Genomic DNA, 118,756 nt, shown 5'->3' with positions numbered 1-118,756 from the left:
AGTGTATAAAAATGTGTTCCCTATCCATTTATGTGCGTATCTTTAGCGTATCTCCGATACGATACGATACCCTCCGATACGTATCTTAATTTTGATCGACCGATACGGCGACCGATACCGATACTTTAATCCTTGAATGAGATTAAACACAGAAAAAAGCGGAAGTATTAAAAGTTGGGAATCCCCCTCTTCTCTTAATGTTACTTTTTTTTTTTTTTTATAATGAATCGATAAATAAAATAATATATTAAAATAAGAGAACGTACAAAGAATACTTCTGTTTTGTCAAACTGACCTTGTATTATATAGCCTAGGACCGAGTTTCCCTAATCTGTTCACCGCCGGCCACCTTGGCCGGGTGTAGGGCGTGTCGCATGCATGGGGTGTTCTTTGTCAGATTCACATGATGAATTCACCGCGCAACTTAGGAACATTGTCCTATAGCTTAGGGGTGTCAATCAATCGGGTTGGGTTGGTTTTGATTGGGTCTATTTGGGCTTGACCACTTGGAAGCCTTATATTGTGAATGCCCGTTTAAGTAAACAGGCCTAACTTTAGGGGATATGGTATGGTTTATAATCGGGCCGATCGACCGAATAGACTTTAATCGAACTACCTTAAATGGGCCTTAACCGCGTCTTAACTGATCTACGAACCTATTTAAGTCTAAGTGGATTCTAAATGTACCTACTTTGGAATTCTTTTCTTAAGTGGTTTGAAGGCTCATAATTGTTCAATTTGAATAAATCACTACAATTTTATACAAAAAATAATCAAAACTGTGCCATTGTTTGTGGAAGGTTCTCAATTTTGGTCTCTGTTAATATTGATCCGGATCAAATTTGATCAAGCTGTATCGATCAATTTTGCCTTTGCTTTTCACAAAAAATATATATATTTTTTTATTTTACCCCTTAGCTAATATTGATCAGTCAGATATGGATATTGGTCTTAGCCGATGTCAATTTAATATGACTGATACGACCAATTCGATACCATTACTTAGAATCATGCTTGAGAGTCATTGTTTAGGGAAGGGAATGACGAAGAGTTAAAAGAGAATTGGCCTAAAAGAAATTATTTTTATTTTTTTTTAATCAATCTCAATCTATCTCTAAAATTTTAATGAAACGGAAGTAAATTGTAACATTGTATTGAATTGTTTATTGTTATACATTTTTTTTAATAGTTATTTATGTCAGACTATTTAGGGTTTCACAACAGACCCTAATAGATTCTCATATAGATAACTAGAACACGAAGTCGAATCAAAACATAAATGATCGATTTGTACATTTCACCTTGTATGCTAAAGACAATCGATTTCGTTCTTCACAATTTTTCTTTCTTGGCCATGGATTTTCTGTAGCCCCTTAGAATTCTTGATGCTCTCATTTTAGTGGTAAAGTGGGGAAGAATGAATGATGGTCGTAGGGACCTAAAACCCAATATTTATAATACTGCCCTACACCCAAAATCTTAAACAGCATATTCCTAAACTTGAGAGTAGACCGAACCGGCTCATACAACTTGACTCTCATCCATTTAATCAACCCGAATAATTAATTAAGCCCATAAATCCAACAGTTTAATATAAACTTAAATTTTTTTTATTGAAATATATGTAAACTTAACATTGGATAACTTAAACTTATTATGTATATGCTAATCAGTTTAACGGTTTATTTAAAAGGTTCACCAATGATTTAAACTTTAAAATCAAAACCGAATCACGGTTTGAATTTTAAAATTAAAACTTAACCATTTAATAAACGATTTTACAATTTCAATATAAACGATTCGATTTGATTTCAGTAAATAATTTTGATTTCAAATTCACATTCTTACCAGTAGGTACTCTCATTTTCTTCTTTCTCATCTCTAGTTTTAGTAACAAAGCAATTTTTATAAGACGTGTAGCCTGCCATTGTTTGTGGAAGGTTCTCAATTTTGTCAAGATTGTGACAAATGGATAGTCACTATAGCCATTTGGCATCGCAAGGGTTTTTTGCTTTCACATATAGTTAAGCAATTAGGAAAGGGAAGAATAAATGGAAAAAGAAAAGAATCTTTTGATCATTAATTATAAATTACTTAAATTTTTAATCATACTTTTTAAAAGTAATTTCTTTTTGACTTTTAAATCCAAAGAATTGAGTTTTTTAGTATGTCATAATTGAAAAAGAGATAGGAATCCTAATTAATAGAATACTCAGCTTTTGTCCATTTGTGGTGAAAGGACCAGGGACCAGGGACCAGGACCAGATAATACACTAGAATACTAATTAATAGAATACTTGTAGGTACCACCACCAGTTGTGTAAGTTGGAACTCCCTTGATAAAATTGAAAACAATTACACCAACAATGGCAAAGGCAGAGGCAGAGGCAGAGGCAGAGGCAGATCCGAAGGAAGAAAATGAGAGTAGTTACCAGAGGTACAAAATCCTCATTTCAAGCCTTCCGAAAGAGGAAGGTTGGGCATTTGAGAATTATTTCTGCCATTACCAAGGCTTCTGGTATCCAGACATATATTGCCCAGGAGTACTCGCAGTCCAAGACCACTTCAAGGCTCGCTCAAGCGACATTATCATTGCAACCACCCCAAAATCAGGCACTACATGGATCAAAGCCCTTCTCTTCGCCGCTGTTAACCGCGGTATGTACCCACCCACCTACAATCATCATCCCTTGCTCTCCGAAAACCCCCAGCTCCTAGTGCCATTTCTAGAGATAACGGTTTACAATGGCGAAATCATTCCTGACCTCGAAATCCTTCCCTCTCCCAGGCTCTTTGGAACTCACATATCTTTCACATCACTGCCACAGAGGATGATCGATTCTGGTTCCCGGATTGTTTATCTTTACCGGAATCCAAAAGATGTGTTTGTTTCCTTGTGGCATTTTAATAACAAGATCAGAGCCACGGTCTCAAAGCCACCTTTGAGTGCTATGGAAGCATTTGAGAGGTTCTGCAAGGGGGTTTATCAATTTGGGCCTTTCTGGGATCATGTGTTGGTTTACTGGAGAGCTAGTCTGGAAAGGCCTCAACAGGTGTTGTTCATCAACTATGAAGAGTTACAAGCAGACCCAGGTGGTGTTTTGAAAAGAGTAGCTCATTTTGTGGGATTCCCTTTCACGTCTGAGGAAGAAAAAGAGCAAGGATTAGTTGATAAGATCTTGAGGTTGTGCAGCTTTGAGAATTTGAGTAGTCTTGAGGTGAACAAGACTGGAAAACACTCAAGTAGTCTTGGATATGAGGCTTTCTTTAGAAAAGGTAAGGTTGGGGACTGGGCAAACTATCTTACATCTGAGATGATTGAACGAATTGACCAGATCACAGAAGAGAAGTTCCATGGTCATGGCCTCAAGTTCTGTTAAGTATATTTTCTGAAGAGATGAAAATCTCCTTGTTTTTACATGGTTTGCAGTGTGTTTTCATTATTCTGATTGTTCCATATGTTGATTTCAAGTGTATATATTCCAAACTTGAACTGCAGCATTATAGATTGTGGTTTTTAGCACTACAGCGTATAGCACTTTCCAAAGGTCTTCACTCTCTTTTTATAATTGAAGGAGACAATCAGATGATCTCCAGGCGTGTATTACGTACATTATTGAAGACTGCCTCCAACTATGCAATTAATTTTGTGATGTCTCTTTTGTTCATGTTTATAGGGAAAAGAATTCAGTAGCTAGCTGACTGTCTTGCATCTTTTGGAAGATCATGTGCTAGCCTCTCTGTTCCCCATAGTTTCCTTGTAAATAATCTGTCCTTGGATTTTCAATCCGTTCATGTACATCGCTCTTTTTCTATTAATTCAATATATATATATATATGGCCCTATATTCAAGAAAAAGGGTATAAAAATCCTTTGCAATTCCGATCGCGTGCAATACTGTGCAATAACCCTGCCGACATCAACAGGTGGACATTTCGGATTGAACGGCTCAGATTAACCCTCCAATGAAACAATCCAAAACTGTGGTTCTTCAGCTTAAATCAAACCGAATCGGCTATTCAAACCAATCGGTTCATGTTTTAACTCAAAACCTAAGAGATTTCTATCCATTCCCCCTCTCTCTCTCTCTCTCTCTCTACCCCAACTCCCACAACAGTTCTTTTTGTTCTTCTTCTTGTCCTCCTTGGCTGTTATTGTTTTCAAAATTTCAAGTTCTGAGCTAAGCGATCAGCTCTAAAGGTGAACTCTTGAAAAGAAGAATGGGGATGGCAACAGAACCGATGATTAGGGTGGGCATGACTGCTGCAACGTTTTGTTTGCTTGTTCTAACTCTGATAAGCACCATATCAGTCTCTTGCGAACGTTTTGATTGCTTGTTTTAACTCCCCACTAGATCTCTTTAATAATCGACATCTGCATAGGGTATTGCACAATATTTCTCGAGATGAAAATTACAGAGGATTTTTATCCATAAAATAATGAACAAAAGTAGGAAATAAAAGCTTGAGAAATTACCAAACTATCCTTTACAAATGACAATGGATTTTGATTCTTGGCAATTCAAAATTTAAAAACCAAATGACATAACTACCCCTATGTTCAGCTAAGATCCTATTAATTATAGTATACGGACTTTTAGAAAATTTTAAATTAGGTTACATTTGGACAGTCCCTAATTTGTTTGTTAGGAGTGACGAAGAAAAACACAAGGGCCCATGGGCAAAATAATGAAAGAAAAATGGAGATAATAAAGCTCCAAAAATGCACCCCCTGATAATCCAACAGTTTAAGATGTTTTCCATGTACATGACTATTGTTAGCTACATTTTCCAAGGGTAATCGTAGGGCCGTAAGGGGTGTCAATTTGAGGCCTGCCCAATCCTGTAAAGTTCGGACCAGCCAGATCTGTTTATAAACGGTTGTTCCAAATGTGAGTGGGATACTCATCAGTCATTCGATTGGGATTGATTGATTATGACCCTGATCTAGCCTGACTTTTTAGAATAATTTTAGCATTTGAAATTCCTTTTGTGACTCGAAAGTCCCACATCCTAAAACTTTAAAGAGTTTGTGCCAGGTTTTTTGTTGCTTAGATTTGAAGTACAGAGTATTTTTAGATACCTAGTTTTTAATAGAAAATGGTAATTTGAGGTCCCTAATTTATTAGAATATTTTGAGGACTTTTTAAGACCCATATGAAGCCTGTTTAGATTTAAACAAGCCTGTAGCCTGTCTAAAGTCCGTTTAGCTTGATTTTAAAAAGCATGAACTTGACCAACCAATTATAAATATTACTATGTTCGCCTAATGTAAACCTAATTAATTAAACCAACAGTCATGATGCAAGGGTCAAATTGGCTCAGCCAGGCCTATGAACAAGCCCAACTGAGCCAATCCACCTATTTATGCACTGTGCAAAATGATATTTTCATATTGGACTTAATGGTACAAGTCTCTCTTTTACGGTTAACTAGCCTCCATGGGCTTTATCTGTCGAAAGTCATCCCGGCATATATCTTACCGAAAAGAAAATATATCCTCTCATATCATTTTTTGTGGAGACTCAAAAGGGTAGTGCTCCAAAGTAGAGAAGGGAAACTTTCTGGTTGCATTGCAGTGTAATGTTTCCAAACTGGGTTATTTTTTAGGTTAAACAGCCTATGTACTTACTAAATCATAATGTAAAAAACTTGTTGGCAAGGTTCAAGGTTTAGTGTAATACCCTACTTCTTAAACCCGGTCTGATTTCACGGTTGACCCGGTTTAACTATGCAGGACCCGAACCGGAGAGAGTTAGAGCGGGTTCCTTATGGACTATGATGGCAAGGATAACCTTAAACACCGGCTGACCCGACAAGTCCGAGCCAGTGCCAAAAGAGACGGGAATACCCAAGTCGTGTACATGCACCTATCATAAGGCCATGTACGGATAAAGCAGGTATGTAGCCGTATATTAAGGTGCATACATATATTACATCGTATGCCAAGGGTGGGGTTCGCGCCAAGGCCCGAACTCTGTCAAAATCCCAAGTTTTGACCCTCAGGTGGGCGGACAGGTGGACGGACAGGTGGGCGCACCCACCCACCTGAGTGACCCATCCATGTGAATTAGTAGTTAATTAAGAAGTATATATATAGCATTTATGATTTTATTTTCTTTTTCATTTATGACACTCGTACGTTGGTGAGGATAGTAAAGAGGAGAGAGAAAAGAAAGGGAAGAAGAAAGGAAGAGAAGGAAGAGGAAGAAGAGATGGATGTCATCGGCGCCGAAGCTTGATCTCCCCATTCCGGTGCCGGAAGAGTGATCTTCAACACTAGATCTACATTTAGAGGTAAGCAAAGTTGGGTTCCTTAAACATTCACCATACCCAAGCATAAACCTTTGATTCGAGTAGGGTTTCTTGAGATCTTGGAAATCCCCTTTGAAATGATGAATCTAAGGTTTAATAGATGATTTATGTGTTGATCTTGAAGGATTTGAAGAAGTATTTACAAGGTTGGAGAAGCATTGTGGATTTGAAGTGATTTTGGGGTTTTGAAGGTGTTCTTGAGCAAAGAAGGTAAGATGGCTTCCCATTCCTTAAATCTAACCTAGATGTAGGTTAGAACCATCCTATAAGACATTGAAAGTGTGAATAATGGGTTTGGAAAAATCCCATTTGAATTCCCAAAGAATGGAGAAAGTTGGGAAGAAACAACAGTTTTCCAGCCAAGACCAGTGGGCAAGACCGGTGGGCCATCTGGCCCGCTTGTGGGCACCCGCCTGAGAGGGCAGGGCCTTTGGGCACAACCGGCAGGCCAGACCGGCGGGCTAACCGGCGGGGCCACCCAGCCCGCCGGTCTTAGCAGACCCCTTGGCCAAACCGACGGGCCAGACCTGTGGGCCAACCGGAGGGCCAACCTGCCCGCTGGTGGAGACCGGTGGGCCAGACCGGTGGGCCAGACAGGTGGGCTGTTTGACCCACCTGAGAGGCCCCGAGTGTATTTTTACGTCTGATTGGACCCAAATCGGACGTGTGACCTTCTTTTAGGATTCTAAACATGATCGTGTCATTAGATCGTGTTAATTTTGATTTCAAAATGGTGAAATACTAACCCCGCTCACTCATGTTAGGTTCACCAAATCCTACGCTTCTCGCACCGGATCTCACCCGTACCGAGCGGGAATCCTTGTACACTACAAGTAAGTGGGGAGAGGACGTTTGGCCTTGTTTCAAGGAATTTTTTGGCATTCATTTAATTGTATCTAGTCTAGTCATGCCATCATGAAAATGTTATATAGATTAGTCATCCTCACATTGTTTTGCATGTGTGCTATGTTACTTTCTAAATGCCAAATGATGAGATGCTTATGTGATGAATGTTGACATCATTGGGCATAATGCATTAATAGACTAGATGTCGTAGTCGGCTTGGAAACGAGTGCATTGGTGGCCCGTGGTATGGGACGTGATGGCACTATGCAATCGTACTATTGTCATATAGGAGCATGCGGTTTAGGATTTTCACCATCCCGTGCTACGACCCTTCCCAACAGGGGTTAAGGTGTTGGGTTACCATTTGGGGGGAAGCAGTGGTCGCAGTTATCGGGTCACTGTGGCGGTTAGACATAACGCCCACCGGTCATTAGGACAGTCGGCAACCCCGGTGGTATATTCAAGAGGGCCAATCGTACTGCTTTTAAATTGCTGGAGTCAGCACCTTTAATTTCAGTCATTTACATTTCTGTTGAGAGCCGGTGGTCGGCATGTTTTTACTTTTTCAAGTACTCATGGTGGGCCTTCTCCGACAGCCCTATGGGCGTATCACGGGATGGAGTTCGTGGCTCGTACCCGGAGTATACGCGCACTGTGGCTGTAGTAGCACTAAACCGAAGACTTAGTAATGTTGCTTAGGTGGATGTGATTTAAAATGTATTGCATGGCATGTAGTGCATATGATTGTGTTTTGATGTGTGGACTGCTGTGTGGTCCATCTTACCACTTACTGAGCTAGTGAGCTCATCCTGCGGGTACCATTTTTTTAGATGATTTTGCAGGTCATACATCTGAGGAGCACGGGGTGGGTCCCACAATCGAGTTCCCTGAAGAGGACTGGTGGGCCCCTGAGGAGTTAGAGCACGGCATTGACTGCTCATGCGAGAGTTGTGCTGTGGGACCGCAGTTCTGATGTCGAGCTGAGCTCCACTTTTGAGGCCGAGCTGAGCTCTACCATGTGATGCCGAGCTGGGCTCAACCCTTGATGCCGAGCTGAGCTCTAGCCTTTGATACCGAGCCGAGCTGTGTACTCTGATTATTTTGATGGTTTCCTTTATGTACTTGATATGTGAATTGTACCTTTATTGTGTAAATATCATGCCTTCGGGCCCACATGTATATAACTATTGTATCACAATTCAGGTATCAAGTATTATGGGATTATTCACAGGTAAAACTTAGTCTTCCGCTGATCTGATAAGTTTTATTAGTTGTGTGTATGCTGTGGTGGAATACAGTATCAGATGATCCTGGCAGGTTTGGGTTAATCGGTGTTAACCCGGTCACTGGCCCGGTTCAGTGAGAATGGGGTGTGACAACAGGTATCCATCCCAGTTTATTATTGCCGATGATTACTTCATTACAATCTCCAATAATAAGAAAGGGAACAGAAACAGTGTAAATATTCCTACAGAGATTCCCATAAAGAGGCTCTAGTGCTCGATAGAGGGGCATATACACAGATGAGGCACCAAGACTGGTCGTAAATCTTATTATAGAAGAAAAGGGAAAAGAAATTCTTAAAAACCAGAGAGTCAGTAATAGCTAGATCATATTGTCCTAGAATGAGTCCTTTCTTCCCCAAGCTTTTTTTAGAAGACAGGGGTCTTGAGGGATCTCAATTCTCTCAGTAAAATAGAGTTATCTAAATCATATAATTTGGTTTCAGACAGGAACATAAGATCAGGCAAGTGCTTAAGGAAATGGTTCCTAAGAGCAAGCTTGGTATTTTTGGAGTGGATACCCCTTACATTCTAGCTAAGATCTTCGTGTTACAAATGAAAAAGTAAACTTAAAAAAAAATATAAAAAGAAGCCCGCCTTATAGCTTTGGCACTGAGGGAGAACAAGCAAAAAATAATACAGAAAATGCAGAAAAAGAGATGAAATTTTGAATTTTTTCAGTTACCAAATTACAAAGATCCTATGTCTCCCTTCTCTCCTTTCCTTTGCCAGATTCCTCACTAAAGTAGATGGCTCTCCACTTCTGTCAAGAATTGTGGTGTTCCTTCTCTGTCTTGAGTTCACATACCCAATTACTCAATTTTTTTCCCTTTAATCGGCGTAAGCTGGACCGGTGAATCACTTCAGATGACAAATCTTTTAATTCTGCAATCTCAGCCATAGACACATGAGAAATATTGAAATCCTCTAAATCCTTGTTATCTCTCGGTCCCTTGAGGGAAGCTGCTCATGTTGAACTTTAGCAGGTTCTTTCTCCTTTGGGGTTGGTTTGTTCCTCTTGAGAAGAGTCCATATGGAGGGAACTATCAGGGTGAGGGTTGACATCTGGGAAACAGGTTGTAGCTGGTGGTGGTGGTGGATCTGAAGGGGTGGAAGTAAAGTTCAAAGATATAGCTTAGAAAGAAGAATAGTTTGAATAAGATTGGGTGGGGCAGTTCCAGAACCAGATTGGGGAATGGAAAGTGATGCGGCGAGTAGAGGGTCTAGGTGGATGAGATCAATAGGATCAAAAGGTCTGGGTACTCAAAGGCATTGATGGTAAATTCTGTGTTAACGGGGGGTGTTAAGTTTGTCTCGAATTCTTGACCTGTTTTGAAGATTGACCCGATCCGACATATTTTGGTGGTGACCCGAATGAGAGATTTTTTGAGATTTGTGATGGAAGCAGAGGGGTTGGGCCGATAGGCCCAAGCCTGGAGCCCATCACTGATCTCGTATGGGGGTGCGGGGGCATGGTTCGATCGGAAACCACTGTGACCCGATGGGTCGACCCGCGATTTGGATTATATATAATGTATTGTTGCTTGTTGAGAAAGTCATTGTATTTTGAGGGCATTTTTCGAGCTAGGGTTTCAGGGCTAGTTTTTTCTCGCCATTACTAGGGTGTAATTTCTCTTCTATATAGTGAATCATCTTCTTCTTCGCCCGAGGATGTAGCACACCACCCTGGTGTGTGAACCTCATTAAATCTCTGTGTCGTACGGATCTATTGTCTCTTTATTATTCGTATTTCTTAGTGTTTGATCTTACAAACTAGTATCAGAGCTCTGGGTTACTTTGATCCATGGCTTCAACGAAATATGATATTGATAGGTTCAACGGCAACATCAGTTTTAGTTTATGGTAGGTTTGAATGATGGTTGTTCTCACGCAGCAGGGTTTGAAGAAAATCCTATTTGATAAGGCGAAGAAACCTGTAACTATGTCCGATGATGATTGGAACGATTTGGATGATAAAGCCCTTTCAGTTATTCAGTTGTGTCTTTCAAATGATGTTCTACAGGAAGTTCTCTCAGAGAAAACGGCTGCAGAGTTATGGGTGAAGTTAGAAAACCTCTACCTCACCAAATCCCTCACCAATAGGTTGAGATTGAAGCAACAACTGTACACCCTTCATATGGGTGAAGGTACTTCTATTAAATCCCACATATCTAAGTTCAATTCTATTGTTACTGATTTGAAAATGATAGATGTTAAACTAGACGATGAAGATTTGGCCCTATTATTGTTATGTTTTCTGCCTCCATCTTATAAACATTTTAGGGGTACTATGATTTATGGTAGAGAGACAATCTCTATTGAGGATGTCAAAACGAATCTGCAAAGCAAGCAGAAGATTGATGATAAGTTGACATCTACCAATAAATCTGATGGTGTTGGTTTGGTAGCTAGAGGGAGAACGAATGAAAGGGGTTCAGGTGGTGACAAAAAGAAGGTTAGATCAAAATCTAAGCACAAGAATTTAACCTGCAATTACTATAAGAAAAATGGGCATATTAAATCTAAATGCTATAAGCTTTTAAACAAGCAGAAGGCAGGTGGTGTTGCTCAAAATCAATAGAAAAGAAATGATTATACAGAAGCTAGTATTCCTGAAAATGAGAGTGAGTCTGATATGCTTTTGGTGACTGATGATAAATTTAGATCACAGGATGAATGGATTCTTGACTCTGGTTGTTCCTACCATATGTGTCCCAATCATGAATGGTTCTCCACATACGAATCAGTTCAAGGTGGAGTTGCGTTGATGGGAAATAATGCTTCTTGTAAGACTATTGGAATGGGAACGATCAATATCAAGATGTATAATGGCATTGTCAGAACCTTGTCTAATTTCAGGCATGTCCCTGATTTGAAGAAGAAACTCATCAGTTTAGGCACTTTTGATTCAAATGGGTGCAAGTATACAGTTGAAGGTGGAGTCATGAAGATCAGCAAGGGTGTTCTCTTATTGATGAAAGGAATCAAGGTTGGCAGTTTGTATGTGTTGCAGGGTACTACAGTCACTGGGTCTGTTGCAGCAGCTTCATCATCTATGTTTGAATCAGATGTCACAAATTTATGGTAAATGAGGTTAGGCCATATGAGTGAAAGAGGGATGGCATCATTAAGTAAAAGGGGTTTGTTGTGTGGTCAGAGTATAGGAGCAATGGAGTTCTGTAAGCATTGTGTGTTTGGGAAGCAGAAAAGAGTTAGTTTCAGTACTGCTATTTACAGGACCAAGCGAACTTTGGACTACATTCATTCAGACCTATGGGGGCCCTCCGGGGTTGCTTCAAAGGGGGCTAGTGTAAGATACTTGCTTACTTTCATTGATGATTTCTCTAGGAAGGTTTGGGTCTATTTCTTGAAGCACAAAAATGAAGTATTTGTCATTTTCAAACAGTGGAAGAATTTGCTTGAGAAGCATATCGGGAAACAAATTAAAAGGTTGAGAACCGATAATGGCCTGGAGTTTTGTGAAGGTGACTTTAATGAGTTCTGTAAAAATGAAGGTATTGTAGAGCGTATGAATAGAACTTTGTTAGAAAAGGTAAGGTGCATGTTATCGAATGCAGGATTGGGCAAGGAGTTCTGGGCAGAAGTAGTTAACACAACAACCTTGTTGGTGAATCAATCTCCTTGCATAACTATTGAATGCAAGACTCCAGAAGAAGTTTGGTCAGGTAAACCTGCAGACTACTCAAATTTAAAAGTATTTGAATGTCCTACTTATGCACATGTAAATGAAGAAAAGTTGGAACTTAGGGCTAAGAAATGTATTTTTCTTGGGTATGGATCTGGAGTGAAAGGATATAGGTTGTGGTGTCCTGATCCAAAGTCTCCAAAATTTTTTATTAGTAGAGATGTTACTTTTGATGAATCTGCTATGTTGCATCTTAGGAAAGAAGCTCCTATTCATTGTGATGAAGGTCAAGAAAAATCTAGAGAGAATGTGGAGTTTGAAATTGGTGGTTCATCTTCAAACAAAGCATAATCTACTTTAGTCCAGCTACCTACTTTTACTGAAGGAGATGATGCTCAAGAGAATCAAGAAGAAGAGCGGAACAGTATTGCCAAGGATAGACCAAGGAGGAATATTAGACAGCCACAAAAGTATGGGCATGCTGAATTTGTTGTTTATGCATTGTCTGTTGTAGATACAATTGAAAATAGTGAGCCTGCAACATATTCTAAAGTTGTTGCTACAATTGATTCTACAAAATGGTTGATTGCCATGAATGAGGAGATGGAATCTCTTCATAAAAATCAGACTTGGGAGCTTGTGAAGCTGAGAACAGGGAAGAAAATTGTTGGTTGCAAATGAGTCTTCAAGAAGAAGGAATCTACCTCAGGTGTTGAAGATGCTAGGTACAAGGAATGTTTGGTTGCAAAGGGCTACAGTCAGGTATAAGGAATTGATTTTAATAATGTTTTCTCACCTGTTGTTAAGCATAGTTCTATTCGTGTCCTACTTGCTTTAGTTGCTATGCATGATTTGGAGTTAGAGCAACTTGATGTGAAAACATCATTCTTGCATGGTGAACTAGAAGAACAGATTTATATGCATCAAACTGAAGGGTTTGTTATTGAAGGTAAGGAGGACCATGTATGCTTGTTGAAGAAGTCCCTATATGGTTTGAAACAGTCTCCTAGACAGTGGTATAAAAGGTTTGATTCAGTTATGACTAGTTTTGGATACTCCAGGTGTCAATATGACTGTTGTTTTTATTTCAGAAAGCTCTCTGATGGGTCATTCATATATTTGTTGCTTTATGTTGATGATATGTTGATTGCAACAAAAGATATGAATGAGGTTAATAGGTTGAAGGAACAATTAAGTTCTGAATTTGAGATAAAAGATTTGGGGGCAGCAAGAAAGATCCTTAGTATGGAGATCAAGAGGGATAAAAAAGCAGGGAAGATGTGGCTATCTCAACAAAAGTACACTGAGAAGGTATTGAATCGTTTTGGCATAAAAGATGCCAAACTTGTAACTACTCCTTTTGCATCTCATTTTAGACTTTCAACTGCTCTATCACCTAAGACAGATGAAGAGGTGGAGTACATGTCACGTGTTCCATACTCTAGTGCAGTTGGCTCCGTTATGTATGCTATGGTTTGCACTCGTCCTGACATTTCACAAGCTGTCAGTGTGGTGAACAAATATTTGTCATGTCCAGGTAAAGCTCATTTGGAAGCAGTGAAGTGGATACTTAGGTACTTGAAAGGGACCTCTGGTGTTTGTTTGGAGTTTGGGAGGAATGGTGATGGTTTATCTGGTTATATTGATTCAGATTATACAGGTGATCTTGACAAGAGGATGTCACTCACAGGCTCTCTTGGAGGAAGTACGGTTAATTCGAAAGCTACTTTACAGGCTACAGTTGCATTATCTACTACTGAAGCAGAGTATATGGCAGTGATTGAGGCAATTAAAGAAGCTATTTGGCTTAGAGGTGTGTTGGGAGAACTCAGCATGGATCATAGGGTGACTCTTGTCCATTGAGATAGCCAGAGTGCTATTCACTTGACTAAAGATCCAATGTATCATGAGAGGACAAAGCACATTGATGTTCGGTATCATTTCATAAAAGAGATAATTGCTCAAGGTAATATTCAAGTGTTGAAGATTGGTACTGAAGACAATCCAGCTGATATGTTGACTAAGCCTTTATGGGTTGGTAAGTTCGAGCATTGCTTGAACTTACTTGGTGTTTGTCGTGTTTGAGTTCAGCCCTTTGGAGGGCAATTGGAGAAGATGAAGATATTAGCTATTTGTTTATCTGTTGGAGGAGAATTCAAGCCAAGGTGGAGATTTGTTAAGTTTATCTCGAATTCTTGACCTGTTTTGAAGATTGATCCGATCCGACATATTTTGGTGGTGACCCGAATGGAAAATTTTTTGAGATCTGTGATGGAAGCAGAGGGGTTGGGCCGATAGGCCCAAGCCTGGAGCCCATCACTGATCTCGTATAGGGGTGCGGGGGCGTGGTTCGACTGGATTGACCGTGACCTGATGGGTCGACCCACGATTTGGAGTATATATAATGTACTGTTGCTTATTGAGAAAGTCATTGTATTTTGGGGGGTTTTTCGAACTAGGATTTCAGGGCGAGTTTTTCCTCGCCACTGCTAGGGTGTAATTTCTCTTCTGCATTGTGAATCATCTTCTTCTTTGCCCGAGGACGTAGCACACCACCCTGGTGTGTGAACCTCGTTAAATCTCTGTGTCGTACGGATCTATTATCTCTTTATTATTCATGTTTCTTGGTGTTTGATCTTACAGGGGGTCTATTTTAGATGAGTAGTCCGGATTTGGCAGAAGGAGTGTAGGGTCAGAGTGAAGCAAACTAGATGGGGAGGTCTTGGAGATAGGTGTTTTGAATGAGTCCACATCCTTGTAGTGAGCGTCGGACAATTGAGAGCATCTGGGTGCGCACCCTAAGGAGCTCCCATCTACCTGATGCTTATTGCACCAATACAGCGGCTATAGACGATTTTCACATGTTTTGTATAAAGGAATGTTACATTCTTGGGGAGGGGAAAAGGGTTTACCAAAGAAACGATAATGGTCGGTGAGAATCCCAAATCATCATCAAGAGGAAGTGGTGGAGTAGGGGTACTGGGGTCAATCTTTGCATCCAAGGTATCACTTGGCCATAAAATGAGCTCATTGGCAATGGTGAAAACGGAGGCGTTGGTGGGGCCAAGAGTATTCACAAGGGGGGCAATAGGGGATGAAATTGGAAAGATGTCAGGAAGGGGAGGAAAAAATACCAGATTATTGATTAACTGAGGCATCACATACAATTGGAGTCTCAACTTCTGCAGTTTCTGGATTAGGATCAAGGTGAGACATGGAAGAAGGGTGTCCGGTTGAGCAAGAAAAGTAATTTTCCACAGATACAGTGGAAGGTTCAGTCCTCGTTGGTTCTAAGCGAACTGTGGATGATGGGGCGGGTTCCAACTGATATATGGATGATTTTTTTCTTTGGGGGGGGGGGTTGAACTGCTAAAGATAGAGGTAGATAATCACCTTGATTTGCTAGGTTCCAATTTTGGTGTTGCAAAAGATGGTCTAGCATTAGTGTTTGTGAAGGGGAGGGTTAGAAACTCAGAGCAACGTGAAATTGGATTTTTGGCAAAAAAATTTACACTTTTCTTGCATCAGGGAGAGAAGTTTTTTAGATTTGAAACCCATACAATTTTTTGCGCAGATGGGTAAAACAACCACACAAGGTGCAGACAAAGAAAGTTTCATAATGAATTGGAACAAGTGATGATATGCCTTTAGAATTATTTATTTTTAAATATTTTGAGACAGGTCTTCTCCTGGGGTTACAACACCTTAACACGAGCAGAGAAGGAAGGTAGATTGAATTGTTCCTAGTAGAGTTGTATGCAAATTAAGGACCCTACCGATGGATCTGGTGGCATTGGAAATTAAGGATTCCGAGAAGCAATCTCTTGGGACAGCGGTCAACTCAATCTAGAGATGGAATTTGATTGAGGTATAAAGTAATACCGCAAGTGCAACGGGTCGTGTGTAGTTAAGGGTAGATCATATGGAGGTGAGCTCTATAGAAAATTCAGTTCTAACCTAGGTAGAATGTACTAACTAATGGGGTTGTCACAAATTAAAATAAATTAAGCTAACAATGGTGAAAGACAATAATTAACTCTGGAATTAAATTAAACATGCAATAATAAAGTGAACCTAAGATTACAGTTAGAATGAATTAATGAACCTAAAATTATGCAAGCACTAGAGGTGTGAAATTATGATGTAGGGAAGCATTTAGGTAGAATGTATTAACTAATGAAGTTGTCACAAATTAAAATAAATTAAGCTAACAATGGTGAAAGACAATAATTGACTATGGAATTAAATTAAACATGCAATAATAAAGTAAACCTAAGATTACAGTTAGAATGAATTAATGAACCTAAAATTATGCAAGTACTAGAGAGGTGTGAAATTATGATGTGAGGAAGCACTTAGGTAGAATGTACTAACTAATGGGGTTATCATAAATTAAAATAAATTAAGCTAACAATGGTGAAAGATAATAATTAACTCTGGAATTAAATTAAACATGCAATAATAAAGTGAACCTAAGATTACAGTTATAATGAATTAATGAACATAAAATTATGCAAGCACTAGAGAGGCGTGAAATTATGATGTGGGAAAACACTTAGAAATTAGAATCTACCATGAGATTTAAGAACAATCTACAAACAATCTACCCCTATATCGCATGCTTGAATGTGTCAATAGGGAATTTGGACTTTTTAATTTAATATGTCCTATAAGTTATTTGACATATACATAGTATTAGATTATAAGCAAGATTATATTAGAAGTTGGCAATTATGCATATAAAAGGTAATCAATAGCATACATAATTTTGACTTTGCAATAGGATTTTGGTTATATGGAATTAAGAAAGCGGACATCAATTGCTTACAAGTTGCTCTTCATCTCATGGTTTCATCCAATCCCCAAGTTGCAAGATTTGGTTAACTATGTGGATAAAGAAAGATGAAAAATAACTAGAAGATGGACAAGACGTTATATAAAATTAAATCTGAAATTAAAAAGAGAATAAAAAAGAAATACTTTACTGAATATCTACTGTAAAATCCAAGCTTAAAAATTTCAAATTTCAACTTCAATCTTTACTTACAACTCAAGAGAAAAGAAAAAGTTTTTCAAAAATTTGTAATTCTCAAGTTGTGAATTAGGTCCCTATATATAAGTTAAGGAGAGTGTATTAAAAGTAATTTTAGGAAAAGAAGAGATACTTGCAAGATAAGGATGAGGAGATAGAAACCAAATAGGTAAGAGAATACTTGTAAGAAAAGAAAAGAAGGAAAGAAAGAAGGAAACCAAGAGGAAATGAGAATAGGAGAGAGTGTGTTAAGTATAGGAGAAAGAGGAGAGAGAGATTATAGAATTAATTTATAAATTTTAAAATTCAACTTAAATTCTAACTTAGCCCAAAACGATTTTTCGGCTATATCTCTCCATCCTGACCCCGGATTGACTCGAACCGATCAAGAATTAAAGATGCATCATTTTAAGTTACGATCATGACGAGCCCAATATCCAATATGTTCCGGTGAACTCATCATCTTTAAAATTACCATCATGCTCCTATACTTGCGCAAGTCCTCCCATGTCCGAATGAAAGAAGGAAACTAAGAGGAAATAGGAATGGGAGAGACAGTGTTATATATAAGAGAGAGAGGAGTGAGAGATTATAGAAGTAATTTATAAATTTTAAAATTCAACTTAGCCCAAAATGATTTTTCGGTTATATCTTTCCATCCTGACCTCAGATTGAGTCGAATAGAGAATTAAAGATGCATTATTTTAAATTACGAATGCGACGAGCCCAATATCCAATATGTTTCGATGAACTCATCTTTCAAAATTATCATCATGCCTCTACACTTGCGCAAGTCCTCCCGTGTCTGAATCTTCTTTGTTGCTCAATCTCTTGGTCAAATTTATAATTTGAAGTGAAATTTCTCATTTGCCCTTGATTGCTTTAGTGAAACTTCTTCCCATCTTGCTCTTGATCACATGTGAATTGATCACATTTAGCATATTTTATGCATATGATCTCATAATTTGCAAATAAGAGAAAATCACATTGTATAGTCACTTTTATCATTGATCTTGAATCAAAATGCTCAATTAAAATACATCATAATCAGAACACATCAAATTCTTTAAAAAATAGAGCAGAACGGGAAGTGATGCAGTGAAATTGGATCAAGGCACTTCCAAGCTGAAACAGTGATTCCATGCAGTACCTGCACAAAAGAACAAACAAGAGAGAGCGTCGAGCTAATCCAACAGGGGCACTCTCTGGTGCTATATCCGAAGACTTGTAACAAGTAATTTCAAGTAAAAAGAATCGATCCCCCTTTTTTGGGGCTTACCATGGTAGTTATAGGAAGTGGATCGTGGTTATTTATGGAGAGTCTTGTACTTGGCAAGTGTTCAATAAGGAAATGAATTCCTTGCCCTAGTAGGAGATTCCAATGATATTTCAGTTTTGATAAAGGGGTAGAGTTTTAATAGGAAATCATACCTGAATTTGTGCTCCTAGTCTAGATATGGAGTCTCTATTTAAAGAGTCTTTAGTTGAGTAAATCTCCCAACTAATTCATTTCCTTGCACAACAAAAGTTACAGTCGATTGAGGATTCAATGAGCTGATGAGAGGATCTGTTGAGCTGACGACGCGGGATTTCTGGGATCGCACCTTAATTGTTGGGGTTAGCCAAAGGTGTCATCGCCTTGAGACGCCCGAGCTGGAGGCTCTTTCTTCAGTTGCTTGAGCTAGAGGCTTGGCTATAAGATGCCCCAACTGGAGGCTTGGCTATAAGACACCCTAACTAGAGGCTCCACCATGAGACGCTAGAGTTGGAGGCTTCACCACGAGATGCCTAAGCTGGATTATAGTTCTAGGGCGATACTCCACTTCTTATTGGCATCTAAATGCTCTTGTTGTAGGGATACTTGGAGGGAAACGACAACCATATTTTATTGGTGGGAACAATTGCTTCTAAGGTTTGGGATTTTTTTCGGAAGAACAATGGACATTGATGTTATTTCAACTCAGGAACTTAGTAATAAGATCCTGTATTGGCAGTCCCGTGCTAGTATCAAGGGTATTTGCAAGTACATCACGGGCTTGTTGCCAACATTTATTGTTTGGTAATTATGGAGAGAAATAAATAGGAGAAGACATGGTGAAGGCTCACATGCATCATCTACCATCATTGAGAGAGTTAAAGATTGGATTCGTGAGATCACTTATCCCAGTAAATTTTCTACACCCCTTTCTTGGAGAGATGATCTTATTTTGTAGATATTTAAGTTAATTCCTCATATTAGTCAAGTTAAGGCTCTAGTTCCTAGATATTGGTGCCTTCCCTTTCATACTGTTAAACTAAATGTGGATGGTGCAAGTAAAGGAAATCCAGACATTAGTGGTGGGGGAGGCATTATTGGAAACAATAACAGGAATGCTAATTTTGATTCTTCCTTGATTGTGAAGCTGATTACCTAAAGATCCTGTAATTTGTGGAGTTGTTGGTAATGATTTCAGGAAGTCATCAGCTAATTTTGCTTGTGAGTCTATAATAAATTTGATTTTCTATGGTGATGATCCTCTTCTAGGTAATCTTAGTTGTATCATTCGAGAGGACAAAGCTAACTTACCCATCTTTTGAATGTAATAGTTTGAAGGTTCCTTTTCGGTTTGTATCATGCTTCTCTCTTTCCACATGTTTCCATGTTTGGGTGTATGACAATCTTCAAGACTGAGCCATAAATGGTGTATGACGATCTTCGATGAGGGCTAGTCGATTTAAGATCTCCAGAAGTGTAGCCGGGTTTGATATCGATGTGGGTCTTCAAGGGGTCCCTCCCCGACTTCATCTTTTCCGGAGTCTGCACTCTTCAGTCCATGGATTCCACGAGGGCAGCTTGAAGCAGTTTCAATGTAGTCGACATGATGACCAATGATGAAAGCTAAGTTACATGTAAATATTCGAGTGGATCCAAAAGTGACATCTAAAGTGGTAAAACCAACCAAAAGAGGTTAAAACCCAAGATATAAAGGCTAGGTGGGATTTCAGTCAAGGGCGAAATCAAGTAGAAGAGGAGTGTGAAGAAAAGTATGTACTTTATATGAATTTATGGTGATGTAATGTTTTGAAATGATGAGTGGAGTGTGAGGACTCATACGAAGAAGAAAATTAATTATAGGAAAGAAAAGTGAAATCCAACCCAAGATATATGCTTGGTGGGGGAATATAACATTGGATACATGGTTTCAAGTATTCGTCTCATATTGGTTGTATTGATCGTATCGAATTGGTATCAATTGAGATGATCCTCAATCCTTGGCCAGTTCGAATCAGTTATCCGTATCATTTTAGGGATAAAATAGTAAAAAATTAGTATTTAAAAAAAAAGAATTAAGGGTATAACCGATCGATACCCATTGATCTAATCCGATCTTGACCGATATTGATAAATATCAATACCGTTACCATCCCCTAAATCCTTGATTGGGCATGTATTGACCTCAAGGTGAGACTAGATCAGACATTGGTAGTAGAGGTCGGAGAGCGATTTGCAGTTGGGGATTGAATCCCTTCCTTCTTCAGTTGGGTGAATATTAAGGGTGTCAGTTTAGAATCAAACTAAAACGATTAATAAAAATCATATTAAATCGAAAATAATTAGTATAATTTATATTTAGAAAGGGAATCTTTGTTGGTATAGTATATATTGGTTTCTAAGGTAAAATCGTTCGATACTTATATAGATTTATAAATAAATTGTACAAAATTAATTATTTTATTAACTTAAACAAGAGTATAGATGTACATAGGATCCGGATCCTTTCCATAGGGTGCATTGCCCACAGAGGGCCTATAGAGGCTTAGGTGCACGACACGTAGAGGAAATGAATCCGACAGCCTTAAAGAAAGAAGAATGGTTTTAACCCAGTTAATCCATTCACTTCTTACTTTAACCCATACCCGACACCTTAATTCTACTAAATTGGTAGGGAGAGAGTTCTCTGATTAAGCAAGGTACTCTATAGTCTACAATCTATAGTCTATACCCTTTTGTAATAATTTTTACAATCATTTTTTTATTTAAAAAACTAATATAATAATCTCATGTGATAAAGAGTAAAGTAGGCCTTAAACTCAAAAAACCTTTTCCAATAATAATAATAATAATAGGGAGAAAGCTACTTTGTGACGTGGCCATTCCACCATTAAAAGCACGTGCTTAAAGCATCCATCCATAGGGGTAGGACGTCCTTTTGCGACTTCTAACCTCATAACAATATAACCCACAATGCACTAGTTTTTTCTAATCCATTCACTTCACTTTCATTTTAAAGTTTTTTCAATAATATCTTTCGTCTTTTCCCCTCACTTGTTTTTTCTTCTGTCGTTTTTCTTTCAATTGATTTTTTTCTTTTATTTTATTTTTTATTTTTTGTAAAATTTCAATTGATTCATGTACCCAACTAAAACAGGTGAAAATGAATCAATATTTTCGTAGCGAGAGATGAGATGTGATGAACAACGAATGGTTGAAAGTATCTGAACACATATATCAAAGGACTCTCAATCATCTAATACTCACTACACCAATTTAATGGCTGCATACAATTTTCACATTGAGTAGAAATAAAATGATACAATCCGATTTTGGTTTATTCATTCTCTACGTTGAACCAAACAGATACCATATAACAAATAACCAATCCCAAACCGATTGACACCTGTTGTACCAGCATATTAGTTTTGTCAAATGGAGCTAATTCAGTGCATGGTAGGCTTCAAATGACCTTGTTACCTGGCTTAAATTGTACTAATTACTGCTTCATGAGCCTTTAGAAGAACCTCGCCTTGGTCGGCGCTACATTCACATCAATCAGAATCGTCCTGGCAAGATTCGAGCAGTAGCTATTATAACGAGATCATAGTATGATTCCTTCGTTTTGAATACGAGAATAGGAGTAATTAGTTGTGGATAGTGGAGACGAGGATTTTCGTTCTCTGCATTTTATCTAATTCAACTTTTTCTTTGGACTTTGAACTTTGTTTCGAGTTGATTTTTTGTTCGGAAGCATCGGCATTGGTGTTCACTGGATTTGCGGTTGTTTGATAAGTAATGTGGAAACTCAATATCGCTGAAGGAGGGAGTTCATGGCTTCGGACGGTAAATAATCACGTTGGGAGGCAATTTTGGGAGTTCGATTCCAATCTTGGAACGGCGGAAGATCTTATGGAGGTGGAGAAGGCTCGTGAGCATTTCAGGGAGCATCGGTTCGAGAAGAAACACAGTTCAGATCTGCTTATGCGACTTCAGGTAACAGTGGGAGATTTGTAAAAAATGTTTAAATTTCAGTTTTCTTATGCTGCATGAAGATTCTTTTTTGTAATGGTGGATTCCTAATGAAACATTTCTCTCATTTCCATCGGTTCTACTTCCATTGGGTTCAATTTTGTTTTCAAGTTCTCTAAAAACATTGTTATTTGTTAGTGTTTCTCGGCAAATGACATATCAGAATCAAGTTTGAAGTCCTCTTTATTCTCTTCTATGTTTTACATTGTTACAGGCTTGGGTGTTGATCTAAAGTTCCAGTTCTCTTTAGATCTTCTATGTCACCTGTTCAATTAAAGCTTGCGATTCATACTCTTTTGACCGGAATAGCATACTGTTCCTGTCGCACCCTCGTTAACTGACAGAGAAATCAGTCTTTCCTGAATTATAAGACAAGTAGATTTCAAAGATTTGACCAAAATTTCTTTGGTTCTTGGTTTGACAGTCACCCATTTACTCCATCGGGTTCATAATTTTTCTGGGAAGTTTGATATTCTGGTGAAATTCCGCGTCCTTTTTGAGAATTCCTTGCTGTTTATGAAATGCAGACTCGATTTTTGTTATCCTGTTCCTATTATGAATGTTATTTCTATCTCCTAGTCGTAGTAGGACTTGAATACTCTCTGTTTAATTGGGTAAGGAATTAGGATACCTGGTTCTGCAATAAACAAATTAAAATTTCTGCCAAATGATTTATCCAGTTGACAACAACCCTTTGATGGATGCATAAGGGAAAACAAATGGTTTATAGTTATTAACCATTCTCATAACTTGTAGACATGTAGTGTTTTTAATCCTTGAGGTATTGGTATTTTACGAGAAATCTTGACAAATGACAAATATCTGTTTATTCCTTTTCAGTTCATATAACATGTAAATGGGTAAAACTATGCACCCTTTTAATCATCTTCTTTTCCACAATATAGTTTGCGAAGGAGAACCCCTGCAGGATAGACTTACCCCAGGTCAAAATAAAAGATACAGCAGATGTTACAGAGGAGGCAGTAACAACCACCTTGAGAAGGGCTATCAATTACTATTCAACTATCCAGGCACATGATGGGCATTGGTCAGGGGATTATGGTGGTCCTATGTTTCTAGTTCCTGGCTTGGTAAGTGCTCACCTGTAAATATCACCATCCCCCCACGATGGTGTCTGTATCAGTGGTATATGCTTATACATACTGCTAGACAAGCTTGGCTAAATGGGCCCTTGATTTGAGCCTTATGGTGACCAGGTCAATCTTGCTTCAGGTAGATAGGGATCCTTTGGATTCACCACATGTTAAAATATCTGGCAGACCTCAATCATCTGGCTAGCTGTATGATATTGACTTGTTTGCCATTTTCCAAGGCTTATTTTACCACGTGGTGAACTCAAACTTTTCTATTGACATTGGTTGAGGTGATGTGGGCTATGTGTGGACCTTTTTTATGACTTAATCTGCCATTGGTTGATTCAGAGCCGTGCCTAATATAAATGTATGTATCTATGAATTCGTGTGAATAGATTTTGCAGGTGATCCACCTTGCTAAGTTTGGCTGCTTTATTTGAGCCACATGAAGCTGATGTATCCACTCTAGCCTCTGGATACATACGGAATACTTCGGGTTGGCTGCATCCCTATATGGCCCAACATGTATTTTGAAACAAAACAGAGACACTCACTATTGTGTGTGTTCTCTACACTTTTAATTAGTAATGCTTTCTAACTCTTTGATGGCACAGGTTATTACATTATCTATCACAGGAGCACTAAATGCTGTCGCATCAAAAGAACATCAGCGGGAGATTCGCCGATATCTTTACAATCATCAGGCAAGAAGAATCTCCTGCAATTTTGCAACATTTTTTCAATTTGCTGCTTCTTCTTCCTTTTTTGCCTTTATGCATTCCTTGTTAATGGATGCATGGAAATTTCTGACAATTGAGAAATGTAATTCATAGAATGAAGATGGGGGTTGGGGCTTACATATTGAGGGCCCAAGCACCATGTTTGGTACGGTTTTGAACTATGTTACGTTGAGGTTGCTTGGTGAAGGAGCTGATGATGGACAAGGGGCAATGGAGAAAGGACGTAAATGGATTCTGGACCATGGTGGTGCAACTTCAATAACATCCTGGGGGAAAATGTGGCTTTCAGTATGACAACTAACCTTTGTTTTGTTGCATTGTTCAGCAGGACCAATGTCCGATGGTTTTTAGATATACTTTAGCTGATATTGTCCTCTCTGATGGTAACAGGTACTTGGAGTATTTGAATGGTCCGGCAACAATCCGCTGCCTCCAGAGATATGGCTATTACCTTATCTTATTCCTTTCCATCCAGGTTTGTCCAAATTACTCTTTCTTTGCTTATAATTTTTCATTTGTGGAATCAGATAAGAGTGGAAATTTAAAGAATAAATGCTATTCTGTCAGCTGCTATTTTTTTGTCACTCTTGAGTTACTTTTTTATCAGGAGTATTATGGATCATATTGTAGTTCCAGAATTTTCTTTTCTTTTATTGGCTTAAGCTAGTCATAGGAGTTTATATGGGCCCAGAAATGATGGCTCGATGGGGGGAAAATATGGATACTGCTGGTGTGGCTGGTTCTTCGCCATTGGTCTACATCAATATATATCTCCATGTCAACATTGTCATGCTCCTCATCTGGTTTGAACCTGCGATGCATGCCTCTGGTATAACCTGCACGTGTGGGGCATGTGCACCACGGTTGGCATCGTGGGCAGCATGATCAAATTGAGTCTCTCCTATGAATCTGATAGGCTTACGCTCCACCTCTGCCTGTTCATACTCCTCTTGAAGATTTGCATATCTATCTCCACCACCTCCCACCATCATCTCCAGCAATAGAAGGAGGCGGTGTGTGAGTGGGGCCACTGGAATGTGACCAGTCAACTTCCTCAATATCCCTACCAGTCTGGGACTCAAAAGTGTTTGGGTGTCTGTGTGTGGACTCGACCCCCTTGAGAAGACATGAACTCGCTAACATTGGGCCCCATCTAACTAGTAATCTTAGGGTTGGGCCTACCACTTGCCTAATCCATCGTTGGGTCATCATGATCCCTCATGCACTTGTATAAGGGAAGTACATTGATAGAATTAAGACAAGCAATAGGAGAGAGGGTCTCAAACTAATCCACACCATAGGTCTGAGTATAACCCTTTGCAACCAAATGAGCCTTGAGCCGTTCAACTGACCCATCTAGATTGTACTTAACGGCGTACACCCAACGACACCGCATAAAATCCTTCCTGGAGGGAAATCCACCAAAGTCCATGTCTAGTGAGAAATCAAGGCATCCATTTTTGTTTCAATAGCCACTTTCCACCTGGGATGAGAGAAAGCCTTATGATGAGTTTTAGGAATAGAGTTGGTTGATAAGGAGAAGGCAAAGTTATGTGATGGAGATGGGAGGCGAGATATAGAAATAAAATTCTCTATGATAAGCATTCATGAATTTTTGAGTGCAAGAACGGGTATCTTTGCAAAGAGCAACAGGTAAGTCATCAAGAGATAGGGATGAAGTAGGAGCTTAAACTAGAGGTTCAGATCGTATGGTGGGATAAAAATAGGTAGAACCGAAGTGGACTTCACTGTCTTCTTACGTCATTGATTCACTTTCAATGGTGCATATAATGTAGCAGTTGGAGCATCATCAAAAGGCACAAGAGTAGGAATAGGAGGTGCACAAATATCTGTGTCAAGGGAAAATCTAGTTGTAGGAAGAGAAAAATATGGAGTATTTTTCAAAAAATGTAACATTAGCACTGACAAACTGCTGATGAATAAGATCATAACACTTGTACAATTACTAAGTTCTAGAGTAACCAAGAAAAACACACTTGATAAGCTCTAGGAGTCAAATTATCAACCTCAAGTTGTAAATTATGAACAAAGCACACACGACCAAAAACGACAAAGAAAATTTAGGTGATTTTGGAAACAAAGTAGAAAAAGGGAATGGTTAGCTAGTACGGGAAAGGGCATTCGGTTAATAAAATAACAAGAGGTGAGTACCATGAGCTGAATAAAAGACACATCTATCAAAAAATGTGTGGGAACATACACATGAATCATGAGAGACCGAGAAACCTCCAATAAATGTTTAATCTTTCATTCAACAGCCCCAATTTGTGGGGTGTATATAACGATAATTCGTTTGATGAATCATACCATGAGCCGAACAAAAGACACATCTATCATGAATGCTTGTCCTTGTTTGAAGGTTCTGAAAAATAGAATAAGAGGGATAGAAGGTGACAGAACAATTAAGAGATTTAGTAAGTTGACTGACAGATAAAAGGTGACAGAACAGTTAAGAGATTTAGTAAGTTGACTAACGGATAAAAGACGTAAAGGTACCAACTATATGGTTGTAATTGCCACAAAAGGAACATTGTCTGGAGGATAGGTCTGTTTTGTGTCCACCTGAAAGCGACCACCTGTACCATGAGTCCACGACCTTGACCTTCCCATGAGCCACAACCTCTCCCAAAAAAGGTTGAACCTCGGACATGATTAGCTACAAACATAGAACCTTCCTTAGGAGAGGGTGATATGTCAGCTTTGGAAGGAGTAACAATACGCTGAAAACGGGCGAAGCTCTCATTCAGAAAAGGCACTTCTTCCTAGAAAGCAACTGGAGTTTAATAGAATGATAATAAAATTTGTCCCAGCCATTACTTTGCAACTTGAAATTCAACCTGCTGAATTTTCAACTGTTCCAGATCAGTATTAAGGGGCTGATGAATATTGAGCTCCTCATAAATACCCTTTAAAACACTGAAGTTCTCATTCAAAGATTTTCCCCTTTTTTGAAGTTAACTTTTTTTTGTCATACACATCATAAATACAGGACATGTTCTTCTTCTGGAAGAAGCTTTCCTTTAAATATTCCCAAACTCTTTTGGCGGTAGTGTGGAACATGATGTTGGTGGCAATAGGGGGTCCATACTGTTAAATTTTTTTTCATACGATGTCATTCTCATGCATCCACTCCTCGTAGGCTTTATCAATAGAAGGTTCTTTGGAATCAACGGAAGTTGGTGCAGATGTGAGATACTTCAACTTCCCTTTAGCATTAATGTAAACCTTAACTGCCTGAGCCCATAAAAGATAATTAGAAACTCCATCGAGTTTGATAGTGGTGATCTGGACATTTACATTGTCTTGAGGTAGGTTTGGGATCAGCCATCATGCACATCAGGAACAATTAAAGTAATATATCAATACCACTTCTGGCCAGCAAATATGCCTTGTTAATAAAAAAAAGTGGTATGCAACTTGCCAACTTCTGAGAGGTCTCCAAGCCTGGAGATATGTAGTACAGTAGTAGGGGATACAAATCCTATAAGGCAGCACTAATCTGATAAGAACCCATGGAACAGCAGCACAAAATATCAAAGATAACCTTGAAAAACCCAGAATTTGGGTGATATGTAATAGCAGCTAAATCTGGTGTCAGATGGATGCCAGAGGAGGATCGAAGGACATACTATAGAGGGGGGACAATGCTCTAAAACCTTAGATCTGTTGGTCGGTAGGACATGTATTAATTCCAAAAGTCGATGTGAAAAAGCTGCACCAAACAGAGTGTCGCATAGCAGTAGGGATAAAATGATTACCGAGAATCAAAAGCTCTGATTGGCACCAAGCATGGATCGAGAATCAGGAGCTCTGTTCTGCCCCAAACTTGGATCGAGTAGCCTTACCAGAAAGTGAAGAACTGATTACAGTCGCTCTGATACCATGTAGCAAAAGAGAGACAAATAACCAGTCCACGCAAAGCTTGAAGAAGAGTGAGAGATAAGAAGAAAAAAAGACAATGGAAGAATACGAGGAGATAAGCTGAAGCACGATAAAGAGACAATGGAAGCAGAAGAGGAGAGAAGCTGAACCATGATAAATTCAGTATATTGCTATCATGGTCCTCCTCCCAACACTTATTAACAATAGCTAATGGACTTTTAGCAGGAAACCTACTATGAGTACAAGTCTGATTACCAGGAAGGAACTAAATTAAAAACAAACTCTATGACTTAACAGACCATGACAGGAACACTCCCTATCTGGTCAATAGCAACTTAAATAGACTAAGGCCCTCTTTGGTATCATTTATATTTTTTATTTTTACTCACAAAAACGAGTTTGCTTGCATTTGGTATCATTTAAGAGCATGTTTCTATTTTTTAAAAAAAAATTGAAAAAACCCAAAAACCATAGGGTCGAGAGTCATTTATAATTTATGGCTACAAATTATTTTTGTTTTTGTGCTCAACTTTAATGAGCATGTGCTAATAATTCCCAAAATCAAGGGTAGAAATGTCATTTCATCCTTTAATTAGAAATACATGACCTGCTCACCCTCTCTCCCCTTTCCTGTGTGCAGTACCCTCGTGCTCACTACTTGGCCCCACCTACCCGCCACCATCACCCCTGCAACTACCCCTCCCCCGACTCATCCTTCTTCTTCTTCTTGCAACCCCATCTGACCCTTCCCCTTCTTATTCTTCCTGAAATCCCACCCAAAAAGAAAAATCAAGCTTCTTGGAAGTTCAGAAATTGTGCTAGTACCATCTTCAATACCTAGTCTTCAATCCATTTTTCAGAATCAACTACTCAGCAGTGGTTTGAAGCAATCCCAGACCCAAATGGTTTTTATCTTTGGATGGATTCTTCTTTGGATTGCTTGACCAAACCCTACAAATAGGGTAAAAGCAAGAAATACTTCGCAGAGCATATCGTCTTCTGCCCATAAATATGGAACATGAATGCGTTACAAAGATCTAATCTCCCTTTGTGGAGATGGATGGAATTACAGGAAGCATCGAGAGTGTTGTACTGCAAGAGAGTCCCGAGGAAGAGGAGTCTTCACCGTGTGGAATGGGAATATGCTTCAAATAGAAAATTGAGCTTCTTTTGAGTGTGAACTTCTTCAATTCTTACCAAGTCAATAAAAAGAAAGATAGAAGAAGATGGCCACTCAAATACAGGACGGTTCTCAAGTAATTCGTGTTACTTTCCCCTTACAAAGGGAAAGGGGGATGTGTAAGATAGTGGAAGAGGGGGAGAGGAGAAAATGTGAGATACGTGATTGACAGGGGGTGGGGGCTGGGGAGAGATTTTAGGGGAATGGGAGAGAAAATAGAGAATCTGATTTCATTTTTAGACTTGATCATATCTTTCTCCCTAGATCTCTTGCCCTACATAAATAGCAGATAGATTTTAGGGGGAGGTATTTTGCTACCAGTGTTGGTAGCCTCATAAATGGTGGAGAGAGGTGGTTTCGGCAACAATATGCGTAGTAGTTCTAGTGAAGTCTATGCAGCAGCTTGGATCCTCATGCGCTGGATGCTAATTGCACATGGAGCAGCATGGTTGAGATGATGAGTGAAGGGGGAATCCCTTCACCCGTTACTTAGAATTATTTATTCCAGTGTATTTACCAAACCATTTCTCACTCCATACTCTATTATGTCTTAATGTTTACCAAACGGTTTTTAGTTTTTGATAAAAATGGTTTTCATTAATGATTTTTTTAAATAGGAAAATATCAAAAATAAAAATGATGCCAAAAAAAGCCTCAAACAGAGTACCACAGGGTCAGTAATAACCCTTCGGTAAATATATTAACACTTAGTTTCAAATCGGAAATCACAACCTAAATTAGAAAAAAACAGTTCATGCACTTTCCTGGGATTAAATCTATATTTGTTCGAAAGAAAACTAGTCCTAAATATAAGAACACTTGTCACTAGTCATCATGGTCTCTGTGCCAAATGTGATTCTCACTCATGCATGCAGTCCTTGCATGATGACTCATTTTATTAATGGGTAGTTTTTGGTGTCACAACTGTTTGTGACATTCTGGAAGTCACAAGACAGATCTGAGCTATCCATTTTCGTGGGTTTCCCTATATAAAGCGTTTGTTCCTGCTCAGAGTTGGGAGAGTGCACAATAATGGTTAGTGTGCTCGAACACATGCATGGACATACGCGAGATGAATGCCAATACATGATGGGTATTTGATTGAATTAGACTCTTGGAGTTTGACACTTGGCTAATCTAGACCATGCCCTCTATATCCAATGATCGGAGTGGACACATCATTTGTCTACATGGCAGAATAGGTGTCTTGTGAGGTTTGGAGAAATAACAGACCCTTATGACAATACTATTTCAGATTTATTAATTAACTTGCCCAAACTTGAATTCCTAATTCTACATCCAGCTTTAATTTTCCTTTCTTATTTTTTGTCTCAACAGGAAGGATGTGGTGCCACTGCAGAATGGTTTATTTACCTATGTCATACTTATATGGGAAGAGATTTGTTGGTCCGATCACACCAACAGTTTTATCTTTGAGAAAAGAGCTTTATCCAGTGCCCTATGACGAAATAGATTGGAATAAAGCACGCAATCTTTGTGCAAAGGTCTGTAACTTCTAGCAACACTAGTCCTACTAGAACTTTGACGTATATAGTGCCTTTTGTTATCTTTTATCCTGTGTTGTTTGGGTATTATAATTTATAATCCATCCTCATGCATGCTCTCTTTAGTGCGCTCTTAGAATGGTGGAAGAGGAAGGGAAGAAAATGATTCAGATCTGGCTTTGATCAGCTCATCTTCCCTCTGGTCGTAGTTGTTAGACTGGGGTTTCCTTTTCGTAGGCTCCATTTGTTTCAATGGAAAATATCATAGTGGTCAAGGTGACAAGGCAACCTAAGGCGGTGGAGGGGTGCCTAACACTCAGGTGACAAGGCACCTTATTTTTTTTCTCTTTTTTATTTAGTATGCTACATATACCTTGTATCATAAAAAATCAACATTACACCATAGTAAGTACATAAAAAATCAACATTTAAAGAAATGCTCTTGTTCTCTAATAAGCTTGACTGGTCAAATGATTTTATTTTATATGAGAGTTTTTGTATTAGGTAGAGCACAAAACCGGCTTTCTAACAAGGCGATGATTACTTCAACCTAAATAGTAATGACAAAGTTATGTTCTAGTCAAACTTATTTTAAAGTGCATGAACGCTTTTAAAATCGCTTGAATGAAAATAATTTTATGGACATCAAAACAAAAGATTATTTTTCCGTACTTTGGTTTTTAGCAATGCTTTCCCATGATAAGATTTATGAAATTTTCATAATTGATAATAACCCCAGAATTTGAAAGTTGAAAATTGCCCTTACAACAAAAAATCCCATTTTTGTTCTTAGACAGGGGGATTGACTTTTTATACTTTTGGAATTTGATTTTTAAATTTTTTTTTTTTTTTTTTTGGGATTAAAATAGGGGGTGTTTTCTTATTGATGTAGAATATCTTAAGTAGATAAAATAACAAATATAAAAACATTTACTTGTCATTAATAAGTGATTTGCCTTGCAGTAAAGCAATAGTCCCCTAAACCCTAACTAGGCTGCCTGGATGCCTAGGTGTTGCCTTGACAACTATGAAAAATATCCTTAAGGATTTGTCTTGGGGGAAAAAAAAATTTGAATAGGAGATGAAAACAAAAATTATTCCCCTGATATGCAACACAAAAATTTGGAAAAGAGCTACCAATTTAAATTTCTTGATGTTTTCTTAAAAAAGAATTGATAGTATTTTGTTCATTCATATAGTTGGTTCCCATTAAGGACAGTGCCCCCACTATATGGTTGGATTCTTTCCTCAGTGGGCAATGCTCACAAATTTTCCTTTTTTATATACAATTAAAAAAATTTGAAAAAGGAGTGAAAAATGACAATTGAGAAAGTAATACTAAATCAATTTTATAACTGCAAACTGATTTTCATAGAAAATATTTATGTTGAAATAAATAGAGTCTTGGGAGATCTTCATATTGACTATCGATGGTTAGATGTTTCATTAGAATATCTAGGACATCTTGACATTATAGTATAAGGGTGAATTAAGGGGAAGACATGGATGGATTAGTGCAGGGCTTGGGTCAGGATGAAAAGATTATTATAGGAGGTAACTTGAACGGACATTCTGGGAGGGATTGTCGAGGTTACTAAGATGTATATGGAGGGTATGTAGTTAGGGAGAGGAACAAGGATGGAATATCAATTTTAGACTTTGCGGTAGCTTATGATCTACCAATTTTGAACACTTCCTTTGAAAAGAGAGGAGCAGTTAGTTAATTACAAAAGTGGACAGCATAATATTCAAATACATTTCTTCCTAACTAAAAGGTCTGATGGATTGTTGTGTATGGATTGTAAAGTTATACCTGGAGAGAGCCATACCTCTCAACATAGACTGGTGGTCTTGGATATGCATCTCAATTCATAGACACTTAAGATAGGGAAGCATGTTTTCCCTAAGGTAAGATGGTGGAGATTAAAAGGAGATGCCTTGGATTCATTTACTAATAAAGTGGTTAAACAAGGAAAGTGGGATAGTGAGGGAGACACCAATACTATGTGGACTGAGATGACGGCTTGTATTAAGATTTAAGAAGGTTGCTGAAGAAGTCTTAGGGGAATCAAAGGCCATTTGTTAGGTCCATAGGGAGATTTGGTGGTGGGATGAGGAGGTCCAGGCTACCATTAAGTATGAGAATGATATTTTTAAGAGTTTTTTTTTTAGGTGAATAAATAATTCATTACCAAAGAGGAAAAAATGAATACAATGGCTTTGTAAGAGGGGAGAGAAAAAGCAAAGGACAAACCCTCAAGGAACAAGGGAGGGTGTCCTAAGCAAAGAGGGGGAGAGTCCTAAGACAAAATAATATGACTATTCCTAGGAGAGGCAATACAAGTGGAAGAAACACTAGAAATCTTTTCTTTGACATCAAAAGAGATGGATTCCCAAATCCACCTAAGAGGACGAGATTTGGAAGTCCATTTTCTAAGGTTATGTTCCATCCAAATTTGGTTGATGGGCATAAAAGGCAAGCTTGCGAAGTTAAAAAGGGATACTATGTTGCCAGAAACGAAGTTAGGAAGATTGTGTGGAAATCAAGGGCAAAGAAATATTATGACCTTTATAATAATCTAAACACAAAGGAAGGGGAAAAAATATTTATCAAATAGCCAAAATGAGAGATATAAAGAGTAGAGATTTCGATTAAGTCAGGTGCATCAAAGGTGATGATGGTAGACTGCTAGTAAGGGATAAAGATATTATGTAGAGATGGGGTGATTAGTTTTGCAAGCTACTAAATTGAGACAACTCGAGTAGGATTAGCCTGGAAGAGTGCATTTTTCGCTAGGACACCACACGCTATAGATATATACGAAAGATTGAAGTGACTGAAGTTAAAGAAGCTTTAGGAAAGATGAAAGCATGTAAGAGACCAGGCCTAGAAAATGTTCCAATAAAAGTGTGGAAGAGCATTGGATTATGTGGGGTATCATGGTTAACCAACGTTTTTAGAGTACGGAAATGCCGGATGAGTGATAGAGAAGCACGGTAGTCCTGATCTACAAAAAAAGGGGATATCCATGATTGCAACAACTATAGAGGCATAAAACTAATGAGTTATACTATGAAGCTATGGGAGAAGGTTATTGAAGCCTACCTGAGAAGAGAAATTACCATTTCAGAGAACTAATTTGGTTTTGTGCCAGGTAGATCTAGAACATAAGGTATTTTTGCTGAGGAAACTCATGGAAACCTTTAGAGCTAGCAAAAGGACCTCCATATGGCCTTTGTTGACCTATAAAGGGCCTATGACAGAGTCCCAATAGTTAAGTAAATATGTGGATGTAATTAAAGATATGTGTGATGGCTTGGTGACTAGTGTGATAACTAAGGGTGGGTAAGGTAGTGAAGTCCCAATAGCTATTGGGACTGCCATAGGCCTCCCCCTCATCTTGGCCAGGCTTACTGCCCACCATTGCTCCCCTATTCTTGACCAATTGAGAAAGAAGCTTTAGTTGTGGATAGGAAGTCTCCCCGCCTATGTTGGAAGGCTTGAGCTTGTCAGATTTGTGCTCCATTCTATGTACCTCAATTGGTTCGACGTGCTCGCTCTTCCTGATTCCACCATTAAGTCCATTGAGAGACTCCTTTGCTACTTTATTTGGAAAAGAGCTGATTCTTCTAAATTTTTATATCCTCTCAGTTGGGCTTCCATCTATCTTCCCAAATTTGAGGAGGTCTTGGATTGGGAAGAATCACAGAGGTCAATACTGTAGGTATCCTCAAGCTTATTTGGAATATCATCTCTATACAGAAAAACATTTGGATCTCTTAGGTATGCTCATACCTTCTAAAAAACGACTCTCTTTGGTCACCCTCCTTCTCCTGGATCTGGCGAAAGATCCTTAGCATTAGGAATCTTTCCCTTGGAGCCATTTCCACCTCCATTGGAAATGGTTTCTCCACCTCCCTCTGGCTGGACCCATGTTAGCCCTTTGGTGTCCTTCATTCCCTTGTTACTCCGGGAGTGATTTTCTCCTCTGGCCTGGGCAAAAGTGCCACTGTTGCCTTTATCTTGGATAACGGAATTTGGTGCCTTCCTATCTCCCCCTCCTCTTGCTGCCATTTGGTTCGCCTTCCTTCCCCTTCCTTCTAGGCTCGATGGGAGTGAGGACAAAATCATCCGGCCCCCCTCCCCCACTGGTTCTTTTAGATTCTTCTCCGACTGGGACTTCGTCAGATCCAAGGGTCCCCTTGTTCCTTTATGCAAATATGTCTGGATTAAAGGCCACATACCCCACCATAGCTTTATTGCTTGGTGTGCCCTCTCCAACTGCCTTCTTACGTAGTCCTTCCTTATCCATCGACATATTCAGGTTCCTCCTTCTTGTGGTCTTTGTTGGAATGGTACTGAAGATGCTGATCACCTTTTCTTCTTCTGTCCCTTTCTTTGTCATCTAGATGAAAGTCCTTAAGCATTGCTGGCCATCTAATAGAAGAGCACTTACCCTTGCTAGAGAATGGATTTAGGTAGATATGACTTTTGCTGTTCCTCCATTTGCGACACTGATGGGAAGCTTGTCTTCTTCTCCACCATTAGTCGGGTGGCCCATATTTGGATGGAGCGGAATCTTTGTAGATGGACTTCTAACTCTCGTTCCTTTAACAAGATTTGGAAAGCAATCTACTTTGATATCCGCTTCAAACTTGGTTATCTCCCCCATTGTCTTGTATCTGATTCCCCAAGTATCTGGCTTATTATTGTATACTGGGGTCTTCCCCCCTCCATCTTGTCACTCCCCTTGAGATGGCCACTTTTTGCCTTTGTTTGGGCTTGGTTCCCTTTGATGTCGTGATGATTTCATTCTTTTTTTCTCTTCTAGTTTGGGCTTGATTCCCTTTTGTTTATTGTATCTCCCCCCCTCCTCCACTTTTCTTTCCTCTTCGTAATTTTTTTTATTCATCCAAAAAAACTATTGGGCTACATCAAGGGTAAGATTTAATCCCTTATTTGTTTGTACTTGTCCTGGATGATTTTGCCAGGATCATTCAAGATGATGTTCTATGATGTATGCTCTTTGCTGACGATATTGTTTTATTGGATGAGACAAAAACAAAGCTTAACGCTAAGCTGGGAATTAAGAGGCTTTAGGATAAGTAGAACAAAGCCAGAGTATGTGATGTGTAATTTTAGTCACACTACGATGGATAATGATTTGGTGAATATTGAGGAGAGATACCACAAAGTGACTATTTGATATTTGGGACCAATTATAATGAAGAAGGTGATATAGAGAATGATATGTCACATACAATTGAAGTGGGATGGACGAAATGAAGAGGTGCATCCGGAGTGTTGTGTGACTGACGTATCCCTGTAAAGATTGAAGGAAATTCTATAGGATAGTTGTACGCCCTGTTACTGTGTATGAGGTGAAATGTTGGGTAGTTAACGAGTGTCATATAGATAAGCTATGTGTAGCGGTGATGAGGATGTTAAAATGGATGTGCGGGAAAACTAGGAAGGATAAAGTAAGGAATGAATGTGTCAAAGCTTATTTGGTAGTTGCTCTGATCTATAATAAGCTTCGAGAATGTCATTTGAGGTGGTATTGCCATGTTTGACGGAGGCCCATGGATGCACTAGTAAGGAGGAGTGATTTGATCCAGATAGAAGGATTTAAAAGAGCTAGGGGCAGGCAAAAAACGACCATAGGAGAAGTTGTGCGGAAAGATATGCACACATTAGGTCTTTCCCCAAGTCGATTGGAGGGCTGGAATCCATATAGCAGACTGGGTCTAGCTGTGTTTTACTTCGTTACTGTTATTAAGTTATGATTCCTTTCACTTTTACTTTTCCTTTTCCTTTTCCTTTTCCTTTTCCTTTTTCGTCCTTGCTGATATCCATGTAGCTGACCCCATTAAGTTTGGTAAGGCCAAGGATTAAAGTATTCGTATCAGTCGGCTGGAATTAAGATACGTATCGGAAAGGTATCATATCGTATTGGTGATACATTAAGATATGCTAAAGTTACGCACATAAATGGAAGAAAACACTTTTATATACACTTTTGCATAAATATACAATTAAAAAAAAACTATATATAACATTTATTATGCATAAACACTAAAATGGACAGTATCATACTGAGAGACAAGTATATTCAACTGAAATTGTTTAAGAAAGTGATATGTTCTTCAATTTTTTTTTTTTTGGATGAATAAATAATTTATTACCAAGCAGGGAGAAGATTATACAAAGGAGAGGGGGGGAGGAGAAGGCTTAATCCAATAAGGAAAAGCCAACTGAAGGCAAACTACAACAAACAAAAAGGAGTAAATAAAGCTTCATACAACCAACAAGCAAGACTAAAATCAACAAAACCAACCTAAGGATAGGGGAGGAGGGGGGGTAGGCATCATCTAGGCAAAGGGGGGGGGATAATGGTGGCTTCAGAAGGAGGGATGGTTTCCACCCTCAGGTTCTAAGAGGTGATGATGTGGACCTTTCTAAGGGAGTTGGCAACTGGGCGGCCATAAAGGGTATGGATTTTGGAGGTAACATCAAGTAGATAGCTTTTCAAATCTCCTTCTGGGAGCGAGATTTGGGGGTTCATCTACGAATGTTACGTTCCATCCAAAGGTGATTTATTGTTGCAGAGAAAGCCAATTTACCAACAGTATCGTAGATAGAAGAGCCCTAGATGGTCATGTCAATCCAATTCCACTCCTTGGAGAACAGAAGGATGGGTCTCTTGACCGGCCAACACTTGGAGAGGACAAGCTTCCAGAGAGAGGAAGAGAGAGGGCAGGAGAAGAAAAGATGAGGGCTATCCTCTGTTGGTGCCCATATCGACTGTATAGAGAAGGCCCAAAGTCTTTGCCTAGATCTTGGCTCGACTCGTGAGTGTTCAGCTACAGAGGGAGATGATATAAGTAATAAAGTGCGCACCTTCCATCTCAAGGCATCTTTTGGGAGATTGCCAGCGGCCATACACTTAAGGTCCTACAAGTGGTATTAGGCAGGTCACGGGTTCGAGTCTCCCCAGGTGTAGGTTCGCGACTTTGGGGGAGTTGTTGGTGCCCATATTGACTATATAAAGAAGGCCTAAGGTCTCTGCCCAGATCCCAACTCGACTCGTGAGTGTTCAGCTGTAGAGGGGGATGTTATAAGTAAAAAGTGCTCACCTTCCCTCTCAAGGCATCTTTTGGGGGATTGGCAGTGGCCGTACACTTAAGGTCCAACATCCTCCACACCCTAGGGGTAGAGGCAGCAGGAGAGGTTGGCTGGGATCTGCCGGTGAATGAGGAAGGATTGGGTGGGGAGGTAGTTAGAAAGGCAACGCCAGAGGGTGAAACTTTGGTGGGGAATATGGCCTTTAAACCAAACCAACTTGTGCCAAGGAACCACGGGGGAGGAGGTATGGATGTGAGACCAAGCCAAGGCAGAGGAAAAGATCCCAGAGGAGGAGGGGAGCCATCTGCACTTATTCTCTCTACCTTTGTGGCCAGGGGGGAGAGGAGGGAGGGTGGTCCAGAGATCAAGAAGAGGAGGTTGAGAAGGGGGGACGAACCCAAGGGGGAAAGAATAAAGGAAACAAGAACGTTGGCAGGAAGACTAGAGGAATAGATGATTCTGGGAGATATCAAGTGGGAGAGGATGCCAGCAGGGTGCCAAGGGTCTTTCCAAAGAGAGGTGGATAGACTATTGCCGATAGAGAAGGAGATGTCATAAAGGGCTATGCGCCTATAATCAAGGATCTTTCGCTAGATCCAGGAGGCATTAGGAATGTGAGTGGCAGTCCAGAGCGAGTTGTGCTTAAGGAACCCAGCATGGATCCAATCAACCCAGATGCTTTTGTTCTTCAAAAAATTTGAGTTGAGGGCCTTGAGGCTTTGAATCCTTGCTTTGTAGTTGTTTATGGCCAATATGGAATCCCAACAATGGTTGTCACGGCGCCAAGGCGAACCAAGGCGACCAATTGTTATTTTTTATTTTTTCTTTTTTCTAACATTATTTAGTATGCTACATATACCTTGTATCATAAAAAATCAACATTAAGCCACATCAAGTCATCAAAAATCAATATTAAGCCACATCAAATTATCAAAAGTCAACATTAAGTCATAAAAAATCAACATTTAAAGAAATGCTCTTGTTCTATAATAAGTTTGAGTGGTTGAATGATTAATTTTTACATGAGACTTTTTGCATTAGGTGTAGCACAAAACCAGCTTTCCAACAAGTCTAAGATTACTTAAATTTAAGTTGTAATGACAAAGTAATGTTCCATTCAAACTTATTTTAAAGTAAGTGAATACTGTTATAATCATCTGAATAAAAATAATTTTATGGACATCAAAACAAAAGATTATTTTACAGGACTTCTGGTTTTTAACAATGTTTTACCATGATAAGATTTATAAATTTTTAGAATTGAGAAAAACTCCAGCATTTGAAAGTTGAATCGCCCTACAACCAAAAGTCCAATTTTTGTTCTTGGATTGGGGTTGACTTCTTATTCTTTTGGAATTTTATTTTTAATCTATTTTTATTGGATTCAAATAGGGGGTAGTTGATTTTTTATGAATAATATCTTGAGTAATATATTTGGCATAAATAAGTGCCCAAATGAAGAATTCTGCTGAGAAACAAGTGTGAAAAAACCCCCTCCCAAGTGAAATGGCCCATTTAAAGTATGTATTATACTGTGTAGGTATGTATCGGCTGATATGTACTGATACGCTCTGATACTATAAGAAATTTTAAAAAATGGTCAAACATACGTTTTGGTATGTATCGTACCGATATACATACCGAAACACTATGCATTTTATTTTTCCTTGTACCATATCGGTTTAAATCGTACCGATACCTAATAATACTGATACATACCAGATATACGGTATGATACGGTACGATACTTAGAACCCTGGGTAAGGCTTTGTTGTTGTTGGTGGTGCATAAAGAGTCTGGACTGGTAAATGATTAGGTTCTTCTTTGGACCTATTTAGAATGGGGACTTGGCAGAGGTAGAGACTTCCCTTTTCATTGACCTCCAGTCATCTACGCATTAGGCTTTTCTTTGACATCCAGTCAATCTATCCCATGGTTGGATTGAAGTTATAGCCATCCACATGGCTCTAAAAGATCTCCAGACAAGGAGCCGTTTCTAATCTGATTCATGAAATACTCACTTACCGCCATTGTAAGATATTTACTGTTATTATTATAAAGGCTGGGAATATATAAAGGTCATTTCGCTCCATGAATGTGATCCACTTCTACTTGATTCATGAGGTTGGCCTGAAATAATAGGAATCATTTGTATGCTGTGGATGCACCAGGCACAGTCTGGAAAAATGTAGCAAATCCGCCCCCCTCCACCCACCCCCACCCCCCCCAAAAAAAAAAAAAAAAAAGAAGCAAAGAAAAAGAAGAGTAAAAGCAGAAAATGTTCTGAGAAAAACAAATTATCTGAATGAAGAATGAGAGACTTTTCTATTTTTGAAGAAGAATGTTGGTGGTGCTGTGCTTTTTGCTCATTTTTTATACTTGATATTGCTCATTCGTTGTTCTGGATTTTCTTACATTGTCTTGTGACCTAATTAGTTCCCTTTGGGTAAGGGAGAAACCCTTATAAAGAAGCACAAATGGGACAGTTCTAGTCTCTAACTTTGTTGCACCTTTTGCCATGCTTCTTGCTATCTTATTATGTCAGTAAGAGGATACAATGCATTCTTGTTGCAGGAAGATCTATACTACCCACATCCACTTGTACAGGATATCCTTTGGGCAGCTCTTCATAAGGTTGTTGAGCCAATACTAATGTGTTGTCCAGGAAAAAGGTTGAGAGAGAAAGCTTTGCTTACTGCAATTCAGCACATACATTATGAAGATGAGAATACTCGATACATATGCATAGGTCCAGTAAACAAGGTACATATCTAAAGCTTCCTATGGGCTCTTATTAAAGTTTTGATTTCTATATTCGATTGGAGCATGAGCATATGAAGTTGTGGCTGAAAACATATAAAATATGTTATTAACTATCAAGTGTCCATCCACTCTCTCAACTTCATTGTTGATTTATTCAAGAGTTAAATAACTTGGATTCATGGACATAAGTCTAGCTGGTTAATAACTAAGAACATTATATTATTCAGTTATAATTCCGTTAAAGGTTTTCGAGAGCTTGATTTATCTAATACAGGTTTTAAATATGCTTTGCTGCTGGGTGGAAGATCCAAACTCAGAGGCATTCAAGTTGCATCTCCCAAGAATCTTTGATTATTTGTGGCTTGCTGAAGATGGCATGAAAATGCAGGTCTGAAGATAACAACCATTCAGTAAATCTCATTCGGTGGATCTTATCATTCTCTTTTGTAATATGTTTTGTTCGAATCCATCAGTTAGACTGCAAAATCTATGATTATTTTGATGGCTTATTGCATTGAAAATTAATTCTAATTCACTAGTCCATCCAAGCTTACAAAGTTTGGCTCCTATATCCTATATTTATGACAATACAGGGATATAATGGAAGTCAGTTATGGGACACTGCTTTTGCTGTTCAAGCAATTATTGCAACTGACCTGGTTAAAGAATATGGTTCAACTCTTAGAAAAGCACACGAGTACATAAAAAACACACAGGTTTTCTTCTGTCGTATTCAATAGGTAGCATTTTCTATAATCTTAATCATATTGTTGCCTGCCCTTTTTACTCTTGTTTGAATGTTTTTTTATTTTGTTTTGAAGGTTTTAGAAGACTGCCCAGGAAATCTAAATTTCTGGTATCGGCATATTTCTAAAGGTGCATGGCCTTTTTCAACTGCAGATCATGGTTGGCCTATCTCAGACTGCACAGCCGAAGGATTGAAGGTAGAACAATGAATAGAATTAAAATATCTGAATTGCTACCATACTCTTTGTCATTGTAATTTTTTTTTTTTCTGTTATTTCCCCCTGCAGGCTTCTCTGCTATTATCAAAGATTCCATCAGAAATTGTTGGCAAGCCGTTAGAGGCAAAGCTCTTATATGATGCTGCAGATGTGATTATTTCCCTGCAGGTAAGCTAAGTATGATTAATCCAAAATATAATAAATGACTAGCATACTTGACCTGAACCCCTCCCATGTCCACCTCCCGAGCCCTCCTAATCCTCCCTTTACCTTCTCCACTCCCCCCCAAAAAAAAAAAAAAAAAAAAAAAAAAAAAACTGCCCCTCCCCCTCCCTTTGAGAGAACTTGGAGTTCCCGTGTCACCCCTCCTACCTTCCCATCCAGAGGTCGTCTCCCTTTACATTTTACTCCCCCCACTGTGATCAATGACAAGAAGGTGGGTTTCTGCCCTGCTGGTTTGCTCCAATCCAAGATTTCTAAATGGAGGAACTGCCTCATAGGCTACTTCCTATGGAGTAGGCCCCCTTTTAACATGGTGAAGATCTCATTATCCAAGCAATGGAAACTCACTGGATCGATGCCCATGTACTTCCTCGACAATGGCATTTTCGTTGAGATACTGTAGGGTGCGTGGCTTTAATGCCGATAGGTTACAAATTTTACTTGGAGCAGAAATGAAGGTTCTTGAGAGTATGGAAGGATAATATAAGAGTACGACTCCCACCTTTGTGGAAGTGTGGCTAACCTTCATCATTTTTGCACAAAATGGCTGCTTTCAGACTTGAGTCTGTGTCTTCATGTTGCACCTCAAGTTCTTACCATATTCTGAATGATATCATAATGCTTTTTTGTTCTGAATGCTCTGTGGTCTTCATTGTCTTTTTTTTTTGGTATCATATTTTAATAATAAGGCTCATCAATTCATTGATATGTGCATTTCTTGGTGCTGCTGCAGAACAAGGATGGTGGTTTTGCAACATATGAATTGACAAGATCATACCGGTGGTTGGAGGTAGCCTTCATGAATGCTTACATAGTTGCATGCCTCTGTATTTATAGTAGTGCGTTATTTCTTTAGTCTGATCATCATTCTTGATACTCTGGACCATCAGTCTTACATGATGTTCAATAAATATGGTTAAATATGCAGCAGCCCAGTCCCACATCATTGAAATCTGAATGCGCATGCTTCATGCTTGTACATACAAGCATGTACATGAGCTGTTCTCATGTTGCAGTATTATCTTTCAACTTAGCACGTGTGGCATGTGCCTAGCTAGGAGAAGAGCAGAATCTCTCTCGTTTTTAAGAACTGACAATGAGCAGAATTTTAGATGCCTAAACATGGAGAGATGATTGCCACTCTAACTTTTGTTCTACAGTTATTCTACCCTCTTGGTGATGCCCATTGTTACCTGGCAGATTTCTCCTTTTTCCAATTCTCATTGAACTCTTTTTATTTTTTATTTTTATTTTTGGGGTGAATGGATAACCTTGTGTGTATATCATAGTTACACAGAAAGAAGCAACCAAGCGGTGATGTAATCTAATTTGCAGAGAAATAAGAAAGAGGGATCTTGAGAATGAATAAATGCCACTTTGGTGTCATTTGTTCAATAAACCAAACTTAGGGGAGAATATTCCTCTTCCTAAAACTGGAAAATATCAAAATCTGTCTTTTTTTACATGCCTAGCAGAACTTTTATGTTTTAGGATGCTTGTCCAAGAAGCTAGAACTAACTTGGTCAACAGGTTAAGAAATAGCTTACTCAATAAGCGCTTACTATACCTTTCTCGGCCTTTTGGCTAAGATCATCCATCTTTCTTTTAACTATCGGGGGCCCAGAGAAGGTAATTTGGAGCATCATTCAGTTTGATAGACATGATTTGTACATTAACCATAGTACTATATCCAGCAGTAGTGCAGTACCATCTCACAAAGAATAAATCAGAAAGCCACCAGCCACAAAAAGCAACACTTGATAATCAAAAGAATAACACCCAGGCTACAAGCCTACAATACACAGTCAATATTGATAACCAGCAGCCAAGAACATCAAACCAGAACCAAGGAAGGCCAAAAGAACAGTCAAAATCGCCGGAAACAGCAAGCCACAGGGTATAGAACTCAAAAAATCAGAGAATAGAAACCCTAAAATTGCATAGTATTTGGGGTTGTCGATTGGGGTTGAAATTTTGACAACAGACAGTTCAATATCGAGAGAATTCTCGAAAATTTCACAATGATCAACTCATGATAGATAGGGTTCAGAGGAGGATAAATCAGCAGCACCAAAAATATATCCCATATAAATGCGAATTCTCATGCGCAAGGAAGAAAGCAGCAAACTCTAGTGCAGGAGAAAGGCATTCCAATTTCCAAGTGGACTTTTTCCTTCATAAAATGCAGACCAACACTCCTCCAGTAATCATAGCAGTAGAAAAGATGACACCCTAGTTTTGCATGTTCAAAAACTAGGGTTCTACCAAACAAAAAACAGCATAGGTGGTTGCATACCATAAGATAGGGAAAATACTCAATAAGCACTCAAAACAAAGATGAAGGGTAATGCAGTTACTCAGGTACTGAGATCAAAGCTCTGACACTATGTAATATAGTATTGGAACTTGAGATCAATACCTGCACATGAAGAAATTAAGAAGAGAAGTAGAATATTGAAGAGGAGAAAGAGAAGAAAGAGTGGAGACTTTACATTAATAATAAAATTCAGAATTACAAGTGAGATAGATTTGTGAAATTTACACATTAGGACAGAATTACAAACTTAATAGTAAAAAATACATTTGTGAAATTTACACATTAGGACAGAATTACAAACTTAATAGTAAAAAATACCCTGCCACAATAATATCTCTTAACAATATTAATGGATAAAATCGAATGAAAAGAAAAGGTACCCTAATTATAACATTTAAGAAAAATAAATACCCAAACAGAATATTTATGAAAAGTAAGGTACACCAAACCTAATATATCAAACATGAGTTATCTGAGACTTATTTTCTTTAAATGTTAGGTACTTAGGTACCCTAGCAATTATTCCTCCCCAACCACTCCCCCCCCCTAAAAAAAAAGAAAAAAAAAAAGAAAAAAAAAAAGAAAAGAAAAGAAAAGAAAAGAACGAAAGAACTACTAAAATTCTATTTTTGTACTAAATCCTCATGTTCGCCTGCATCACATAGGATATAAGTCACTACCTATATCTTCATCCAAACTAGACACTCGCTAGCTTATGACTAAGGAATTATTTCTATGTTTAGCTTAGCTCCTTGTCCAGATTTCTGTTATGTAATATGATTTTTTTCAGAAATAAAGAGGGTATCAGAAGGGTCTTACATACATCAGTCCTTGTAATTGTAACCTTGCATACCAATATAGCTTGTAGAAATGCAACCCTAAAACGATGCGGAAAGGAATGGGAAAACAAGAACAAACAATCACACAGTTCACACCGATTTATGTGATTCGGCCAGATGTGTGAATTTCTACGTTGAGATGAGATGCTGCTTCACTACCAATAGAGAATAGAGTTACAGTGCTCGTCCTCACACCTCTATCAGGTTGTTTACAGAGAAAGAATCCTCGCTACAAATATATAGTGAAACCCTAATATATGAAAGTACAACATTTCCTCAGGGTTTTAAATATTGGTATATATCGTACCGTATCGGCCGATATGTATTCATATTGGCCCTTACCGACATGATACACACTGATACGATACATAAAATTTTAAAACCCTTTCGTATCGATACGTATCCTATGATATGCACCGATTCACCACTGATACTTGCCGATACTCACTGATACGCACCGATAAGTACCGATACTATATGGAAAAAATAAAATCGAGTGAAATGTACGTTTCGATATGTATTGGTACGTATCGGTGTGTATCGGTACGTATCGGTATGTATCAAGCGATACATACCGATACGGTGCGCTACAGTCATATAATAGCCAGGTTGAGTCATTTTTCAGAAAAACATGATTTTTTTAGGGGTTTTCTTTCCAAAGTTGTTGCTAGCCATATTTCTCTTTAACTAAAGTGGAAATCAAGGTTGGGAACAAGGATTTTACGTTAATGGGACAACTACAAACCTTGAATTCTTAGTGCGATACCATCAATTTAGTGTTTATGCATAATACATGTTATCAATAGCTTTTTTTAACAAATTTTTATGCAAAAGTGTATAAAAAAGTGTTTCCTATCCATTTATGTGCGTATCTTTAACGTATCTTAGCGTATCTCCGATACGATACGATACCCTCCGATACGTATCTTAATTTTGGCCGACTGATACCGATACTTTAATCCTTGCATTTCCCTTAAAACGAGTCCCAAATAAAAAAAAAATTGTGCTGGAGGCTTCACCCCAATACACCCTAATGTAGGGGGCCTCCTTCCCCCTTGCAACCCCCATGCTTGCTTACCGGCAAGTGGGACTGCCGTTATTTGGGGGGCTTCACCAGTACTTCCTGGATTAATTTGCAATGGAATACAAGACATTGTACCCCAGTGTAGCTGACTTCATTTCCCACACCAGTATAATTTGTTGGCACTTTAATGTGTTTGACAAGTTTTTTTACCTTGTGATGATTAGTCTGCCGCAATTTCTGATTTCCCTCTTTCATGACTATATAGGGAATTCTAGTTGAGAGGCCTCAACATGAGGTTGAATCTCTTTGATATATCCTTAATTTTGTTATTGATATGATGATATATACTTACCCATTTTCACTCCCACCCAAGCCCATGAAAATATTTTAGTGTGTGCCTTGAGTTCTACTATGTGTAATCAGGTTATGAACCATCATCATCAACTTCATCATTGGAGCTTATTAATGTAGAACTAGGATTGACAAATCAACCTAGTCCCAAAGCTGCAGGATACTTCTCAAAGAACAACCATAAACCAGCCCAATAATAGCACAGTAAATCAGAATAGGATAGAGATCACGTAAGAAACTAAACAAGCTGTCGATTCCAATAAATAGGGTTCTGGAACCAGATTATGGGCAGGTAAAGAAAGAGGCTAATAATAACTGAAATAGGACTTGAACCAACTATCTAAGCTTGATTAAGGTCAGAGAAATCAGGGGCACAACAGACCTCTCTATCAATTTCAGAATCAGATCTGAAATCTAGGTTGATTTCACTACAGGACAAAATTCAGGAGATCTCGAATATCTCCAGATTTGATGGTCAGAATTGGCCCAAACTAGGATTGGGTTTCAGCGTAGTGAAGGGGATGGTTTGACCAAAGTTTCAGTCCAAGGTGATGGCTGGAAGTGTCTCAGGTGTAAGGGAATCGATTAGGAAACTAACAGGAATTCTCGACAGAATTGAGTGATTGATTCTAATACCTGTAGAGCCTGGACAGATCTGTAGTACCTTGGATACTTGAGGGAGGAAGAAGAAGATAAGCTAAGGAAGAGGACCTCTCAGGCTTCACACCGTAGAGAGTCAACTGGATAAGACACCAATTTCATCAGCCTTGATTAAACACAAGACAAATCTCCATGGAGAAGACAATAGCAGCAACCATTAATTTGTTAATCAAAATCATTCTAGCTTTAGAAGCCTCCTCTTTATTTATAATGATGGGAGAGGGAATTACAACATAGAAGGTTTCTTAAAAAGGAAACTGAATATTCCCTAAATAAAATCATTTCTAAAAACTAAAAAGGGAAATTTTCAGAAAAGAAAGTAACAACTAATGACTTGACTCAACTAATAACTTGACTCCTAAGAAAACAAAAATAACTTAAATTAAACCCAACTTAAAAAGGAAATTAATGAAAAAAGAAACAAACTAGTAATCCAGTATGCATCTTAAAGCCCCTCTTTTAGGCCCATAAAAGTGGCCTATGACACTCAAAACACATGGGATCAAGGGCCCAACATGTATGGAACCCAACTCTAGGCTTATTCCCAATGAAACAAGCCTAGTTTGGTAAAGAATCTGCATCACTTATACTTTCTTGTTGGGTCAAGTGGTATATACGTGGAACACCCCTTCTTCCCTATGTTGTTAGGATCGTAGTGTAGGGAAGGAAAGATCTAGACAAGGTTGGAAGAAATAAAAACTGAAGAGTTGGCTCTGAGGAAGCCAATACCTCCCTACTCTTGAGAGCAGATTAGAGTTAATTTTCCAAGCTGCGTTCTCCATCTTCTATTCAGGTATTTAACAGCAAAAAAAGCAAGGTTACACCCCACTACCTCACCCTATAACATCTCCTACCATAACCCTTCCAACCCATTACAAATAACCTCCCATGATCCATGGTCATGATCTGGTACACCACATAAAATGACAACTACTAAAACTAATATCTGGCTTTCACCCAAGAGACCATGTAGGTAACCTATGACTCAGTAGGTAACCCACAACTCATGCATAACCTCCCATGCTGACGTGGCATGTAACATCAAGGCTCTGATTTTGATCTGTATAAAATTTTTTGCCAATAATATTTCTTGTTGCAAGTCTGCTGCAGCTTGTCGTTATAGTTACTGTCATCTTACTTTTGTCTATTGTTCCTTCTCTATTTTCAGCTAATCAACCCTGCTGAAACTTTCGGGGACATTGTTATAGATTATCCGTAAGGATCCATACCTTAGTTTCTAATTTCTTTTATTAAATATGTCTGGGTAAATTTTTTTTTTAATTTACTGATTAGTAGAATGTTGCTGCAGTTATGTGGAATGTACCTCAGCAGCAATTCAAGCACTGGCATCATTTAAGAACTTATATCCAGGATATCGGAGAGAAGACATTGAAACTTGTATTGCAAAAGCTGTGGGGTTCATTGAAAAAATACAAAGACCAGATGGTTCATGGTCTGTAATTTCTTCTGATACTTTTGCAGTCATTAAAATTATATCATTTCTCTCTTGTAATTAGCTAGCTACTTGTATATTTAGGGCTTTGGTCATTTGATTGTGTATAAGTTCAAGTGGATGAATCCTACACTATTCTTTGGCAGTCCTTGACAATTTTCTTTTCATGTTTGGAGTACACGGTTTAATTGGAGAATCTTTGAATAGGTATGGCTCTTGGGCTGTTTGCTTCACCTATGGGACATGGTTCGGGATAAAGGGGTTGATAGCTGCTGGAAAAACCTTTGAGAATTGCTCTAGCATTCGGAAGGCTTGTGATTTCCTGTTGTCCAAACAGCTTCCATCGGGTGGTTGGGGGGAGAGTTATCTTTCATGTGTAAAGAAGGTTAAGTTTTTCCTTGAAATCTCCTTTTTTGCACCTTGCATGGAATGCTTATTATGTGAATTCCATTATTAACCATTTATTTTACTTCGTTTTAAGTTTAGCTATTTGTAGCATGCATTGCCAGAACAGGCAGGAAAAAAAATCTGAGACAGGAAGTGCAATGTTTCTACAATAATGACGATAATAATCATCCTGATGTGAAAATGTGTTTTTAATACAAGCTGCCAGTAACATATTCACCATCCGGTCCATCCCTCCTTTATCTGGTTTTGCTAGTTGGATGAGCCTGTTAGGTACCGGCTATTGCCATTCCTAAATAAAAGAAAGCCCACAAGCTTCAGTGGCCATTTTTCCGATGAATGACATTTCATCTATAGTATCCTTGGGTCCAAATCCCTTTCGAAAGTCTTGTCTCGCAACAACCTAATTTTCCCTCTCTCTTAAGTTTTTGGATGCATATGTTATGTTCATGTTCGTAAATCTGAACATTCCAAACTTTGACCTACACACTTGAACACAGGCTGCCAAGATAAAAAATCCTAGTTTGTGAAAGAAGACCTCTTCCTATTTTGTTTTTTTGGCCAAAATTAAGTGGATCCCATATACACTAAAAAGCAAGATAGGAGGAGAGAGTAAACAAGCAAAAATTTGCATTAAAGGTCATCACCATGGAGATCCAACATTAAAACCGCCGATTGAATTATGTTAAAAAATTTGACATTTTTTTGCTTGAATCTTGGTTTTCTTGCTTGTTTTTGCCCAATATCACATATAAATTGGAATATTTTCCTAGATTTGGATCATCTTAAATCATTGTGATCTATAATGTATAATTTTATTTTTAATAGTTACATACTACTTCAAGTTTGTTTAATATGTTACTAATAGAGTGTAGTATCGTTAATGTGTATGTATATACTTGATTGTGTTGTTTTTTTTTTTTGGGTGAATAAGTAATATAATATCAACAAGGATAAAAAGGGGGGGTGGGAATATATAATATCCCAGAGGGGGAAAACAAAAAGCAAGAGCAAGGAAACAACCCTAAAGGATGGGGGATGGGGGAGCAAAAGAGAATGAGGAAGACCCTTGGAGACAATGAGCCTGTTCCTTGGGGTGTCCTTAACAGAACGGGGAGGGATCAAAGCAAGTTTATAGGAGACATACAAGTAGATGGAATTTCAAATCTCATCGAAGGATTTGGTGTTGGAAGTCCACCTATGAAGATTGCACTCGATCTATATGTGGTTGATGGCTACCCCAAAGGTGAGCTTCCAGAGGTGTCGCAGATAGAGCTGCTAGCAAAGGTCATGTCAGTCCTAATCCATTCCCTCATAAAGGGGTGGGGTCTTCTCCTTGCAGGCCAACATTAGAGAGGACACGCTTCCAGATGGAGGAAGTGATTATGTTAATACTAAATAGTATCTTTATATTTATATACTGTTTACTTGGTTTGGACCTTTAAGGGTTACTTTAAGCTGATATCCTAATAAGCAAATAGATTTTTCTTTTTTAAAGTCTTATTATTTAATTGCTTCTTATTATTTATTAGTAGGTTTAATATTGCACTTGCCAGTGAAGAATTGAATCACACAGATAAAATGAAGACAGAGATAACTTGACATTAGTTGGATATCATTATTTATTGTTATTTTTAGTGTATAATGCTTAAAACATTTGTTTTGCATGTATTGTAATCATATCCATACGTGTAAAGCTTAGTTGTTAAGGAGGCAAGGCGACCCAAGGTGGTGGAGGGCTGCCTAAGCACTTAGGCAACAAGGCGCCCAAGTGTTATATTTTTTTTGGCTGAATAAGAAAATTAAATAACAAAGGACAAGGGAGGAGGGAATATACAAGACCCGAAGGCCAAAGAAAGAGGATAAACCCCTAAGGGGGGATTGGGTGAATGAAAATAGATAAGGGGAGACCCCAGGAGACAACAATAAGTCTGTCCCTTGGGGAATCAACAACCGATAGGTGAGGGGTCACAACGAGTTTGGAGGAAACATTAAAGTAGATGGCATTCCATATCTAGTCAAAGGATATGGATTTGGAAGCAAGGATTTAGTTCTCAGTATCACTATCGGTCTCTACCGATATTGATCCGATCGGAGAGGATCGGTCGGTATCGGTCACATTTGCCCTTTGGTTTTCAGAAAAAGTACGTTTTTTTTTTTCACCCTTGAATTGATACGGGTGACCGATCCAGATCGGGCAAGGATTGGGGATCAATTTCAGCCGATATCGATACGATACGGCTGATACGATACCAATACTTGAAACCATGTCTGGAAGTTCATCTGCGCAGGTTGCATTCCATCCTAATGTGAGTAAAGACTTCCCAAAAGGCAAGTTTCCTAGCTATGTCGCAAATAGAGAAATTACCAAAGCTCATGTCAATCCATATCCATTCTCTCTCAAGGGGAGGGGACTTCTCCTAGCAGGCCAGCATATGGGAAGGGCATGCTTCCAGATTGTGGAGATGGAGGGACAATAAAAAAAAGTGGCTAGTATAATGATGGATGAGAAAGGACTAGGTAGGGAGACAGTTGGAGAAGGCTTTCCAAACAATGAAGCTATGTCGGGGGATGTGAGATTTGAACCAGACAATCTTATGCCAAGGGATGTGGGGACTAGAAGAGTGGACTAGATGCCAAGCAGAGGAAGAGGAGAATTGTCCGGATGGGGATGGGGACCAAACAGTTTTGTCCTCTCCACCATTAGGTAAAAGGGCAAGGAGAGAGGACCAAAGGGCAGAAATGGTGTGGGTAATAAGAGGGGGGGAGACTAGGAGCCATTGTGAATGATTGAAGAGACTAAAGAGTCCTTTGCAAGACGAATGGAGTAGACTGCTCTTGGGCCTAATTTTTAGGAAGAGGGCCTCGTCTGGGTGCCAATTGTTAAGCCATAGGGAGGTTGAAGAATCACTACCTATGCGAGAGTGAATGGCATTAGAGGCAATAGGTATGACTTAAAGAATTTTGTGCCAAACCCAGGAGGCACTTTGGGAGAGAGGGATGGTCCATAGAGAATCTTTGTATAGAATGGAAGAATAGACCCATGAAACCTAGATGCTTTTCTACTTGGAAGCCAGCTTCCAAACAAGCTTCTAATCCTAGACTTCTTTCAGATTTGTGATGGAAGATGGAGGACCAAAGTATTAGATGGAGGAATTTAGCAGAATCAGTACCTTTCTAAAGGAAGGTGTAGAAGAGGGTTTTAATTGTCTTGATGATTGATTTCAGAATTTGGAAGACTCCCGACCAGCAGACATAAAAGATTGAAGGGCCAATCGAATAAGCTCCAGGCGACCCGCATAGGATTAGAGCTTGCCTTTCCAGAGTTGTAGCCACTTGCGGATTTGGCTAAGCATGGGGTGCATTGGTGGGTAGCCGGCCTGCCTGAAATCAAAGAGAGACCAAGATACTTAATAGGGAGGGATCCAAGCGAGAACCCCTAAGCTAAAGGAGGCTGGCTTTGGATTGGTTAGAGATCCTAGATAAGAAAACATTGGATTTGAGGAGATTAATGTGGATCCTAGAAAGAGATTCAAAGAGGTGGAGGGAGGACAAGATTGATTGGATAGAGACCTGGTTAGCTTTGGAGAAGACCATGAGATCATCAGCAAATGCGAGATGAATTAGCTTAAGAGTATAAATTTGGGAATACGGGGATAAGGAGATCATCAGTGCGGGATTTGATGGATCTAGAAAAAACCTCAAGGGAAAGGCAGAGTAAGAATGGGGAGAGGGGACAACCTTGGCTAATGCTGACAAAGGAGGCAAAATAACCAGCCAGGGAGCCATTCACTAGAATAGAGAACTTGGGGGGAAGATACACAATAATGAATCCAATTGATAAAGATCGGGGGAAGGACATAGCAAGCTAGACTTTAGAGATAAAGTCCCATCGAATGGAGTCAAAACCCTTATGGATGTCGATCTTGAGGAGGGTCATAGGGGAGTGGAGACTTCTTATCAAGCCCCTTTCACAATCTCATAGTAGAGAATAATGTTGTTAGCAATGCTTCTTCCAGAAATGAAGGCTGATTGATTTGCACTAACAAGGGAGTCAATGACAAGCTGGAAGCGGTAGGCTAGAATTTTGGCTATGAAGTTGTATAGAAGGTCGCAAAGGGAGATGGGTCTGAAATCAGACATAGAGGAGGCCCCTTCCTTCTTAGGGATGAGACAAATGAAGGTATTATTGATGCTATGGATTTGAGAGAGGTCGAGAAAAAAAAATTTAACGGCTTTAGTAAGATATACCCTAATGATATCCCAACAGGAGGAGAAGAAGCTCATACTGAAGCCATCTGGGCCTAGGGCTTTGTTGGACTTGTGGTAGTGGATGGCAACAAGAATCTGTGAATCTGAAGGGATGGCTTGGAGAGAGGGGATGAGGTTAATGTGGATGAATTTATTGAGAAGCAATGTGGTCGAGGGGTCAAAGGGAGGGTGAGGGGGGATAGAAGAGATCCGAGAAGTAAGAAACCACTTCAACCTTGATGTCATTCGGGTGAGAAAGGGGAGCCCCATCTCTAGCAGTAAGGTGAAGGATGGAGTTTGAGTTGTATCTAGCTTTTAAGGATTTATGAAATTAGGCAGTATTGGAGTCTCCAAGCTCTAATCATTTAATCAGGTATTTTTGTTTAAGAAAGCATTCTTTTTGGGAAAGGAGGGAGGATAGCCTAAGAGAGGTCTCTTTCTCTTCAGAAGTAAGAGAGGGGTTGAGGTGGTTAGATCAGGGTTTAAAGTATCTGTCCGTATCGTACCATATTGTACCGTATCGGTCGATACGTATCCGTATCGGCTCTTACCGATATGATATAGACCAATACGATACATGGAATTTTAAAACTCTTTTGTATCGATACGTATCTTACGATACATACCGATATGCATTGATGCACCACCGATATGATACGATACACACCGATACTCCATGAAAATTCAAGTCGAAGTGAAATATACGTTTTGGTATGTATCGGTATTTATCAGTAAGTATTAGTGTGTATCGGTATGTATCAACCGATACACACCGATATGTATTGATATGTATCGATCGATATACACTGATATGTATTGATACAGTCATAAAATGGCCACGATGGGTAATTTTTCAGAAAACACAATTTTTTGAGGTGTTTTTGTTCCAAAGTTGCTACTTACCATTTTTTTCTCTAACTACAGTGGAAATCAAGGTTGAGAACAAGGATTTTACATTTATGGGACAACTATAAACCTTAGATTCTTATTGCGATACTCTCAATTTACTATTTATGCATAATACATGTTATCTATAGTTTGTTTTAACTATTTTTTATGCAAAAATATATAAAAAAGTGTTTCCTATCCATTTATGTGCGTATCTTTAGCGTATCTCCGATACAATACGATACCCTCCGATACATATCTTAATTTTGGCTGACCGATAAGTTGAACGATACCGATATTTTAATCCTTGGGTTAGACTGGAGGCAGGATTGGATGGTTTCCAACCTACTTCTGCATGAAGAGACTCGGGTGGAGATGATGCCAAAGGTGGTGTAGTTCCAATCTTTTAAGGCAAGTTTTACTGACATTCTTAAGCTTCTGAGCAAAAGAGATGGTGGGGGGGAGGAGTGAATAGAATTAGAATATGTAGATGAGGAAGAACAATGAGATGAGAGTTGGAGAAGAAGAAGAGGGAGAAGGAGAGGAGGCGATGGTATGGTTGAATGGTATGTTGTGAGTAAAATCTCACTAACACCAAATGTATTACTTCACTAACATATTTATAGGAAATTACATATGCCTCCCTAAAGAGGAGAAAAGGGAAAAATAAAACATAATATGACAAATTACTAAAACTACCCTTAGAGTAATATAACTAATATCTCTAACACTCCACCTCAAGCTGGAGAATAAATATCATGTATTCCCAGCTTGGACAATAGAGAACTGAATTGAAGATGAAGACCCTTTGTGAAGATATCAGCCAAATGATCTCCAGTCCTCACAAAAGGTGTGCATATGTAGCCAGTGTCAATCTTCTCTTTAATGAAGTGTCTGTTCACCTCTATGTGTCCTGTCATGTTGCATAGGGTTGTGGGCAACACTTATGGCAGCCTTGTCATAATAAAGCCTTATAGGTGCCTCAGTATCAAATCCCAACTTTTGGATCAGCCTTCTCAACTAGAGAAGCTCACGCACTCTATAAGCCATTACTCTAAATTCTGCCTTTGCACTAGACCGAATCACCACAAATTGCTTCTTGCTCCACCATGTAACTAGGTTTCCACCTACAAATGTGCAATAACCTGATGTAGATCTCCTATCAGAGACTGAGCCAGCCCAATTTACATCAGTGAAGCTTTCTATCCTCACGTGGTTATGCTTGGCAAAAAGTAGTCATTTTCCTAGAGAGGACTTCCAGTATCGGAGAATGTGGTAAACCGCATCCAAGTGCCCACTCTTGGAAGCATGCATAAACTGACTCACCACCCCCGCTACATAAATAATGTTTGGATGAGTAAAGGATAAATAGATAAGCTTCCCAACTAGTCTTTGATATTTCACTGTATCAACAAGAGAAGGGCCAGCATCTTCCCCCAGCTTATGATTATGCTCAATAGGAGAACTTGTAGGTTTGCAGACTGACATTCCCGTTTCTTTCAATAGTTCTAGAATAAACTTCCTTTGGCATTTATTTATGCCCTTCTTGGATCTAGACACTTCAATCCCTAAGAAATACTTTAAGGGTCCTAGATCCTTAATTTCAAACTGTTGGGCTAAGTAGTTCTTCAGATTGGCTATCTTAGCTCTGTCATCTCCAGTTACCACAATGTCATCAACATAGACAATCAGGGCTGTAATGGTGCCATTACCACACTTAGTGAACAGAGTGTGGTCAGCCTGACTTTGGGAATAACTATTCTTTAGGATTTAGGATGGTCTGTCTGAACCTTTTAAACCAGGCCTATGAAGATTGTTTGAGACTATACAGAGCCTTCTTGAGCAGGCATACATTTCCTACAGCTGACGGGAACTTAAAGCCAGGAGGAGTTTGCATATACACCTCCTCTTCTAAGTCGTTATTGCATATACACCTCCTCTTCTAAGTCGTTATGTAAGAAGGCATTCTTCACATCCAATTGATACAATGGCCAATCCTTATTCGCTGCCAGAGATAAAAGGACCCTTATTGGTGTTATGCTTAGCCACAAGAGCAAATGTCTCCTGACAGTCAATCCTATACACTTGACTGTATCATTTTGCCACCAGCCTTGCTTTGTACCTCTCATAGTACCATCTGACCGGTCCTTGATTGTATAGATCCATCTGCATCCAACTGGAGTTCTCCCCCTTGGAAGGTCAACCAATTTACATTACTAATTTTTTTCAGGGCCATCATTTCCTCAGTCATGGCTTGCTTCCACTTAAGGTTAGACATAGCTTCAAAAACATTCTTGGGAATAGAAGAAGATGAGAGAGCAATAGTAAATGCAACAGCTATAGGGGAGAGAGAGTCATAGGAAACAAACTGGGCTGTAGGATTAATACTAGCTCTCTTTCCCTTCCTAATAGTAATAGGAAGGTCTAAATCTGATGGGGAAGGAAGGATATTACCTGACTGAGGAGGGTGGATCTCCGGAGTTGGATTCAAAGAGGACTCTTGGCAGGTCTTCTTGTTCCTCCTTGTGTACACAATGGTCACCTTTTCATTACCTGAATCTGAACCACCTCTTGAATGATCACTAACATCATTAATATCCACCTCTTTGTGTTTTCCAATGTCAAACATAAAAGGACAGACAGGTAATGGGGAAAGAAAAGGGATCTCATCAGTAGCCTTTTCATTTTCATTATGCTCCTCCTGAAAAGGATGTTGATGGGCAAAAAGAGGAGCAGACTCAAGGAAGGTGAAATTTTTAGAGAGAAGCCTTCGTCTGGAAGAAGGATGATAGCTCTTATATCCTTTGGTAGTGGAGGAGTAGCCAAGAAAGATACATTTAAGAGCCTTGGAGTTTAGTTTAGTCCGAGAAGATTACTAACACCAAATATATTACTTCACAAATATATTTACAGGAAATTACACATACTTCCCTAAGGAGGAGAAAAGGAAAAAATAAAATATAATATGACAAATTACTAAACTACCCTTAGAATAACATAACTAATATCTCTAACAAATAGGCCTATCCCAAGTTGCCTTGACAATTGGGGGAAATCCAATGTCCTGAGTCCACATGTTAAAGAATTTGAAAGGTTTAGAGCCAAAGATGTAGAGTTGAACGAAGAGGGAGATAGGATTGTGGTCAAAGATTCCCCGGAGATTTAAAGAGTCATGGGAGGAGGGGGAACAGGATAGCTAGGCTTCATTGACCTGCACTTTGTCAAGCTTGCAAGCTATGCGGTTGGGGCCAATCCTTTTGTTATTCCAGGTATACTTGATACCTGACCATCGGAGATCATTAAGCGGGTGTCCTAAAGGCAAGAGTTGAAATCGTCAACAGAGGTGAGATTTATAGGGGAGCCCCCCAGCTTCTCATGGGCATGCCTAACGACATTAAAGTCACCTCCCTAGCCCCAAGGGAGGGGGCCAACTTGGGAAGCAATGGACCTAAGAGTATTCTAGAGGGGAATCTGATCTAAGGCCCTATTAAGGCCATAAATCGCGGAGAAGGAGAGATGACTTCCACCAATAGGGTCAGAGACGGAGAAGTGAATGAATTGGGAAGAAATTGAGATTTCGGAAATATGGATCTTTACAGGGTTCGAAAGAACCCAAATTTCTCCCAAAGGGACTAAAGAGATAGTTAGAGAGAAGGACCAAGAAGGAGCAATTGAGGAGGCAATCTAGAGAGATTTTGCTTCAGGACCCCTGGTTTCCAAATGACAACAGATGATGGAATTGGAAGATTTGAGACATGAGTGAATTTCAGCTTACTTGGCTAAGGAATTTAGCCCACGAACATTCCAAAATGGTCCAGCAATTCATATAAGGAGAGAGGGGGAGGGCAACAGGACCTTAGAAGAGTTGAGGTTTGTAAGACCATGGCAGGAGGGAGGGTGACTCTTACTACGCCTACGATATTCCTTTAGAGGAGGGGAGCTAGGGTGGCAATAAAATTTAGAGAGCCATGGGATGAAGAATTAACTTGAGGATGGAGCATGTCCATAGCCGCAAGGGTATTACAGAGGGAGAGGCCAATGAGATGGGCTTCTAAGGCTAGGAGAATTTTCCAGGAGGGACTCTGAGACACCGTGGCAGGGTAGTTGACTGAAGTGGTTATGATTCTATTACAAGATGCAGGGGAGTTGCAAGATCACAATAGGCATGGGGGTGGAGGTAGTGGTGCTGTGTGAAGCAGAGACCATTGATGCATACATGCCATGGCCCTACCTTTGCTTAAAGAGAAAATGGACCGGCGAAGAGACTTCAGAGATGGCAAGACCGGCAATGTAGAGATGCTGGTGGTTAGGTAGAGTTGCTAGAGAAGATGTAGCAGAGAAGGTGTATGAGGAGATGGGGTGAGTTGCTGGTGAAGACGTGGTAGGCAGGGGGATCTTAATGGCGGAGGGGGAGCTCCAAGCGTAGGAGATAGAGATAGTCTCGAGAGAGACGATTGTGGAAGACATAGCAGGTGAAGGTGCAGGGGTGGTTGTTGGTGATGACGTGGCTCGGAAGTGGCAAACATTATGACGGAATCAAAGGGGAACTGAAGGTGCACGGGTTTTGGAGAAGAACCCGAGATGGATTGAAGAGGAGGTGGGTAGGGTAGGTTGGTGGTATCCGAGTTAGGACTAAGGTGATTCAGATGGTTGGGAAGAAGAGGTAAGGGTTGGGCCGTAGGAGGAAAGGTGGGCTGAGAGGTAAGGGTAGTGTTGGGCCCATAGATAAGATGGGCAGCGGATGGGTTAGGAAGGAGGAGCACATGGTTTGGGTTAGGGAGGGGATTAGGCAACCGATGGAGGCCCACACAAGAACAAGGTAAGGTGGTAATATCAAAAGGAAGAGGGAGGGGTAAAAGAGGAGGAAGGGAAGAGGTTTGAAGGGGAATCTTTTGAAAGGAGCCTCTGGAGGACGAGCTCGAGGGAACAATGAATGGGATAAAAGAGATGGAAGTTGAAAGAGGTAAGATAGAGGACGGCTATCGGAGGCAGAGGACAATGGTGACAGGAAGGTCCTGATGTAGGATTGATGGAGCACAGTGAGTTAGAGGAGGTATGCCCAGCAGATCGTTGGCAGTGGATTAAAGGTCCTAGATGGGAGCCATCAATTGCAGTCGTACGACTAACAGGGGAGCCAAAAGCCAGAGCTGGGGCCAAGCGAGGCCTTCGGCTTATACTTCACCACCGCCCTCGACTCAGGTGCATACAGGGAGCCAAGGAGTTACCTGGGGGGATAGAACAAGTCATGAGGAAGGTATCCGAGATCTGAGCTTCTCAAGTCTGAGGAAGCATCAACAGTCGTAGCAAGGGGCACTTCTTGAGTATCAATGGTTGTAAGGATTTTCATTCTCTCTTTTGGGAGAGGCAACAAAATCTTAGAGTAGTTCTTTGTGTTGTGGCCGAAAGCTTTGCAAATCGAGCAATGGGGTGGGATCCATTCATATGAAATTTCATGATGAAAGGAGTGCCCTTCATCATCCATAACAAGAACCGAAGCAGGGGTAGAATTCAGCTGAGAATTCCACGTAGATTCAGGCATAAGAGAGCCTTTGCATTCTTCTGCTTAGCTCTTTTTCACTCCAAAAGTGAAGGGGGAGATTAGGGAGGGAAATCCAAAGGGGGATGGTGCAATAATCTATTTTGTGAAGCTATATGTACTGATCCCATCTACGAAGGAAGATAGGCTTGTTTCCGATTTTCTAGGGTTTTCCTTCAAAAGCTTTCAACATATCTTGCTCATTTGAGAAGTTAAATAGGAAGACGCCATTATCCAATAGATGAGTATCCAGGGAACCATAGGATTTCCACTGCATGGAGAGGGAGCTTTTCACCATTGGGAAAGGTGGTCGGCCACCAAGTAAGTGTCCAACGAGGCAAAATCTCCTTTTCGAAATTTCATCATCAAGGAATCCCTTTGAGCAGTGGCCAAGTTTCTTACCATCAAGGATGGTGGGAGGAACAAAGTGGAGAGAAAGGCCGGATTTAGAATGGGGAGAGTTGGGTTTGAGGCAAGAGACCTAGGATTTTGTTGGAGAAGGGAGTGGTTCAGACAAGGAAGAGGAAGAGGGTTGGTTGGGAGAACAAGGGAGATTCGAAGCAGGGAGACAGGAGGAAAGATTGGTGGAAGTGATAGGAGAGGGAGGGAGAGGTGGGGGAGGAGGGGGGACAGGGGAGGGGGGAGGGGGTGTCAGAAGTCATCAGGACATCTCATGAAGAGGTTGGAGCTCGGTGCAGTGTTATATTTTATTTCCTCTATTTTCTAACATGATTTAGTATGCTATATATACCTTAAATCGTAAAAAATCAATATTAAGCCACATCAAGTCATTAAAAATCATCATTAAGTCAAATCAATCCATCAAAAATCAACATTTAGAGAAATGTTGTTGTTCTTGAATAATTTTGATTGGTCAAATGATTTTATTTTTACATGAGCATTTTTATATTAGGTTGAGTAAAAAACCAACTTTCCAACAAGTCTAGGATTACTTAAATTTGAGTGTAATGAAAATTTTATATCCCGGTCAAACTTATTTTAAATTGCATGAATGTTGTTAAATACGCCTAAATGAAAATAATTTTGTGGACATTAGAACAAAAGATTATTTTGCTGATTTTTTTGGTTTTTAGCAATGTTTTACCATGATAAGATTTATGAAATTTTCAAAATTGAGAAAAACCTCACCATTTGGAAGTTGAAAATCGTCCCTACAAAAAAAAAAAAAAAAAAAAGATTGTTTTTGTTCTTGGAATTTGATTTTCAAATTGTGTTTATTGGATCAAATAATGGGGTATTTGCTTATTTATGAATAATATCTTAAGTAAATGAAATAACAAATTTAAAAACATATAAAAATATTTACTTAAATGATATTTAGCATAAATAAGTGCCAAACAAGAGCCTTGCAGTAAGGTGGCAGCCGCCTAGGCCCCAGACAAACTGCCTGGACAGCAAGGTGGGGCTTAGGCGATGGCTTGACAACTATATGTCAGTATATACCATCTCTTAGCGTCTCTCTGATATGTCTCTTAAAACCAGCCTTCTGATACAACAACCATTACCGATACTTAGCAACTTGGTCATATTTCCATTAGGACTTAAAATTGGTGTTGTTTAGGTGTAAGGTTTTTGATTGTTAAGAATTACACTATGGAGCCATCCATCTGTGTCATAACTACTGACAAAGTTGAACTGTTTCAATGTTTGAGCAGGTGTATTCAAATCTTGAGGGAAACAGGTCGCACATTGTAAATACTGGATGGGTTATGTTGGCTCTCATTGACGCTGGACAGGTGAGTGCAGAGATGGTTATAACACTTGACTCCATATTTTACAAGTAATTAGGCTTTCTACATTGTCTTTTGACAGTGAGGCATCTACTTTTACAGCCTTCCGAATTTCTCTAATTGAAATCTCATATAAAGTCAATATCTGTTCCTTAAAAGAATGTCTTTTGCCCCGGTCGCTGTAATAAGCATGTTCACTTGAAAGTTGAAGAGGACACCATCTTGATAACAATAATTGTACGCATCCCTTTAGTGAACTCTACGTTTCTGCCAAAACCATGGAAAAAATAAACATCATCAAAATAGAAATAATTGAAGGCTTTGTTTAGTTGCAAGTAAAGGGGAACTGAAGGGAATTAAAATCACTTTTGAAAAGAAAAAGGAAAGTTTTGTATTCATTATAGTATAGAGTTAACATAACTATATTTTGAGATGTAAATTTATTTTACTTTTCAAATCAAAGGAACTTGATTGCAAAGTAAAGTGAAATTTAATAACCAAATTTATTATGTTTTGGGGTTAGCTACACCATCATGTGAGGTAATGATTACAAAAATTTCCACTTTTGTATTGATTTGGTTTCCCTTCCCTTCCTTTTATTTCCCTTGCAACCAAACAAAGTGGAATATATCAAACTGCACAACTTTTACTTCTGTTGGATACATTAAAAATGATTTCCAACATGACACATCAGCCACCTTATGGATTCCAGCCATATGATTTGGTGGAAATACGGATTACTAAAAAAAAAATATGCTTCCACTTCCCATGCTGTGAGTTTCAATTCTATCCCCTATTATTGTACTCAGTGTCAGTGTAAAATTGACTCTCCTTTTTATCGGGCAGTGCCTCTAATTTTGTAGAGCCTGTGCAAGTTTATAGAACTTAATATCGTAACTAGAATGTGACCAAGTGAGCCTAGGTTAAGGGAAGAGCTTGATGGCTTCGAGAAAGTTAAGCAAAGAAAAGGCAAGAGAAATGATAACGGGGAGCAGGCTTGCCGGAAGTGTGACCATCTTGCCTCGTTGCGAAAGTGATTTGCACACATTTCTCTTCTAGATCGGAGATTTGTACGATCCCAAGATTTAGTATCTCTTGGGATTGAATTTTGTTTAGGAGATTTCCCCCTGCTGTTGGCCTTGCCAAAGGTAAGAGGTATTGTCTTCTTTGTGTTGTTGTATCTGGCTTGGTTAGCTAGTTTTTTGGTTTCTTTCTTTTTCATTTTTCTTGCAACCAGTTGCTTAATTCACCTAGGCACCCAGAGCACCAAAATATTCAGAATAATGAAGAAAAATGGAAAAAAGAAGGAAAAACAAAATAGAAAGAAGAACAAGAATAAGTATAATGTCACAGTGGCACCTGTTCAAGAAAGAAAAAGAGAAAAAGAGGTGTGGGTGACGAGGAAGAAAAGGTGGAAGTCAGTTAATTACCTAGTCCCAGTTGTGATTGTCCTGCCTCCCTTTCGTGTCCAAATAAATTCAGCCTCAAGATAAACTTATTTATTACCCGATGGAGGAGGACTACCGTTTCAGCTTGTTACCATCCTCACATAACAGGATCGCAAGACACTATTTGTAACAGGATTTAAACCAAAGCTTGGTTGCAGGTAGGACTATAGCAGAATATTAGTGTCCAAATGTTGGAAGGAATACAATGATTGGATGAGGCTGTACAGGTGCCCCCTCTTGAAATTGGAATTCCCATAATTAGTAGCTTCCCCCAAAACTACAGTTCTGTAACTCAGATCAGCATGCCCTGTCTCATCCTCTATATGGAAGTATTTCTCTCCAAATGCTGGCCTGTTAATCGAAGAATTCTTCCTCTTCAAAGGGAGTGGATCTGGATGGATATGACATTTCAAAGGGAAGAGCATATGTGACTATGTGGGCAAACTTGCCTTCTGTGCAACTATCAATCAAATCTGGATGGAGAGAAATCATAGGAAATAGACCTCCAGCTCTCGGCCTCTAGGAAAGATTTGGAGCTCCATTTTCTTTGATGTCAAAGCAAAGATTTCAAAAGTTTCTTCCAATTGTTCCGCTTCCCCAAGAACTTGTCACATTGTTGCTGCCTGGGAGCTCCCAAGCTCTGTGATCAGTAACCATGATTTCCCCCTCAGGATTGTGGCTGGCCCAATGGGCTTGAAGCATTGTCTGAATGCTGGTCCGAACCACCACTGACCCATTGATAGGGGTCACAGAGCTTTTTACCTTACCCTATTTATCTCTGATTTTTCATGTCATTAAGGCCTATAGTGCTGTCAGTTTTTCTGTCGTTCACTTTGCCAGTCCATTGTGGGTACATGTATTAGTTGTCCACATTAGGAGTTACATTTTTGTGTGCATGACCTAAGGTTTTGTACAAACTTATGTATTTTTTGTGTGCATGATCCATAGTGGTGGTGGTGGTTGTTGTAGTTGCAAGTACGATCAAAATTGTTGACCCCTCTTTTTTGTTCATGTGTCACCCTAGATGACACCTTGACAGAAATTCCAATGGCATGTTTATCATGTAAGGGTGGCTTGTTGCATCTAATTTGTTGCCACTGTGTTGTTATTAATGCTCAAGTGATATGGGGCATATGTCATAAAGAGACAAAATGTAGTTGAGCATAGACTTGTGCTTTCATTTTTAGATTTTATGATGCTCCATTCTGCAGAAATTATAAGTTTTCAATCCTAACAGAAAGTTTCTAATTTAAAAATATTATGGATAGGAAAGATAGATGGTCATATTCTATTACTTGCATATCTATCACACTTCATGTCTAGGGAGTAGGGATACCTCTAAACAATGTATTTAAAAAAAAGGCTTTTCAAGCATCAGTTAGTGTGTCCTTTGTGTTTTGTATTGGTTCGTTTTGACATCCTTTTTATTAATTTGCTCTAAAATCCTTATGGGAGCAGAGGCTTCAAGCTCTTTATTTTTTCTCATATACATCTTTTAATTAATTTTATCCACAATCTTAATGGAGCAGGCTGAGAGAGACCCCACACCATTACACTGTGCAGCAGGATTATTAATAAATTCACAGCTGGAAAATGGTGATTTTCCCCAGCAGGTAATTTTGTGCTGCATATTGAAGAATCTACTATTGCTTTGAGTTAGAAATTAAGGGAAAAATTAAAATGTGAGCGACATTTAGTATTTTCACATTGTCAATTTGTCTATGGGTTGGGCCCATGTGATAACCGGATAGTACTGCTCACCCATCTCGATGGTCAAATTCACACCAAACAAACTTGGGAAGTGATTAAAGTGAGTTTAAAATTTCATAAAATTAAAAGAATGTATTTCATAAATGAAATCTGGTGATGTTCTTGTAATTGTTTGCAACTTCTGACTCATTCTTTAAGGCACATCCACTACTTTTGGATGTGAAACTTGACCACTGTTGTCATTCTGGGGTCCAGGGGTCCACTGTGGCATGACCTACCAATACTTTTCATGTGGCTAGTTGTGACACATAAACTTGGCATATTTTAATTGATCTTTTCAAGTTTTATCTGTATATGTATTGTGAACAGTTACCTGTTGCTTATCAATATAAAGAAAGAACAGTTGACTGTTGCCTAGGCGTGGATATCTAAATGCAGTAATGTCCTCTGAATTCATTGGATTTATCGTGTAATTGAGTGGTGCCATCTTGCTCATAATTTGTCCCACCTGCAGAACTACTTAACTGCTATGAAGTGTTGTGATTTAGTATGTACTGTTGAACTGTTGCCTGTTGCCTGTTGCCTGTTGCCTGTTGCCTATTGCCATAGGTATGGGCCCTAAAATGCAGAGGCTTCTTTCAACATTTATCAACTGCATATGGGTTTACATTTATTTGAATGGTGTCATCTTGTTTTTCATAATTTGTCCACCAGTAAACCTACTTTAAGTGCAGTATTGCTCGTGGGAAAGGTTCATTGCCTAGTCCTTCCCATAGAACTATTTTAATGCATCAGTGCAATTTTTCATTGAGAATATACAGTGCATTTTTCTATCATGAGTACCTATGCTCTCCAAATATTGTGCTTCCACCTTCTGTGAGAAGAATTTCCATGAATTGAATGAAGAAGAGCCAAATGATGGCACTAAGGCTATAAAGGAACAGGATGAGGGGGAAAGCAAGATGGCTAATGTTGTTCTCTTTGGTACTGAAGGTTTTGAGATGGGAATCGAGATTGAAAATATAACAAGGAAAAAAAAGGACAGGGAGGACATTGAGAAATCAAAGAAGAAATAGTCTTCTACGAAATGAAAAGGTGGAGACTTGATGTAAAACACCACCTCAACGAGAGAGACAAAGGATCTAGTTGAGGGTTCTACATGTAAATGAGGATGATAAGTAGGAATTTGTGTGGTCTGGGAAATGGTAAAATGAGAACTATCACACAATCTCTTGGAAACATAATGCAGACATGGTGATGAGAGGTCAGAGTAATTTCAGGAAAGATGGGTGGAGAAAGTGGTTGTCAGAGTTATGTAAAAGCCTTTTATTGGCTTGAAAGGCATGAGCCCATTTGGAGGAGCCAAATTCCATAAGCTTAGCTCAAGGCCTTCAATCGTAGGTCCATATAAGGGGCTGTGATAGGGAGATATATTTTCCTTTAATTCATTTTTGTGGTATAGGGATGTGGTTGTAATTAGTTAATTACTAGTTCTAGATTAGTATAATTTCGTATTTTTTAGTTTGAGATGAAGTTTGTAGCTACTTTATGGATAACTCTCTTGTTACTTAATGGATAGTAAGTAGTTGCTTAAAACACAAGACATTAGTTACAGCACAAGGAGCTAGCTACTTATAGCATTAGTAACTAAGACACAAGTAATGCATCTATTGAGTATATATTGGAATGAAATGTTTTGTGTTTAGTGAGAGATTCTCAAATGAACCCATGGGGATCTAATCCATTCATATTCAGTCCCCTCTTCTTTCTCTATCATCTCTTCCTTTCTTTTCTCCTACCCTCTCTTCTGCTGCTTCTTTTGGTCCTATAATCTCATCCTTCCTTCCTTCTCTCTCTCTCTGTTAAAAAAAAAAAAAAAAACACTGTTCACAGGTACAGCTTACGACACCATAACAGTTCCACTCTCTTCTCCTATCCTATTTTCTCTTGTATTTCAGGTTAAGTTTTGCAGGTCAAATCAGCACCACATAGTAAATCAACAGTATCTGCTAATAATATTTCTCTTAGAGTCAACCCATCATATCTGTAGGATTTGGATTCCCCAATCCATTCTCCATCACATAAACTACCGCGGGGGGGGGGGGTGTCAAATGTAATTTGTCAATTAAATTGAAAGATGGAATTAAATCATGGTATGATTCTAACTCAAGTCCTATTGTAATTAGGGCTGAAACTATAACTTAACGCTACTAAAAAACTGAACTGCGGATCCTAATCTAACTAAGACTTCAAAAAGCACTAAAATGAAAGCAGAATAGAAGAAACCAAGGGACGGTTCATGTGCGGAAAACACATTAACAAATGGATAATATCTGGCTTTTCTTTCGCTAGACATCAAAGAGCTGATTTGGTATGGGCTTTTGTACCTTAGGATGAAAGAGAGGTGTTATGGGCAGGTTTTCATTTGCATTTTTTTTTTCTTTTTTTTCTTTTCTAGTGCATTTGTAAAGAATGAGATATTAAGATTTTCCAAGATATATGTGTTACATACTCAGAACCTCATTCAATGATTGAGAAATATATTTGCAAAGGTAGCCTATTAGGCTAGGATTAAAATGTTGGTATCGGTCACCATATCATTCAGCTGATTTTAAGATACGTTTGGAGCGTATCGTATCATATCGGAGATACAGAAGATACACTAAAGATATGCACATAAATGACCATGATACAAATGGAAATACACTTTTGCACAAACAATAGTATAAATAAGCATTATATAACATGTATAATGCATAAACACTAAAATGGATAACACCGTATCAAGTTACAAGTGCATTCAATTGAAAATTTTATAGAGGATGAGGTTTCTTACATGTTTCCTATCGCCATTGCCATTGGTGCTATGAAGAGTGATGGGCTGGTTCATAGTCATTGTTGGGGGTGTTCTTCAAGAATAGGAGCAACTAGGATGATGTTGTGCACTTGTCAAACATAGACACAATATTGATCGTAGTCGAACCAACTATTGTAATAGGACTCACTCATAGTAGGATCTTGTGTATTAGTCCGAAGTCCAGTGTTGGTCCTGAAGAAGCCCCATATCCATAACCTGAAGAAGCAACTGAAGATACATGTTGTCCATGGCCTGATGAAGCACCAGCTTGATCTGAACTCATGCTCAGTGACTTCATGCTCATAAGTACATCAGTGTCACTTGAATTGAGGGAATGCTTGCCCTTTCGATTGTAAGCCTTCAATTGTGGGAGAGCACCATGATAACAGATCGTCTGTTCTATATACTAAGAGATAGCATCTTGTTAACCCCAACTGGTGGAAGGCAACAAGTAATGTTTCAGTTTCTTTTCTTTGTATAATTATGGAATTTCTTACTTCCATTTTAATCACCAAAGTGTGTTTGCTTATTTGTTCTTTGTTTCAGTTTGATTGCTAACTATATTACTGTATAAAAAAAAAAAAAAGTAAAAGTAGGAAAGTGTGTGAAGCAGTTGTATTTTCAGTGACTCAAAACCCATAGATATCCTATCTCACATTTGAACCTTAACTCTTCATAAGATTGTGAAACTCCACCACCACCACCACTGCCGCCACCACCATTACTATCATCATCATACCGTATCAGTGTGTTTCGTACCATGTCGTTGTGTATCGAATCATATTGATACCAATACAATTGGATTTTTAATTGTTCGAGTATCTGTATGTATCGAATTGTATCGATATGTACCATGTTGTATCATTGTGTATCATACTGTATCTTACAATATGCATCAATACAGTCGAATACCAAAAAAAAAAAAAAAACTTTTAATGATGCATGTTTTGTATCAATATTGACCAATACTGAACATATCGGCCAATATGATACAGACCAATACTTTAAATAAAGAAGGTGATATAGAAAATGTTGGGCAGCTATACGACCGGCTATTATGTATGGGGTGGAATGTTGGGTAGTTAAGAAGTGTCATATAGATAAACTAAGTATAGCAGAGATGAAGATGTTGAGATGGATGTGTGGCAAACCTAGGAAAGATAAAGTAAGCATTGACCATATTACTGCTGATGTGGGAGTTTCCCCTATACATGATAAGCTCTGAAAAGGTCGTTTGAGGTGGCATGACCACGTTCAAAGGAAATCCTGGGATGCACAAGTACAGAGATGTGATTTGATTCAGATTGAAGGATCTAAAAGAGCTAGGGGCAAGCCTAAAACGACCTTAGGAGAAGTGAGGAAAAACATTCATAGTATAAGCCTTGTTTCAAGTATGACTTCAAGTAGAGTTGATTGGTGGGGAAAGGATCCATGTAGCTGATCCCATTAGCTAGGGTAAGGCTACGTTGTTGTGTTCCTTTTCTTTTTACTATTATTTAATTTTTATTTATTTTGGTAGGATCCATCACAGAAAATAGCTACACTAGTTAAGGTTCAAATACTTGTGGTAAGAGCTACAACTGTAACATCACAAACTAAGGCCTACACTTCCAAAATTTTCATTCTGGCAGCAGCTTAACAAGACTCCATTACTTATGCTAAATTTCAATAGAGCAGTTAAAAGAACTATCTAGAGTAGTTGTGAAGAAAGGAAATCAACTGCATAAGAAACAGGATGAAGGGAAAATGTGGAACAAAATTCATTGATAGATCTATTGTTTCTCTTTATGAGTTTCAAATATTGGGTCCTTTCTAAGTTCTTTGTGCTTCTGTTCATGTTCATGTTGTTTAGTCTCAACAGATCTTTTGTTAATCATCAATTCATTTTCTTGTTGCAGGAGATCATGGGTGTTTTCAACAATAACTGCATGATCAGCTACTCCGCGTACCGAAATATTTTCCCGATTTGGGCCCTTGGGGAATATCGTTGTCGGGTACTGCAGTCCTCATGAAAAATGTCCGATATTATTCTTCAATGCCCTTAGAATGTTTGCATTTATCAGTGCAGTCTATGAAAACTTCTAGACCATTTTCTTTAGAACAAGAACTTGTGTGTACAACCTGTAGATGGTCAAATAATTATTATGTTTATTATGTAATTGTTAATTTGGTAAGTTATTATGTAGTTATGGGGAGATTGGATCAGCTGCTCGTACGATCACCTGATGTTACAAGTCAGCATCTAGCACTTGTCCCACTTTCTACTATTACAAGGGTGAGGAGAGGTATATTTAGAAGCAAAAATGGCAGGTGTTAGATATTGGCTCATACGACCAGGTTATTGCATGAGCAGCTGATACTTTGTTGTTATGGAGCATCATAATCAATGGAGAGTTAATTAAAGGGTGGTAATCGAATGTAAGGGAGAAATAGCCAATTCTCTTGTTCAAGAAGTTGCAGAATTCATTGGTAGTCTGTCCAAGTGATTGAGGTGACACCTAGTCATCGAGTTTGTTGCGTTAGGCTTCTGATCCTATGCGCTCCCTACAAATCCAGAATTCAGGGAGACACAGATACACGAGCCATTTAAAAAGATATTAGAACCCCAATCGGGTCAAAACTTCAACCCTGACTGCCCGAACCCTCCCTTGGCTTGCCCTGATCCGAACAAGTACCGACCTAACAATTTTGGCTTTGAGGGTCGGCCCGACCCTGAATTTTCTGACCTTGAGTCAAGGTCAGGGCGGGTAAGGGTTGATGTCTTTGGCCCGCCTAGCCCGCCCTGAACTCGGTCATGATTTTTTTATACTGACTTTTGGCCCTGGTTTTGACCCGGTCCGGCCTTGATTTTTGCCTCTGATGTTGACCCTGATTGTGACCCTGATGTGAATCCTGAATTTAATTTAATTTTATATATTGTTTGACATTGAGTTATTGATACCTCAAAACTCCTAATATATCTTTTCACAAATCTCTCTTGCTTTTTTTATCAAGAAATTTATAACTTTGTATTTTTTATCTCCTCTTTATTATGAATAATTTTTATTTTTAAGTTATTTCATATTTTGCAGGGCAGGGTATACCCATCCCTTGATGGTAAACCAAGGTCAGGGTCAAGGTCATCCCCGGCCTGACCCTGAAAAATCAGGGCCAATTAGGGCGGGTAAGGGTTGGGCTAAACCCTAAAGGGTAGGGGCAGGGTTGAAGTTTTGTGGCCTTGAGTCAGGGTTGGGTGGGTTTGGGCCCAATTAAGAGGACTCAGGGTTGGGCTAGGATTTTAAGAAAGTCAGCCCAACCCGGCCTTGTTGCACCCCTACTTCCATTACAAATAAGTAAACAAGATGCGCTTGGAAATAAAGATTGATAATCTTGCCAAGAGAAATTAGGTTCTGCGAGTTTATCGGGACAAGGATTAAAGTATCGTTATTGGTTGACGTACGTAGGTTAGTTTTAAGATATGTTAAAGATCAAGGATTAAAATATTAAAATTGATCGACTAAATTTACGATATGTATTGGAGAATATGGTATTGGAGATACTTTAAACTACCACTGAGAGTCTCAAAATGTCCAAGTAAATTCAGCTCATCTTTCCATCCATTAATATTAGCCATAATTTTGTGGGGATTGGAGGGTGCAGGTTTTAACAAAGGAATTCCTTGCCACCCAAATAAAGTAGCAGTCAAAGCATAGATAGGGATGACAACTAATATATCAGTTTCAGAGGAAAGAGAATGAGTGATAAACTCTTCAAGGAGCTGATGAATAGATGAACCAAAAGTATACTCAATTTTCTAACTCTGTTGCCTAGATTTTTTTTATAAAATTAAAAACCGTATTTGCAAATCTTTAGATTCTAATTATGCATGGAGTGCATAAGAATCAGAAACTCAAGAATTTTTTGAAGGGTTATAGTAGGCCGTGCGGTTAGTCTCACTAATGTAACCTTTTGAACTGACTCTGAGGAACTGGTGGGGCTTCTTCAAGAATAGAATGATTACTGGCCTTGGAAAATTTTTTCCTTTTTGTTAAATATCATTGATGTAATATCATGGATGTTTGGTAGAGAAGAAGAACATATACCAAATCTCTGTAGCTAATCAGTTGGCAAATATGGACTATGTAACTAATGACTATGTAACTAACGACTACGTAACTAATGACCTCCCTGTTTTCCTCATTCAATAATATTTATTAAAGTTTATAGGCATCATATATACAAAGGATTAGATAATAAAAAACTTATTAGATTATGCTAAGGACTTGAAGATTTCACATCATAGAGATTATATATGTATATATAAATTTAGCACTAGCCCAACTTAAAAGGGGTCGGGTCGGTTACATGAATCCATGCAAAAACAAAATAGAGAGAGAAAAAAAAAAATAGAAAAAAAAAAGATGAGAGTAAATAGATGAAAGTTAGAAGAAAGAGACAACCCAACAAGTCAAACGGGAGATTATGTATAAATATAATCTAAAAGACTTATGTTATTCATTCGAAACATAATTATTCTTACAGCTTGAATTAATTTAAAATATAAATGGGCATTAAAGTTGGGTTTGAAAACACTTCAACATTGACCCCCAGGTCCACCGAAGGTGATAACTCTTCCCCATGCATCTTGCTTCCCACCATCAATTACCTTATAGCAATTAGGAGTATCTTGAACCACCCTATCAAGAGCATACTCATTCCACTTTAAGTCTTGATCGAGATAAATCATGTTCGCAGTGGAACAACTCTTGCCATAGAAATTGGTTGCAAGAGGGAATTGACCACTCCCCATTGGAGGGTATGGTTTGCCCAGGTTGTTTATATTAGCAACCTCACCTCCCCAATCAACCCTACTTGTTCCAGCACTTGTTAAACGATTGAACAGCGAATGTGGCCAATACCCTATGGATTCTTTCTGAACGAATAACCACCAATCCTTTGTCGTTGTGTCCTACAACCAAGCAATAAACAATTTAATTGCATCATTAAGTAGTAAGTACTCACAATAACACTAACTAAGTGGGTCCTTCTGGGCGTCACTCATCTCCTAGTAAATAAGTAACACTTCACGATTTATCACTTAACAGTCGTACATGATTTAGTCCATGTGATAGAGTACTTTACATACATCTCGATCAATGATAAAATTTTTTAATCCAAAGTAAGCGAGTAATGTTGCTTGAACTCAGATTCAAGATTTTAGTAACATCAGATGGAGATGAATATAAAATACAAAATGGCATCATTTTGTAGTTTTAGCTACTTTCTCGATTCATTTAAGCTTAAATTTAATCGATGAGATGCTTGCCATGTCTTTTTTCATTACATGTACTAACCCATATGACTGCCACATGATACAATAGTGAAGCATTAAATTCACTAGACATGGTGACGAAAAAGAAAAAACCCTACTTTTCAAAATTAATTTATGTTATTTAGAAAGTATATACCTGGACGATGGAGAGATCAATATAAAATTGGGGTCCATCATAACTGGACATTACACTGAACGTAGAACCAGGTGGTACCCTAGTGTTCACTTGCACAAAACCAGGGCATACAACATTGTAGCACCCAGTCTTGTCATAACCATCACTCTGGTAGGTGATATATAGAGAAAAAAAATTAATGATATATTAGTCGTTTCACATGAGAGAAAATATTAACCAAGCAGAGATCAGTGGAAAAGGAAGAGCTTGGAATGAGGCTTACTGTCCAATATGTAAAGAACCTAGTTTTGACATCACCATATATACCGGGATATACCTGAGAAATTTGAAGATGGCTTTTAAGCTCTTTAATGTGTTGGAAAAAAAAAAAGGCATGGATGTACATGATTAATGTCTAGGCATACCCAGACGAATAAAAAGAGAAACTAACAAATCTTAAGACTCCACCTGCGGCAACACCATTAGATTGAGAAATACTTACAATCCATCCTGCTTCAATGGTTTCTGATGGCAAGTTGTCTCCTGTATTGATAGCCCAAAACTGAGAAAGGCTAAATTGGTTAGCTGCGGGGCTGGGGTCGACTTTAGGATTCCATAAATTAACAGATGCTTTGGTTCCTCTAAATGCTCCATTCTTTACTACCGCAGCCCACTGCAAAATAAATAAACTATCATTTGAGTCTAATCCAACAGCAATGAAGATAGGGTATCTCTTCACCATGAATTGTTCAGATCTTTCCTATGAAATATATAAGTAATTCACACACACAACACTTACCCTATGTTTTTCTACATCGACAGGTTTCCTTCCAAAAGAAGACACTGAAGGGGAACTTAATATGTCTTGAATTTGAACCCTTCGAACAGGAACTGATCCAATTGGGCATCCTTCACCTTTGAGTCCTAAATATTGACTTGTATCGTTTGATCCTTCAGTCTCCAGTGGCCAATCTGGGATAGAAGTTGGTTTCATCTGTATATATAGTAGAACAAAAAATAAAAATAAAAATAAAAATAAAAAATAAAAAATCATTTTATAGCTAATTTAGTAATAATAATAAAATTTTAGAAGTTGGTTCTTTATTATTTTCCTTTTCTTGCTCTAACCATGTTGTTCCTGTGTGGATGCACCGCCATTGGTGTGCAGATTTCCCCCCCCCCCCCCACACACACACACACAGACACACACAAAGGTGTTGTGGCTCGTGAGGAACCTTCTTCCATACCTTTTTTACAATTCTAAGTGAAATGGCTGCAAAGGAATGCTTGAATTTTTTTACAGATTTTCAGAACTTTACTCCACCATATTATCAACATGTCTAGGCTGAAGACATCCGCTTGCTCAGTTGGTTAGTGCCTTGCTAGATGTAGGTTCCCAAGACATTATGGATTCAACTCTCCTTTCTTCACTTGCCTTATGGCATGAGGCACTCCCTTTCCCCTCCCCAACTCAGCAGATAGATTTGTGGGGGGGGAGGTAAATCTCAGGTATATAGCTTAAAATGTAAGTAACAGACCCTCAATCTTCATTTTTACAAGATTTATACCCATCCTGATCCACTAAGAGAAAGAGATTATGGTAATATAGGAACATATCCGTTCAGGCTCTAGAAGAAAACAAAGCTTTCCTATTCAAGTGCAGTTGAAAAAATTTGTTACTTGGCTGAATAGTGAAGCGTTTTTAAGAAACAAGTATTTGAAAAATAAAATGTTACCATGGAATATAAATGAGTTTCATTGATTTGTGATATGAGGCTATCATGGATATACAATGGCCAATATATGGAGAATGTAAGCACAGCCGTGTCTGATAAGACCACTTATGGTAAGACAATATATGCTCAATATAATACAATGGGAAGAGCTCAAAACAAATGAGGCTATGATGAAACAGCTAAAAAAAATATATTTTTAAAATAAATTATTAATGCTGGAATCTGAAATGGAAGTGCTGAAACTTATACCTGAATTGTATGGTTTCTGAGAGCAGGATGTTCAAAAGCAAGTTGCTTTTCTATGAGCACGCAATCAAAGATATCCCCATCGTCAACCTATATGAAACAAACAATATATCCCAATATTTAATAAACATATTACATAAAAGATAAATAAAAAGATAATGTTACCCAAAAAAATAAAATGCACAATTTAATTTTAGTGTCCAAAGAATGAAAGCTTCATTTGGTACAAGGGCAAACTAAGTATGAGAAAAAGAACACTGCCTGTCTGGCGTAGGAGCACCTGGACACAGCCCCTGAAAACAGGAGAAAAAGCTTCACTAATGATATACCTTAATGCTCTTAACACTGGGTCGACGGGAAAGCTGCACTAATCTTTTTGCTTCCAAGTAATCTTCTCTTGAAATACGTCTTCCCTCTATGATACTATAGCTAGAAACAAAAAAAATTGTCACCCACAAAAATATGGTGGTTTTCAAGTCAAAACTACAGTGAGAAATCATCTTAGCCATGATGGGTCAGCGGATGTGATAGACAATTCAAAATCCAATCCCAAGTGTGTTTTATAGGACAATGATTTTGCAAAATAGGTAATTAGCGTTTTTTTTAGTAAGAAAAGTAATGTGATATTAATGCATTCTTAAAAAAGGAAAAACGATATTAATGCCTTTAATGAAAACGGATCAAAAGATATATATATATATATATATATATATATTTTTGGGTAAAGAAAAAGGATCAAACAATTTGGGACATTAAATGACTCCAAATTAAGAGGATGGGCTTTGTTGGATGGATAAGTATCACTTTTCTACACTTGGTATGACACTCATATAATTAGTCATTTTGGATATCATTTTTTTAAATATTGAATTAGTTATTATTATTATTATTATGGGAGAAGGTTCCGTAAAAGCATCACTGTAAGAACCAATGGGTGTACATATGGAAGCATCGGAAATAATAGGATTTTCACCTTTCATGTGGGGGAGGGTAGTCATTTAGCCCTTCCATGTGTCATGGTCACTGTTAGTTAAAATGCGTTTAAAATGCGGTTGTATTTTTTTGCCGTTTAAAACGCGTTTTCCCGTATGCTATTATACAATACGGAAAAAAATGGAAACGGCAAAAGAATCCATTTTAAACGCCTTTTAAATTGCCATTTTAAATGTGTATCCGTTTTTTAAGGGTAAAATAGGAATTTTATTAAAAAAAATTAATTAATTAAAAAAAAAAACCAATTAGTAAAAGTGAAGAGTGAAGACAATATGGTACTTGGTTTTTGATTTTTAACTTCCATACTATCTATAGGAAAAAAATCTCATCTTTTTATAGCCCAATGAGTAAGGAGAAGCTAAAGTTAACAACATCTCATTTTCTTGTAGCCCATTGGGCTATTTTATCTTGGGACTCCCAGAGCTTTTGAAATATTAGATGCATGTATACATGTAATAATCTCTCAAATTGCATGAGTATACTACCGTTTTTTTTGGTTTCATTTTTTTAGAAACTACACGTTTAATACTCATACCGTTCGTTTTCGTGTGTTTGCCGTTCCCTGTTTTTTTGACCTTTTTTTTGTCTGTACCGTTAATTGTTTTTATTTATTCAAAACCCATACCGTACGTTTCTGTTTTTTTGTCGTTCTCATTTTAACTAACAGTGGTCATGGTGCAGGGGTCATGTTGCCTTTTATGGTTCTTTTTGTAAGAGAACACTACACGCTAGTGAGAATAATCAATAGGAGAGGGTGCGCGCGAGCATCTTCAGCGTAGGGAAAAGTAGTTTTTTTGCATCCGTTGTGTCTTGGCACAGGTACATGCTAGGAGGTATCATTATTTATTCCTTATTATTATTATCAGACCTCCCTTATATTTAATGTTAGGAATCATGACATCATACACAAAATATTAGAAACACATGGTCCATGAGGAAAAGCTTGTTTTGATAGAATGCTACCTAACTAGGCAGAGTTCACAACCAATAAGGGGGGGCACACAAGCATCATCAAGCTGGGGTACTGCAGTCTTTTTTGCACCCGCCATGTGTGGCGACAACTACACAATGTCGGGTAACCTTTCTTCCTTATTTTATTTGAAATATCATACTATTATACTATCATATAAAATCATGTACTCATGCTTTGCGGTTAATCTTTTTTTGGATTATTTTATCCTTCTTGTTTATTTAAATACCTTAACTTCCTTATTATCATTTTTTTTTCATTTAAAATTTTTTTTTCCGGTACCCTTTATTTTTTTTAACTAATTTCTTTATTTTATTTATAATAAAAAAATATTCTTCTTATTTGTCTAAATACTAATTGAGTGGCTCAATATCAAATTAGTCTCCTTAGTTGTCTCTCTTTCTTTCCCATTTTACTTTTCATCCTCTCTCTCTCTCCTTCTTATGAAATATCTTCTCTCTTTAATTTTAAAATATTTTATTTTATACCTTTAAAAAATTATTTCCTTATTTCTCTCAACTCTTAATATCAAGAGAGAGAGAGAGAGAGAGTGTGAACTCTCATGCTATCCTCTCAAACTCTTAGGCCCCATATATAGAGAGTATATCTTTTTATTTTCTTGCTCCTTAATTACTTTCTTAATGTCATTTTAAATCTAAAAAAAAAAAATCTTATAACTAAATATTAGTTTCCTCATCTCTCTAGGTCTCCTTTTTCTTTTAAATTCCTTCCTCCTCTCTCTTTCTCTCTCCTACTATCTTGGTACAATCTATCTCATTCTATACTCAAGTTTTAAAAGAAAATATTCACCTTTCTATATTCTCCTATGTTTTTGCAAAAATTAGTCTCCTTATTTGTCTCTTTTCCTTTCCCACTTTACTTCTCTCTCTCTCTCTCTCTCTCTCTCTATATATATATATATATCACCTTTATTATTTCTCCGAAAATGTTGGGACCCTTTCTATTTTTTATTTATGTTTTTCTAATTTTATTGCTTATTTTTAGTTTTTATGCCTTTCCTTTGTTGGTACGTTTTCTTGCTATCTCTCTCTCTTCATATTTATTTTTGTAAATTTCTCTATAATTGATTAACTAAAAAATCTCTCTCTCTCTCTCTCTCTCTCTCTCTCTCTCTCTCTCTATATATATATATATATATATATATGTATCACTCATCCTCTCACGTTTCTCCCCCTCCCCCAACTACTTCAACTCTCTCACATTTCTATCTTTCTCAATCTTTATCTTATTTTATTTATTAGTTTTTTTTTGGTAAGTATCTTATTTATTAATAAACAAAATCTTCCCTCTTCCCTCCCCTTCATTAGGAAACAAAATCTTTCTCTCCCCATGTTTTTATTAATCTTTTGGTAAATATAAACAAAATCTTCCCTCTTCCCTCCTCTTCATTAGGAAAAAAATCTCCAATCAAATAAGGAGTAAATGTCATCCTCCTCTACCTTTTGATTGGACCACCTCTTTCTCTCATAGCAGCTCTGTTACGCCCATTGCATCTTCTGCTATCGGTCCCCACTTTTGTGTTATCTTTGTTCCTTCCCATGACCAATCCACTTGCACCAGTTAGCACAGTTAGTTTATTTAGGTTTCTTTCTTTATTTCTATTATTTATTCTCTTACATGTGAGATTTCTCTGTTTCATGTAGGTAAGTGCATGTTCCTTGCAGCAAGACGGTTACTGTCCGATGTGGTCACTACACCAACCTCCTCTCTATCAACATGCATGGCTTACTCCTGCCTGCAGCAAATCGGCTTCACCTCGATCATCCTTTCTTCTCTCCTTCTCAAAATATCATGGTATACACAATATCAGGATAGTTAGCGTCCCACTCGAACTCAACCTCTAGAGTCATACTCACACTCAACAACCTCTCCTACATTGTAGGAATTTTCAGTGATCACAAACTCTAGAGAATACTTGCAGTCCAAGACTACCTCATGAGACAGTAGAGTTGGAATAGGACTCTCACATGTGATAATAGACTTTCTGTCCATTACTCACATATGTTAACAGAGTCCTACCCCATTAATATTAGAGTTTGAGTCTCCCACATGTGATCATAGAGTTTGTCTATAACTTAATAACTGTAATCTCTATATAAGAGCACCATTGTACACTCATTAAAGTGAATGCCAATATACAATTTCAACATGGTATAGCCGCATAAAGCTCCACCGAGCACCCTCCTCCTCCCCACGTTTTCCCCTCTCCAATAGCCTACGCCCCCTCTTCTTTACAACTTCTTTGCAGAAAAAAAAAAAGAAGAAGAAAGAGCCCAACGTCCCTCTCTCACCTATAGTTTAACCCACACCCCACTATCTCCAATAACATACTCCTCCCTCTTCTACCATGGCCGAACCATCCCCATCTCCCACATCCCTATCTAGTGCTCATCATATGATATCTCTAAAGCTCACATCTAAGAACTATGTTTATTGGCGCACACAGGTGGTACCCTATCTCATTGGCCAACGCCTCTTCGACTATGTCACTAGTGACAATCGTGGCTCTCAAGACCCTATCAAAGCCAAGGCATGGCGTGAACAAGATGCTTTTATTATGAGCCTTCTCATCGCCTCTCTCTCTGAAGAAGCCTTTTCATTAGCAGTTGGACAGACCATTAGCAAAGAGATCTGGGATGCACTCAATGCTGCATTCAATTTTCCATCTACAACCAAGATTCTGTCTCTCAACGTCTCCCTTCAAAATCTGGTTTACAAACCAGATGAGACCATTACTCAGTTTCTCCATCGAGCCAAGCATCTCTCCGATGAGCTAGCAGCTGCAGGGAAGCCCCTCCCATCAGAAGACTTTAACATCCACATCTTTCGGGCCCTACGCACTGAATATCAAGCCCTTGCCTCCATTATGATGGCACAAAAGGAGCCCATCTCCTACACCGACATGCATGGTCTCCTTATGAGTCACGAGAACCTTCTCCACTCACGCCTTCCCATTGTTGATCCTGCCATCAATGCATCAGCCCATGTCACTCACCAAGGTCGTGGTCCTCCTTCCATTAGTGGTCGTGGCACAAGCTCCTCCCAGGGCCATGGTCGTGGTCGTGCTAGTGGATTTGGTCACTTTAATGCATTCGCTCATAATCTATGCACAATCTGTGGACGCACTAATCATTAGATAGACACTTGCTACTACCGCCCACATGGACCTACCAGAGCCACCATTCTACCTACCCCTCCCCATCCCTACGATCGGCCACCACCTCAACCCAACACCTACCATACTACACCCTTCCCTACCCCTCAACCACCTACCATCGCACCTCCACCCATCACCCCACACCTCCACAATCCTTCACCACCTCTTGGATCCTTGATACTGGAGCCACCCACCATTCCACCCCTGACTTAACCCAATTCTCCTCCTATGATCCATATACAAGTAATAACCAACTTGTGGTTGGTAATGGTAAGGGCCTTCCTATATCTCACATAGACACTGTTTCCATCTCTTCTCCCTCTCGTTCCTTTTCTCTTTCTACTATTTTACATGTTCCCACTCTCACTTGTTCTTTGTTATCTGTTCAGCAATTTTACCATGACAATAATGTTTACTTTGAGTTTCACTCTTCCTTTTTCTCTGTGAAGGATATGATGACCAATCAAACCCTCATCACTGGACACAGTAAGCATGGTCTCTATTCCGTTCCAGCATCACCTTATGCCAATCTAGCCTCTACCTCATCTTTCAGTCGCTGGCATCATCGTTTAGGGCACCCTCATGAACATGTCCTTCGTCTTATGTTACCTGGTCATCAGCTCGTGAAGTCTCCTTCTTTATGTTCTGCTTGCCAAATGGGCATGGCTAGTAGATTGTCACTACGTGAAACTAGTACTCGTAGTTCCTCTCCTTTGGATTTGGTTTTTAGTGATGTATGGGGCCCTCACCCCACAGTTTCTTCAAATGGGAATCGTTATTTTGTTATATTTGTTGATGAACATACTAAATATATTTGGTTTACTGCTTTAAAGTTGAAGTCTGATGTTTACTCTACCTTTCGTACTTTTCAGGCCTTGGTGGAACGTCAGTTCTCTCGCTCCATCAAGGCCATTCAAACTGATTGGGGGGAGAATTTCGTACTCTCCCATCTTACTTTGCCAAGTTGGGCATCCAACACAGGTTATCTTGCCCTCATACTCATGACCAACAGAGAACAGTTGAACGTTGTAACAAACACATTGCTAAAACTGGAATTACCCTACTATCTCATGCAGCTGTTCCCCATGCTTACTGGGATTATGCCTTTGAAACCGCGGTCTTTCTCATCAATCGCATGCCCTCCTCTGTCACAGGTAACAAATCCCCCCATCAGTTAGTTACAGGCAATTCTCCGGACTACTATTTTCTAAAAATCTTTGGATGCCTTTGTTATCCATGGCTCCGTCCCTACAATCATCACAAGGTCGAACCCCGTTCTGCCTCATGTGTTTTCTTAGGATATAGCCCTTCCCATCATGGTTATCATTGTATGGATCTTATCACCCGTCGTATCTACATATCTCGCCATGTCAGATTTGACGAATCTACTTTTCCATTTCACACTGCACCACCATCCTCCTCAACCCAACCCCCTCCTACTACCCCTCCCCCGTGGGGCATTGCACCTAACATACCTACCCCTCAACCTCACCCTAGTCCTCCGCCTACCCTCCCAAACCCACCCATCCCTCTCCTTGCCACCCCAAAACCGCCCCTACCCGAACCACCCTCTCCCATATCCCCTCCTTTCTCACCTCACCTAACCCTAACCGGCCATAACCTTGACTGCTCTACCACCCACCCCGTCTCACTAGAACCCTACACGATCTCTATGCTGACCCCCTGACCCTCTCTACCATCACCTCACCTGACCCGGCTGAACCTATATGCTTCTCCCAGGCCCACAAGGTTCCTCATTGGTGTTCTGCTATGTCTGATGAATTTAATGCTTTATTACGTAATGGTACTTGGTCTCTTGTACCTTACAGGGAAACTATGAATCTGGTTGGTTGCAAGTGGGTGTACCGCATCAAACGGAAGACGGATGGCTCCCTTGAGCACTATAAGGCCCGTTTAGTTGCTAAAGGATTTCATCAACCTGTCTTGACTATCATAAGACCTTTAGCCCTGTCATCAAACCTACTACCATATGAACGACCCTCTCCTTGGCCATATCTAACGGATGGGCTGTTCGTCAGCTTAATGTTCAGAATGCATTCTTGCATGGTATTCTATCTGAGGAAGTTTACATGGCTCAACCCCAGGGTTTTGAAGATGCCCTGTGCCCTAATCATGTCTTTCACCTCCACAAGTCCCTCTATGGGCTCAAACAGGCTCCTAGGGCTTGGTTTCACAAGTTAACTGAGCTCCTCACTCGCTCTGATATTTTGGTCATCCCAAATTGACACATCACTCACTATTTATCTACATGCAGGGCTCTGTTGTCACATATGTCCTTGTCTACGTCGATGACATCTTCGTTATAGGGAACCAACCAACTCATGTTCAGACTCACCTTCATCAGCTTGCTTCAGAATTCTCTATCAAGGATCTTGGTCGTCTCAACTTTTTCCTTGGTATTGAAGCCCTATATTGGTCCGATGGTGTCCTCCTCTCTCAACACCGGTACATCACTGATCTCCTCCAGAGGGCTGGCATGACTGACTGTAAGCCTGTCACTACTCCCATGGCCACCACCTTTGCAGCATCTTCCACAGGGGGTGTCTTTCTTTCGGACCCCACCAGGTATCGCTCCATTGTCGGTGCTCTCCAATACATCACCCTCACCAGGCCTGATGTGGCTTATTTAGTGAACCGTGCCTGTCAGTTCATGCATGCCCCCTCCGAAGACCATTGGACACTAGTCAAATGAATTCTACGCTATCTCTAAGGAACCAAGGATCATGGGTTGTTCATCTCCAAATCTAGTTCCCTCCAATTACAAGCATTCTCCGATGCTGACTGGGCTGGTGACAGTGCAGATCGCAAATCCACAGGAGGCTATGCCATCTATATGGGTCCTAATCTGATCTCCTGGGCCTCTAAGAAGCAGAAGACAGTTGAACGCTCCTCCACCGAGTCTGAGTACAAAGCAGTGGCTGATGCCTGCGCCGAACTCACTTGGCTTCATTCTCTCTTTGAGGAATTAGGGATCCCTGTTCCCATTGCACCCATTCTTTGGTGTGACAACATTGGGGCCACTTACCTTTCGGTCAATCCGGTCTTTCATGCTCGTATCAAGCATGTTGAAATTGACTTCCACTTCGTTCGTGATAAAGTCGCCTCCAAGGAACTTCAAGTGCAGTTCATTTCAACATATGACCAGATAGCCGATATCCTTACCAAAGCTCTCAGCTCTACACGGTTCTCCTTTCTACGGGACAAGCTGCAGATTCAACCATTCAAATCCCCACCTTGAGGGGGTATATCAGGACAGTTAGCGTCCCACTCGAACTCAACCTCTAGAGTCATACTCACACTCAACAACCTCTCCTACATTGTAGGCATTTTCAGTGAGCACAAACTCTAGAGACTACTTGCAGTCCAAGACTACCTCATGAGATAGCAGAGTTGGAATAGGACTCTCACATGTGATAATAGACTTTCTGTCCATTACTCACATATGTTAACAGAGTCCTACCCCATTAATATTAGAGTTTGAGTCTCCCACATGTGATCATAGAGTTTGTCTATAACTCAATAACTGTAATCTCTATATAAGAGCACCATTGCACACTCATTAAAGTGAATGCCAATATACAATTTCAACACACAAAAAGGAATAATCGAGTCTCATCCAAAACATCTCCCAACTAATATCTTCATTCTGTGCATGACATTCTTTACTAAAAACAACTACAACAGTGGGAGTACTATTTGTTCATTTGTCCCTTGTTGCAAAAGGGCATTCGTCAACTCGAGTTCAAGCAATCCCTGGTCTTTCTTTCCTGCTTTTATTTTTAATTCTTTTAATTTTTCATTTTTGCTATGGTAAAGTGGGTATGTATTGAATCATAAGTCTTGGTGTGAGGACCAAGTCTGAATTTCAAAAGACATTGTAGGGAAATCAATATTGACTTCCAAAGAAAATCAACAAATAGGACAGTTATAATCATCCATCCTATCAGTGGGAGGCATGGAACAAATAAGCACCTTCCAAAAGGGTTGGTTTATTGAGTGCATGGTTCACATTAATTTTCTGTTTTAAAAAGGAAAAAAGAAGCTGCCATCGATAGGACAAACCTACAGATTATTCAGCTTCTTGCTTTCATCAACCAGAAAAACATCATACCCTTCTATTGCTTACATTTTCTAGGTCAATAAAATGAAAAAAAAAATTAAAAATTTAATTTCAATTTTCTTTTGTGTACAAAACTGTTAATGTATTTCCAAGTCCTAATACTTCAAATGACCATCAACATCCATGATGAGATGGTTTTTGAAAGAACACTACTGAGAATATGAGTCGAATTTATATTTCCATATCACTTAACTAATTGATTCATTTTGTTTCCCCCACAAGTTGTCATGCTGGACTTCTTCATGGTAGATTTAACTCTGTTGTCAGGTAGGATTCAACATATTTAAGGTCCATCACCATCTATATTCTAAAATGATATTTAGTGCAACTAATCACCAATGGAACTGGTAGCCTAGTGGTGAAAATGCCCTCAACCCATCACCGCTTGAGTCTTGGCATGCCCACTATAGCCCATTGATCCTGCGGAAGTGCTACTTACCACTAGAGGACAATGCAGGTATTGTAGTAGCATCATCTCTGCTTAAATTATCGCGGATGCAAAATTTAGTCTAGCATACAAGAAAGGTTAATCATTTCACATACTTCCAGGATGGGGTTGCTTCTGGTGTTATGATGTAAAATTTTTATCCGTTCAATTGTTCCTATACCTTCAATGATCGAAACTCATAGGCAGATAGGTTTCAAAAGCTAACTTTTTTCAGTAAAAAATTGCTTTTGATTGGGAATTCAGTGTGCTAGAAGATGGTTTGATGAAGGACAGAGCAACCACCATGTTTGATACAGAGCATCCTCCCTTTCCCATTTTTGTCTCCTTCTGCATCCACTCTCTCAATACTAATTTCTCACAAGTATTTGTTTCTTCCTTCCCTTGTCGACTCTCCTACCATGGTTCTCTCTCAAGTCTCAACCTTGACCTCCCTTTTTCCAGGAAAATAAAAAATATTTCCTTCTTCCAAGAGAATGTTCTCATACCTTCCCTGTAGAATCCTTTGGGACTTTGATTCCAGAGGAAATCTTCAAACTTGCATTGTATCTTTAAAACAGCTCCTTCCTAGATTGACATTAATAAAGAGAAAAACACTCTTCAAAAGGTTGTAAAAATCTAGAAACTGTTTGATAAGCTATCAGCTAATGTTGATTCTGCTGTAAAATTCCATGGGAAGCAAATCTTTGAAATGGAAATCTAAAGAAAAGGCAGCGAAGCAGACCTTTCTATACAGGAAGAGGGAAAGTCTTTAATTTCTAAACACAAAGAGGATGTGAACATGCTAAAACAAGATAGAGTGCTTACCACAAGGAAAGTTCCCACATATAGATTTTATATTACGCCTATATGTTTTATAATGGAGGTGAGATCCTGCTTTTGTTGCTGCTAATTTTCTCCTCTTAGGATTGTTTGTTTTTTAAACATGTTCGAATCCACCAAGATCCTTTTTAACTTAGTATTTATAGCATAATAAGCTAAAGCAATCATCCATGTGAACCATGTGAAACAATATCGTTCATGATGTGTCCAACAATTAATAGACAAAGCCTAATACCTAAGTCAAATTGATCGTATGATATTATTTAGTATACAAAATGGGTCATCTATTCGTTTTTTTTACTGGAATACCTCTGCTGGACCGCACAACTTATTTGATCGAGCCTGCCATCCACTTTATTCAACAATATGATTTAATTTTAGCTTCATGTACACTTAAACATAGAAGGCATATAGTCGAAACCACTAAACATTTTTGAAACCCTCCTCCCAAAGTCATAGTTAATGTTGTCAACCTAAGCACATTCCTTTTGAATTTTTAGACATCATTTACATTGTCACACTATTTTAGTGATAGGTGTAGTTCCACTCTTGGATTTTTTTTTTTTAAATTGAATTCATTTAAAATTTAATCATTTTCTTTCCAATCTTGGTATGAACTTTAATTAAGCTCAAACTTTATCTAATCTAAATCTTATTGATGCAGTTGCACGATCGACTTAGAAAAAAAAATCTTTTGATTTGATTTTATTTTATTTTAGAAATAATTTCCTATGAAATTTGCTAGCTTCTAATTTTAGAATAGTTTCCATTTTCAAGTATTTTCCATTAATGGTTTGATTTTTTTTCTTTTAGTCATGTAATGGATGAACTTAGTGGTAGACTTGATGAATAGAAATTTGGTTGAATCTTTTTTTTTTTGGTTTTGAAACCATGGCTACCGACCCCTTTTTCTCCCTCTCTGAAACCTTCTAATCTCTTTTTTTTTCCCTCTCCTATTTTTCCTCTTTAGTTCTTCTTCTTCATCTCCTTACTTTCTTCTTTATTTCCTTTTTTTTTTTTTTTTTCCAACTGCTAAATACTGTTCATCTTCTCTCTTGGATGGTAATACCAAGCACCAAAGGGCAGCTTGTTGAACCCTTGTCTCTTACCGGTTGGCTATGAGATTTGGACCGAAGGTTGCTACCTCCTAGGCGGCACAAACCCTAGAAGATCTCCTCCCAAGCTTGGTCCTGCTGGTGAGAAATCAAGATCAGATTCATATATGAGTTTTGTCACTGCCAGACCTAGTTGCAAGCTCAAAAATACTTCTGATCTAGACTATCGGAGATTTCTGGTGCTGGATTCATAGTACACTTGCTGTTGCGACCCTTTGATTGAAGTTTCAGCCCAAACCATAGTTAGCGAATTATTCGGCCGAACCAAATTTTTCCGAATTAAATAAAAAATTTTGACCCAATCCGAATTAAAAATAAAATTCGGTAAAAAACGCGAATTTTACTAATTTGAATTTAAAACGCGAATAATTCGGGCCGAACCGAATTAGACCGAATTATTCGGTCCACCTAAAAAATATAAAAAAAAAAAAAACAAAATAAACAAAAAAACAAAAAACAAAACGTCATATTCGCTTTTTTGACCGAATCCTTAAATTAATCAATCGAATTATTCCGAATAATTCTCCGCCCGAATAATTCCCGAATCCGAATTTGCTAACTATGGCCCAAACCGAGCTCTCTTGATGAAGCTCTATCGGTCCGAATCCTCCCATCTCTTCCGCCCTGTTTTGGTCTTAGGAAGAAGATGATCTAATCGTGAGTTCATGGTGATTATTCCCTCTTATCTTGATTTCCTATATTACCCTTATATTTGCTTTAATTCTCTCATATCTCTATTCTTATTTTTCTTCGTAGTTTATTCCATCAAATAATCATTAATCCCCTTTACGTCCCATCTCCCAAGTAGCCCATTATAATTTCTGTTTATTTACAAGACTGCCACTGCATCTTGGTTATTTAGTTCTCTTTATTTGGGTGGGCCATTAAGCGATCCGATTCCTGTTCTTGGACCTCGGATCCGCATCAAGTGGTATCAGAGCGAATTTTTCTATAATTTTCTAACCATGGCAAGTCACATCATCAATGCTGAGTTGCACAAATTGTATTGCGAGTTAGCCGAGAACCAACAGAAGCCAAGTTTGATAAGTTTATGGAAGAGATGATTGCCTTTATGAAGAGGTCCGACAAGCGAGCTGAAGAAGGATCCTCTACATTACCTCCTCAGCTCAACACTTTATGGATCGAAGATACACCTCAGAGGCAGTAACTTGATCCAGTTGTTCCCTAGGATGTTACCCGGCAATTTTTCGACAGAGATTATGGCATCAAAGTTGAGGTTCCCGACTTCAGTGGTGAAAAGGGACCTGAGAAATTTCTTGACTAGCTTACCAAAGTGGAGAGAATTTTTGCGTATAAGTCTCTTCCAGACGTGAAGAAGTGTGAACTCATCATCACCAAGTTTATTGGGTATGCATGTTCATGGTGGAATGATGTACTGCATGCAAGGTTTGTCAGAAGACTTGGACCCGTTACCAATTGGGAGGTCATGAAGCAGATCCTGACTGAAAAATTTGTTCCTCTTAATTATGAAAAGGTAATGTTCCATAAATTACTTAACTTGCAACAAGGGAACAAAGATGTGGATTCCTACACCCTCGAATTCCACAAACTGTCATCAAGGTATCGACTTCAGGAGACAGACCAGCAACGGGTGATGCGATAGATCAGTGGGTTAAGTACTGAAATTCGACTTGAGTTGGCTAACATTGATTTCAGGTCTGTTGATGTGGCAGCAGCTCATGCGAAGACAGCTGAAGAGAAGTCCATTTATTGGAAGGGTATGCTCAAGACTTCTTCAGTTTATAGACCTCCACCACGTATGGAGGAAAAGAAGCCTAAAGCTCGCAGAGTTGAAGAAAAAAGGTCAGAGTTCAACAAGGATAGTGTTGGGGTGAAGAATATCATATGCCATAGTTGTGGCGAGAAGGGTCACTATTCCAATAAGTGTCCCAACAGGACTCGTTCTGTGAACAAAGCAGCCGACAGAGAAGAGTGAAGATGAATCTCATTTATATCCTTATCCCCTTGAAGACGATGATATTGTCGATGATGAAGATGAGGATGTATAAGCTCATTCAGCTAGCCTTTCATCCTTTTCGAATAAACTAGTTGATAAGGTTCCTCTCTTCAGACAGAAGGGTACTCTCCTACACGGCTACGACCATACTGATGTTCATGCAGTTGTTGATACTGGGGCAGAAGCAAATTTCATATCTGCTGAATTTGTTCGACCACACGACCTTCCATAGAAGCAGCTTTTTAAGAAGATTCACGTGCGAGGTTTTGGACCCACAGCTCGAGAAGAGGCCACTGCAGTTGTTCGAGTACACTTACAGTTTGGGCCGATACAGTACCATGTCATCTATTTGGTCACCTCATTGGCGCACTATGACATTCTTCTAGGGCGACCTTGGCAGCGACATGTAGGCATTCTCTATGATGGCGCACAGAACGCCATCAAGGTGAAGCAAGGACGTCGTATGTACTTAATGAGGTCACACGCATTATCAGACATGCCATGTCGTCGACTGACTTCTGCTCTAGTGACACGTCAGCCTACCCTCCCTCCTCTTGGTGTTATGTTCCCATCTTCTGCTTCGAGATACGTGCCACCTCATCAGCGAGCAACTTACAAGGATATCTTGGGAGCACGACCTAACTAGACGGAGTCGAGTTCTTTTAAGATCGGGAGAGCTGATGCAATTGCACGATCTACTTAGAAAAAAAAATCTTTTGATTTGATTTTATTTTGTTTTAGAAATAATTTCCTATGAAATTAGCTAGCTTCTAATTTTAGAATAGTTTTCATTTTCAAGTAGTTTCTATTAATTGTTTGATTTTTTTCTTTATATTAGTCATGTAATGGATGAACTCAGTGGTAGACTTGATGAATAGAAATTTGGTTGAATCTTTTTTTTTTTTGGGTTTTGAAACCATGGCTGCCGACCCCTTTTTCTCCCTCTCTGAAACCTTCTAATCTCTTCTTTTCCCTCTCCTATTTTTCCTCTTTAGTTCTTCTTCTTCATCTCCCTTACTTTCTTCTTTATTTCCTTTTTTTTTTTTCAACTGCTGAATACTGTTCATCTTCTCTCTTGGACAGTAATACCAAGCACCAAAGGGCAGCTTGTTGAACCCTTGTCTCTTACTGGTTGGCTATGAGATTTGGACCGAAGGTTGCTACCTCCTAGGGGACACAAACCCTAGAAGATCTCCTCCCAAGCTTGGTCCTGCTGGTGAGAAATCAAAATCAGATTCAGATCTGAGTTTTGTCACTGCCAGACCTAGTTGCAAGCTCGAAAATACTTTTGATCTAGACTATCGGAGATTTCTGGTGTTGGATTCATAGTACACTTGCTGTTGCGACCCTTTGATTGAAGTTTCAGCCCAAACCGAGCTCTCTTGATGAAGCTCTATCGATCTGAATCCTCCCATCTCTTCTGCCCCTGTTTTGGTCATAGGAAGAAGATGATCTAATCGTGAGTTTATGGTGATTATTCCCTCTTATCTTGATTTCCTATATTACCCTTATATTTGCTTTAATCCTCTCATATCCCTATTCTTATTTTACTTCCTAGTTTATCCCATCAAATAATCTTTAATCCCCTTTACGTCCCATCTCCCAAGTAGCCCATTATAATTTCTGTTTATTTACAAGACTGCCACTGCATCTTGGCTATTTAGTTCCCTTTATTTGGGTGGACCATTAAGCGATCCGATTCTTGTTCTTGAACCTCGGATCCGCATCACTTATATACTTAATTGGACGTCCATTTTTTGTCCACTCAAATACACACACACTAAAAAAATCTTTACCCACATGTGCAAATATCCTTCTTCCTGAAGGCTTTCATCTTAGACTCTTTCACATACTATTGCTCATTAAATACTATTAATGATCTTGGATACTGACAGATGTTGGTTTGGATTTAAGTAGTAGCCTTTTATGATTGTTTGTTTTTTTCTTAAATCGTTTCAAGGATTAGGAATATTTCCCCTAACACTACCTCATGTGCATTTGCTTGATCATTTCCTGATGAGTCTCATACATGGCTTCCTCTTTTTTTTTTTATTATGGATTTTATAATTTCAATATGGGTTTTTAACTCAACTGATAAAGTGCTTGTGATATGGGAAATGGTTTCGTACCTTGAGAGAATGTTGTGCGAATCCACTAAGTTCCTTTACTATATTTTCATTTTAACCTCAATGGTAATGTCATGGGAATTTAATAGGTTTTAAATAAGGATGTGAATTTGTAACCGAAACCGTTTACCGAAATCGAATCAATCCGTTTACACCGAAACCGCAAAACCGTTTTGTAAATGGTGCGGTTATGGTTTAAAGTTTCAGGCTGATTAGCTAAACGGGTTGGGTCAGTTTTAACCGCGAAACCCATTAGTTTCAAACCAAGTTGAAACTGTTTAAACCGATCTGATTAATCCATAAAACAATTAAATAAAGCAGAGACAGTAATCTGTATAAAATTAAGTTAAGTGCCCATCCTGCTTTCATATGATTTATTGCAATTCAGTTCAAGTTTAGGCTTTAGATCATGAACTTGTAATCCATATATGTTACTATGTTATTACAAATGGGGTGTTTTGGCTGAACCACCTATCTTTTTAATATTTTATGTTGTAGAAGGCTAGATTCGGATGTTGTATGATATTAGTTCTATATGTTTGAGAATGACCATGCAATGAAGTAGCACTAGATTATCAAATTAAGACATGCCATCATCAATATAGAATCTCTTATTTGTGGTTGCCAATTATTTTTGGATAAACTTATGATCTTCAGTTTAGAGATGGTTGCAAGTTATAACAAACCGATTGTAGACCGTTTTACAAACCGTATGGAATAAACCGAAATCGAAATAGAAATCATTTAAAACTGTGAAACCGACACCGTTTAGAAATCGGGAAACCGAAACCGTTTACTAAACGGTCATGGTTTCAGAAAGTGGAACCTTTTAGTAAATGGTGCGGTTATGGTTTTAGTCAAATATATGTGAACCGAACCGATCCGCACCGTTTATACCTAACCCAAACCGATTAACACCCTTAGTTTTACATAGGAAAAACATAACAATTTTTTAAATGGATTATATATGAGGGGAAGTGATTGAATTTTTGAAATTCTATAGGAAGGGAAAGGGTTGACAAAGTTTAGCTATTGAGTTTGAATTGAGTCTCCCATTTAAATAGTAACTAAATGAGAGAGAGAGAGAGAGAGAGAGAGAGAGAGAGAGAGAGCATTTAACCTTGATTGTTTAAGAAAAAAAAAGAATTGTAATTTTCTTTCATTATTTGAAATTTAAAAATAAATATTTAATAATCATCGTAAAATACTATTGCTTCAATGGATTGATTGGAATATATTTCATTCGATGTAGACATTTTATTCTCTCTTTCCCTCTCATAGTTTACACATGTCAATTTTACTAGTATATAGATATATACTATTTTATCCTTCTTTTAAATTTAAATACCTTAATTTCTTCTATTCCTATCTTCCTAAAAAAAAAAATCTAAAAAAAATATAATATAATTAAATTTGTTTCTCTATTCATTTCTTTCCTTCTTCTCTTCTCTCTCTCTTTTACTTTCTCTTTCACTTTCCTATAACCCTAGGCAACGATCTCTCTCTCTTTATTCCTTTTATTTGTTTTTTCCGGTTGTCTCGAAGAATCTTTGCTTACATCTCTCTTTCGCATCAAAGTAAGATACTTGATGATGTAGAGGTAGGTCTTCCTTCATTGTGCATTTTTTTATTCCCTGAAGTCGATTCTTTGAAAAACCCCTTACTGACATCTCTCTTTCGCATCAAGGCAAAAAACTGAACAGATCTGGGTGAAGGGTACGATATAGAAGAGCTTTGCGAGAAGGTGATCATCGGCAATGTCTCCTTCGAGGATGAAGATGACAAGGCTATTCTGGAGAGCTTTTTTAGCACTTGTCAGTGATGGGTCGTAGTAATTGTCGAAATTATCACGACCTACTATGCCATCGCCGCGTCTATTGAGGGCGAGAGAGACGTGGGTTCCTCGAAACCGGCGGCGCCAGTGACCAACACAGACATACGACAGGTCCAGCGAATCTCCGCGGAGGTTCTTACCTGTTTCTCCCATTGTATCCCACTCCAAGAAGAGGCAAAATAGTGACCACCTGAATCGACAAAGCTTTGGAATCTGAGATATGAAGCAGTGAGAGCGAAAAAGAAGAGAGCCCAGAGGAACATAGTGCTTATAGAAGAGAAACATCGATGACTTGGCGATTTATTGGATGTACTCTCTCGATCTTCACCTTCCCCGGCGCAGATGGAAAGAGCTCATCCTGCAATGACGGCATCTTTTTCATGGAGGAATCCATAAATATTAACAGTCCAGTACTACTGGTTTGAGTAGCTTCACAGACACAGGAAGGAAATTATCAAAACCAAACTATGTAATGAGTCAACTCAAGACCTTGTGATTTGTTGTCGCTATGTGAATTACTGTAAATAATGGAAGTACAAACTACAAATCAAAACCCAAAAATCCACAAAAATAAGAAGAAAAAAATGTCAAATCATCTCTCGTCTCCAGTGCTGAATGAGGTCTGTTCTTGTTGAATCTTGTGAAAAACAGAGATGATACCATAGCTTATCTGATTATTTTAAAACCCTTCTTGAGTTGAAGCATATAAAAGAAGTTCATTGTTGTTGTCTTGGATGATGTGTAACCTGTTTCTTAAAAGAAGAGATGGACAGAATTATTGATTCCCTCTTCTTGTTTCCTTTGTTGTTTTTGTTTCTTCAACCTTCTTCTTGCCATCCCTTATGTACTGACGCAAGTGGGTATCACATCTCTCTTTGTTCCTAGCTTACATCTTATTAATTAATTCTTTTTTTTTTTTCCCCAAGGCTGCATTCTTAGTTCATGTAATTGTTGTAACAGGGGCACCCCTTACTCCAAAGACTCCTCTCACCTTCTGTCCTTACAATGGGAGCATCCGCTGTGACTCTATCAAGGACTCGCAGTTGCACAAACAATTTTTGACAATGAACATCTCAGATCAAGCATGTGGTTCTCTTATGCAATCAATTCTCTGTGCTGTAAGTCCTCTTTGATGACTAATTTTGGAGGAGTTATAGCATGATCACTTGACTGTTACATCATGGCCCTCATTTATTTTTCTTTGTGCATAACAGCACCTGACCTCATAATGTTAGCAAAAATGAAAAGAACTTCAAGTTCTAGATATATATATCAAGCCTTGTTTCTCATTTTCATATTTGAAGAAGTTCTAAGGATAGAACATAAATTACCCACCAAAAGTCTTCAAATTTCATTCTTCCAACCTATTGTTCTCAGAGCATACTTATCAATTCCCATGTGTTATTTTTATGTGTTTTAATGATATCTTTACCTTAACCCAAGGGGATAGCACAGTTGGTGAGCAACGAACTTGGTACGAGCCGTAAACTCGGACATCCAAAGTTCGACTCCCTGCTTTCAGTGAAAGTTGAATGGTTCTCATTTAACCCCGGTATGACCCGGTCCATGCGGTTGTGGGGTCAGTATGGGCCTGTGAGACTAGTCAGGCCCAAGACCTGGATAACCGTCGTTAGCAAAAAATCATGACATCTCTACCTTCCCTGTACATTGATATGTCTGCAGTCTTGTGATCAATTATGGGCGGAGCTATTCACAATTGATCTGAAGCTCGAACAGTACCTGTCCCATGCAACTCCACCATCTTAGAGGATTCAACCCAGTAAAACAGTACTGCTGCAAACGACTATTATGGAACAGTATGGGATACATGCAACAATGTGACTATGTTGAATTCCCCTTTTAATTCTTCACTAAATCCCAATTCCTCCTCCAAACTAACTGAATTTTGGTCGTCAAAGAATGAATTCTGCAATTTATTTGGTAGATCTTCCACCACTCAATGGGCCCCACCAACCAGTTATATTGGCAAACGAAATGGATGTACATGAAATAACAGCAAAATAATCCCACTTAATGTCAGAAATTATAAATATGCCACTCAAAATAATAGAAGATTGACCTTAATTTTACTACATGAAATGATTGAAGTTACATCTATGCCATTCACATGAAATGATAGAAATGATAGGAGATTAAATCTATTCTAGCACATGAAATGATGAAAATTATTATAATGCCCTTTTCATGAAATAATAGGAACGGTTAAAAAGATACAACTTATCCTATTTTTAAGTACCGTGATTTTAATTCACTTTCCTATCTATAAGGAATTTTTTGAGAAAAACCTGGTACTATTTCGAGAAGGACAAATTTTAGTTTCTTTATTAAACTACAACCCTCCACACACTCTCTCTCTCTCTCTAAGATTAGGATTTTTTTTTAGAATGTAGTGTTATAGTTTGAGAGAGTTTGGAGAGTTTGAGACTTTAATAAAGTAAAAAAAAAAAAAAAAAAATCCTATTTTGGTGGAGACCTTATCTCCAAATTCAAATTCCTATTTTTAAGGAATCTATTGCCCACGATATTGCAGTTCCTCCACTATGTTTCTCCTTATTTCTCTCTCTCTCTCTCTATAACATTAGTTTCTAAATAATAGTTTCATTATTGAGTAAAAATATTACTTTCTTTATTAAATTATCTTTTTTTTTTTTTTTCACACATCTTTATTAAACTCTCACGCTTCCAATCATATTTGCTACATTCTACCAAAAAATAAAAAATAAAACCGCCCAACCCTTTGGAAATAGGATACAAATTTTTTTTCTTTACAAAAAAAAAAAAAAAAAAAAAAAAAAAAAAAAAAAATCAATTTTGGAGGAGAACTAGCTATTTAATCACTTGCATATTTTTAAGGAAGCTATTAGGGAACCTCTTGCTTTTTTTTTGGGAACACTCTTTTATCTCTCTTTCCCTTTTTGTTTCCTTTTTTTATGGATTTTGTCATAAGAATAAAGTCTATCTCAATAAAATAAAAAAATAAAAAAAAAAATCCAAGGAACTAATAACATCTACCCAAATAAAATTAAAAACGAACCAATTGTAAAGAAAAACTCACTAAAAATAAATAAATCCAAATTATTACAAATGCGTTGGTCTCTACCCTATGTTACAATTAAATTGTTTCACCATATTCATCATCTTTCTTTTCATTTATTCAGTTGATGAAAAAAAAAACCAAGGTTCACATACAAAGGGAACAAGAAGAAGATGTACAAACAATCTTGTAAGTTCGCCCTTCATTGTTTTGCTTTTGCTTTAAGTTTTATCTATGTTTTAAGGTAAAATTTCTCTTCAATATCAAATGTACTGATGCATCTACCAGTAAACTTAGAATATGAAAGTGAAATATTTACAGAAGGGTACAATATCCCCTCCCATGATCTAGGATGTATTAATGATTTAATTTACTTTTATTTTAAAAGAAAGTTTACCAAGGCATGTAGATCAGGACTTTAGGGCTATTCTCTTGGGGATTTCCTATAGACAATTTTTTTTTTTCTGGTTTAATTAGATTGTTTTTCCTATATCTCATTTGTTAGTCTATTTTATTAGTTCCAAATTTATTCTTATTTTCATCAATAAAAATATTTACATTAAAATTATTTTATATATTTATTGGTTATTTTAATTATTATAATAATAAGTGGGACTACCTTCCTCTTCCTTCACACTCATCTTTCTCCAATTAATTGTAATCTAAACCATCAAGTAAAGGTTGGGGGTGGAGTGAATAATTATTTGTTAATTCTATTGATGCATGCCACATGTTTAATGTGTTTAATACATTATTACTCAAAATTGTAATTTGCTTTCAATACTATTGATTTCATTGCAAATGATTACAATGTCTCTTACACATTACACTAAACTAATACATAATTTTTTATAGGAAAGATGACTGTATTAACCAATATTAATCAATTAAATACAAATGACAGGAATTGAAAAATAAAGACGTTCATATGACAAAAACTAGAATCATTAATTTCAGTAATTCGAACGGATCTGGAAAACTGCAAAAAGTTACTTTAATGGATGAGGAGGTACGTTGAAATATTTTTCCAAATATTATTCATTTTTTTTTAATTATATTTTCTAGGTCATTTAAATGTTAAATCATTTGTATTTACAAGGAACAAAAATTCAAGCAATAATGTTCAACAATATTGTTGATCAATTAGTTGACACATTGGCTATAGGAATGACTTATTTCATATTTTATACTACGTATTGTCAAAAGAGTCAATCCAAAGTTCACAAACGTGAACAAAGAACATGAATTGACTCTAAACGACAATAAAAAATTGAAGAAACTGTTGCCCACTTAAATGTATAAAAGTCAAGAAATAATTTCGTCAAGATCAATAAATTGAAATGGGGGCATAGATTATTATTTTTTGTTGAAAAATTCATGGGTTTTCTTAAAGAATTTTAAATTTCAAAGTTGTGTTACAAATATAGGAGACTTACATACTATATTTAACATGAAACTTCCAAAAAACTTTGAATGTGTTGCAGTACAAACAGAAACTAGATGCATGTCTATCAAAGAACTATTCTTTCTATTTCAAAATTAATTCAAGAAATGATGGAAATCGAAAATTAAGAAACATTTTTGCAGATACCATTTAAGAAGGAAATGCGGACACAAAAAGAATCATAGATGTCGAAGAAGACGAAGAGAACAAAGAAAAAAAATTAAAATATAAAAAGATTAAGTAAAACCATTTGATCATTAGCCCAAAATAATTATTATCTTTCATAGAAAAATTCATAGGCCATCTTAAAGAATTTTAAATTTCAAAGTTTTGTTACAAATGTAGGAGACTTGCATACTCTCTCTCTCTCTCTCTCTCTCTCTCTCTCTCTCTCACACACACACACACACACACACACACACACACACAGAGTAAGACAACACATGAAACTTTGATCTAATATTAGTCAATTCTCCTCCCACGTGCATTTGCACATGTAGTTTTTACTAGTGCTGCTATAAGTGTGAAAGAAAACTTCTCTATCAGCCAATTAGACGTGGTTATAAATATTTATTTCTATTAGACGAAGTGTCCGAAACTCCCTCCAACAAACTCCAAGCCATCAACAAGTAAAAGTTCAATGGAGGAGAAGAAAATTTGGATATCATTATTTCACATATGTTTTCTATCATTGGCTAGAAACTCTATAAGAAAAATATTTTTCCCCTCTTCGGATATCAATTTTTAATCCTTGGGATGAATTTTTAATCCTTGGGATGAAACTATTTGAAATGATCATAGTTTTTGTCCGGAGGAGGGGTCAGTGAAGGCCTCAAAGAGGGTAATTCGTTCAAATAGCTACAATACGTTAGGGACCAAAAGCTAGATTGATTACTAGTTACTACACTGCCTTTCTATGTTGAATACATGGACTGACATCTAGGGTTGCCAAAAGGAAGGCTCTAGGACAACTAGACCAGCTCAACTCTACGGGCTTAGCATTCAAAATCATTGCATAATATTTATATGATAAGTGTTTCTTATGGGAAGCGTGATTTCGGCACACACATGGGACCAATGAGAGCGTACATAAAACACAGCGGCCGTCATACTCCATAGGAGGGCCCCGTAATAAGGACATGAAACTCATTTTTCTAGCTCCACATGTTGTCTGATCAAACAAGTTATTTTCTGATCTCAATCTTACATTGGCATATATAGATTTATTACTTGGAATAGAGTGGTTAAGGTAGTGCCTTCATTAATGAAGAATATTTGTAGGCGAGAGTTGGTAGTAGGTGTAAGATCTCAATCTCGCATGATCCTTGGATTCCTTTACTGGAGAATTTTAAAGTTCCTGCTTCTATTCGTCCTAACCCTTTTAAAAAATGCTAATGAGTTAATTGTTAATGGGTCTTAGTATATAAATGTTATCCAATCTCTTTTTCTTGTTGATTAGGTAAATGCCATTTTTTGTATCCCTCTTCGCAGTCATAATCTATGTTATGCTTGGATTTGTCCCTTTAATAAGATGGAAATTTTAATTCTAAGATTTCAATCCCATTGCAATTGGATATGGCTAATAGCAATTGGTGTCCTATTAGAAGTAGGAGTGTTTGGAATTTTGTTTGGCATTTGAATACTCATCCTAAATTTTGCATCTTTTTTGGGAAAGTTTTGTGGATACCGTTCTTATTAAGTTGTCAACTTCAGACTTTCTAATCCATCGATTCTTTTGCTGTAATCTCTATAATAAGGAAGTTGAGAGTGCTGGCACTTATTCTTATCTTGTGAAATTTCCAAATGAATTTTTGCAGGTGGACCATTGGGATTGAGGATATAATTATTTCCATTGCCACCAATCTATGATTTGATCGATTCACTCTTATTTAATCCTTCAACTAGTAAATATTAGAAAAAATGCATCATTTCTACCTTAGCCATTCTTATGAGAATCGACAAGGTTTCGCGAACCTCCTCCTCATGAGAGAAATGGTGTGGGTGTAATGGTCTCTATTGATTGGAGAACCACCTAAATTAGGGTCGAGGATCCATTGCTAATTTAAATAGAATTGACTTCATCCGAACTGTCTAACTACGGGTTAGGTTCATGTGGTCCGAGGAAGGGGTTAGACATCTCGATCCACTTGGTAAAAATAGGACTTCACCACTAGGTAAACACATATTATTATTGAATGGACCGACTTGGTTTAATATATAGGTGTCAATATCACACACACATTGAATAAGACATGGCAATGTCACCTAAAAGGAAAAAAAATTAAAATTTGCATATCTGTATCTAGCTACTCTACATGGTTATAATATTAAATGAAAGACAAACATGCTGATATAGTATGGAATAGGCATGGTAAACGTTAGAATCTAGCATTCAGCATGTTGGACACGATCCTCAAATGAAAAAGGAGGATGAAATTGACATACCCATATCCAGCTGCTTTATAGGGATAATAAACGAAATGTAAAGCAGACATGATGAATAGTTGAGAAATCAAGACAAAAGCTAACCCTAGCATTCATCTCATGAAAACATGGCAAGACTATTCCTATATTGGCATCATGGATATGGGGTTGGGAACATGAAATATAGCCATTATGCATATCATGCACATATAAGCAATATGATAATATAATTGTAACATTGAAGTAGAAAATAAAAGGATACAAAATTGTTTGAAAGGAGAGCTAACTGTGAGAAAATCCTCAGTAATGATGCAAAGATAGCTAAGAAAAATCCAAGAAAATCAAGTTATGAAGAGGATATCTATGCCTACAAATTTGACTAAGAAAGATTTTGCAAAATAATTGCAAAAAAAAAAATGCATTTAAATGACCTGCAACGTGAAATTACATGGTCTAGAAATCTAAGTTTTGAGCATACCAGCAAGATACTAAATCCGAGAGAAATAGGAAAATAAATCTAAAAATTATAAAAATTCTAAAGTAGATTAATGATATGCTAATCTGCAACTTTAACGAAAGAAGTTTTTCATATGAAAAATCATATAACTGATTGCACTTCATTGCTGCCCTATTGAGGATTATAGTGAATTGTGCTCAGTAGAAGCACGATAATTGAATGCACAAAATTTGTATATGATGCTGTAAAATACAAAGAAAAGAAGATTCACCCCTTTACAAGTTCCGTGAAGGATGTTTGATGGTTCAAAGGGTTAGTGGTGAGGTATTGTAAGTGCAAATCAAAACCGATATGAAGTACAATAAAACAACTCCTACATGTGATTTCAGTGCACGAATCTCGTAGATAACAACAGCTTGAACTATCGTGGGATCATCCTAGCGGTCTTCCAAAATATGGGAGGGGTCATGAATTTAAAGTTTTTTGAGACCTATTGGTTGACCGAGGTAAGTGAGGAATGCTTCTATGTATGGGGTGGGTTGATCTCTTTACTCCTTGGACAGAGATCTTTATAGAAGATAAATATTTCCTAATGTGTGGACAAATAATCACATTTTCCAGATAGATTTTCTAGAGTCTTCTAGTTGTCCAAGGGGTTTACTGTGTGTCTCAGTGCAAGCCTTGGGCAGCAAGTACGAGATTTGGCCGAGATATGACCAAAGATTCACCAAATCCTCATAAAATTGCAAGGCCAGCACAATATGTGCCTTGGATATCACAAATGTCATCGGCGAAAGTGCATCTAGTGCCGCCCTAAGTTAATTTAAGTCTGGCTCGAGTTGACTTATTAGGTCTAGTCCAATTGGATTTTTCGCTCAATTTAGGACCGGTCTATGATTTTTTGGCTGGTCTTGGTCAATTCTAAGTGTGTCAAAGCCATTTGCCAATTTTAAAAATATTTTACTTAATTAATTAACCATGCTATATGAGTATGGAAGCAAAAGTACACTGCCAAGGTCTAAGAAGAGATCTTGATTATAAATACAAGATAGTCTTGTATCTTAGGGGGTTCCCCAACTCATCATTGCCTATCCCTTCTAGGGTGACAAATAGTGGTATCTATAGAATTCCTTTTACTTCATTTGGATGCTTCGGAATTCAATAGTTTTTAGGAAAGAAAAGCCTAATATTGTTGGCATTATTCAACTCATTTATAGGTGGACCCTATGGGTTAAATATTCTCCCCCCTCCCCCCTAAAGATACCCTATCCCCTCAATTCTCTTATATCCTGTTATCCTTGGAAGATTACCAAATATTATCTAAGGGATTGAGTGCTTTCTAATTTATGATGGTAGTTTCGAGCCCAACTCAAGCATGGCAGGATGGTATTCTATCCTACTATGTGATTCTTAATTTTTCTTAGCTGCAATGAATAATGATTGTGTAGAATCACCACAAGACTCAGAGGTTTGTGGAATATTCAAGGATTGCAGCAAGCAAAGGAGTATGGGTGGATAGCACTAACAGTATGGACGGACTGTGAGTAGGCGATTGCGTGGCTTAAACTTGGGACAATAGAAGGGTGGTCATGGGAATTGTATAATCTTCTTTTATACATCTTTTATTTTATTAAATTATTTTTAGTGTATGAATATTGTAAAACGAAGCAGATATCAATTGCCCATAAATGGGCATATGGCCTATACAAATAGACTCTCCCCATGGTTGTAGACAATATATGTAAGTTTCTATTTTAATAGTATATTTTTTTTTTTTCATTAAAAAAAAAAAAAAATACTAGCTATTGTCTTACACCCACAGGGCCGAAGGGTTTTGGAAAGAGAAAGCAAGACATCAGATATGTGGGAATGGAATTTAAAACTAATTTGATTAAAATCAAGCGCCTTGCTAAAGAGAGGAGAGATACTTTCCATGAGGGAAAAACACTTGTTTTTTGAACGTTGGCCAATGAGAGGAGTTTCCTTGAATGGCGAGAATATCATCCATCTTTGGCCTACAAAAGAGGAAGGCATCATCTACGAAAAAATAAATGAGTGATTTCTAGAGGCACTAGAACGGGATCATATATGAAATGTTCCGGACTTCGCTGAAAATGCAAGCATAGTGAATTTATCATAAAGTACGATTATATCCTAATGAGGAAGAGAATATGTACATGAGAGTTACTCACTGGGAAGGTTATAAGGATATCGTTCTTATAACGTACCTTAGCAATCTGATAGATGGCACTGTTACCTTATAACCTGATTCACTGCTTCTTTTTTCGGAATTGGCACTTTGTGGCCTAACTAATGAATATTTTATGATGTCTTTAGGAAATGACGTCCTTACAATGCCTTTCTGCTCAATGGACAATGTCGGTACTGTCACACCCAGTTCTCACAGAACCGGACCGGTGACCGAGTTAACTCCTATTAATCCAAAATCTGCTAGGATCATTTGATACAGTAATCACAACACAACATACACACAACTAAAGAAGGTAAAATCTGTATTTCAGCGGAAGTCTTGTATGTATATGCCTGTAAATAGGCCAATATTCTTGATACCCAAATTGTGTTTCATCTAAGCAATCTGAGGTTTTACCATAGCGATGGGTTAGTGATGAGCACATTTATGTGTGAAATCTAGTATAGTAAAACATGCATTTAACATATTTAGAATGGAGCTACCTTGAGTTTTACTCTCTTTTTGCAGGTTTTATATTTTCAAGGCCTTAAGGACTATCGGACGCTATATCTCCAATTTTACACTTAAAGAGGCCATATTTCTTTTCATGGTTGTGAAGAGGGCGAAATTCTGAGCAAGATGGACGTGTTCAATTGCAAGTACACATTCGTTTGGTCAACTATACAAGTGATTATTCTTTTCGGGCCAAAAAAATAATAATGGATCAGAACTGAACTGAGATGCAGAACCAGGCCATTTGTAGTTGTCCCAAGGATATAAGGAATATTCCAAATGCCAACAATGATTGATGGACCACAACCTTAAGTGATTGAAAATTCATTTTTGGTAACAACAACTACCTAGCGTAGTTGGTGAGTTATGGTGTGCAAAATCCCTTGCTTATTATTTTGTTGAGGTTTTTTTTAGAAGATTTTCTCTCTCCTACTCATCACTTAAAGGAGGTCAGCCAAGATGGTTATATGCAAGTTTGAAGAAGAGAGAGAAAATAAAGAGAAAAAATAGGAAAGAAGAAGAAAAAAAAAAGACAAGGGCATGGATGGAATTTCCCATTAAAATAGAATATTTTCCAAATCCAAGTAAGAAAATTGGCCAAGGGGGTTTCTTGCGCAAGAAGAGAGAAAAATAGAAAAAAGGGAGAAAAAATAGGAAAAAAAAGGCAAGAAAAATCGTGGGAGATCTCTCTCCACACGTTTTCTCTCTTCTCTCTCCACTTCATCAACAAGATAAAAAAAAATTATTTTTTTTTTAGAAGCTAAAATCGTTAACTTCCCTCCCCCATTATCTATATAATAGAATTAACACAAGGGGAGGAGGACTTCATTCTTTTTCTAGGGTTTTTTCTTAGTTGCTCTATCTCTTTCTCTAGCTCTAGTTCTAGGTTTACGCTTTAAACACTTTTGTAAGTTTTTTTTTATTCAATTAATGCAAGCGCTTTTTTTTTTTTATTCAGTTTTTTTTTTTTATTGTGTAAACAATTGAAGTTATAATTTTCAAGTTCTAGTTCTAGGCTTAGTTCTAGGTGACAAGAACAATCTATGAAACATGTCTTTCAAGTTCAATTTTTTTTCTTCAGATTTGTTTTCTCTAGTACTAGAAATTTCAGATTTGGTTTATTCTAGATCTGGTTTTTAGTACTGGTAGTATCTCAAATCGATCAAGTTTTCAGTTCAAGGGTTGAAGTTCAAATAAGTAGGCTCCTTCAGCAGTCTTCTCTCCCCTCTCTCATTCCCTCTTCTGACTACCCTTTCTTTCTTAATTTAGGATTTTAATTTCAGTCGTTACATTATTGCTATCCCTTTCCCCCAAGGTTCATGGCTAGTGTATATGTTGGCTTTGCCCCTCCTAGCCATAGAACCATTATTTTATTATTTTTATTTTAATTGTCTCCCTTTCCCTAAAGCCAAGTAGAGTAACCCTTGTAAGAGTGACTCTCTGGTCAAGTAGGGAAACTCATATTATGATGCATCCCTCGGGCTAAGTAGAGAAGCATACTTGTGAGTCTCTCTCTAGCTTTATCCCATTTCTTTTACTTTATTTTTATTTCAGCATTTTTTTTCTTCTTCATTGCTTTTTAATTGCATGGGGTGTTTATTTTCAGCTATTTATTTATTAAATTTTAATTACGTGGCTTACGTATTTAAATTCTTAGATGACGAATGGTTAGGATGTTATTTTAGATACATATGTTTAGGACGGTAATTAGAATTAGATCACAACCATTAATCGGTTCACTTTCGCATTATTAAAAGAAACAAAAGAATAAAGTGGCTACTCTCCCTGTGTTCGACCCGTAGCTACTCTGATCCGTAAGCTTGTGGTTATATTTTAAAATCTCAAATAAGTTTTTGGCGCCGTTGCCGGGGAGACAGTTCCATATTATTTTTCGCTTTCTTTTGGTAAATCGGAGTGCTTTGTTTGCTTTGTTTTGTTTTTCCTTTTCTTTTATTAAATTCTTGAGAAGAACAATTTGCAATAATAGTTGTATCGGTGGAGGTTGCCATGCCTCACAGTGTGATAAAGACTGGTTTTGCCCTGTAGTAGTACCTCAGAAATTGACCTGAGCAACCCTGGATCTTTGCCGGTAAGCTCCCAAAAAGCAAAAAATAAAAAAATAAAAAAATAAAAAAATCATAAAAAAAGTTTTGTTATCCATTCTTTTGTGCTTGGCTTACTCTAGTTGTGGGTAGTTTTCTGTTGCATGAGTGTTAGGTGGGTACGTAATACTAAGAATCGGTTACAAAGAAGAGATCCAACAAGTATTGACCTTATACGTTTGCTCTCGTTAGAACCTTTCAATATGGGAGACCAACATAAAAAACCTTCACCTAAATCTCTAAAAGATAGGTTCTACCCTGCTAGAACAGCCCAACCTTCCTACATAGTTCTACTACAAGCCCAAGGCAATAATTTTGAACTCAAATCTCAATACATCACTATATTGCCCCACTTCCATAGATTGACTTATGAGGATGCATACCTATTTCTAAGGGATTTTGAAGAGGTATGTGTTCTAATTAAGATCTAACAGCTTTTTGATGATGCTGTTAAGCTTAGGTTTATCACTTTTGCATTAAAAGACCAAGCTAAGAAGTGGTTGTATGGGTTACCCACAAATTCCATAACCTCATGGGAACAGTTCACAGTTATCTTCCTTAAGAAATTTTTTCCCAACTCACAAGATCAATAAGCTTAGAAGTGATATCCTTCAGTTTAGGCAAAAGCCTAGTGAGTCCTTTTTCAAACTTATGGAGAGATTCAAGGATCTACTCCAAGAATGCCCTCACCATGGGCTAGACTTATGGCATTTATGTCAAATAATTTATGAAGGTATTGATTAGCCAACTAAACAAATGATAGAGAATGTACCCTGAGGGATTCACATCCTTTACAAATGAAGGAAAGACATGAGAATTCTTACTTGACTTAGCTGACAAAACCCGAGAGTGAAAGAACCATAGGAGGAAATGGATATTTTGTGGATGCGATAGTATCCAAGGTAGCCCATTTGGATAGCCTAATCAAGAGGATTGAGGCTATTATTTCTAGAGAGCCATTATCAGTCAATTTGGTTAAGATTTGTGCTTGGTGCCAGTCCCCTAGACATATCATATTAGAATGTCCCAACACCTCTGGGGGCACTTCTAATGATAGTGCTAATGCCTTATACTAGAATAATCCATATAGTAACACCTATAATCCAGGATAGAGAAATCACCTAAATTTCTCTTGGAATCAGGGCAACCAAGCAGGGCCTTCCAATTTTCATAATCAATGTCAACCTGGACCCCAAAGGCCTCCCTTTGCACAATAATCTTTTTCTCCAAATACTTTTCCTAAGTCAAATGTAGGACCTCAGGCTAGTTTTCCTAGGGTCCCTCTCCTATCATCTAATCAGCAACCCCCTGGGTTTACCAACACTAAAGAGGCAAGTAGAATAAGTGACTTGAAAAAAAATATAGCCATCCCCATGACAAGCCATCAAAATCTTACGAGAAAACTCACCCAAGTTATCTCAATTATGCATGAGAAGGAGAAAAGAACTTTACTCAGTCAACTAGGGTCTAACCCTAGGCATCGTCAGCCTGTTAGTTCACAAGCACCAACTAATGTACCACTGAATATAGTACAAGGTCAGACCCAACAAGGGCCCTCTAGCCAATGTAATATTGTTTATGCCCTTAGGAGTGGTAGAGAGTACCAACAGAGCGTTCTTAAATCTTCCCCATCTATTACTCCTGTTAACTCTCCTTCAGTTGAGCACACAAGTGTGCCTTTTGTTCTAGGTTCGTCTGATGAACCTAAAGATTCTTTTGAAATTAAAGATGATTTGGTTGAGGAAATAAAAAATGATTCTTCTGAAAAAGGGCAAATCCCTAACAGTCTTTATGTTCCTCCTGTCCCATTTCCTAATCGCTTAGTAAATAAAAAGAAGATTGCTTCCATGGATAAAATTTTAGAAGTCTTCAAAAAGATAGAAGTGAACATCCCTCTTTTGGATACCATATCCCAGATCTCCGCCTATGTAAAGGTACTAAAAGATTTATGTACTCACAAACGTATCACTAGTGTGCCCAAAAAAGCATTCTTGGCAGGTAACATTAGTTTCATAATTACTTAGCCTATAGTAGCCAAGTATAAGGATCCAGGGAGCCCTATGATATCTTGTGTCATAGGCAACACCTACATTGAGCATGCCTTACTTAACATTGGCGCAAGTGTGAATCTTTTACCTTACCATATGTACAAGCAACTAGGATTGGGAGAATTAAAAGCCACTGGAACTACTCTTCAGTTGGTAGATAGGTCTGTTACGATTCCTAAAGGGATAGTTTAGGATGTCTTATTAAAGATGGGAGAATTTATTTCCCCTGTTGATTTCATTGTGTAAGATACCAAGCCCTTCTCAACCAAGGATGAGATCCCAATAATTCTAGGAAAACCATTCTTGGCTACCAGTAATGCATTAATCAACTGTCGAAATAGTTTTCTAAGGTTATCTTTAGGCAACCAAACTGTTGAGTTTAACATGTTTAGGATAGGTAAGCAACCACATATGGAAGAAGAGATCAATATGCTTGAAGATTTTCTGGATTTTTTTGACGATTTAATTACCAACTTTGATATTGATTTTGATTCAGAATTCCAAGAGTGTATGGATGAGTTGGATGATGATAGTGAAAATTTCTTTTCTGAAGTCTTGAGTCTCCACACACCTGTGGAGCGCTTAGGACCCCTTTCCAATTCCATTCCCAAACCTTCCATAGTTGAGCCCCCTAAGCTAGATCTTAAGGAGTTACCATCTAATTTGAGGTATGCTTTCCTAGAGCCTGACCAAACTCTTCTTGTAATAATTTCTTCAAATTTGACTTCTAACCAGGAAGGGGAATTACTTAAAGTGTTAAAAGATAATAAGGAAGCCCTAGGTTAGACCATGGCTGATATCAAGGGTATAAGCCCTTCTATTGTGCAACATCATATACATCTTATGGAGGATTCCAAACCATCCACGGAACCCCAAAGAAGAGCTAACCCAGTGATGATGGAAGCCATTAAGAAAGAGATACTAAAGTCTTTGGATCATGGAATAATTTATCCTATTTCTGACAGTCAATGGGTAAGCCCAGTTCACGTAGTGCCTAAGAAGTCTGGGGTGACTGTAGTTCCCAATGCCAATAATGAACTAATTTCAACCCGTGTCCAATCAGGGTAGAGAGTGTGCATAGACTACAAGAAACTTAATGTGGCAACTTGAAAGGACCACTTCCCATTTCCATTCATTGACCAGATGTTAGAGAGGTTAGCTGGACTTAAATACTATTATTTTCTTGATGAATATTTTGGCTATAACTAAATCCCAATTGTTTTAGAGGACCAACATAAGACTACTTTTATATGCCTATATGGAACTTTTGCTTACAAGCGTATGCCCTTTGGGCTTTACAATGCCCCTGCTACATTCCAACGATGCATGATGAGTATCTTTTCTGCTATGGTCAAAAAATTCTTGAAAGTATTTATGGATGACTTTTCAATTCATAGGAATTTCTATTCTGAATGTCTTCATCATCTTTCGCTAATTTTGAAAAGGTGCATATCTAAGAATTTGGTTTTGAATTGGAAGAAATGCCATTTTATGGTTAAATCTAGTATTATTTTAGGCCATATAATATCCAAGGAGGGAATTAAAGTAGATAGAGCCAAAGTGGATTTAATTGATAATTTACCACCTTCTCAATCTATTAAGGATGTCCAGTCTTTTCTAGGGTATACGAGCTTCTACAGAAGGTTTATTAAGAACTTTAGTCAGTTAGTCCGACCTCTTACTTCATTACTTGCCAAAGATCAAACTTTTGAGTTTTCTAAAGAGTGCCTAGAATCCTTCAAACAACTTAAGAAGGAGTTGAACAATGCACTCATTGTTCAACCACCTGTTTGAACTTAACCTTTTGAACTGATGTATGATGCTTCGGATTTTGCTATAGGAGTGATTTTGGGTCAAAGGATTAATAAGTTTTTCACTGTTATTTACTATACTAGTAATACCTTAAATGATGCACAACGCAATTATACAACCACTGAAAAAGAATTTTTAGCTGTTGTGTTTGCATTAGAAAAGTTTTGGTTTTACTTAGTTGGTTCACATGTGGTGGTGTATACTGATCATTCTGCTCTTAGATATCTAGTTTAGAAGAAGGATGCCAAAGCCCGTCTCATTAGGTGGGTTTTACTTCTGCAAGAGTTTGATTTAGAAATTAAGCATAAGAAAGGAGTTGAAAACCTAGTTGCAGACCATTTATCTCGGCTTTCTAATTCCTTGACTATCGATTCTCCAGTCATTGAGAACTTTCCAGATGAACAGTTATTTGTAGTGTCCAGTGAACCATGATTTGCTGACATTGTTAACATCTTAGTTTCAGGTGTGACTTCAGATCACTGATCCACCCAAGATAAGTATAGGTTTCATTCCCAAGTTAAGCATTTTTTCTAGGATGATCCTTATTTGTTTAAGATATGTCCGAATCAGATTATCCGACGATATGTTCCTGATTATGAGCAACATTCTATTCTCTCTTTTTGCCATGATTATATATATGGTGGACACTTTAGACCTAAGAAGACTGCCGCAAAGGTTCTCCAATGCAGATTTTATTGGTCCATTCTTTTTAGAGATGCTTTTGATTTTTACAAGGCTTGTCCTGCCTGCCAGTCTTTTGACCGTATCAATAAGAGGAATATGATGCCCCTCAACCCTATTTTGGTAGTTGAGATCTTTGATGTATGGGGCATCGATTTCATGGGACCATTCCTAATTCCTTTGGGAATTTGTACATACTTTTGACTATTGATTACATTTCTAAATGGATAGAGGCCATACCTTGTAAATCTAATGACCATAAAGTGGTGGTCCAGTTTCTCAAAGAGAACATTTTTTTCCACTTTGATACACCATGTGTAATAATTAGTGATAGGGGTACTCATTTTTGTAATTGGCATTTTAAGGCCTTAATGAAAAAGTATGGGATCACCCATAAGTTATCTACCCCTTATCACCCTCAAACTAGTGGTCAAGTAGAGGTGTCTAATAGGCAGATCAAACAAATCTTAGAGCAAATTGTTAATCTCAACTGCAAGGATTGGTCTCTTAGGCTCATTGATGCCTTGTGGGCCCATTGGACTGTATTCAAGACTAACCTTGGTCAGTCTCCCTACCGTTTGGTGTATGGGAAAGCTTATCACTTACCAGTTGAGTTGGAGCATAATGCCTTTTGGACCATTAAGAAGCTTAACTTTGATTTGTCTAATACGGGAATTCATTGTAGGCTCCAACTATCTGAGTTAGAAGAACTTAGGAATGATGCCTATGAAAGTTTTAGGATTTATAAGGAAAAGACCAAAGCTTTCTATGATAAGCACATTCTACATAAATATTTTACAATTGGTGATAAGGTCTTATTGTACAACTCTGTATTGCATCTTTTCCCTGGTAAGCTTAGATCTCGATGGGATGGACCATTTATTATCCATAATGTATATCCCCATGGGGCTGTGGAGATTCTGAATCCAGGAACAGGGGTAATTTCAAAGGTTAATAGTCAACATTTGAAACTGTTCCTCAAGTTTCCTACTACTGGTAGTGAAGAGGTCATGGATCTCTATGAACCTCTTTACAATGATGACTAAATTTTGATCAAGTATGATCCCCTTGTATTATCTTCACTTTTAATTCTTTCCATACATTGAGAACATTGCATGACTTAAGTGTGGGGGAGGGAAACCAGCTTTTGCTTTTTTCACTTTGTTTTGTTTACTTTTCTTTTTATTTTTGAGCTTGCTAAGGATGAAGTCCTACTTTGGCTTTTGGCTAATGATCATACCATTCGGTTGCTTGATGTATGAAAATAAAAGTTTTGATTAAGATACCCATTTTGAATGTATAAAAACCCTATTGAGAAGAAAGAAACAAGCCTGTGTCTTGAGATTGGACTTTCTTTTGAAAAATAATAAACCCTTGTTTTATGATGATGGACCAGATATAAGTCTATGGGTTCCTTATACTTTTGATTTGGAGTTGAGACATTCTTTTTAATTTGGCAAGAGTTGACAAATGCATAATTTTAAATGAAGTGTGAAATGCGGTATAAAAAAGAATAAGAGTTGATTCCCTTGGAACTAGACAGGGCATTGCGCCTCAGGAAGCGTGGTGTCTTGATCGAAATTCCTAAGGAGGAAACTTTTGAATGAACTCTAGCATCACTGTCTTTATGGGCATATGCAAAAAGCAAAGCTACATATTAACTTGGGTGTTTAGTGTTTGCTCTATCATGTCATTCAGGCCAAAAGTAGCGGAGTAGAATAGAGTTAATTAAGTAAAAAAAGGAGAAAAAATGTGCAAATGTCATTAATGCTAGGTAACATGTTTGGTCAAAAACACTCTAATGCCTTATTTATTGGTTCCCTATTTCTTCACAAGTGGTTTTGCCTTAATATAAGGATGTTTTGGAAGAGACGAAGTGAGTTCCAAATTAAAAAATATGCTAGTGCCTGGAATTTGTAAAGGGTAATAAAAGTTCAAGTGTGGGGGTCCCTTGTAAGAGGAATTATCTTTGCTCCGGATTGGTATGGCCCTTACCTTTAGCCAAGGTTGAGATTTGTTTATTTTGAATTTTGGGTTTATATTCACTGTAAACACCCACAAGACACAACTCGTCCACTAGGGGTGACCTAGGGATTTAAAGGCTTGTTGCACATGCTAAGTGCAACTGTGATTCCTACAAAAGTGAGTTAGGTTTTTTGTTTTTATTCTTTTTCTTTTTGTTTTGCTCGAGGACTAGCAAAGTCTAAGTGTAGGGGAATTCTGATGAGCATATTTATGTGCGAAATCTAGTGTAGTAAAAGATACATTTTACATATATTTAGAATTGAGCTACTTTGGGTTTTACTCTCTTTTTGCAAGTTTTATATTTTCAAGGCCTTAAGGATTATCGGGCACTATATCTCCAATTTTACACGTAAAGAGGTCCTATTTCTTTTCATGGTTGCAAAAAGAATGAAATTTTGAGCAAGATAGACGTGTTCAATTGCAAGTACACATCCGTTTAGTTAACATTACAAGTGATTATTCTTTTTGGGCCAGAAAAAGAATAATGGATCAAAACTGAACCGAAATGCAGAACCAACCCAACTGCAGTTGTCTCAAGGATATAAGAAATATTTAAAATGCCAACAATGATAGATGGAACACATCCTTAAGTAATTGAAGATTCATTTTTGGTAACAACAACTACCTAGCGTAGTTGGTGAGTTATAGTGTGCAAAATCCCTTGCTTATTAGGAGGTCTCAAGTTCAAACCTCTTAGCTGCAAGTTTGAAGAAGAGAGAGAAAATAAAGAGAAAAAATAAGAAAGAAGAAAAAAAAAAAAGACAAGGGCATGAATGGAATTTCCCATTAAAATAGAATATTGCCCAAATTCAAGCAAGGAAAATTGGCCAAAGGGGGTTTTTTGTGCAAGAAGAGAGAAAAATAGAAAAAGGGGAAAAAAAAAAAGGAAAAAAATGCAAGAAAAATCGTGGGAAATCTCTCTCCACGTGTTTTCTCTCTTCTCTCTCCTCCACTTTATCAACAAGATAAAAAAATCTTTTTTTTTTAGAAGCTAAAATTGTTAGCTTCCCTCCCCCATTCTCTATATAATAGAATTAGCACAAGGGGAGGAGGACTTCATTCTTCTTCTAGGGTTTTTCTTAGTTGCTCTATCTCTTTCTCTAGTTCTAATTCTAGGTTTATGTTTTAGACACTTTTGTAAGTTCTTTTTATTCAATTAATGTAAGCACTTTTTTTTTTTATTCAGTCTTTTATTTTTATTGTGTAAACAATTGAAGTTGTATTTTTCAAGTTCTAGTTCTAGGCATAGTCCTAGGTGACAAGAACAAGCTATGAAGCATATCTTTCAAGTTTAATTTTTTTCTTTAGATTTGTTTTCTCTAGTACTAGAAATTACAGATTTGGTTTATTCCATATCTGGTTTTTATTACTGGTAGTATCTCAAATCGATCAAATTTTCAATTCAAGGGTTGAAGTTCAAGTAAGTAGGCTCCTTCAGTAGTCTTCTCTCTCCCCTCTCATTCCCTCTTCTGACTACCCTTTCTTTCTTAATTTAGGATTTTAATTTCAGTCATTTCATTATTGTTATCCCTTTTCCCCAAGGTTCATGGCTAGCGTATGTGTTGGCTTTACCCCTCCTAACCATAGAACCATCATTTTATTGTTTTTATTTTAATTGTCTCCCTTTCCCTAAAGCCAAGTAGAATAACCATTGTAAGAGTGACTCTCTGGTCATGTAGGAAAGCTCATATTATGATGCATCCCTCAGGCTAAGTAGAGAAACCTACTTGTGAGTCTCTCTCTAGCTTTATCCCCTTTCTTTTACTTTATTTTTATTTCAGCTTTTTTTTTCTTCTTTATTGCTTTTTAATTACGTGGGGTGTTTATTTTTAGCTATTTATTTATTAAATTTTAATTGCGTGGCTTGCGTATATAAATTCTTAGATGACAAATGGTTAGAACGTTATTTTAGATACATATGTTTAGGACAGTAATTAGAATTAGATCACAACTATTAATCGATTCACTTTCGCATTATTAAAAGAAGCAGAAAAATAAAGTGGCTACTCTCCCTATGTTCGACCCGTAGCTACTACGTTTGTGGTTACATTTTAAAATCTCAAACAAGTTAGGTTTTCCCCTGTGCAGCTTCCCGCCGCCGTGCGTGGTTTTCCTTCCACCTCTGTGCATGTTATTCTCTGGCCTTTGTGCGTGTTTTGGTTCCGCTTTTGTGCGTGGTCTCTCCATTCTCTCCATGCTACGCTAATCAGTGCCCTCCCTTACTGGTCATTGCCATGACTTGTGGTCCGGTCAGCAAAGGTAACAAAATCGCCAATGACGATGACGATGACGATAACGATGCTACTGCTCATGAATAGATATGGGTTGATGCTCACGATGAGTACTAGCTTTCATTAGGTTCTCTTGACCTCCTCTTCTGATCTACTACTCACCGGAGTACCAGCTCTCTTCCTTTTCTTCCCCCTTTTCCTCTTCTTTCTTTATTTGTATTTTTTGCCATGGTCCTTAGTTGCCCATCCGGTGACGAGGGTGATGACACCGACGATGACGATGAGTTGAACAGAACCCCATATCTGTTTTCTCCTCGGCCATCACCTCTACTACCACTTCCACCGCATCTCTTCAGAACTATCTCTCTCTCCTCCTTTCCCTTTCTCTTTTCTTCTATCTTCCCTTATCTCTCTCTTTTTCCCCCTTTCACTCTCACCTTTCCTCTCACTTTTCTTCTCACGTATGAGACAAACCCCAAGCCCCCACTTTCTCTTTTTCCCTTTCACTCTCACTTTCTCTCTAATTTTTCTTCCTCCCTCGGTGTGGGACAAACCTTCATATCTTTTGGCTTCTTTGCCCTCCAAATCCATATCAAAGGAAGTGTATTCCGCAAGGCGAAATTTTTCTCCAAGCCATCAAAGCTTGGCTACACCAGAATGAAATCCAGTGGGATCCTACTCAAGTCATTCTTCATCCTCTTCAAAGTTGTTGTCATCGCAGAGGATCACTGCATTGGCCTCGTGACCGATGACACTACCAGAGTTGCTGATGTAGCAGACGTGGAGGATGTCTGGAGCCTGGGACAGAGAACCTTATAGCGGTGATTATCAAAGGTTTCAATGGCAAAGGCGGTGGTGCCAATGTCAGAAGTATCATCGTAGATAACACCAGAGGACGCTTGATGAAGTTGGAGCTGTCTTCAAAGCCACCACTTGGGGTTGTTTTGTTGATGAAGGAGCCTCTTCCAGTCTGGAGGGGAGATTTTTTGGGAGAAGTGCCTGTTAAAATGTTGATCGCTTGGTTTTCCGTACCTCCTTTGTCTACTGTCGTACTGTCACCACTTGTTATGTTTCTGCTTGTATTGGATGCTCTGTGTAGAGCATGTTTTCTTGGCATTGCCAGTTATGCCCTTACCTTTGCATAGGTGACCATGCCATGTGTTGGGTCATATGCATACTGTGATACCTTGTGTCTGGCATGTACCGTGCAAATGCCTTTTACATAACTATCTCCTCCTCTTATGATGGAGATATTTATATCCGAATATGGTTGTTTCTACAGCAAGTTCACTAGGGAGTTTTTTGGCTTTGACCATACCCTAGCCTAGAAGACCATCGTTTTTGGCATGTCAAATATCTTGGTCATATTCCATTCCTTGGCTCTTGGTATTTCATACCTAAGCCTTGTGTATTTCATGCCTTTATCTGCATTGTATTTATGTTATTATCTCAATGAAATTCTAGTTGCCAAAAAAAAAAAATTTGTGTTACATAGTACATTTACAGTTGGGCCCGTAGGCGTGATATATACACAAGAAATACAATTTAAATATCCAGAGCACAAAGGGAGTAACATAACAAAGAATCAAAAAGAATCTCGGGTCAGGTATCATTGTTGCTGTCCTGGAACACAACTCTCGCACGGGAACTCAATAACATGCCCAAGATCTTTAGGGACCCACCAATCTGCAGTCAAAAATTCTACAGTGGGTTCCAGCTCTAACTCCTTAGCTAAAAAACCTGTAAGATCATCTAAAAATGGTGTGCACATGGGATGAGCTCACTAGCCCAGTAAGTGAAAAGAAAGACCAAGCAAGCATTCGCAACACAAATGAACCTATATGCATGCAAAGTCCATTTTTATTAGCCTAAATCACCTAAACAACGTTGTTAAGTCATAGGTTATGTGCTACTCACAACCACAGTGCGGGTATGCCCCGGGTACGAGTCGTGAATCCCATCCCGTGATACGCCCATAGGATTTTTGGAGAAGACCAGCCGTGGGTACCCAAAAAAGTAAGTTGCTACTCCTCAGCGACATTAAAGTAAATGACATTAAAGTAAATTGGGCTCTACCATACATTAAAGTAAATTGGGCTCTGCCATACATTAAAGTAAATGACATTAAAATAAATGTAGTACGATATCACCAAAGTTTTCGACTGTCCTAGTGATCAATTGGACGTACTTCTAACAACCTCGAGCTTCCCCCCAGTGATATACCCAACACCTAAACCCTTTCTGGGAAAGGTCGTAGCATAGGAAAATGTCATTCTTAACCGCATACTTCTATATGAGATAGTATGACTGCATAGTGCCACCGCGTCCCAGCCACCAATGCATTCGTTTTCAAACTGATTACGACATCTAATCTAGCAATGCATCATATTTAATAATTGAAATCATCCATCTCATAATCCATGAAAAACATTATGTATTTGAAATGTAAAACACAACAACATATATTATAATTGAATGGTTAAAATGCACCAGCAAAGCATGCAAATGGCATTCAAGAATGGCTAATCTACACACAAATAGAATGATGACATGACTAGTCTACATACAGGATAAATGATGCAAAACACTCTATAAATTAGCATTTCTCCACTTTGGGGTCAAGATCAATGAAGTATGATGTTTAAAATGCATTTAAAATGGTAAAAGAAGATTTCCCGTCCATTTTGAGCTCAAACAGAGCCCAAACTTTCAGATTAGTAGGTGGAGCGACGGGCCAGATCGCCCACGGGTCCCCGCCCATAGCTCTGCCTAGGGGCTCTGCTAGGACTGACGAGCCAGGTTTCCCATCGATCCTTACCCATCGGTCGGGCCAGAAACCCAACTAGGACGGGCGGGCGGGCGGGCGGGCGGGCGGGCTCTGGATTTATGGGTCCAATCACTTTCTAGGGCACCTACCAGTCAAAACCAAGATTCTGCTGTTCACTTCCATTCTTCATCCCGCCTTGGGGAAACCACAAGGGGTTGATTCGACTGCATTTTCTATACATCTTAGGTTCCATATTGTGATTCTAACTTAGATCAAGGGTCAATTCAAAGTTTTAAGCATAGATCATACCTCTTTGCTCAAGAACACCTTCAAAACTCCAAATTTCTTCTTCTACTCAAGAAATCATCAAATGCTCTTCAAATCTTATGATTTCTTCATTTAAAACTTTCAAAATCAACATGTAGGTCTTCCATTAAAGCTTAGATTTATCTTCTTAAGTGGGATTAACAAGATCTAAAGGATTTCTACCCGAATCAAAGGGTTTCACTTAGGGTTTCTTGAGGGTTTAAGAAATATAGCCTTCACTCATCTCAAATCATAGATCTCAAGATTAGGATCACTTTTCCGGTGCCGAAATAGGAAGATCTAACCTCGGCGTCGCACCATGAGCATTTCTTCCTCTTTTTCTTCCTTTTTTCTTCATTCTTCTTCCCTTTTCTTTTTTTTCTTTTCTCTCTCTTCTTTACTCTTCTCACCCACCTTCTAAAGCATTAAATGAGGAATAAGAAAAGTAATAATGCTATTTATAATTGGGTCAATATATCTAATGACCAGACTGGTAGGTCAAACTGGTGGGTCTGACCCACCTATGACCATCCACTAGTCGGTCGAAACTTAGCCAAATAATTGGGATTTCAACAAGACTCAGCTCTCGACACGTATTTCAATCCCGGTATATGATTTAAAATACGTACTCATCATAAAAATATGGCTACGTACCTTTATTGTGTGTACATAGCCTTGTGATATGTGCAAGTGCACGACTTGGGCACGCAGACTTCACTAGGCACTAGTTCAGACTCTCCTGGCCAACCTGAGTTTAGAGTCACCCTTGCTATCATGTTCCATAGGGTACCCGCCTCAACTTGTTCGGGTTCAGATCTTGCACGACCAGACTGACCCAAACCAACTAGATAAATAAAGTGGGTTTAGAAAGTAGGGTATCACAAGTACTATATAACCTGCTTCGTTGCTTTTCTCTGGAATTGGCACCTTGGCCTAACTAATGAATTTGATGATATCTTTGCAAAAATGATGTCCTTGCAATGCCTTTCTACTCAATGGACAATGTTAGTTCCTTATGACTTGATTTGTCGCTTTTCTCTAGAATTGGCACCTTATGGCCTAACTGATGAATCTAATGTGAAAATAACGCCTTTATCACATAATTCGGCATTCCTTATTATTCTTATGCAGAGATCACGTCTTTATCACGCGTCTTGACACTTCTAAAGGGATCTTCCTTGAATCTGTCCAAATGTTTAGAGAAAACATATCCTGAGCAAAGAAAGAGATGATTGATCTACAGAAACCATTGTAGGGGATTGATTCTACATCGTTAAACCTAGAGGTTGAATATGGGGTCGTGACATAGGGAATGGTCCCATCTTATATACAAGATTGAAGCTTCACTGAGAATTTATGGAAAAACGGTTTCTCCATCATTCTTTTCTTGCGAACATAGTAATTTATTTTGGGGCTACAAGTGCAAATCTGGGGCACATGCATTCCAAATTTTACACGATCGTGAGATTGATGTTTACATGGGTACAGAAGTAATCAAGAGTTTGGAGTGATCATGATTACATGAGTACAATGGTGATCGAGATTGAGATGATTGAGGGTATACGAGTATAGTGGTGATCAAGAGACAGAGTATACAAGCATGGTGGTGATCACAAGATTGAAATGATTTGGAGTACACAGGTACATGGTGATCATGAGATCGGTGTAATTGAAAGTACATGGGTACGATTAGGGGTGTCAACCGGTCAGGCCGGTCCGGTTTCGATCGGGCTTAATCGGGTTTGAAGACTTTCAAAGGCTACACCGTGTCCGCCCATTTAATTAATCAGGCTTAGTAATTGAGGGCATGGTACACTTTATATTTGGTCGGTCGGCCTTGGGCTATAATCGGGTTACCTTAATCGGGCTTTAGTCGGGCCTTAACCGGGCTACGGACATGTTTAATGTTAAACGTGCTTTAACCGGTTTTTAAACGGACCCTCTTTAAAATGTGCTCTTATATTCTGGCCCACTCATGCAAGCCCAAAAAAATGAAAATAAATCAATAAATGATACCAAATATAACCATTATTTAAAATGTGAACATGTCTTTACTTTTTAGTTTTTATTCTTTAATTTGGGCGGTAAAATGGGTATTCTACAATCATTAAAGGGTCGGGCCAAGTCGGTGCACAATAGGCCGGTCTCGGTTGGGCGTTATTCGGTCGGTCTCGGTCGGGCGCCCGATGGTCCAAGCAGCAAAACCGAGTTCGACCATTTATAAACGGGTCGGGCTCAAGCCCGACACGTTTAATAAATGGTCCGGGCCGGGCCGATCTATAAACAGTCGGTCCCG

At 38.3% G+C, this 118,756-nt stretch overlaps 3 protein-coding genes and 1 non-coding gene across 5 annotated transcripts; 2 read left to right on the top strand and 2 right to left on the bottom strand.

Moving 5' to 3' along the window:
- The first annotated feature begins 2,358 nt into the window (after nucleotides 1-2,358).
- LOC122073229 (cytosolic sulfotransferase 5-like) lies at nucleotides 2,359-3,824 on the top strand. The gene has a single exon (XM_042637770.1). It carries the CDS (start codon nucleotides 2,367-2,369, stop codon nucleotides 3,378-3,380), a length of 1,014 nt encoding a protein of 337 aa, XP_042493704.1. The 5' UTR covers nucleotides 2,359-2,366; the 3' UTR covers nucleotides 3,381-3,824.
- A 17,983-nt stretch (nucleotides 3,825-21,807) lies between these two features.
- On the top strand, nucleotides 21,808-69,568 carry LOC122073767 (cycloartenol synthase). 2 transcript variants are annotated; one of them, XM_042638395.1, is made up of 18 exons: nucleotides 21,812-22,370; nucleotides 23,312-23,497; nucleotides 24,115-24,204; nucleotides 24,334-24,528; nucleotides 24,631-24,715; nucleotides 30,662-30,828; nucleotides 40,529-40,717; nucleotides 40,992-41,105; nucleotides 41,311-41,433; nucleotides 41,539-41,661; nucleotides 41,752-41,850; nucleotides 42,638-42,694; nucleotides 48,264-48,310; nucleotides 48,405-48,548; nucleotides 48,756-48,933; nucleotides 61,305-61,385; nucleotides 64,357-64,440; nucleotides 69,293-69,568. In XM_042638395.1, exons 1-18 carry the CDS (start codon nucleotides 22,173-22,175, stop codon nucleotides 69,404-69,406), a joined length of 2,274 nt encoding a protein of 757 aa, XP_042494329.1. In that variant the 5' UTR covers nucleotides 21,812-22,172; the 3' UTR covers nucleotides 69,407-69,568. The 2 variants fall into 2 exon arrangements, with proteins under 2 accessions (XP_042494330.1, XP_042494329.1); XM_042638396.1 differs by lacking the exon at nucleotides 64,357-64,440 and having other exon boundaries at nucleotides 21,808-22,370.
- Nucleotides 69,569-71,836: 2,268 nt separating this feature from the next.
- LOC122072750 lies at nucleotides 71,837-75,318 on the bottom strand. Its single transcript, XM_042637150.1, has 7 exons — nucleotides 75,132-75,318; nucleotides 74,806-74,892; nucleotides 73,620-73,814; nucleotides 73,323-73,493; nucleotides 73,104-73,157; nucleotides 72,842-72,988; nucleotides 71,837-72,342 (listed from the first exon to the last, which is right to left on the bottom strand). The coding sequence occupies exons 1-7, from the start codon at nucleotides 75,309-75,311 to the stop codon at nucleotides 71,968-71,970; spliced, it is 1,209 nt and encodes a 402-aa protein (XP_042493084.1). The 5' UTR covers nucleotides 75,312-75,318; the 3' UTR covers nucleotides 71,837-71,967.
- A 29,863-nt stretch (nucleotides 75,319-105,181) lies between these two features.
- LOC122075037 lies at nucleotides 105,182-105,288 on the bottom strand. The gene has a single exon (XR_006139173.1). It is a non-coding gene; the product is annotated as a small nucleolar RNA R71 (small nucleolar RNA).
- Between the last annotated feature and the right edge of the window lie 13,468 nt (nucleotides 105,289-118,756).

This window comes from Macadamia integrifolia, chromosome 3 (assembly GCF_013358625.1).
Source record: "Macadamia integrifolia cultivar HAES 741 chromosome 3, SCU_Mint_v3, whole genome shotgun sequence".
Taxonomy (NCBI): domain Eukaryota; kingdom Viridiplantae; phylum Streptophyta; class Magnoliopsida; order Proteales; family Proteaceae; genus Macadamia; species Macadamia integrifolia.
Note: the sequence above shows the minus strand (reverse complement) of the source record. Positions and strands in the feature narration are given on the sequence as shown.

Excerpts from the sequence above, each read along its gene's own strand:
- LOC122073229 (XM_042637770.1), top strand. The coding sequence starts at position 2,367 with ATGGCAAAGGCAGAGGCAGAGGCAGAGGCAGAGGCAGATCCGAAGGAA.
- LOC122073767 (XM_042638395.1), top strand. The coding sequence starts at position 22,173 with ATGTGGAAACTCAATATCGCTGAAGGAGGGAGTTCATGGCTTCGGACG. Across the intron at positions 22,371-23,311 it reads ATCTGCTTATGCGACTTCAG|TTTGCGAAGGAGAACCCCTG; the intron begins GTAACAGTGGGA and ends TCCACAATATAG. Across the intron at positions 61,386-64,356 it reads CTCTCATTGACGCTGGACAG|GCTGAGAGAGACCCCACACC; the intron begins GTGAGTGCAGAG and ends TTAATGGAGCAG.
- LOC122072750 (XM_042637150.1), bottom strand. The coding sequence starts at position 75,311 with ATGGCTAAGATGATTTCTCACTGTAGTTTTGACTTGAAAACCACCATA. Across the intron at positions 73,815-74,805 it reads TCAGAAACCATACAATTCAG|ATGAAACCAACTTCTATCCC; the intron begins GTATAAGTTTCA and ends CTATATATACAG. Across the intron at positions 72,989-73,103 it reads GGTTCTTTACATATTGGACA|AGTGATGGTTATGACAAGAC; the intron begins GTAAGCCTCATT and ends ATCACCTACCAG.